Source organism: Colias eurytheme, chromosome 13 (genome assembly GCF_061535395.1).
Source record: "Colias eurytheme isolate Ceu_HAF_F1 chromosome 13, ilColEury1 Martin Lab GWU primary, whole genome shotgun sequence".
NCBI lineage: Eukaryota > Metazoa > Arthropoda > Insecta > Lepidoptera > Pieridae > Colias > Colias eurytheme.
Window position 1 is genome coordinate 4,656,972 of NC_142992.1, and position 144,179 is coordinate 4,801,150.

The following is a 144,179-nucleotide window of genomic DNA, read 5'->3' on the forward strand; positions in this document are numbered from 1 at the left end:
ACATATTTTGCTTCTAACATATTTTGGTACACATCTTATATATAAAAATGAATCGCAAAATGTGTTGGTAAGCGCATAACTCGAGAACGGCTGAACCGATTTCGATAATTCTTTTTTTATTATATTCCTTGAAGTACGAGGATGGTTCTTATGTAGAGAAAACGTAAATATGTACCACGGGCGAAGCCGGGGCGGACCGCTAGTGAATTTATAAAAAAGAACATCTGTGCCGAGCACACGTGTCAGAAGTGAAACTTCTTTGGCAAGATTCAAAGATATCGATAATCATAGTTTTACTCCATGACGTTACGGTATTGCCATGACGCGACCTCGAAATTTTACTCTCAACGAACAGACGTTTCACTTCTAAATAAATAAAATTCAATATTAAACCTTGATATGAAAGGATTAATCATTGAACGCTATACCTACATAAAATAAAAATAAAAACTGCCTACACGTGTCTCTTCAACAAGCAATAAAATCGTTACTGTATCGGATTTTTAGCTTTGATTGGATACCATTTAGCATAAAATGGAAATCAATTATGGATATGTATGTAAATTGAACTCTGAGGGTTTTTAATCGAGATTTAGTTTATTCGTCGAAGACATAAGATACAATAATATAAGAAGGATTGGATAGGATATCGCACTATATTTCTTGGTTTGTTCGTGAGTTTGTATTATTTTTCAGATGATTCTGATGATACTAGCGGTCCGCCCCGGCTTCGCCCGTGGTACATATGAAAAATAGATGTTGGCCGATTCTCAGACTTACCCGATGCACAGAAAATTTCATGAGAATCGGTCCACCCGTTTCGGAGGAGTATGCAGACTAACATTGTGACACGAGAATTTTATATATATATATGATATTATAAAGTTATAGGTGATAATATTATGTTATTCATAAAAATGAGTAAACACACATATTATTTATTAGAGTTTATTAGGCGGCTCCTTCTATTAAGAGAATTAAAGGTTTTTTATAGGAATAATGAACTCTACAGTTTGTGTAATTAATTAAATTGCGTAATTTAAAAGTTTAATATTTCACATATTTTACATGCTTCTATAAAGACTACAGGATATTTTAATTTAAAATACGTAAACTTTCAAAGTTGTCCATAGGTACATTGTATCATATAAAAGGCAAAAAAAGCTTAGGGGAAATAAAAAATCCTGTCTTGCTATTCTATTTCAGAAAATTGTTATTAGTCCTCAATGTAATCATTACAATATAATGGCCAGTAACATTAAAAGGCGTTAAATAATAAAAACAAAACACAATGTAGTTTAAATTAGTTGGAAAGCATATCTAAATATTAGATGTCTCCTTGACCCAATACGGGGAGCTTTCCTGCACTAAGGAATAATTGAACTTATTGATTCCATTGTAACTCTAATTTTTCATAGATTAATTGATTAACGATACAATTTATATTTCCAACATTACCTACTTACTTATTAGAATACTTTTTTATATTAAAATTTAAAAAAGAAAGGAAAATGTGTGGTTTTCATTATTATTTTTTGTAATTAGATTTTGAAATGGTGTTATTGGAAATCAGGATACATAATATTATACATATCTTTGTTAAATTATTAATTACATTCGCTTATTCGATATAATTTGCGAGTAATTTTTTATAGGGGTAGGGAAGTATGAGGGCCATTTAAAATTCTTTAACTAGAACAAGTTTTATTTCCATGAATAAGTTACAACATTTCTAACCTCGTTATGAAATGTCATAAACAATAGAGCTATTTTTTTACACCCACTATAGCTATTAAGAAGTATATTTCTCCACAACTGCTTTCTTTTCCTACTCTAATAATGTAGGAAAATAAACTTTTATAGGCATGAATAAATTGTCGTACACTTCTGAATTCAGTAATACCTGTATCAGACATAGGCTTATATTAGAACTATAATAATACATCGCTGTGTTAAATTGACCTGTTTGCTCGGGGTGAATTTTTCCAATTTTCTATCGTAAAAACTAAGCTATTATGGGTTAACTTTGAATATACCCCAACGGAGCCGCCGCCCGCCCATTAGCTTCAGTTGAAGTCTGAATGCGCGACATAGAGCACGCGTCACGACGTTCGAGGCTCCGTGAATTTTTAATATCGATGTTTAATGTAGCTTTTCCTACACAAACCTCCCTTTGATCCACTCTATATTGACAATAGAATAATGTTTATTAGTTCTAAGTGATTTTAATGGAAGAATAAATTGTGTTTGTGAGTTTGAACGAATTCTTGATAAGTTTTCGAAGTGTACGCGAGTGGAGATAGTTGGGCTGGCGTCCTGAAATTTATTCATTGGACAGGTAAGTAATTAAATGTTTAATATATATTTTACAGTATTAAATTTTGCTAAAAATTTTAATAATTTAAAATAAAATAACTTTACATACTTAGTATTTAAATTATTTTTCAAATTTCAGTAACCTTTATATTGATACCCGTCGAAGTTAAAACTGAATTAATGGTATATTGTCTGTTCGACATTGTATTCAAGTACAAATATGATAAACTATGATAAGGTGAGTAGAGTCGTCATTACAAAAATGTCAGAATGTAATTACTTAGCTAAGTAATTGCCTTCATGTTCGTATGTTTTGACAAATGTTATTACTAATAAATTGAATATTTAACTTTCAACGGTACAATTAATACGTCTGGCTGAAGTTCAAAATAGATTATGTAGATATATTTTATTAAAATAACTCGCTATTAACATTATTAATCTACTTTTATATTATGGTATACATGTAACAGGTTTTATATGGCTGAAACGACTTCTAAAAAGGTGAAACCAAGACTACCCGTGGTGTGTAAATCTTTCACGCAATAACGGCTGGTCAGATTTTCGTGTAATTTTAAATTTGGAGAGAATAATAAATTGTAGTTTGAATAATGCATTTCTTCTATTCAAGCACCATACAAGTAAAGCTGAAATACCTATGTTCATCTAAATATAAATAAGAAGAAGATAGATCTAAATATAAATAAGAAGAAGATAATAAGAAGAAAAGTCTTTAATTTTTTTAACTGCCATAATATATTATGTAAGAGTATGTATGACTATAAGAGATCAATTACTTTTGTATAAAATAACTATTGGTTTCTGTAATTAGAGAAGTTTATTTAAGAATGTAATACTATTCACTATTCAGGGCTAGCTTTAAGTCGTCTATCAGTTGTACCTCCATTTTAATAAAATAATAATAACAATAAATCTTTATTAGCAAGCAGGCCAGGTACATTAAAAATTAACAATCTGTGTACTTACAAACTACTTAATTACTAAACCTACAAGCTAAAAGGAATGCCGCTCAGCATTTTACAGTGAAAGAGACTTTCACTGCAGAGCTGATTTTCAGCGACACCTTATTTGCATATTATCTAATTATAAAAAGATGTAATGTTAAAATTCAATACTTATAGGTTATAAATAAATAAAAATAAATAGAATAAAAAAGCATAATAAATAAAATCATAATTAGTAGTACTTATAAATAAATAATGTATATTTTGTTACGTGAATAAATATATAAATAAATACATATATTGAAGCCAAAACCAGACTAAGTGCGTAGATACAACGAGCAACGGAAAGTTAAAACGTGTTTCTGTTTGTGTAAAAGGTACGCTGTTAATTATTTGTAAATTTTGACTTTGGTAATACTATACAAGAAATAGAGTCCTCTGCCGTCTGTGAACTTATTTATGATTGAAATAAATTTCCTGAAAGCCAAGTTATGGAAAATTACAGTTAAAAATTAAGTTTATTAGGTACGAATTTTATCATATTTTTCAAACCAGAGCGCATTATTTTACGAGTATAGGTAGGTAGTTAGAATTTAATATTATAAATTAAATAAGAAATATGTAGAGCTTTTTTATATTGTGTAATACTTTAATGTATGTGCCTAGGTGTAGTCATGTAATTAAGATAAGTGTATGGCAAAAGTAATAGCCGCGATTTTCCTGAATAAATTTCATTAAAACCTTGGGTGCGACACATAGATAATTTTAGAATGCCTCTATCTACAAAAATGATGAATTATAATAATCATTACGTATATTTTTAAGTACTTAAATATTTAAAGGGTTAGGTACATATCTTCTAAAATGTGAGCTCAAATTTATTGCTGCAGAACTTTTTGTTTTAGAAGCGAAAAAACAAGTTTTGTATTTACTTACTTATGGAAAATATACTATTTTCAAACGATTTTTATTAACTGAATATAAAGTGCATTGGGGTGAAATAAAAACAAATAAGATACGCTAATTGGTGTACATTTAATTAATATACAGATTTATTTGCTACGTCTAGTTACTAAAAGTTTCCTTTAAAATGTTGTTTCTCTAAATAGCGAATAAAATTTAATTATTCACTATAAAATCCTAGTTCAGTCGTGAAATGGAGAAGCTTCGCGAACACAAGTGGGTTTAATGCATATTCAAACAAGACGGGAATTAATATTATAGTGCAGTCTATCAAAGAACCTTTTAGAATACTTAACTTTGATACTTGCTTTGGAAATAAAGTGCTATGTTGACGGGGAATATTAACACGAAAATATTCCATACAATAAAGAGATATACAATGCTTTTTATACAATATTTTGCTACTTATTAATTCCACTCTCATATAATAGTGTGACCCACAAAAACCAATAATAAATTAAGAAAACATACAGATAATTGAAATCGACGTTTAAAATTATTCTCTTTTACTGCTCTATCAGGATTGATATGTCTATTATTTTTGCAAAATACGATTAGAGAGTAGTTTGTTAACCCCTAGCAGGCTCAATCCTATTAAAAGAATAAAATTACAATACAATATGAGATTCTAATTTTAATACAAAACATGACTTTCACATATCATATTATGACCAAAAATATATCTAAGTATATAAAAAAAACTAATTTTAATAACTGAAATTAAACGAAATTGGAAACAAAGGTGGTAATAAAAGTACTTAGGTAATAAATTATGTAATTTTCATACACCTGCCAAAGACCTTGAAAATTAATTACATCAATGTACTGAAACGCTAAATACGGTAGGTTGTATAGACAGGCTTTACTACCAAAAAGAAATGAGAGTTTGTCACGACAAAACACTGGTTAAATTTATGTACTTTCACGGGTATAAAATCTAGTCTACCTTCATCGCACTTTGAATATTTTCTTCATAAACGTAAAAATATATTAATATTCATGTCAATGTTATGACGATTCTTAAAATAAAACTAAATATACCATATTTAATTTTGTACACTATCTCTTACAATGTTTGGGACAATTAAAATGTAACAATCCTCTCAGTTGAAGGCAATAAAAATAAATAATTAATTAGCTCTACTAAAATATACAAAGTTTCATTTAGCTTGAAGTTAATGTGTCTTAAGTTTATTACCTTCTTTACAATTCAATCATAATAATTATTTAGACAAACTAACCTTTGTAATGGTTTTGGTAAAAGCATAAAAATTAAAATTCCGGTATTAGTAAAGTTACCAATAGATTAGAAAGACTATTATAATTCTTAGATGGAATACTGCTACAATATTATATCAATTCAATCTAAGAGATATCTCGTCGATAATTTTATTCAAAGGCAATCCGATTGACTAAAATTCTATTACTAGTCGATTTAAGCTCACGATCATTCCATTGTCTCGTCTTTATTATTTATTCGTTTCTTATAGTACCTACATATTCACATTTTTTGAGTTTTATTCACATACATTTCAATTGGAATTGGTGACACATCTTTTCTGTTTATTATTTTAGAAAATTTAGGTCACGTGGAAGAGGGATCATGATGAGAAGCCATGTACGAATACTAAGTCATATGGCATGCTTAATGCTTATGTGTTTTATATCGTGAATTATAGCTTAATATTAGCTTTTAATGTTACAACGAGTTTGTTCTTAAATACCATGTATGGTATTTGATAACTATTGTGATGTGCCATTTGTGGTCCATTCAAAGTGATGTAGGGTTTATAATACCTAAACAATACCTAATATGAAAACAACAACTCGTTCATTATTTTTGGCTACGCGTGGAATCTTATATTATTTATTTATTTATTATTTATTTATTTCTAAAAGGTACCTTACAGCTAAACATAAATTAAATAGAACATTATACAATACTATACGCCAATTACAAGGTACACCAATAACAATACGAAAAATATAAATAAAAATAAATATAAATATATAAATTATGACATCAAAAGAGCCAGGAAACATTACTTGAAAAACTTACGTAAATGACAAATTCTTTTGAAAACCCACTCGAACTTTAATTATAATTCCGCTTGAACTTGAATTATTAAGCGAAATAGCATTTTAATAACAGTTTTATATTTAATCACTAGTTAGAATCCACTATCTCGCACCGTTTAACTATTTTTATTGGGGTTTAACAATTGAAATTTAACTGTGAATAAATAATTATTGTAAAAAAAGACAATTCTTTTCTGTAAAGGGTCTAAATTTAAAAACATTGTCTAAGATGAGAGTAATTAGAGACAGTTCAATCGCTATTCAAGATACGAGAATTAAAGGCCAGTTAAACCTTGCGTTTACCATTTCTATGTTGCAAAATCAAGCAAAGAAACAACATTCTGTTTTACAAATTTTCAATAAAAATTGTAAGTGCAGCACTATTGTTGTTGAGACGCGACCAAGAGACGCGACAAACGTCGATTGACAGGCATTGTCCCGTATTGCAAGGACGCAAAACATGTAATTTGCATTTCCTCACTATTTTCAACAAAGTTAATAAATCGACGTCTGAAAGTTTCCATCTATAAGTAGATACTGATACTGGGTATATTGGATAGAATAAATTTTTAAATAGGTGAGTCAGTTCTTAATCCACATATATTTCGGAAAATTGTAATAAAGTAACACTGAAAATGTTTTGATACCGTCGTGTGTAAGGTTGTACATATTTATTTGATAAAACATGTACAGTTTAAATCAATATCTCCACTGAAATTTTCTCTAATTGAGCGATTTAAAAATGACTTTTACAAAAAGGTATTTTATATAAATTATTAAATAAGTATTTATAAATAAATAAATAAATACTGATAAATAAATAAATAAACAACAGAATACAAATATGGTATAGATGTACCTAACCTTTGGAGCTAAAGAAAATTATTACGATTTCAGTTTGTCCATCTGTTTTTTTCCCACTGAAACCAACTGTACCGAACGTGACGATATCATCACGGATTGCGTTTTTATAAAGAGAAATGAATGCGCAATACATTTATTTTAGATACAACTAAAGATGATCTACAAAAAATGTCATTTAGTGCGAATATACTGGCAACAGCTGGACATGTAGTTCTATAAATAAATAAACATTACTGGATACAGTTCAAAAGTCGTAGATAATACGTAGCCAAAGTTAGGCTAAGCTTGCTGAATATTGAAACTGCTATCATATCCTAACCAATGTTTAGAAGATCGATAGTTTCCTAAAACTATTAACAGAGAATATTATAGTACGCTAAGTAGCCTAAACCTTTGTTTTAGTTTCGTGGGTTGATGATTTGAAGTTCTTGTGTATGTATATACGGTTGTTAAATAATATATAATATAAAGAATAGGTACTTCAATATCAGTATTAACATCTTATTATTGATAAATGATATCAAATAATAGTTTTAACAACATTGTTATATTATAATGCTTATTCCTATGCTGCAGTTTCTATTTCACCTCAAAAAATTATCAATTATTCGAAAAGTTTTTGTTTATCTATCTTCATCTCTGCACTTTATTTAAAAGATATAAACAAAATGGTAAATAAAATATGTAACTCAACCGGAAGCATCAATAACCTGAATAAAATGATTGGACTATTATTTTGTCAAAAACAAATTTCGTTTAGGAAGACTTTCCATATGACAATCGAATTGCTATATTGTAATTGGCCAATCATGTTTATCGACACGCATGTAGAAAAATATAGGTCCCGTGTTGAAACGCGAGCAAAAGCAAATAAAATAATAATTAACTTGACATCAATACGATGATGACTAATGAGACGGACTGACAAGTTTTTATACTGTGGCACAATAAGTACTTGCTCGCCGTTATTGCTCAAAATTATTAGAAATTTATCTACTGTTTGATATGATGATGATTTTGGCAGAAATTTTAATGTCAACGAGAGGAATATTCCCACTCAACATAGAAATGTAAAATTAGACGGAGCAAGTGACCAATTCGTTGGAAAACCATGCATATGTCTAACTTCAGAAGAGTAATATTTTCTAATGCCAACATGTTTTTGTTTCTCTCTGGTCCTATATTATCGTTCTTATACTCTCTTACGCTAGGGTTTGTTATATAAAACGGGTCATTAACTTTCTTCCTTGACATTTTCATGAAACTCTACATAGCGAGCAGCCTCGCGAAGCAATTTAAATAATATAAATAAATTGCGTTTAAAATCCGATCAAATGTATTTAATTTCTAAAAGCTCACGTCGTTTATTGACTATCGAATGGTAACTAGCATTTGGTAATTGTAAATGAAGTCCTGTATGAACCTGTTAGGTGAGATTGGGCTTGAATTATGCGACGTTATAATAAAGTGTGACTAATCAGGACACGAGAGTTGATACATGGTCGCTACATTTGCGTTATCTAATTCAATTTATGGTCTGTGATAGTTCCTTATTACATATATATTTAAATTATTATAACTCTTTAAAATTTATGAACGTTATCATAAAACGCATGTGCTTTATTATAATTTTTTGTTTCTTAATGGTATTAAATTTTGCTTTAAAACTTCTCTAGTACGGGATTATAAATTTCTAGGCGATTGATTTACTTTATTACTGAAAACCAACTGAAAACCAACGTTAGAATACTTCACGGAGCACATTGTCATTGATACGTTTTATAAAATCGATAAACAATGAATCCTATTCTCCACTACAAAGCCTTAACAATATTTTAGATATTGTACCATCACTCCTAATTGTTCCATATCAAATTTCCGTACCGCACAGGAAGTTCGGGTCAGCGTAGTAAATAGATTCTGACGTAGCAAGTAAATCATAGTAATAGTTGTTAGTAGGTACATGGAGCCGAAGCCCGGTAATTCTGTTTATGCATCAACGATTAAGCGTTTGTTACTCAAAATTGTATGGTATCGCGTGTCCACCCTTTATCCATTTAGCGTATTTAGTTTATTAGTGCATACCGCTCAATGGGTAGTTACTTATTTGTAAAATATCGTATACGAAGAGGTGCTTTGATTTCATTTTTATGGTGAATGTTTTCTCTGATTTGTGTTTAGAGATTTTTTCAAATATCAACCTACAATAATGGACAGTAGTTTTGTTCTAGTATTTATTTAATCTTGAAATATAATGTTTTATTTTATAGGTAAAATAAGAGCTCTATGAAATAAACACAAAAGTACCTATACTTGAAGGCATTTGAAATTATATAAAATAATTGTTTTGTTTATTGAAAGTATTGGTACCTACCTATCTAGTATAAAAAACTAAATGTATAAAATTCTATTGAATGCTGAACTAGTTAATTAATTTATCAATTGTTCTTTTTAACTTTAACATTCAAACATTTCGACAAAGAATATTTCGCAATAATGTTTTACAAAGAACCCGTTCTGTAATCTAAATAGATTTAAGAGAATTCATAAATCATTATGCTAGAACTTTTAGATTGACGTTTTGTTAATTAAACGATCCATTTTTAAAGGCGTAATTTCGGTTTCCATTGGCGATCGCAGAGAATCAAGTTTGCTTAAAAAAGAAATTTCCATTTATTTTTAAAGTACAAAAAATTGTACTAAATTTTAGAAATATTTTTAATAATTTATAGGACGTAATACGTAATTGAAATGTACAAAACAATTTCTGATTTATTCATTACCTATGCGTTTGGATAACGACCACATTAGAATTACACTACTAAATTATTAGACTACAAGCCCACATATGAAAAAAATATGGGTCAAATGAACCACCACCGGACATATCTAATACGAAAGAAGAGCAAAAAATAATAAGATTCATCACTATGCCGTCACTTGTAAGCTGTCCAACTGAGTGCAGATGAGAATTGAAAAGTACAGGTAGACTCGGTAAATTTTGGTCATATATTTTTGTACGGCATTCTTAACCATCGATAGATCCATTAAAAATAATAAGAAACCGCTCAGTGCCGTACAAAAATGTTGGTCCACCAAGTCGGAATTTTAATTTAATTTCCGAGAGTTACCGGGGGTAAATTTGGTCATTTGACCATGTACGGCATCTGTGTCATACTATTGCTATACTGCTTTTAATCCATTATTCCGCAACGCCGTACAAAAATCATGGGGACAAGGGGAAAAAATCGAGAGTTGCAATCCCCTCTCTTTCCCCACTCCAGGGGGTCATTTGACACAACACGAAATAAATTTATTTTTAAAGTATTTTATGCATAGATAATATTTTTTCATGTGCCGTACATTTTCGTTGGTTCAAAGGGGAAAAATCTGAAAAAGAAAAAATCCATATAACGAAATGTTTTTGATAATAAAATATAAATATACATTAATATTAAGAAGCTCGAGGTGGTTAATTATCACCTTGGAAAGTAGGAGTCAAGTGGAATGGACTCAGTTAAATTGATGAACTAATAAAAAAGCTATGAACGAAAAGATGTGAATTATATGCAATCAGCCCATGAATACAGGTAAAGTCACAAGCAAATGCTAGTATTATATACATATTCAAAAATCAAAATGTACAAGTAAAGCGCTTTCAAATGATACCAAACACGGCATATTTATCTTAACTTTATTTTTTTACTCTGTATGTTTTGTCCGCTAGAGGGCGCCACATTAGATTTTGTGAAACCCCATATAGCCTTTAGCTAGCTGGTCGCTGGTTATCCAGTGAACAATTCATATGCTTCTAATGATATGTTATTTGTCGAATTCTGATAAGTAGTTTAAAAGTTACGAGGGAATAGATGAACATACATACATGACCTGTCAAAACCATAACCCTCCTTTTGCTTTGCCGTAGTTGGGTAAAAATATGTTAATGCCGTACTGTATCAAATGGCCATAAAGCACCCTTAAAATTGTAGCTTTCGTCGCTTTCATCAGCCTAAAAGATGTGGTCTGCACAAAAATGTACGGCATCGTTTTTTCCTAATTTATCTATGTTAATACTATTTAAAACAACGAATAAAGCGTAGAAAACTATTATATTTCATTAATCTACGATGTTTAAACTTTAACAAAATTTCTGGTTTTGCATTTCTCTATAACTTTTTTTAGAACGGTTTCTTTTGAACGGCAATACTATACAACAATTGAATTTTACAATATCATGTTAAAAAAAAAGTTCCCGTACAGGGTCAAATGACCTTACAGCTCTTTATATCAAGAATTCGATGAAATTAAGATGATTATTGGTATACATTTAAAAGAACAATTATTTTTTGACGGCATTGCTTTTAATAGTACTTTTGAGTGCTAGATAATGTTTTGGAACCGAAGCCGTACTTAGTCAAATGACCCCCTGGAGTGGGGAAAGAGAGGGGATTGCAACTCTCGATTTTTTCCCCTTGTCCCCATGATTTTTGTACGGCGTTGCGGAATAATGGATTAAAAGCAGTATAGCAATAGTATGACACAGATGCCGTACATGGTCAAATGACCAAATTTACCCCCGGTAACTCTCGGAAATTAAATTAAAATTCCGACTTGGTGGACCAACATTTTTGTACGGCACTGAGCGGTTTCTTATTATTTTTAATGGATCTATCGATGGTTAAGAATGCCGTACAAAAATATATGACCAAAATTTACCGAGTCTACCTGTACTTTTCAATTCTCATCTGCACTCAGTTGGACAGCTTACAAGTGACGGCATAGTGATGAATCTTATTATTTTTTGCTCTTCTTTCGTACTAGATATGTCCGGTGGTGGTTCATTTGACCCATATTTTTTACATATGTGGGCTTGTAGTCTATATTACGTCACGGAAGTTGAATTTATGCGTGCGGAAACAAAATGTCAAAGTAAGGAGCGATAAAGAAAGCCTAAAAGGTGGGTATTACAGAAACTCTTTAAGTTTTTCAACGGAATGTTTCCTTAGGGATATGATAAAGAATGATAAAGGAAAGTGTGCGAATATCAATACATTGTAAATTTATCGACTCAGGGCGCTTGAGTTTTTGAAATGATAGGACGTAATGATAGGACGTAGGATATTTGTACGATATTTACTTCGCCTGTGGCTGTTACCAGAATAACTAAAGTTTGTTCTATTCAATATAATATGGTAAATATCTACGTCTTATAATAATATTGACTTCGTTCACATTTAACATTCTAATATGTACAAACTAAATATATTTGCGTACTTATTGAATATAAATAGTTGATACACGATACTTATTGACTGCGATGACTACTTGTACTGCAATATCGAAAAACTTTTTAATTGCACTAAAAATGTTTGAAATGACGGATTTGTATAATAGACGACGAATAGACGAGGAATTGCAAGGAGGATATAATACATACCTTAATGTTTCAGTTTTATTCAAAAACAAAATATATTTTTTTAATTCCGCCAGTAGGTAAAACGTAAACTGACGTGCCTAAGCCCCTCTCAGCCGGCTTTAAAAAATTGTTTCATTATTCAGTATAATAGGGCTCAATTTTAATCAGACATCATTATCAAAGTTTGAAACGCAAATTTCTAAGCATCTTTTGAAATGAAAAGATATAATCCAACGCATTTCCTGTCCGTTCTTAATAGAAATATATTATTTTCATTTAGATGTTACAATTGTGATGAGTAACATTTGACGTTTGTGCTATTTTAAATTGAGTAACTGAAGGGATATTTTTACTTTGACGCGACGTGTTCTAGATATGTCAGTTGAGCTTCGAATCAAGATGTAGGAACCGACTACCGAGCTAGTTATAGTTGCTACAGGAGAATTTAAGAGCAAGCTTATAAGTATAAGTATAGTATATTTGACTCTTCATCATTGACCTAAATGCTGCAGAACTGTCGCTTAACATGCTAATAGTATAACGAAGTCTAGTCAGATTTAGCCTCGAGTGTATCGCAGAAATAACCAACATTTAAATCTGGCTGAACTTTTAACATGTAAAATGTACGTCCATTTTAGATTCACGGCCAGTTTTTTATTTTATATTACTTTTCTACCTATCCTTTTCAAAGGTTTTGAATTAATTGGCAGCCAATTTTATTTTGTGCTCAATAAAAAATATTTTATTTCTATTTATTTTTGTAGAAAGAGTTATTTTCATAACGCAATTGCGAATGTTTCTTATTTATTTATTAACCATCCACAAGATTGTAGTTTTCACTAGGGAATCGTTACGTCGAAGGTAACTTTAACCCGAATTACTTCATTTATGGACGATTTTTATGTGAAAGCAAATGTATTTTTATTCTAAGATAAAAGGATAAAAATCAGAAAGGTAGTAGGTATGTGATTGTTCTTAGCATTATACGAATATATTTATATGAATGATTAACTAATTTATAGGAATTTCCTTTCAAATTTATTGCAAAATGAAGCAGAAAATATGTTATTTTCAAAATATTAGAGATATCTACTCAATTAAATAATGGTTTCTATCCATTTTGTTATTTATTTAATGAAATAAATACTCTTATTCCTATAATTCATAATGAAAACATAATAAAGAATGCGTTAGTTAGAAATTTTGATTATGCTAAGAAAATTAAAGTAAATTATAATTGAATAGTGGAGATTATATTTTATTCGGATTGCCTATATTTGTGATGTGAATATGAGAGGTGTTTGATGATAACACAATGAATAGAAAGAACGTACCGTGAGAACATTATATAGTACTAGGTTTCCGCCCGCGGCTTCGCCCGCGCAGTCAATTGCAAAGAAAAACCCGCATAGTTCCCGTTCCCGTAGGATTTCCGGGATTCCGTAATTTTCCCGGGATAAAAAGTAGCCTATGTCCTTTCTCGGGTATCAAAATATCCCCATACCAAATTTCATGAAAATTGGTTCAGTAGTTTAGGCGTGATTGAGTAACAGACAGACAGACAGAGTTACTTTCGCATTTATAATATTAGTATGGATATGAATAATAGAAGAGTCATTTGTAATTATAATACTGCTATCCAACATCAATATTATAAAACATATACTTAACAATACACACATTAAAATCGTAGGCTAACGCACTTTCGTCCTTGGAAGAACAGTAGACCGTACCATTAATTTGTAAAAATCGATCTATTAAATAGTTAAACGATATTGATAGGTAAAATGTTTGATGTGTTTAATAATGGTATAAAACAATACTCATACTTTTATAAAATTATATTTCTTTTCGATAAATCTTCTAAGAGAGACTTGAGGTGTCAAATGTGAATGAATAAATGAATACCTATCCTTTATTGCTATTAAAATAAAAAACAACAGTATACAATATATTTTTAATAAGCAAAGGGCGACCTTATTGTTAGCTAGCGATCTCTACCAGGCAACCTTTACAGTATAGGAAAGAAATAAAACAAGACGTGGGTGAGCATAAGATAGAGCGATTATTGTAATTAAAGTCTGAATTTATGCGCTAAAGTTATTAGCTGTTTTCTTTAAAAATTTCATACACAAATTCGTTTTTTTGTATTTTTATTTAATAGGTAATTTATTTCCTTATTTATTGTCCCTATTTAAAGCGTGAAATCGAACAATTTATCTTCTAATTAGTCAACTTAATCAAGATTAATGAACATGGCGCCTACGTTTGATGAAAAGCCATAAAGTGTATTAAAATATAATGGATATTTTGAGGGTAATTGAAAATAATGATTAGTATTGAAAACAATTTTAATAAAATTTAGGTAGGTATATCGACTATCAATTTAGTATATTTAGTTACATGTTTAAAAATTATGATTATTTTATTATTTATTTATTTATTTATTTAACACTTTATTGTGCAATAAACCAGATACATAAAATAAAAGTTTACAATAAACAAAAGCACAAAGGGCGGCCTTATCACTATGCAGTGATTTCTGCCAGGCAACCACGGGGAGAAGGCAAAGAAGCGAGATAATAAATTGAGAAACAGAAGAAAAAAAAATTATTGGATTGAGTAGAAGTAATTATATAATACAATAAAATGCATATACAAGATACACACAACATACTATACATTATAATAAACTAATTATATTAATACAACTAAAGACACACATACATACATATTATATAATATACTATATACAAATACATACAAAATAGTAGTAACTATATAATTAAAAATATATATAAATATACTAATACTAGGTACATAAATATAATATACTAATCCGAATTAAAAGCAGTTGAGAGATAATGGTTACGAACTTGATATTTAAAAGAGGATAGGGAAGGAGCAAGTCTAATTTTTAAAGGTAAAGAGTTCCATAACTTGACAGCAGAGACAGCGAACGAACCCGCGTAGAAATGAGTGCGTTGAGAGGGGATAGACAGAATACGTCTATCCACTGATCGAAGAGAGTAGTTTTCACAGTGTAGAAAAATGAAGTAGTTTTTAAGGTAGGAAGGAGAGGAGGGATCAAAGAGGATACGGTAGAGTAATTGAAGGCAGTGGAGGTTACGTCGGAGGCGAATAGGGAGCCACTTGAGCCGTTTGCGGTAGTCAGAGACGTGGTCGAATTTTCGAAGGCCAAATACAAAGCGAATTAAAAGATTTTGTAGACGCTCAAGTTTCTCCATATTCTCAACCGTAAGGACAGGAGAACACACATCCGCATAGTCGAGGATAGGGAAAAGAAGGGATTTAGCTAACATAATTTTAGTTGGGACAGGCAAAAAGTTACGTAGTCGCCGGAGAGTGCCAGAAGCCGCATACACCTTTCGACTGATATCTTGCAGGTGATGAGACCATGATAGCGTTTGGTCGAGTGAAATACCTAAATTTTTAACCACCTTACAATACGGAATTGTGACGCCACCAAGACAGACACTGGGCAACGCACCCCAGTCAATTTCAGAGACGAGATAAGGACTACCAATTATAATCGCATGACTCTTTGCGGGATTGATTTTAAGCCCGAATTCGTCACTCCAATTGACTAAGGTTGCTAGTTCGACATTGATATGGTGGATAGCACTGGGTAAGTTATTGAGTGATGCCTGGGTGTAGATCAGTAAGTCGTCCGCATACATATGGTAGAGAGAAGTGAGGCGCGAGGTTATTATCTCTGACAGTAAAATAATTTGTTAGAAAATTTGTTTAAAAGTTATCATAACTTGAAAAAAATGAATTTTATTTAGGACAAGTTTCATGTCAAGATAGCTGCAGGTACAACATATTATTATACATGCAATAATTATCCCTTGTTCATAACTTTTGATAAAATCGTATCAATATTTAACAAAATGGGGAATATCATTTATAGATAGATTTGCAATAAAATAAATATGTAAATTAATGATTTTTTTCAATAAACCGATGATAATTTGCAAATCCCTTTAATATTACAGTTTTTTTCTGTTAAATTTGCTTTTTTGCTCCCATTTTCTGTGAATAATGTCATATATTATTGTAATCATATTAGGGAAACCGCTCGTTATGCAAGCAAGATGTAGAAATGTGTGAGATTGGCTGTGACATATTCGTACCTACATAACTGGTATTATGTTAGTATTAAGAAATGTTATTCGAATTCAAAAATTTCCATTCGTGAAGTAATATCGACTATCAAGAATTCTAATAATAGCATAACATTTATAATAAGAACTTTGAAAAACTTAACCTCGGACGAGTTCTATGATTAATTTTAAATATTTAATTAAAAAAAATACAAAAAATTAGTTATAACCAGTGTTTAAATATTCAAATTATTATTTATAATTAAGGTTTGACCTTTTTCTAAGCACAGTTTTGCGTTAGGTAACACTTAAAGTTCTATCATAGCCAGGGGTAAAATAATAGCTAATTTTTGTACCACGCCATTAATTTTAATGAAAACCTTATAACATAGTGCTTTGACAACGGCTACGCCCACTAAATAGGCAGGTAATAATTCTTTCAGATAAGCTTTTCCAAACAACTTTCACGATGAATCTAAATACCTATTAGAAGACAATTTTCTTGGAAATCTGTAGTTCAAAAAAATGATATGTTTCATGACGTCACAAGGTATGTCGTCCCAAAAATGTTATTACTTATGAATTATGATGTTACAAAATAACAGAACTTTGTTGACCTCACCGATTCGTAAATAGGTAAAATTTCAAAACAATCGAATCAAAGAACGACGACTGTCGCATTCTGTTTCATCCGGACAACATTTCTATTTATATTAATAAAAATAACACTGCTTTCATTAACTTATAAGTGGGAGTTCACAAATCATACACTTACTATATTGTATTTTTAACAGCAATAATTTCTTGCTTTCATCTAATTACATAATATAATATTATTATTACAGACTTTTCTTCAACCTTCTACTACAATTACAGTTCATTATAGGGCCTTGTAGCAACTATAGACAATGTAAAATCAACAGTGCTTATCGATTCGATGACGTTGCTCAATATTGATTATATTGAGCCTTTGAGCCGCTATCATGATTCACGTGTCTTCTACCGTGATGATGCGCCACGAGATATTCGAATGCTTTCGTCATAAATACGTACAACCGTATTGTTATTTCGCTGCTAGGTAAACTCCACGTGGCCTTTTTTGTACGAATTCATACTGTTGGCCAAAGGGATATTAAACAACTTTTAAATCTACAAATGTATTGCTATGCATTAGTCATTCTTTATTGCACCTTAAGTTTATTCTAAATATATTATAATATAGAAAGTTATCCCGTATTATCGCGGTAATTCCCACGGGTAAACTTTGTAGGTTTGAGCGGAGAAATGTGTTAGAATTAATAATTTATATTAGTGTAACGAAAAACTTACCCACGCCTTTTATGTAGTTTCACAGAATTAAACTTAGCTGTAACTTTTTAACTTTTATTTTTTTACTGTTTTATGGCATATGATTTCTCGTGAATTTTAACTCTACGTGCCGCTATATCTATTTGATGAAATTTTAAGTACCAATAATTAATCTACTCCTTATCATCTTCCCTAAAACCAAGAGAATTGTCTACATAATATTACTATGGAAAACATTCCAGTAATGCTCCGCCATATTGTTTGTTATTGTGTATCCTAAAGTCCAATACTACGCGAAATACTCAATACTACAAACTACCTCTATATTAATTGTTCTCACCGAACAAAATCGATACGTATTAGTCGGTAATTCCTCGCCGACGTGTCGATGTGTAGGAATTTTACCTTTCAAGTATACATCTATCGATCGTGCGTCGCGTGTCTCTTTATTATTCATGACGTTTGAGTATTTATTTCTTTGACATAATATTCTAATCGCTGCTTCGGTATCACTATCCATGATTGACAAGAATTCGAATTCCTTCGACGCGACGCGACGATTGCACGCTTTGGCTTGAGTTTGCGAAAGCTGAGTGACCTTTTCCTTTGATAAATTTAACGTTATGTATTTAAATTTATACTCAGCGCAATTATTAAATGTTTACACGAAACATGAATAGCAGTTAACTTCTTAACATACCGAACTTGGCTTTGAGGCTTTCAGTTTTATGCAGTCACTGCTTTTGATTTAGATTGAAACGAAAAAGTATTTCAGGCGATGCGAATTTGAATTTTTTTTTTAATATAGTACAGTATGGAGGGAACAGGTTTTTTATGGTTTTTGTTGTAGTATTAAAACAAATTGTAAGTTATGTATAATATAAACTAGGGGTATACTAAATATAAAAGGGGTATTATTTATTGTAACGGCTGATTTAACCAGTTAGTTGCCTGCGAAATATAGGTAGTAAAGTCAATTCCTTCGCAAATATTTTTCAACGTAGGTAAATAAATATTTGCGTGAGCAAAATATAACTTGAGAAATTTTCCGTTAAGTACATGTTTTTTGGAAAATATAATATTACATTAAAATTGTCTACAATTATAGAAATAACTGACGCCTCCACGTCTTTATTTAGACGTTTTCTTAGTAAATAATAACATATGAAAATGATAAAACATATTTCTAATTCATTGAAATAACAAAAGTGTAGGCACAATGGACGGGGTTCTTTGTGCGCAAATATTTTTCAAAGGCAAAGGTAGGACTGTAAGGTCATATTTAAATTAAAAGGTAGCGAGCGATGCCTTCATTTCAAATGAAATGTTTGGACCCTAAGGTAAATACATATATTACTCTGGATACTGGATATAAACTTTTTTATTTATGACCACATTGTCATGCATGATTTTAAAATTTTGAATAAGTAAAGTTTTAGAAAAATGAAATTACATTATTTGGTGTTTGCCAATTAAATTAACTTTCTGTTTTATTGACCAATGATACGTAATAACTGATTAAATATATATTATAGTTAGTCAATACCAATTAAGCGTATTAGTTAATATAAATAATTTATTTATTGTTATTGTAAATATTAAAATGTGCTAAATTATTAAAAGACACTCGAATACGTTGACTGTCAAACAAGACTGTCAAACAGCGAAATTTCTGATATCTCGTTCTCGAAATTCATAGAATGAAAACTAGATGTAGGTATTTCAATAACAATATATGCCTTATATCAAAAGAATAGTAATTCCAAGTCTTCCAAATAAATTCCAAAAATTATTTATCAACTATAAACTCAATAAAAATAAACCAATACAAGCGTGTATCTGTATTCTTGTAAATAACAATCTAAGATGTTCCTTCTATATCCCGTCAGGTCAGCCTCTCAAACGTGAGGGTGAAGTTAATTGCCCCTCAGGATTCACTCAGACGTGATTACATTCTCGGAGTGACTAATTAACCTCTGAAACTTTGTTTTTAGTAACACTTCGCTTAACTGTCATCATCATCATCATCATCAGCCCATATAATATGTTCCCACTGCTGGGACACGGGCCTCCTATGAGGGTACAGGCCATAATCCACCACGCTGGCCAAGTGCGGGTTGGCGGATGACACATATCGTCGAACTTTTGATTCTTCAACATGTCGGTTTCCTCACAATGTTTTCCTTCACCGTTCGAGTAGTAGTGATGTTACAACATGCGCAGATAAATTTAAAAATCAATTTATTTCCTGCGCGCTCGCCCGGTCTCGAACCCCGGACTTATCGATTCGAAGTCCGAGGTCTCACCACTGAGCCACCACTGCGCTTAACTGTATTTGCCAACAATACACTTTAAGTGGAGTGAGATGATTCTTCATTAACATCATTGTATTTTGTTGCTATTTATATTATTATCTACAAGTTAGCTGTTGCCCGCAGCGTGCGTCGCCCGCGTGGCCAATATAAATTATTTACATAGTCCAACCATCCCCGTGGGGGTAGAATTTATTAAAATATTTTATTTAACGACATCATAGTAGCTACCAGCTTGTCAAATTTCAGCCCGATCGAACCAGTAGCTTAGGCTATGCGTTGATAGATCAGGCAGTCAGTCACCTGTAGCGTATAAGAAGATTTCTTCTCTTAACTTCTTTCATAACTTTGTTTATTCTCACAAATGCTGTATTGTATTAGGTACTGTTTATTATTTTCTACCATGTAAGCTTGTTCGGGGCGCTAATAAAGTCTTTCCTAAAGGCATTGGGAGAACAATCAATACCAATCTCGAAACAATTGCGTCAATTAATGTGATTATTATAATTTCTTTGTTATTTATAGCCTTCGTCTATAGACGTCTGCAACAAAAGTGACGGGAGTTACCTATCAGAAAAGGACAAGAGACAAGACATTAAAGACGTGTAATAAACCAAATATTAACAAATTATATGCATAATGAGTTCATTGTTTCATACCGAATCTAGATACCTAAGTGCAATGTAGAAATTATGTTATTCTGCAAAATAAATTGAGAAAATATTTCCGAATTTGGCCAACCACGCTGAGACAATATGGAGAAAGTCTGTAATCCAATGTCCCGTGTTTGTTCTACGAGTTTCCATCAAACTTGTTTGAACAAGGGACACCAGGAAATTCCTTGGGGGCAGATATGGACGAAATATTTCCAGACTTAGATTACACCACTAAACTTTTGTATCTCTTACATTTTATATACAATTTTTAGCAATTGCGCGGTATTCAAATAAACGAAATTGAATTAATACGCATTAAGATATATTTTTATCGATAACTACAAACAACTGTCCAATATATTCAATTCGACTGCTACATAAAAGTTTCAGCTTCATTCGTTTGATATCAATTAAATTGTTGCAAACTGTACTGGCATTTTAAAATACGGGATACATTTAACGAACCACATAAACTTGCGATAAACCGTTCATCAAGTCTTTGTTTTCTTTGAGCCGATGGTATTTGCGTCCGATCGCTATCTGCCTGTTATTTATGTTTCTGTAATTCTACAGTTTGATTTCGTGTAATGATTGAACGGGAATTGTGTGGGTTTGTTAACAAAAGTGGCTGTAATGAAGAGCATTATCTAAATTACGAGTAATTCATCTTTCGTAAACGTTTCGAAGTAAACTCAATGGTTTATTATACATAAACCGTGTATAAGCCGTGTTATATTGAAGCTTATTATCGATGATCAATCATAGAGATTTTGATTAAATAATAAATTTAAGGGCAATATTTTAATCTTCAGATGTGTCCAGTGCTGCATTGATTTATTTTCATCACGACGTTTTTGTGCAATTGTTTAAACTTATTCCCAGTTTTGTCCGGTATCTTTAATAATAAATAGTTCTTCATCTCAAACACCGAGGCTACTTTAATACCATATTGTACTTTCATGGAATTTGTAATCCTATTGTGTCTGGATTTCTGAGGTACCTAGTATAATTTTAATACAGTTTGGGTACGACTTTTCTACGAAGTCCCTATTTCGTTTGAATTCAAATTATATTTTCAATGTTAGAAAGAATGAAATTCCATATCATTTTAACATATTATAGGTATTATAGTAAATTTAGATTATTTCTTATAGGTTTACATTATTTATTTTATTTATTTATAAATTAAAGGTAAGCTTAAAAATAAATAAATAAATTTTAAAATGAAGAGATAAAAAATGATTTTAAAGTACCTAGCTTATTGTAAATGTTTTTAAAATATGCAACAATTTATTCATTATAATCAATTTTGATTATTATAATAATTTTGCTGGCATGCAATTTATTCCTATATGTATTAACCGATACGATATTAATATGATAATAGATCAATAAAATGGGTTAAGGCTTAAAACAATAATGAGCTTATAAAACTCATAAATTATATTATCCTCACCACAAATATCATATTTATGATATAGTTAAGCGTTTATTAGCTCTCACGTTTTATGATAGAGATATAATGGCAAGAGTTTGTAATAATAATGCATTTTAAACTTTTATTACGCAGATAAAATGTTGAAAATGATGACCTGAACATTATTTAGTAATAAAAAAGAGAAGTGCGAAAATGAAGAATGCGTAAGAAAAATTACGATGTAGTTAAAAATTATGTGTTTGAGTTATGTGCATTGCTTAATTATTTTATGATTCATTACATAATATCGAATGCTATAAATAACATAATATTGTATCTAGATTATTTAACCTCATGTGAAATACCTTTTTACTGAAATCACTTTTACACGAAACCAAAGCAAAGGAATACCGCACTGCCATTTCAGTTCAGAACTAAACTGATGTAGTAACTTTATAATGAAGAAACCGCTAGCCAAATAATTTTCCAATATGTGTGTCAACTTCATTAGCCACCGACGTGTAATTAATAAATTCGTTTCACACTATGGCACTGAGAGAACTCAATCTCAATCACTTCACTCACGCTCCAGTAACTTTTTAATTATTAGGATCTATACTATAATACGGTATATGGGATCTGATTGACTGTTTAGTATTGATTTAAAATATATGGGTCAATTGGTCGTTGCTTATTTATTCTTTTTTCTTTTAATATTTTTCTTCTAATCTATGGTAAGTTGTGAGTGTTCGTTTTTTCTAGAGATGTTCATTCTAATATATTAAGAACATAATGTCCTTATATATTGGTTACTGAGAATATTGGATGGTTTTAAATATAAGTACTTATTTCCCTTACCTGCCTCATTAATAAAAATATGTTCTCGATTCTATCAAAGCGCAAAATATTAAAAGCAAGTAATAAATAAAAAATAACCGATAAGCAGAAATAAGTACATTAAGTTTTGCAAGTTGTAGACTTCTTAGATCTAAAAATATACTTACAATCGTAATATTTTATTTTTACTCCAACTTAGTGACGTAAGCATTTAACCGTCTATATAAGTAGTGGAAAAGCAACGTCAGACTTACGTCACACTATATTTATTAGTAAACCATAACAGTACATTAGGATTTAAATTATTCCCCTGTATGTTTCCAATTCAGTAGAGTTACGAGATATCTGAATTAATGAGGGAACATTCAGATGCACGATAATTCACGTAGGTATTATGTATTTTCTTTGGTAAATTATAAATACGGTATATGATTATATTATGCATGTGGAAGAAGGCTTGGATGAAAAAATTGGCATTCCGATTAATCAATTATAAACTTTAAAATTCATATTGTCTTTTTTAACCGGAAAAGTTGTCTATTAACTAGCTCTACCGAAATATCTACACTATAATAGGCATGACGAAAGATTTTCAAAACCTCTTCCATAATGTGTGTATACGTTTATTAAACAAGAAAAACCCTATATTTCGCTAATATACTTAAATTTAACGAAGATAAAAGCCATTTTTCAAAAAATATTTATTAACTGTGCTAAAACAGCTCACAGGTGTCATGGCGTAGGCGTGACGTCACTCTTACATAAATACGTAATTATCTGTATGCATAGCGAAGTAAAATTAAACAAATATTTAATTATAAAGTGTTATAGAATCTAATTTCAAAGTTTATAAGTGGTGTGCAGTATTTCAATGTGAATCTACATAAAAATAATACCCAAAAAAGTGTTAATAATTGTTTAAAGTGAGAAAATAATACGAAATGATTGTATAAATTTGACGCAGAGAAACCCGAACCACATATTCGTGAATTCGCAATTATATTTCTGTTCTGAGTCGATAAAGCATACGTGAAAAAATAGAAAATAAATAAAAATGCGTATTCTCAGCATATTCATAACAACAAAATACACCTGCCGCGAAGTTGTTGTGAGTTGTTTACGTAGACATGACGTCACGCGTGTTTTAGTCAAAATGGCTGACTGCAGAATTTCAATGTTTTATTTTATTGATAATCTCATTAATCTTAATGTTTTTAATATTTCTAAGTCACTATGTTTAATTTATATATTATACATTTTCCCTTAAAAACACTAATTCGAACATTTATGGATACTGTCGTCATGCCTATTGTTGAGTGTAGTACAATTAGGTTTTAACAAAATATTGTAAATTATAAAAATGCAACAAAATATCGTAACTACTTGCTATGAAAGTTGACAAAGTAAGAGTACGTGAATAGCACCTAATTTTACTTCAATTACTTAAGTAACTTCTTAAAGATGCGACTTTAAATTTCAATTATTATAATGTAAAAGATATAATAAATATAATATGTAAACGCAAGGAAATCCCTCATATATTGCAAACGTTATATTCTAAATGAATATAATGGTATCTTTGGCTGGGGACACTGTATGACATTTTTCCATATTTTGCAATATCAAAGACCAAGAGCTGCAAATCTTTGAACGATTTACATTGACTGAGAGAAGTCTGGTCTCCTAAGAATTCTTCAATATGTTGTGTATTGGATCTATGTATGATGAAGAAATATTGCTGCAAGATAATATTATGACTTCATTTGAACTTTTAAATATAAATTTAAATGTCCATTTAACAGAAAAGCAAACGTATTTAAAATATTCTACAAGCTTTTGAATTTTCATGATTGCATAGCAAATAAATTAACAGTACTTATTCATTAAAAACATGAAGTGAATTTTAAATTTTAATTTTCCGCTCATAAAGTTACTGTCGGTCCAAAGATATAACGTATTTGAAATCGCGTGACGAATGCATGTTTGATATTAAGCCAGGCTTAGAATGTTTTATTATTTTTAGGGCATCACACAAGTCACAATGTAGTGCAGTGGGTTGGAGTCGATCGATTACAGTTGAAATAGACGCGGATTATTAGCTTTTTGACCTGATTTCGGTTAATCGTTATTGTATTACGATATTCGAATATAATATGTGAGAATTGATTAATGTTTTACTTGCACTATGTGATTAATGTCAGATAGGATCACGGAGTCGATATTAATAGTGAATGTTTTAGAGAAGATGTAAGAAAAAGCATAGAATATTATTATTTTTAATATGAAAGGTTTTTGTATGTATCGCAATGATGATAGTTTTACCTAAAACATAAAACACTCTTTTCGTATGATGTCAACTTAAGTTTGTATTTTAAAATGAAATATAACTCTTGGTTACCTGCGATATATTCGTTCTCAGATATAAAGGGATTTACTTGGACAGTCGTCGACAGAATCCATATTTTAAATAAAGCTTTCCCTACACTCACAGCCGTGACGGGATTTGGCTGGATAGTGTCGGCTTTGTTTATCTCAGAGGGTCAGCTGTATGCAGGAGTTTGCGGAGTTATTGCCTCAATGATTTGCTTATTCTATCGAGTTTGGTGCGTTTGAATTAACTCTGTAGAACGTAGTTAGTAAAACATAGTTATACAATATACATATTATTATTTAATATATAATTTTATTTGTTCATCTCATAAGTGCATACTTTTTTATCTTTGTGATGTTATATTTCAGATATTTAATGCAATTACTTACAAAAATAATTAATTGAAATAAATGAGTGATTTTCTTCGTAATACGAACGATAAATAATAAAGGTTACTGTATAAAATGGACAATATGAGAAGAAAGTTATTTATTTGGAAGAATCTTTGATGGAATAATGAGAAAATATTATTATATTATATTTTGGTAATTTTGTGCGGGAAATTAATACAGCTAAACTCTGACTGTCAGAATAAGTATGAACAGACAGCATTGCGCATAACAATACTTTTATATATTAAGTACCTTTTTTTAATGAGAATTCTTCGAATGTTTGTAAGTAAAAGAACTGATATTGAAGTACATAATGCCAAAAAGGCAAAATAATCTGAAAATAGAAAAAGCTAAATAAATTTAAATTGAAATATACACAAACTGACGAATCTATTAACCCAGTGGTTATCAGTACAGACTCTACTTTGTTAGTTTCAACGGTCCACTAAGCTCTTGTAGGGCTGCATGTAGCAATAATGAAACATAAGTTCTTAATTTTTTTGCAAAAAACGTATGTTTCTTTTTAATAAATATCTCCAGAAACTTTCTTTAGTATTCTTGTCGTATAATAGGTATATCATATTCTCGTTATCTTCTATTTTGTTGTAGATATTGTACAGTTTATATTATCGGTTTTATCTACTGTAACTCTATCTTATTAAAATTATATCATATCCTTAGTCCTTACCACTTAAGTTGTAGAAATGCTGACAACTATACATAATAATATATTATAGAGCCTACGTTACTCGGTAAAGTCGTAGCTTTCTAGTTGGAGGTAAAACGTTACAAATTTACACACAAAGAACCAAGTTTTTTGCTCTCTCTAATATAGCATTCACTCAAAAAACGTGGTAGCCCTGCGAAATTGGCTGGTTTAAGCTTTGTTTGGTCTCAATCCAAGTTGAGGAATGTTTACACAATTCGCTTCCACGTGATGTGTTTCCAATTACAATTTCCTTCACACGTTCCTATTTTATTTTGCAATACATATTTCTATTGATTTGACATGTTAGGGTAACAATATCTTGATATAAACCTATTTTTTTTTTAATTTTGTTGTATTTTTTTCTGGTGAAAATATTGTAATCGTATTCTTATACCTAGGATTATATATATATATATATATACCTAGGATTTTAGGTACATTTTATAATTTGCAATCATGCCATATTAAAGAAACAAGCTCGATTCAAACGAGTTTCTACGACTAAGGTTTCGTAATAATAACCAAGTTGTATTTTCATTATAACATAGTTAATATAGTTTTTCCTTTAATAAAATCTATGTAGACCGTTCGAAATTATCTATTTATCCCCATACAGTAATATGTATTTGTTACTGGAATGTAATAAGACCCAAAGAAAGCCTTGTATAAATATTGTAATTGCTTTTCCTTTCTTATGTTATTAATCCTAAGTAACTTAGTTGAAAAAAATATACTTGTGTCGTTAGGTACGTCTATATAATGTTCGTATGTTCATTGTGTTGCAGTTTGTTATTATATGATGATATTTTATGTAGAGTAAGTACAAATACCTTTTTATAAACGTAAATCTACTTGAAGAATGTATTAATATATAATTAATTAAAGGTTCTATTTCTCTCTACTGAAGTTTTATGCCGTTGTGTATGCTTTATCCTAATAAAAATAGCTATATATGTATTTTAGCCATAATATATTATAATATGTGCCTCAACAATTTAATGAAACATAAAGAAATTGTGATGAACGCAAAATTGTACACATTACTTTCTTTTTAAAATCTAATGTTTTCGGTTTGCAAATCTTTTCAAGTTTCCAGGTACCTGAACCCGCGAAAAGTTATGAAAAAGCTTTCTTTTTACAAATACTCAACGTAGTTTATAACTTTCAACTTTAACCTCTTCGAAAGAATTATAATTTCGTACAGAATTCAAAACATATCGCATAATATATAAAAATCTATGTTTATACTATATTACTCCGTATAATAAGTTTGATTTTTTATCTGTATTCACAAGTACGCTACAAAGTTTCCGAGTAATGAATAAACAGAATTAACGTAGGATAATTTAGAGGCCTTAATTAAGATAGATGGATTCCCGGGGTGCTGGGAAGCTTGTAATTGAAAGACCGTGATGTATGACCTACACATGCTAAGCAATTAATGTCCTGAAGGAAGTTCCATCTTGATACCTTTTACGGAGTTCATGTTTTTCCGTAGTGGTGGCTTAGTGGTGAGACCTCGGACTTCGAATCGATAAGTCCGGGGTTCGAGACCGGGCGAGCGCGCAGGAAATAAATTGATTTTTCAATTTATCTGCGCATGTTGTAACATCACCACTGCTCGAACGGTGAAGGAAAACATCGTGAGGAAACCCACATGTCGAAGAATCAAAAGTTCGACGATTTGTGTCATCCGCCAACCCGCACTTGGCCAGCGTGGTGGATTATGGCCTGTACCCTCATAGGAGGCCCGTGTCCCAGCAGTGGGAACGTATATGGGCTGATGATGATGATGTTTTTCCGTAAAATTGTCATTTATTGACGTCACATTATAAATTTATCTTTAAATATACCAAGAGTGACTTGAGATTGATATGGGTCCATTCTTACACCTGCTGCTGGGTAGTATAGATTTTATGTCCCTAAAAGTTACTCAATCATTTTCAAGTTAAATTTATCATGCGAGGGATGAGATTCAAATGAGTTTCATTCGTCCCTTTTTATGACTAACTAGCGGTCCGCCCCGGCTTCGCCCGTGGTACATATTTCGCAATAAAAGGTAGCCTATGTTCTTTCTCAGGGTCTAAAGATTATCTGTGCCAAATTTCATCAAAATCGGTCCCGTAGTTTATGCGTGAAAACCATACATACAAACCTTTCCTCTTTATAATATTAGTATAGATTAAAAACTTAATACCGCTTATTATATTTTACCAGTGTGTTGAATATAATATGTTATAATTTATGATATGTCAAAAAAGGACGAACACAAACCGTAACCTGACTATGACGCAGGATTAATTGAAAAGTGTATTCCAACAAATGCTACCAACATTGTGAAACTTGTTCCAAGTTGAGTTCCATTCCTAATTAACTTCGGAACTGTACGATGAACCTATTTACTGTGGAATATTTAAATGCTAACATAAAACGAGCTGAATTACAGTTATTTGGAATTTATTAGAAATTTGTATTGTTATGAGAAGTTCATTAAATGGGGTTTACAATAAGTAATAGCTTTTATAAAACCGAAATTTATTGAAGTGTAATTTAGTCAGATTTGTTTAATAATGTAGTGAGAGGACTAAACATTTTCGAAGAAAGGCAATAATCTAAATCGGCACCAATATAGATACTATGTCGGTACGCTAGACTGTACCTGTACGGTGTTCACTAATCCTTGTTAAAATTGTATCCATATTTCTTCTTTCTACAATTGAAAATTACACAAAAAGCTCTCTTTATATTTTGATAGAATCAATCTCAAGTGGGCTCATATCTTTTATGAGATTTCCCAACTCCTTTACATTGTTAGTATTCCATACAGAACCGGGCTTTTATGTTTACGTAAAAATCTCGACGTCTGGGACTTTTATTGTCACACCCATTCACTCAATGATTCGCTTCACATACTGTTTGAATTTCAATGGAATCAATAATCGTAAGAACTCAATTTGCCCTTTGAGTATTGTAAGGATATTGTAAAGCATTCAATTCAATAATCAATTTAAAAGCAAATAATGGAACGTGATAGAAACATTGCGTTTTAAGCGTTCCTTTTACTCTTATTGATTCAATTATAACCTTTCTAGTATTTATTAGCAATCTTTAAAGGTGGTAAGGTTAAGAGGGTATTCATTTGTAAGTTCATTTGTATGTACGTTATGCCTGGAATAATTAGTTTCGGCCTACAAGTAATGTTTTAATTTTGTTATAGTTTGCGTGACTTGTTAATTACAAGTTTAAATATTTATTAATCTAGATAGCTAAAACCGTCAGCATTATTAACTTAAGAATTAAAAGGCAAATTAATAATTTAATAAAGTTTATGTGTGAAAATGTGAAAGCTTATTTATTTATTTTAAAAGTTGGTATTTAATCAGAAATTTGTGCCTAGTTGCTAATTGATTATCTAAATGTGTACAGAAATTACTTCAAATAACATCTACTGTAATAACTTATACAGTTTCTATTAAATAAATGTGAAACTTACTGCTAAAGTAATAAGTCTCTTATTTAGAAAACTAATTAAGATCTTCCTTGATGCCACTAATTCGGACCAGAGGGTAAAGTTCGTGAGAAGTTTTGAAGGTCAAGTTTGAATAAGAAATTAGTTTTCGTTTGTTGACGAACTAGATGTTTGATCTAATGTGATTGATATATTAATTTAAGTTATATACGGTTTGCAATAATATATTATATCTTGAGTAAAGTAAATTACCTTTTAACTCGTGAGGTAATAATTAATAGGTACCACTATATTGTAGTCTCGCATTGTATGTTTAATAAAAACCCTATAAATTTAAATTGAATTAAATTATTAGATTGAACGAAAAATAAAATAAAATGACGCAAATTTTATAAATTTTATAGTTCACCGTATTTTGAATTAAAAAATCGATCAGTGAAACGGACGTAATATGCATCTATATATTATTTACTTAAACCAAGAGAACACCGGGTGGTTTCCATTTAAAAAGATGCAGAACATCAGATAAAAAACCATTTTATTCAATCGTCGTAATGGATTTTACGTTTTCAATTTCCGAAAACCAAAACCCAGACGAAAAATAATCAAAAAGGAAAAGTGAAGAAAAATTTAAATACGTGATACAATAAAGAGGAATTTGACCTCTGTCTTGACCTGTTTAAGTATTTATTGAATAAAAAGTTCCTTGGAAAGAAATTTTAAAACAAACGTCGTTATGCAGCTTACACAGTTAATTATTATTAAGTCGTGAATTTTCCATTTCCATTTTGTTTCTACGTTGTGTAACCCATCCAGTTTTATAAAGTAGGTACCTATTTTTTTTATAAAAAGTTAAACAAAATATTTACCTCCAACAGTTTTACTAGAAACTAGTAATTAATATAATAATGTGATATGAAAAAATCTTCACAATAAATATTATTGATTCTGTGATGGCTAATCGCGTTTTGGAGACCCTGTATTCTATAAATATTTGAAAGCTCACTGTGTAGGTATTAACATTCATACTCCCTCACTTATTAAAACATTCGTTATAATGTATTTTATATTTAATTTTCAGGATGGCTACTTTAAAAATTAACAATGATGAAAATTTGAATGTACAGTCAGTGTTTTCAGTAAAATACAATATTTAATTACGTAATTATATTAAAGTGCGTAAAAGAGCATAACCTTATTGATGCAAAGTATAAAACATACTTTTCAATACTGATAACATATATTATTTCCAATAAACAAGAACCGTAATGAGGTACGAGCGTCTACTGAGAAATTCATCCAAGATAATATTAATTTATAACTTCGAAGAAACATAGCAATTGGTTCGCAACTGAAAGGTTGTAAGTGCCTAATGATATTAACAAGTTGACTGTGAACTAGTAAAATCAATAAGTGGTTCTCTGCGTATAATATGTGGGGCTTCATAATGCTTTCAAATCGCAGTGTTTACATAATAATCCATGGTTTACCTAAAATGCCGAAGGTAACGTTTGATGGAAATTATTATTTTACAAAACAAAATCATACAATAGTATTCTTCTTCAGTTCGATTAATTTTCGTTTGTAATTTAAATTCATACATTATAAAATGGAAAGTCTGTTTGTCGCGGAAGAATTCTAACAAATACCCGCGGGTTTTAGTCGGTAAGAATCCGACATAACCCACGGCTCCTTCCCCGGGGGCCGTGGGTATCTTTGGAAGATTTCCCCACTATAAAAAAAAAAGTCTGTTTGGAAACAGCTTTATCTTAATTTAAATTTTAAATAAAAGCAAATTAATAAATGATATTTCATATAAACGCAAAAGTAATAAAGTGAAGCATTGAAAATTCACAATGTAATTGTGAATGTTTTCATTAATTATTTTCATAATTATGTTCGATTGTTTTATGATAAATTGTATGATTTGATGCAAAATTGAATATATCCAGTATCGGAATCGAAGGTCAACAATAGAATAAATTAAATTTATCTAAGGACTGCAGATTTTTCAATCTTTGTTTAAAACTTATTCATCGAATAACGTTACCATTTCAAAAATGTACTAATTGCCCGTATTTGACAGTTTACAGGTGACATTTTAGTATATCGTGTAATACTTAATTAGACGGGTAAGTTTTAACCAATAATTGAAAAAACGGCCCTAAGCTGCAGCTCGCATTCGCTATTCGCCGCATAATATTCGCCAAATAAATAGTGAAATTCAGATGATTCGTTTAAATTGACCTGTGATTCGGATGACTTGGTCTTATCTCTAAGTGCATTTAGTTTCATAAGTTGGGAGCGGTTCCAGACGTGAATAATACGGGTTTATCATTGTAATAAAAGTTTAGGGACCAGATAAGAATATTGTTTTACAGCTAGAATTTATAAAATATGTTGTAAAAAGCAAATTATATCTCACTATCATTTTTCATAAACTTTGTGGGACAAGTCACACCGGTTTCTTTCTCCTTAAATATTAAGGAGATTTATATTATTATGTTTAAGCTATTAAGACGTCTAATTTATTAGAAGTATATTTCAAGATAAAGGGAAACTATCGCCATTACAACAAAAAGATAAATAATAAAACCTAAAGTAAACTATTTGGATCATTTTCAGATTTGATATAATTATTTAAACTTTAGTGCGAAACGTAATATAATATACATAAAGAGATTTAAATCATTAAACTTTATAAGGCTTAAATTTTAAATTTTGATCTAATTTCCGTTATACAAAAAAAAAAAATTTTCAACACTAATTTATAAAACGTAAAATAAAAAATAACGTAGCAGCCGGTCACGCGAAATTTTGGTGAAAATTTTACGGGTAACAAATAAACCGTTGAACAAAGGAACATGAGAGACACAATGTCATGCTTGAAATTAAATCCTTGACTAAAAACGAACACGATTTTTTATTCTTTGTATTCGAAAATTTAATTATAATATTACAATATTCAAGCCGTCAATTAACGTACGTATACAAATGTATACCTTATTATCTTGAACACATTAGACATGCGTAATTACTAAGAACACAAATCTTGTAAGTGAAATCTCTTTGAGCCATTATGTCTAAGAGGCTTATTCCGAAACAAAATCGTCTTAATACGAACTTAAGGACTTGTGACTTTGAGCAATCGTACCTTTTTCATTAGGACCTCTAGAGAACAGATTAGCAGTAATGAATAACTGTCGCTAAATGGACATTTACTGTGTTTGAAGTAAAGATAATGTTATTAACCCTTAACACGGCAAGCCCTGATATAATGTACCCAGATATGACCTGAATTGATTTTAGTGATAGTTATTGATTAAAAAATATTATAGTAGAGAAAAAAATAAAACAAATTTTCTGTAAGTAGGTTTTTCAGGATGTCCGTTAAAACGGCCTTTGCCAAGAACCCCGCCTTCATTGTTGTCTCAAAAAACGGACAACGCTGTAATACAGCTTATAAAATAAGAATGAAAAAAAATAAAATTCACTTAATATAACACAATTGAAAACAATTTCAAGTAGCATTTTATTGTTTTATTGTATCTCAGTATTTTCACTATCTATTATAACAAAAAATTCTTCAATTTTAATTAAATACCTAACAAATGATAATTGAGCCCTCTCGAGCTCAATCACACTATTTAGTTGTGTGGAATGTTAAATAACATTAATTATTTCGTGTCGAGTAACCTTTGGTTTCATTTAATACAAAAAATAATGGTTTTTCTAAAATGTAAAGTGATATTTGGCCGATGATTAGGACATTTAGACGAAATGCATGTGGAGGTCGAGGAACTCCCGGTTCTATTGTAGACCCAACAGATTTAACTGGTCTTAGATTATATTCGTCATTTTGAACTTAATTAAAAATAATTCTACATATAATTAAAGACTCTAAAGCAAGAAAATCCCATAAAAGTGATATTTTATTAAAGTACGAATCATGGCAACGTCCGTTTTTTGGGACATGCCAATGGGTTCTTAGTTACCTGTATCTACGGCACTGTCCCAAAAAACGGACCAGCTATATTTCGAATATTTTGTCATAGAATTATTTGAATATTTCATCATCTTTAGAGCAAAAACAACAGTTTATCTCACCTGAAAGTTATATCAATAGCAATCAAACATGGAAACTATTTCATTAAAGCTATTATTGACCAGAAACACAAACCATCACTAATTCCGGGAATCCCTAAATTCAACAGTCACCTAGCACACGAATCAAATGTTCTCTATAATTGGTATGTAGGAGAAAAATAAAGGATTGTTATCGTATTTTCTCCAACGTAGTCAATTTTCTAGATTTTTTGGAACGTTCAAGATTTACACGGCAATAAGTACATGTACTAAAAAAGTGACAGAAAAGCTTTAAGGGTTAAGGAATTTTCTTTGAAAAGGAAATGCTCACTTGCTAATTGCTGTTTATTTTATGTTAAAATTTACGTTTAATTAATTTTATACACCAACGTTATATGAATTGATGAAGTTGCTTTTTGATAATATTGATATACAATTTAGTTCGACGCAAAAAAAATAAACATAATGGCGTCCACAATACTCAAATATTTGTGTCGACAATAAGCCATACAATTCAATAATTCCCAAAATTTTCCGCACTACGCCGCGATAGAAAAATCAGAAACCAAATATTCTTGTACAATTCACGCTCGAGCGGAACATGAGAATTGTTTTATGCGAAATCTGGGTAAACAAAATGCTTAATGTAACAGCAAATAAAAGGGAACTTATGAAAGTTTCGCTATAAAGGCGAGCTCTGGCTACGGATCCGGAACACTTCAAGCGCTCTCATTATAAGAGGCTTTACGCCTTGTGATGCGTCATTAATATGCTGTTACTACCGCTTTTGAACCCAAGTTTTTTGAAGTTCCCATCTGGAATTGTAATTGAGTGCTGAATTTCAGATGAAAGGTGGCGAGCTAAATAATGTTTTACTACTCTTTAGGGATTGTTAGTTTTACGAAATGATCGTCGGCTTTTTGTTGGGATGTCTATGGACTTTTCTTGTTTAAAAGATTGAACTGGTAGAATTGAAGTTCTTAGTACTTAAGCGTAAGAAATAATTAATTAAAACGAAGGTAATTTCGAAACGCTAATTGCTAACTTGTGTGAGAATCTTTTATTTTATATATTTAACGAGAACATTAATTCCTTAATCGTACTTCGAGGCGTGCCGAGGGGTTTCATCCTTTCATTGTGGATATCCCTAACATTCGAACTCGTCGCTTCGAGTCTTCTTTCATAATTAAAACAGCCAAACAATGGAATTCACTCCCTACCACTATTTATCCTGGACCTCTTCAAAGCTAGGGTGAATAGGCTCCTCCTAGGCAGTCGTGCACCCAAGCAAACCACATCGCTGCTTTCCATCAGGTGGGATTGTGTTCAAACGTCTGCCTATAGATTATAAAAAAAAATACATAAATAAGTATTCAATATACCTATGTTTAATTGTAACATTACGTGTTTACGTGCAACTACGACATTGTACTTTGAACTGAATAGACACTATTGCATATGGCATTCAAAAACCATTTAATTATGAACAGTTCACATAACCATGATCAACAGCGCGAAATAAAATAAATAGCGCTTCGTCTTGTTTAAACAACGCTTGTATATTCGGCGCTTTATTTGTATTTAGAGCCACTAGTATTCCCATATGTAGTTACTGAATGTTTACATCGTTGCTTTTGACGTGTAGTGTACTGAAAATTTCATGAAAATACGCTCTATATACTTTTTTATGTATGGAGGAAGGGCTATATGGATGCTCACTTGGAAACTACGCTCCGATAAATTAAAGACTGTTCAAATATGTCATGTATGGTATATGTCATTTTTATTATTTTTTAAAGATGTAAGTTTTAAAAGCTGTACGCGCTTGTAAATATTTTTATTTATTATAACAATTAAGAGAAAGTCGAGCTCTTAAAAGTAGTATGATTGAATAAATCCATAAACTATTTTAGTTTATGAAGTCTTTGGATTTACCAATATAATATGAGGACTATTGAAACTATATTCATAGCTTCTTTTTAGGTCAAAAGATAACAAATAAATAATATCAATATAATAGTTAAATACTCACAATAAGAATTTGTACCCGGAATATAGACAATAATAAAGTTAGACGATCTAATAAGAAACTCAATATGTCGGACGGAACGTGTATTAGAACTATATTAATACCAGTATAAGCTAATAATAAGCTTCTAGTACTTCGACACCAATAATGGAATAAAACATTAACATTTTAAGGGCTTTTGGCGCTGCGTGCTATGTTATAGGGCACGGCTCGATACGGCTGGAGAGGCGTTTACTATTTAGATAAGGAATGGAAATTTATGAAGTCATTAGTGATTAAAACTTATTTGTATGTTAATTAAGAAAAAAAGAAAATAGGTACTATTGATCGAAATATTGTTCGGTGCGTGCGATACTCCTGCCTAGTATAGTATCTATTATAATATTATTATCTGTGTTATATCAATCAAATGTGCAGATAGGCCACCTAATTTTAAGTGATCATCAACACTGTTAGTGTTTTTAGATTGTTGCTTAGATGCTTTGCCGACCTTTTACCAAAATACCAAACTAATACGCTTTTTTCTTGAAAATATATAGTAGACGGGCCGTGAAACTACCTTACCAAGGCGTCCCAAACGCGCGTTTGTCCATTCTCATATAAAGATCACTTGTCTGTAGTACCTATGTACTGATATTTCTATTTTGTTCTCAGAAGCGGCATGGCATGAGCGGCCGCGTGGGCGCGACATGCGGCGAGCGCCGCTCGCGCACACCGCCGCCATCGCTCTTGTGTTCTCTTTCCTTCTTCGATACGCAAACGCTGGTGGGTACACTGCTGTAAACAAAATGTATTTATCTACAAGAGAATAGAAAATAATCTAGTTATCAATAAGATACGGTTAATTATCTGCACCACATCCTATTCAAAAACAACTGAACGCAATTTTTTCGCTTTGATGGATTTTTCACCACTTGGATTAAGATAAGAAATGTTAAAAATAGTTTATAAATCTTACAAAAAAATGGAGCCGAGATTAAAAGCTATAATGAATTACAAAATGTTTTTGATTTGAAAACATCGATTATAATAGAATATTATATTTAAAAACTGAAATAAATAATGTTGCATCTTGATTCTTGCAATGCATTTTCAATTTAATAATTTATCTCTCACTACTTTCAATTAAAATGTCACTTCAATGCAATATAGTCTCATCTAGGTAATTTCTAATATGCCTTACTAATACTAGCATTTTATAGTGAACTAGAGGTCCGCCCCGGCTTCGCCCGTGGTACATAATATTTCGCAATAAAATGTAGCCTATGTCCTTTCTTGGGTATCAAAATATCTCCATACCAAATTTCATGCAAATTGTCAGTAGTTTAGGCGTGATTGAGTAACAGACAGACAGACAGAGTTACTTTCGCATTTATAATATTAGTATGGATTAAAAACTGCAGTGGAACAAAGCATATCATCGTGTTCCACAGAATATTCATTTACATAGAAATCGTGTCGATCTATTGATTCCTTTCAATGGCTGCATTGAAGTGGTTTGAACAATGAAGCGACAGCCACGCTTTGTAACTTATGTTGTGTGGTCTTGTTCTATAAAATAAAGTGTTTATTATCTTTAATCTGGTTGTAGAACGTTTAAGGTAACTATGGTATAAGAAGGCAGGTAAAATATTTTTTTCATGAACCTATAGTGAAAACTAATTAGAAATAGTTATGAAAAACCACAGTGAAAACCAAATTTCTTGTGAATTGGAGACATATTAGTACCTACCTACTTTTAAACTTCTTTTTTCATCTTTTTATTGTAAATTATATTGTAATTTTGACACATGGCTTTATTTAGATTTCATATTTCGATTATAGAAACATATTTCCAACAAAATTTTATCAGAAACCGACAAAACAATCCCTGGAAACAACTCTATTGTACGTATTATCTGGTACATATTAGTTTGTAGAAATTGTGAGTTAATACTCCGAACACATTTTAATTCTAACGTAGATAATATCTAGTCTGAAATGGTGTCTCTATAGAAAATATTTTATTCCAATTCCAACAAAATTTAATTAGCATAGTTTCAAATAATAACAAGTTTGAATTATATTCAAAAGACTCAGAGATTTCTAGTGATATAAATTCATATTTCAATTACACCAATTCAATAAATTTGAAAACGTGATTAAATCTAAGTTCAGCTGTGACGAGATATATCAATTTATTGTGACATAAATATTTACAAAGCGAACAGTTAAGCGGGATTATTACAAATCCGATTAAACCTACGTTAAATGAAAAATGTGTTGCTGTTAATCCTTAGTTGTGACGACACGGGCTGTCAAGCTTTACCCTATTATTTTTAGTGTTGTTCCATATTTGTGTTGTTCTCATAATAATATGAATAACGATGGAAATAGAAAATTAACGTGTTAAGTTTAATTGGATTTAGTCATTGTTCTACCTCATTTACTCAAAGTCCTATGCTGTGTATATCTATAGACTGTAGTCTATAGATATTTATTCTTCTTTATTTTTTTCATCATATTTACTCGCACGTCCTCAACTGTTATTTATTTTCCGTTTTTATTTATCCAGTTCTAATTACTTATTAACACTGCTAAATATACACATTTTAAATGACACTCCTACATAACCTAGGTACATTGGCAAACAGTAAAGGTTATGTCAACATGTTCCACTTTTAGAATAGTAAACGTAAAACAAAGGCATATTTGTATCTTATATATAAAAATGAATCGCAAAATGTGTTGGTAAGCGCATAACTCGAGAACGGCTGAACCGATTTCGATAATTCTTTTTTTATTATATTCCTTGAAGTACGAGGATGGTCTTTATGTGGAGAAAACGTAAATATGTACCACGGGCGAAGCCGGGGTGGACCGCTAGTATTTAATATTAACAATATCGTGGACGGGTAACCGACTATTTTCCATATTGGAGAACCTTTTGCAATCTCTTGTACCTGAACCTTGGAGTCATTTACATATGAACTACCCATGGGATTCTAGTGCAAAACAGATTTTATTAAAAGAACAGGTATACATATTTTCAAGACATACTTTTTTTTTATTTATTTATTTTTATTTAATTGTTAATATAAGTACCTAAGTACTTTTTTTCAGTTCTATTGTTTTAAAACAATACCACTGTATATGTTTTTAGCTAATTATCCTTGTTATGTAGTTAAATATTAAGATCTCAAAAATTGTCATCTTTACGTCTAACTTTGCTACTCCTTTGTAAAACATTCTTCAAGGCGTAAGTTTTAAAGTATTAAACTTGTTTAATGGCTAAGTTAAACTTAAGCTTGATTAAAATTTTAACGAACTTTGTGTTAGTTTTCTGTGTAGTTTCTTGGTTCAGCATCTTGAAGAAGTCCGATTACATATTTTTTCCTACCTAAGCTATCATTATACAGATATAAGATTAATTACTAAGTATATCAATATGTTTTTTGTGTAACAAATATATAGTAAAAACATAATATCTACAGTACCGTAATTATATCTACCTAACACTTAGAAACGTAGGCACAAGAAATTAAATCTTTCCAATAATGCTTCAATAAATACTGTTCAAAGATTTACGTCAGTTTAATTTAATAATTTGAAAACATACAACAGAGACAAGTATAGCAATTATCACCATTTAGTCTTTAAGCTCTTTAAAATGTGTACAAACATTGCGATCTCAGACTGTCTACCCAAACTCTCTACATTTTAACCTCGCAATCTACATTCCTTATAATATTAACAGCTTCAGTACTAAAATTCATACTAAGTATCGCCGGTACTACTTGTAATAGAATTTTTTGCTGAGTGATAAACCATACATTTGATATTTTATAGGTATATACGTATTGGTGATAAAACTTCCAAGTAACATAGCATAAAGTTATTTTAATAATTTAATTTTGAATCGATGAATAAACAAACATTAAAATTATTAATATGTTTCTTGTGCTCTCGATCTCTACATAAAACCACAGTAAGAAAGTGTTATACTAAAACTTTTAAAAAATTTAAATTATTTTATTTTTCATAGGTTCGATGGGCCCAGGGGTGCCTGAGAATATAACTGTCACCTTTCTGAACCCCACGACGGTACGCGTGTCTTGGTCCACTACAGCAGAGTTGGTGGAAAAGTATGACGTCACTTACAAGCCCTCTGACGCGAGGTAAGATGCGCTGATCACGAGAATATTACAATGTATTTACTTATTTATTGTACAGTTGTATTGTAACTAATTTTCATTATAAACACCGACCGTAGTCGTGTTTTAGTTAACCGTAGTACGTAGATTTTTAAAGCATATCTAAATACTATCGCTACATGAAAACAATGGTTTACTCTTAATCTTTTATAATATATGTATATATTTAGATATAGGCCTAAATATATCTAAATATTTAGATATAGGCCTAAATATATCTAAATATAAAAAAATGAAAAAAAAATAGAAAAAAAATGAATTAAGTACGTATTAGGAATTAAAATTTAAGTTAAAAAAATAGTGTCATTTTAATATGTAAAATAGCTTTAAGTATGTAAACTACCTGTATCAAAACTTTTCTTGTGGATTGGAAATAAACGGGCTTTTTACCCGACTGCCAAAGAAGGAGGGTAATGTTTTTCGAGTGTATGTAAGTATGTATGTATGTCTTTTCCTTTGTGACCACCTGTAGCCTAAACGGCTTGATGGGTTTTGATGTATGAGGTATCGTTAGATTTGTCTTGATTACGGGAGTGTCATAGGATACATTTTATCCTAAAAGTCCCACGGGATAAAGACATAATAATATTTTTTCTAAATTTCCCTTTATTTAGTGTGCAGTCGGGTATTTTGTTTTTTTAATAATAATCTTGTTATTTTATTTATTTATAAATATTTAGATATTTATAGAATCTATGAATGTGACTAGGTTAACTCTTAAAATATGGACAGTTTTCAGTGTTTTACACGGTCACTTCAAGCAGTTATTGTTGCTATAAAATACGTAACTAAGTAGCATGTTTGAATCTCACATAAATGAATATATTGCGATTTGCGAAGCGTTTAAAATTTGATACAAAGCTTTTTCTATCATTTATTATTTTTTTTAATCTATTGCGCAAATGCGAATAATTTAATGATGTTTAGAATAAACATTTGGTTAATTCGTATGTTAAGCGGCTGATATATAATCACTAAGATGCTTATTAATCGTCCAGAAAGTAATAACACTAAATAACACGATAGATTTACTCTTTTCTACATAATTTATTTACTCTTTATATTGTACATGAAGCTTGATATTCCGTTCATATGTTCTGACCGTAATTCGAGTGCAGGTGGGCGTTACATAAATCTTCTGTTAGAGCTAAAGTTCTTAAGTTGTTAATACATTTATGTATGAACGTATAATTGCTTTATGTTCCACTTCGATCGAGTAAAATTTATTGTAATCGACACGTGGATTTTCAACGGAATAATTGCGCGGATTATTTTCATGTTGCTTTATGCGTGTTATGTGTGATTTAATTTGCATTAAAGTAGTTCATGTGTGAATTTCATATGATTATCATCCATTAAACTATTAAATAATACCTAATATTTATTGAATTTCAATATATTGATATATTAAAATTCAATAACTAGAGGTGGAATACGCAGTTAACTATTACGCTACGCTGTAATGCTTCGATATGGCTTTGATGAATATGTTGTAAATACCTTCATCATTTGTAGGAGATAATAATATTATGACAAGGTCCTCATAATCAGTATTACATATTGATATTTAGTGCTAGTTCCTAGCCGCGGCGTAACATGCACATTCATTCAATGAAATATCGCGTAAAGATAAATTTTTCTTCTACTTGTTTTTTGAGGTTTGACTTTTGAAAGGAGCTTGATAGTCGAATTTTTAACTTGTCTACGAAACTAGTCAAGAAATTTACTTTAGCGTTATATTTTTTGATTAAAATTAATACATATTAAGCAATTTTTAATTCAGTCGACTTTATACAAACAGAAAAAAACATACTAAAAAGCAGTACAAACTCGTTTAAATATTTATTTTTAGTGACTTAAATTGACTGGGCTTTCAGAAAATACATAATTCCATGTTAACATGCATTAAAGCAACCCTTGTTTCGTTTCAGCTGTCCATTTTTTAATGAAATAATGGAAAAGCATTAATTTTTTTGACTCCACTCATATATTCATGACGAATTTTAAAACAGAACTTTGCCTTTTAACACTTGGATTTATTTATTTATTTATTTATTTATTCAAATTAAATACACACAACAGGCTACGATCTTGCCGGGTCCATAGGCGCCACATCAATTTTACGAGCAGATCGCAACCCAACAAAATGTGTACAATTACAATACTACAATGGGATACAGCTTAAAGTTATCTAAAGCGTATTACAATAAATTCATATTTAAAAATTCGATAATTCAATATTACATATAAAAGAAAGACAATAAAAATAATGGTTACATTACACAATACATTAACAACAAAACTAGGACATCATTTCAAGATTCGACAGACATGTTCTTTGAATATGTTTATTCGATGATCAAATATATCAAAATCGGGGAATCTTGTGGATAAATCATTGTACAAACGGCAGAAACGAGATATGGGGTTATAAAAGGAGGTATTATTCCTGGTTAAAGGTAAAGAGAAAGTTTTGTTAGTCCGGAAGCGAAATGAAGCATTAAAATTAACAGTTGACAGTAGTGACGGAGAGTGAATAGATGAGTGAACGATTTTATGGAGTGTTATGAGTTCTAGCCTCTGTCGACGCTTTTCCAACGAGACAAGATTAAATTTCTCAAGAAGACTTTCGTAGCTAGATCCACTTCGACCGATGTGGTAACGAAGAGAAACCAGCCTTAAGCAACGCTTCTGAAGTCGTGGATTTCGTACAAAACTTATTGAAGTACAGATTTATTTTATACATTTAATGGTTTTGTAGCATACTAATAAATATTCAAGCTAATTTACAAGCAAAAGGCGTTTAGCATCTATCAGAGCTTTAGATAATGGAAGTAGAACAACATTATGCTTGAATAATAATCAATTAGTGGTTATGGTTCTTAATATTATTATGTTAATCTCAAGGTTAGTTTAGCAAATATAATAATTAATTACAACTCATTTCTCGACACAATTCAACTTTACCTTTAACTTTACTTTTTTATTGTATCTTTAAAAATGTCAAGCAAATAAATTCACGTTACAACAAATCCTGTACCATGTAGAAAATCCAAGCAAACTATATAAAGCAGAAAATATGATATTTTCTCATACAGCAGTTGAAACCTTATTTTATACGGCGTACTTTGTTTTTGCAAAGAAAAATGAAACAACTAGACTGTGGGAATCAAAGGTGCTGCTTTTCAGTGAAAGGACACGCTTTGAACTCGATACGTGTTATAGCGAGAGATTTAAAATAGCTTGTTATTGAAATAAAATTATATTCCTATTTGTAACACGTGTACGCTTTTAATAAACTATTTTTAAACGATTATCCAATTATACGTTTGGTTTTCATAATTAATGTATGTTTAGCATTTGTTTAGAAACAATTAATGCTAAACCAATTTGCACGATCACTACACAGAAATAGTTAATTGAAGGAAAAAGAAAGAGCTATATTTATCATGGGGAGTTTCGAGTAGATTAATAATAATAATAAAGATATAGATTTTGTTTTTAACGGGTGTCCACCCTTTATAAAGAAAATCTGCAATCTGCACCCGTTCGAAAGAAACATTATTGTAATTTACTCAATTGATTTCGAAATTGACTCATCGTCGATTAGTTACAGAGTGGTGCTTGAAGTGGCTGGTAACTCGGATGCAGTAATCCTAAGTGGGCTGGAGGCAGACACCCAGTATCAAGTGACGGTCGCCGCGCTCTGGGGAGGCCATAAGTATAGAAGCCGGCCTATTGTTTTCCGCACGCTGGGTGAGTCAATTGTGTAGCTTTCCGTGAACATTTTTTACACCTCGGAAATTGTTCGCAGTTGGAGCTTTTCTTTATTGAGAGGTTAGAAGGGGTGACTTGCAGTTAAATGCTATAGATGTAATTTGAATGTTGGGTTATTTTTCGTTCGTATTTTTGAAAAGATTTGTATAGCGTTCTTATATATATGTATTTATATAATAATAATACATATACATTAAACAATTAAGTGTCGACCAGTTTATATCCTAGGCCCAATACAATATTGTGAATAATATAAATTAATAGTGTTACAAATCCTCTTTCACAGTAAATGTGCGAATAAAGATGTAACTGAAATGATATTTTTATTCATTTTACACAAGACAAGCGTGTGATTCTATGAATATTTTATGAGTGTCTTCTTTCATAAAGACGTACAAAATTCTGTACCAACAAGGTTTTTTAAGCAAAGTTGTTCTTATAAGCAATTGTATATTTTATTTCAATTATTGAAGAAGCAAGCTGATAATAAATTATAAAGATCTCATATTTTGAAAAAAAAAACCTTTACCTTTACCTTTTAAAGAGCATAATAATTCATTAGCATTGTTAAGAAAATGGAATAATGGAAATGTTAAGTATTTTACCAACCTTATCACGACTTTATTTTATTCCGCCTGGCTTAATTATTGTCCTTTTTCATTTAATTATAATTAAGGTATACTTTAATGGCATAAAGGTCACTTTGTTGAAAATTAATTAAATTAAATTAATAATTGAAGTACAATAGCCCAATCTAGAAGACACAAAAATTTATTAACTTGTGTATAATGTTGTTAGATTATTCAAAAAAAGTTTTTATTGAACCTCAAAAAAGGAAATTAATTTGTGTTAATTTTACACAGTTGGTAATTTTCTATAACGGAAGCAGTAATTTATCTTGAATGTCTATGCTTATTTTCCTGGTACATTAAATACCCGTGAAGTTTCAGATTTTCATCCATTGAAAAGTTTTAGGTGAAGGCTTTTTAGGGATTAGCGTTAATTTCTGTTGCTGAAATTTTAGTAATTCAATCTTTAGTAATAAGGGTAGTAAAGTTATGACAACAAAAGGTTTAAACGTTCATTGTTTTGTTAAAATAATGGCTTAGGAAATAAAAGTGATTTTTCTTTTTTATTACTGAGGGCTTATGCCTCATTAGATATTCTCAGAGTAGCTTAAATATTAAATAATTAAATCATTAAAAAAAATTCCATTGAAAGGTTGTTGTTTTAGTAAAAGGCCATTTTTATATAGAAGTAGGACTTTTCAACAACCAGCCACTTCAGATTTTACTAGATAATAATCCAAACATCACAGAACAATTGTTTTTATCCTAATATAAAGACAAAAATTAATTTAAAACGTACACTAATTCATTTTAAAATTTAATAAATCCTAAAAACATACACGCATTTAACATTCCCAACATATAACTGTTTTCGCAGTTCCACAAACAATTTTATATGACTTACTCTGTACATATTTTATACTCAGCAATATGAAACATTTTAGCCCGGCAGCCCCGTCATTAATCATTTCTAAGCATCACTTTCACGACTGTTTTCGTCTAAGAAATGCTCGCAATATAAACTTTGTACAACAAATATTAACAGTTAATATTTTAAGGAATGTGTCACATTGTTTTGTACGTCTGTTTTATTAATAGTCCATAATAGGACTTTAATTACTAGAAACGAACTTATAATGTGCGTTAAATGAATAGCCCCCGGCTTCCCTTGTGGCTTGTGTAGGTGGTAGGTACATCCGCTAACAAGAGCATATTATGTGATGATCCTGTGTGTTATTACGTTCTACCTAATAAACTTTCAAGTTTATAACATACTAGCATTCCGCCCGTGGCTTCGCCCGATTTGACTAAAACCATTTAAATTCTATACTAAAAGCTTCCTCTTGAATCACTCTATCTTTAAAAAAAACCGCATCAAAATCCGTTGCGTAGTTTCAAAGATTTGAGCATACATAGGGACAGAGAAAGTGACTTTGTTTTATACTATGTAGTGAAGTTGGACATAAGATCAAATTTCTTCCGCTGCTAAGTCCTACCAATACTCAACGATATCAGTTTATTAACATTGCATTTCAAGATCATCCATTCCCATCATTACACATTCAATGCTCTTTGCATGATGACGTATTTAATTAATTAATAAAACTAGGTCAATGACACTTGTACAGGTCGAAATGATAATTCCATGCAACTGTTGCGTGATACCCGTGCGTGTGTTCAGTCCTTGGAGACATTTACGAAACGGGGCAAGTCTAATTCCCTTGTTTATACTGTTTATTTTAACGAACAACTGTTTGCAAGTGCGTATCCTTTGTTAATGGGAAGGTCTAGGAATTTGTTAGTTATTGCGCAGTAATGTTCAAAGTAGCGTTTGTGGAAGAACGATTTACGTCAGATTTGTATATACCTTACCTTAAACGTAAGCAAATTTAACTACCTATCGAATAAAATTAAATTAAAAAATTGTTCAACTAATACAAAACTATCTACACTCTAAATTCTAATCTATACGTGTTTAACCAGTCAGATGAAAGCGTAGTTACTGCATGATAAAACCTTTTTATCCCAATTAATCAACTGTGAAGCCGTATTCTAAATGCAAATCGCAGCTATTTCCTGTTAATATAGTCTCTTAGTCAAATAAAATACGTTTATGATTATTTAATACCATTCAGTCCTATAAATTAAATATAAACCGCTTTCATCAGGAACCGATAAATAATTTAATGCATTGCAATAAACCCAGTACAATAAGGTCTATAAATTCAGGTCATATCGACTACAATGAATACTTTGGCACGAGACAAAGCTGTTTATCTTCATCATGCCCTTTGTAATACGAGAATTACTCGTTGCGGTGTTAAAATTTCACAAAGCTGGCACTCAGCCAGATAGTTCATTTACCGCGGCTGATCTTCCTGATGCACTTTTGGTGTGTTATTCCTGTATTAGCGAGTACATCGGTTTTAATTACGTGTTGCTAAACGAATTGTATGTATATAGTGCTAGAGAGAAATGCTCATATAATATTCGGTATAAGATCTTCGATAAAACGATCATTTACATATTATATTCATTTTTGATATTGCAAACTATGCTTTGTTTACAATAGGTATGTTGTTAATAAAAATATATGTAAACATAAAATTGCAGGCATTGTATAGAATTGTTTTCTCAAAAATATTTGTTAACTTACATTTTTAACGCTCTTATAAAATATTTTACTTTATAATTTTGCGGTTAAGCCATGGAACACAGTAAAAAGACTTAAATTCATAATGAATAAGCAGCAGTCATAATAATGTAAATTTATATCATTTTGCCGGGTAAAAACTGCTGGAAATCATGGATCTGGAAAATTGCTTGTATTCTTGCATTTTTAAATTATGCTTAGCTTAAGGGTTTCATGTTAATTTACATTTTTAAGCAAGATAAAGCTAGCAAAATATAAAAATGTTGAAATTGTTTTAAACATTTAACAATCTGCTCTATTTATTAAAATATAAATAAAATTACATACCTGGTAAACGAGATGCTGAAGAAACCAGCTTTTGAAACGCAGTAATTCAAAATGTATTTTATTTCATATATTAAAATATGTTCTCTCTTCTAGATTTTATAAATTGTATGGAATGCACGGATTAAGGAATTCTCTGAAAATACATATTACTCATGCACTATAAATGTTGCTGCATAAATTCAATATTAACTGGGAACAGTATACGAAAAATAAAATTGTTTTTATTTGCGGTTACTCAGCGCGATACAATTTTCGACGCATTTAACAAATTCCAAATTTGAAATACGCGCCGTTGTTTTTTTTTCTTAAGCAGTATGTGTCACGAAAGAGTTTGATTGAAGCGCGGTACAATTTCCGACACATTTAACAAATTCCAAATTTGAAATTCGCGCCGTTGTTTTTTTTTCTTAAGCAGTCTGTGTCACCAAAGAGTTTGATTGAAAGTAAATCAAATAAGGTACAACTACCTTAATGTTAAATAAATAAAATGAAAAATTTGTAAAGTTACATACTTATTAAAATAATAATTATTATCTTGCTTACAATAATTTTATATCTTTTATCGTATATCTATTATATTTTCTAAACACACTCCTTTGGCCAAATGACAAATAATAACTCCTGCTTATGAAAATATAAAGCAACGAGAATTTTAGAATAAAATACACGACTTAAAAGGATATGCAACCTCTGCATACATATTATGTATTTCAGTTTTGAAGTTAACGTACGTACTTCTTAAAATTTTAGACAGAAATTTGAAGAACACTCATAATCCTTAACAAGGTACTTACAAGCGTGTTTCGACTTTGAATACAAAATGTAATAGTCCCTTTGCAAGATAATTGGAATGTCATGAACAGCTATGCCGATTCGAGGTACAAAATTGTTTGTTATCGACAAATTATTCCGGTTCAGTGACAATGCATGTGGATGTGTATTATTTACCGATTGTCATAGGCATGGCAATAATAGTAATTAATATTATACAAGTCTATGTCGAGCAGTGGTGGCTCAGTGGTGAGACCTCGGACTTCGAATCGATAAGTCCGGGGTGCGAGACCGGGCGAGCGCGCAGGAAATAAATTGATTTTTCAATTTATCTGCGCATATTGTAACATCACCACTGCTCGAACGGTGAAGGAAAACATCGTGAGGAAACCGACATGTCGAAGAACCAAAAGTTCGACGACATGTGTCATCCACCAACCCGCACTTGGCCAGCGTGGTGGATTATGGCCTGTACGGCCTGTACCCTCCTAGGAGGCCCGAGTCCCAGCAGTGGGAACGTATGTGGGCTGATGATGACAATCATGACAATCAAGTCTATGTCTAAAATTATCCCAACTATTATTGGAATAATTTAGTTGCTCATTTACCACGTGTTTGATAGAATCTATCTATTGTTTTCGTAATATAACTAAAATCTCTTACAAATGTTTGATTTGAAACAATCCATATCACAAAATACACACTTGCAACTACTTGTATAATAGATATACTGCGAAAAATAAGAAGTGAGTCACGTTTTTTAAAATAAAATGCACGTAATTTAATATTACAAAGTTGTGATTGTGTCTGGCCACAGAAAGTACTCGCTAATTAGTGCTCTTGCCTCGAATACGGTTGACGGGGAAATTTTTAAATTAAATTTTATTTTGTTGTTTATATTTAAATGGGTTGACTTCACCTCGTCCGGTCGTAATGCTCAAAGTGACTAAAAAGATATAATAAAACCGACCAAGAGTCAGACTGGCGCACGAAGGGTTCCGTTATCCGTACTATGGGGACCCCCCTTAATATTATACATATTTATTATATATTGTAAAAATTTCAGCTTTCTAGCTATCACGCTTTATGAGATACAGCCTGGAGACAGACAGACAACGAAGTCTCAGTAATAGGTCCCGTTTTACCCTTTCTGTACGGAACCCTAAAAACAAAATTGCTAGCAAATGTATTTATAATTCAATTTGTAGCGTTTCCTGATAAAGCGTACAAATAAATTTATTAAAGCAAAATTTAATTTGTGGAACGTTAAATATTCGTAAAACAACTGAACTGAATATAATTTTCAGTTATTAATTAAATATTTCATTATATGATCCATTAAATTAATAAATTTTTTACCCGATTGCGACAACAGGAGGGTTATGTTTTAAGAGTGTATGTATGACGTATGTATGTATGTATATTTCTTTGGTATGCCCTAATGCCCTCAGTCGTGAGAGTGACAGTGGGTACACGAAAATAGGTTTTTTAACGGTGAATATATATAAATATCAATATATAAAAATAACTTTGTGTTATTAGGCTTTCGAATAAATCAGAAAGATGCAGACTTGGTTTTTATATAGGTAGGTATATGGATTAATTCTTGTTATAAACAAAGTAAATATACACAATCCACATAATAGGTACCTATTACAGTAACAATGTTTTAGCTCCTACAGTCTGTTACTATCGGTAAGCCCCTTAATATACGCCCATTAGCAACAACGATGCTATTACTAAAGTCATTAATACCGCACTTAAATTGCATTCTTGAGCTTCCCCGCTATTGTTGTTTAACTATTTTTAAAATTGATCTTGCCTCTCAAAGTTAATGTAAGGAAAAATAACATAATATGCGTGTTCTATCAAAAGCACAAGAAAGTCTTTGTCATAGAAATCTAAATATTGTTGTTTAGATTTTTATGGTCTTGGTTCTTATTTGATATATTATTATACCGGAATGCCTGTTATTATCTTAATGTATTAAAAACTAGCTAATCTATGACAGACGTTGTTCTAACTTCTACCCTATTGCCCGTTTATCGTATTTTCTCTATAAAAGAACCTGCTTGTGCCTTAAAAAAAGCGTTAAAGATAATCTTACGCTTAGCAACACATTCATTATTATATAGATTATAGATAATATCTATATTATAGATTACTACGTTAAAATGAAGAATGAAGAATTCTCTATATCATTTCATTGATTTGAATTTCCTTGATTTGCAACTAAATGCTTATGGGAATCGAGTTATATCTAAACGTAACGAGTAATTGAACACAAATACTATCATGAGAGTAATTTTCATACTAATAACAATGTGACACTATTCCATTTCGTATATTACAACTCTCAAAATATCAATAATATTTACATAGTAACTATGTGCTTCATGTTTCCTACTAAACGGACATGATTATATAAAGATATCAATTAAAAATAAACACAAGTAAAGATATATGTACTTACAAATATAAAACAACAACACAATAACTATATCGAATTTATTAAGTTGCGACAAATTATCTGAAATAGACATTTTTATTTCCTATACATCCATTAGGGATTTTGTGAAATTAATACGGTCTACGTTACGGAAAATTTAATATTCATTCTTGGTCCATTTAAACTCAAACTAAAATAGCATGAGGTAAAGTAAAAGCTAATTTCGTACAAATTTACTTATAAATCTACTGTATATAAGTATTATTATATTTGGCTTCAGTTTCCTTCAAGTTTGGCTTAAACGTTTAATATATTTAATGTTAATAAATATACACTTATGCGCTTATCAGTTTATTATTTTAAAAGTCCTACGTATAGCGGATAGTTCAAAAACAAATTATTCTTAACACGACAAACATGAAACAACTTATAGCTAGTGCAGCAATATTATCATCAAGTCACTACGACCCTTATAATAACGTACCTACACTATAATAAATTTCACACGAATGTTTGGATAGAACAATGCCACGTGGCAATGTTCCGACCGCATCAATTCGACACCTTGCAAAGCTGTCACAATTACTAAGAAAATAGTGGAGCATTAGCAACTAATGCCGATATCGTGTCTGTACAGAGCCCCCGCGTACGTCGCCTCAGCAGGACGGGGGGCTCGAGCTTCCCCGCTCCTCCGTGTCTCCACCCGAACCATCGCCCACATTCCCTACGGTAAATATACCCTGATTTTTATACACTAAACAGTCTACACTAGAAACAAATTCTACGCAAATATTTCAGTAAAAGATTTAATTTGCATGTCACGATTTGCAATTTAATGGGGTTGGATTAATTACGGTAAGATTTCTGGAGCGTAAAGGGTGTGATAGCGAAAAATGATATAACGGATTGAATTAATGTGAATTTTCATTTGAATTTAGATCAGAGGCGTGGAGATCGGGTTAGTAGTATTAGTGCTAATCATATGGATTGGCGCTATAACACTTTTCTTCAATCGCTGGGGAAAAATACGAATGCTACTCCCGTATCAGCCAGACTACAAACAAGAACAGTTGAAGGTACGCCGTAGTCTTAATAGATAGATAAATGTTTAAGCTCATTGTGAATTAAATGTTATACAGAAATCTTAAATACAATCCCATTTAGATTCTAGCTCAAGCAAATAGCCATAGTTTGCTTAAACTTGTTTAAAAACTAAATAAAACTCTTAAAACATGCAGCGAAGGAATTACAGATAACATATTCCATAGTCCTAACGTTTTGACAGGTTCAAGAATGTTCTTCCAATTCTACGCCATAGGATAAAGATATGGTGTGTGTTTATTTTTCAAAATTGCTTTGCCTCTCTCCGTTGTTCATCCCTTAACGCCTTCAATCCAATAACAAATACAATAACATGTATGAAATACTAGATCTTTAGCGACAAATAATTCTCTTCTTGTAACGTATCGAATGAACTAATAGACTTGGAACTAACATTGTTATATAGCCTTAGATGTAGTATGACTAATCTATAAAACTATGTACGTAAATATCTATTAGGCCCTTCCACGGCTTAAATTTAGATTTCCTGCTCGAACTAACATTCCGTTATAATCGTAGGCTCAATATTTACATTTGCTATATCCGTAAAATGTAATTTGATGTAGACAATATTTGTAGTCTACGAATGTAGTGTATGTTCAACAAACTAAATGAGATTAGTAATTCCATATTGAATTAGTTGATCTTCGATACTTCGTGGATTAGTTGGATTTTCAAGAAATGTTTGTGTTGATGCTATGATTTCTTTAAATAGGTACCAGGAAGCAGTGCTTTGGCTGCGGCTACTGCAGGCGGCACGTGTGGAGCCCATTCGGCTACATCTGCCTGTTCGGTAAATGCACCATCGTATTCACATCATTGATTTCATTTTTATCTATATTATATTTTAAATCAATCAATTTTATTCCTTTAATCTTAAGTGCTATTTTAGTGATAACAGCTTATTCTTTCACTAAACTTGCTCGTTCCTCGTTCTATATTTCAGATTACTAAGCTATCTTTTTTCCTTTCTATGCGTTAGGAGCTTAGGAATCATACAGATGTAAGATATTTTACAATTGCTTATCACTAAATAAAACATGCTCATTATTCACTCGCTTTAGTCTAGATAGTACTTGTCACAAACATTTAAACAACCGTCAGTCGAATTATGTAATTCAATTATGTATTTCTTTTTCTTTCACCGTCGTGACGTTCCAAGGCAGTGACTCTCAGATTGCAGTGTAAAAGACAAAGCTAGCGTGATTCCAGCTAACCGCATTGCAGCACTGCTATGTTATGAAGGTCATGAAAATCCTGCAGCTCACGATTGTATATTTAGAACTGTTTTCGTTTTCGCTATTAACCAAACAATAGCCGGTATTGTTGAGATGTTTGCCTCGTGTTTATCTGACCTTTGTTCGTGCAGTTATCGGTCTTTAATCTACAGTAGGAACGAATTCTCGTGAACTGACCACCTGAAATTAATTTCACAGGTCTGTTTGCGGTTGAGCCCGTTTAACAAATGCGCTGTTATTTTAATAAATAGGTGCGGTTTATTCACGGATACGGTGTGTTGTTTTGTTGAATTTTCAATTAATATTTACAAATTAAATTTTATTGTCGAAATGAGGAGCTATTTAAAACAGAATGTTACCACTAAGTTTTACGAGACGTAATACATGATCTTCAATTGCACTCCTAAGAGCCCTGTGTCAGCATTTTTAACGTCGTGATAAAGTGAGCTCTAAACCGCATTTTATTTCATACCATATTGCACTACCACAAAGTTGTTCTAGGGCAGTAAAACTTAATACGTTTCAACGTACGGATGATGGTTTTATTGTTTGCCGTATATATTTGAACGGAAGACATTATTGCTACGTTCCAAAATGTATTGTTAAGTGATATAAAAGTCGATATATTATTATTTTTTACAATTTCCATGCCTCAATAGCTTAGTAAATAATATATATATTTTTTTTTACTTAAGATAGGGAAGCGCTTGACCACAATCTCGCCTGATGGAGAGCTAAGATGCGGTCTAAGATGGTACGCGCTTCCCTAGTAGGTACCGGTTCACTCTTCGCTTGAAGACCCCCATATCATAGATACACGTTTATAAAACATAATATTTTAAGTAAAACGAAGTCAAATTCGGTTTTCACTTTTAAACGGTTTACCGACTTTTTGAGATCAATTTTACTATTAGTTTCAAATTAGTTCCATTAATGCGTGATCAACAAATGTCAGAAACAGACATACTGTTTTTATTTAATTGAAATAGAATCCAATTAATCTAAAATTGACAAAATTATGTCGTTATTTTACCAATCCTTTTACGACATAAATTTATATGAAATTTGATGATAGGATTACAATTTAGCTTTGATCTTTAAAGTTGTGTTCTCAAATTTTCACACACATATTATAATCAAGTGAAATAAAACTTGCTAATGAACGGCAAAATCGATGACTCCATTAATTATAAGTTCCTTCAAGTTGGTAGTTAGAAGTTCTCAAAGGCTGCCAATGTCTGATCATTAATTATTGGAATTTGTCACGTGAATCCCATTCTTCGGTAATTAATCGATCTATAAAACTTGTAAGAGTTTGTCAACAGTTTTTGATGCTAGACAAATATGCTGTTTCAACTAGCGGTTTAATTTGACTTCGCTTGTGTATAAAATTTTTATAATTGTTTCATTTTTCTAATATCCAAAATAGGTTAAAAATTATCCTCGTTTAAAGAAGAACGTGCAAAAACTCGCACACTCCTCTTTAAAATTTTGCGTGTTTGGTAAAGCTATTTTTTGATATAGTCATGATATAGTAGTATAGTATAGCCACGTTGATTTTCAGATTTTACCAAACCTTTATAATATGACTATGCAATAATGGATAAAATACACTTTACTCATGAATAATAATTATCATTTAACGTGAAGGAAGTTACGGGCGTTCATAAATATTCTTCATAATGATAAGAAATAAATATCAATTATTAATAATCAGTATTTTCTACAAATACTTTTTATTTACATGTTAATTGGAAATAATCAACATAATGATATCTCAAACTTCATAACTTCGAATCCGTGGAACTCATCAAAATGTGCATAAATTTTCCAATTATGTTTAGCGTTTCAAAAGTAAATTCCTGTTTTTTATTATTGACTAAATCCTTTATATAAATTGTATTTTGAAACATGATAGAGATAAGAAGTTACACACTCATTTTCATAATAACTAGTAAGTACATTTTTTTTTATTCTAATTGAAATAATATAATAGCCTTGATTTTTTGCACGCCTCAGCGAAGCGTTGAGGTGGGTACTACTGTCACTTCGCGCAAAACATCTGATTTTTCAAACTTAAAATGTCTTTATGTATCATACATTGCACTTGTAAGATAATACATACACACACATATTAAGAAAAAACACTATTTTTAACGTTCATGATATTTTTGGTGTCATTTTTGTTATTTAAACTAGTTAAAAAACAGTTTAAAAAAGTTCTGTCTTGGACGTCCGTGTGTCTGTATGTGCGGATCCTTTTTCTTGTTAACACGATAGCGACCGAAATACTTTACTAATCGAGTCTTTTTTTTTCTCTTACGCTTGAGTATGCTCAGGAATAGAACCCTTTCATTTTTCAGGGTCTGATTCGATGTGGTTTAATTGTTATTAAATAAACAAAAATAATAATTAATAAATATTTATTAAAAAAAAATTATGAGGCGTGCACTTTTGGATTTTCCAATTTTTCATTATTCCGTTCTTATTTATGTACACAAACTAAATAATAATGACGCAAACTTTAAATACTTACCTTCAAAATCATTTCTCAAAATGTGCTCTATGTTATGAGTATTTTAGTACACTTAAGAAACTAGCATACGAATCAGTTAATTCAAACGAGATTTTTCGTAAAGAGTACGCCCCCATAAAGTTCGAAGCTGTAAAATTTATGTGACTCGAACACTTATTTTTATGCACTTTACGGCTATACATAAAGTAGATTCAAAGTAACTGTCCGTATGAAAAGCAATGAATGTTAACTGGCAATATTCTACATAATCTTATGGGGCACTAAAACAGAGATCGAAAACATAAAACGCAAATCCATTTTCACGGTAACCACTCTGATGCGTACAATGAATGCTTAAATATAAAAATGGTGTTAAGTTCAAATTGTTAGTGTATCCCGAAGTTTTATACTCTGATCACGTTGGGGATCTCTGATGTGATGTGATTTGCTCGGAACCGGTTATTGTAAAACAAACGAATGAACAAGAATTTTACCAACTGGACTGTTTCTCGTTATATTTAAAGTAATTTAGATATCACAGTACACATTTAAGCATAATAACTGTATTTGTCCACAAATGAAAAATCTTCCAACAAATGAATGTCTTGTCAAACTGAATATTATGTACATTCATTTTCATACCTACATATTAGCTTTTATCCTAATACCCCAGCCACACTATGCTACTCGTCCTGCTACTCGTGCTGCTCCTCGTCCTGCTCATCGCGCTGCCGCTCGCCTCGATATTGCCGTCTGGCCACACACTGCTCTACTCGCGCGATTAATCGCGACGCTCTTCACTAGGGATGGGTCGTCGACGTATTTTTCATCAACGAGACTAGATAGTTAAATGTCGTTCATCAACTAGTCATTCAACTAGTTAAAATCTTCGACTAGTCCATGTGTAAAATAAATAACTATTATTAAATAAATTCTTAAAACAATAAATTCTAATCTCAATAAAACAATTAATAAATATTTATGCTTTCTTACAAAAATTATACTCCCTAAAAAAAGTATTACTAAAAAACTTATTATCGTTTGTTTTTATAGTTTAAATTCAAAACATTGGTCTTGTAAACCAAAAATATTTTTTTTAAAAAACTTCAAAGAAAAGAATTTATTCTTATCAATAAGACTGTTTAGCCGTTGAATTCAACTAGTGCATTGGTGAGCGATGGACTAGTCGAATCGTTGAGTGTACATATAGACGGTTAATTTAACTAGTCCGTTGATTCCATGACGCCCATCCCTAATTCGCACTCGTATTGCCGGTCCTTTGACTCGCGCGCAAAAGCCGACAGCAGTGAGCAGGACGATGAGCACGACGAGTGGCATGACGAGTAACGTGGCCACACTACGTCCCTGCCTACTTCCCTCGTCACTTCCCATACCACTCGTCGAGTCGTGTGGCTGGGGCATAATAAACACCCGACTGTTTAGCTACACATAAAGTACACAGTTTGACTTTCACACACAAAACTATTTTTTCATGTTCTTCTGCTTTCCTTATTAATTATCTTAAAAAAAAACATATTCCTATTTACATGCATCATCCCACTAAACATCTATTACAGTACTTTTTATTTTAAAGCATTTAATAAATCTCGTTTAGCATTAAGCCATGAAGCAGTAAAGATAAATTGAGATCACATATAAACGAAATTAACTATGATGATAAGAATAATGGTCTATCTAAATCAATTAGTATTCGTAATTAATGTGATTTCACTCAAATATAAAGCTTTATAAAAGGGCTTTTATTCTAAGAGATTTAATAAAAAGGTCACTGTCTAAAAGTCTCTTGATATATCTATTAATTACGCTATTATGGGTAATAGGACCTTCTTACAAAGAAAATAATATACGCTTATGGGTTGTGTCTTAGGGCGTATTCAGAAAGAAAGCTTGAAACTTATAAGCGCTTATCGGCGCTTGTCATGTTCATATATTTTCCTGTCAGTGCTGGTAACCCGCGCAGGAAAATATATGAACATGACAAGCGCCGATAAGCGCTTATAAGTTTCAAGCTTTCTTTCTGAATACGCCCTTAGAGTATGACAATACAATTTAAACAGATTGGTTAGGGAGCCAGGTGCAAATTTGGTTAACTATTTCCTCTCAAGAGATAATTCGTCAGACGCATGAGAGTATAGTATTATAAAGCCTCGTGAACGTTAGCTGGCGCTCGGTTGGGGGGGTGAGCGGTTGTAGCCTCCCACGCACATAGGAAAAAAAATACATTCATTCATTCATTTCCTCTCAGCTAAAAATTTGTCAAATTGTAGCTAACCCAATATCTCAACGAAAAAAAATAGTCAGCTGGTTACAACATGGTGTATTATACGTCAGCTGGTGTCTCGAACATGAAAGTTAAATTTAAAGAAAAATTTATTTTCCGTTATTTCCTCTCAAACAAAAATTTACCTGATGATAGCTTATATGTAACTGTGGATAAATATATATGTCAGCTGGCTGTATCTTGGTGGAAAAACCGTCAGCTGATACGGGAGGCTACAACCGCTCTTCCCCCCAACCGAGCTCCAGCTGACGTTCACGAGGCTTCATAATACTATACTTTGATGCATTTTACTAATTACCGCTTGAGAGGAACTTGGTCATAAAATCTGCTGCTGGCTCCCGGACCAATTTGTTTTTAAGAATGGTTCATGAAGATAGTAATTATTAAAATTCATAGTAGCGAATGCGTTCAGTAATTGTTTATTTGCATCGATAACTTGCATCTCAATAGGTTAAGTGTGACAATAAAACATACAAAGATTGTATAGACTCATTGAAACTTTCATATTAATAGTAATTTCATTTACTACAGCTAGGTTATATGAACCGATATAACTGTGTTTAACAAAGAATTCCATTCGTTTCATTCGTCCCTCGATGTCAATCGTCACGATACTAGAAACGAAATTGGCCCAATTTCGCCCGCAGTGAAAAGCATTGATTGGATATGGCCAGCGGATCGAACTATGACATTTATCTAAATGGCATCATGTTATCTTGCTTGTAATCTTGGAAGACTTTAATAATGACTTAAATTAATGGAATGAGTATAGAGCTTTTTAATTTAAAAAATGGAAAGTCACTAGTTAATTTAAGTTTCATTCACCCGCTTTACTTGAAATAGAATAACCAACTTTTTAAACGTAGAAAAAGGATTGAATTGAAAAAGTGAAGTAAAATAAATCATATTAGGTAGGTAAGGTCATATACCCATGCATATGAGATGTCAAAATAAGCTCCTCTTAATAGAGAGAAATGTAGAAATTAGAATATTTCAAAATGAACAAGAAGAGTGATCATGATAGATCTTCTGACTACTATTTAACTTCAAAGATACATACGAAGTTACGCAGTAGATATATCTAAACGTGTGTTAAGTCGGATGGAACGGGAGATCCGTCACTTTGAAGGAAATTCCTACAAGTGATCGACAGTTTTAGTTATTCCGAGCGCGAGCATGTTCTAATAGACCAACTTCGTCATATACGACTTTGCCTTTGACAGTGAATCAATACAGAATGTAGTGACTAATCGTGGAATGTTCACTTATAATACCACAAGAGCTTCAAAATTATCGGGTATTTTCCGATAGGTTCGTTGCAAACAAATGAAGGAGTCAAGTTTTTAGTCAATGTTAAAAAATCACGAGCGCGAAGCGCGAGTGATTTTTCCTGAAAAACTTGACGACTTTATTTGTTTGCAGGGAACCTTGAGGGAAATGCCAGATAATTTTGAAGCTCGTGTGGTATTCGGGAGATTATTTTTCCGTCCCAAATGTCGGCCAATAATTTCACAATTGAATTGAACCTGTCAGTTTGACGTCAACGACCAGAGAAAATTTTCAAAAAATTATCAGTATAATACCATGTAGGTTGTATCACGTGAAGTCGAATGGTGCAATTCTATTGGTTGATATTTGGGTCGGAAAAATAATCAATGTAAATTACAATATATTACACACGACATTACAGCACATCGATACACATTATTATCCTCATATTTCCATCTGTTGTTATAAAAAGGTATCAAATTTAATTCTTCGGCAAATTCAAAAAACAAGCTCGTTATCAAGCTGAGTTACAAAGCAATAATATTATATCAAAGAAACACGTACGTTTTACCACCTGAAAGCCTATTCAAGCGTGTTCCCAACACCCATTAGTGAGGATTTTATGGTATCGTATTTTTTGTTGGACTTCGTAAATTTTCCAAAGGATTTCACCTAAACATGCCTGCGAATGTTTTATTACAGCGTATTAACTAAGACCCAAATATTTTTTTATCTTTTAACCCAATATTTCAGTTTATTTCATTTCTTCGCATCTGTTTCGTAGTTGTGAAGGATTGGCAATGTAAAGTGAAATATTCGAAGATGTTTACATTTTATCCTTTGGTATTTATATTAGAAAATGTAGAGAAATTTAGTTTGTGTGTGCAGGGGTTGATCCAGTAGGGAATAAACTTATTCTACTAGTTCTATAGTATCCAGTCAGTTATCTATACTATATTTTAATATAATAAAGCTTACCTAAGAGTTTGTTTGTTTGAATGCGCTAATCTCAGGAACTACTGATCCTATTTGAAAAATTATTTCTGTGTTAGATAGCCCATTTATCGAGGCGGACTAAAGGCTATCATCACGCTAAGATCAACAGGAGCGGAGCACTGTGGGTAAAATCGCGGGGCACGGCTAGTATGTAATAAAATTCATAACACGTACTCTCTCATCAAATGAGATGCAATTTGATTCATCACTTCGAAAGCAATTAACAGATGTTTAGATCACGTGACGTCGAACACTATAAATTATAATAGAGCTTACATATTAATGTTGTGTTGATAATTTATACACAAAAACCTTTATACACTACCTACATTTTTGGGTATTTTTTTTATATACAAATATAAAGAACTTGTTATTTTCAGCTGATAGTCTCCATTGAGTTAGACATTTTTAGCGTAAAAGGGTACAGGTCTAAGTAAGGTTAGAATACGTCACATTATACTATACCAAAATAAAGAAAGTCAAAAAGTGAAAATAAAACGTGAAATAAAAATGAAGTCGCGAGCGAGTGATGGCACGAAAAGGGTCGGTTTTGAAATATTCAAGCAAAGTTATAAGCTGTAAATCTGTTTTGCTATTTTTTATACTAGCTGCGCCCTGCGGTCTTACCCGCAGTACTTCGTCCTGTTGATATTATAATATAGCCTTTCTCGATAATCTGTTTAACACTGAAATAATTTTTCAAATCGGACTAGTAATTCCTGACATTAGCGCGTTCAAACAAACAAACAAACTATTCAGCTTTATAATATAGGTATATATAGTGATACTATGAACTATGTTTAGTGCTAATTTGTCCCCATTTCTGTCCAATAAGATGACGGTTTTATAAGTTTTTTTATGATCTCGATTAGGTAATCAGGCGTGACATCAATTGACCTAAAAACTACTTTTTACCTCCCGCTCCAACGGGTTTAATAATTCTTTTATCTGTAATCTCTATTTTTATAAATATATTTTCATAAGGTTGTTGTTAAAAGTTAATTTTAACTATGTATTGAAACATTAAGGCTCAGTATAAAATATAAACGTAATTCAGTCTTATTTAATATTTGAAATTTCAAATTACTAACCTTAATACCTTTTTAAAATAATTATGCAATGATATCATTAACTTTTGTGTACTTGAAGTTATAAAAACACGTTATATCTATTAAATAAATATTGTGTAATACAAATAATGGGTTTCATGATATCAGCAAAACACTCGCTTTTAAAATAATATTTGAACAACGTTTTATTGAGAATGAAAACTACACAACAAACAAAACGGAATGTTGAAATTTTATGTATTATTGAAGTACAAAGGCTTTTTGAATATTAAACCGTGATATTTTATGTTAAAAATCTAACGTCAAAGACAGGAATACAATAAGATTGTATAAGTCGTTCTGAATTGTTAAATACAAAGTACACTATAATTCATTTGTTTGTTATTTGTCTATAGAAATAATTTATGAAAGTTAAGATCATATAGAACTTTAAGGAATATCTATGAAAAAATGCCTTTTCGGGAGCGTGGGTGAGAATCCTTGGCACAAGCTTTTACCTTTTATACTGTAAGCCGATGTATTATAATCTTTAGGTATAATCATAATACATTCAAGCTAAAAATACTAGATAATATCTTAAATTTTCTTCCACACTATTCTACATCCACCATAATTATTGTGGAATTCAAATGAATCGACTAATCAACTATAATCGAATAGAAATATATATTTTTACGAACTGAGCTTAATAAAAATACGATTCTGAAACTTATGATTTCTTACATTTTATTCATTTCAACCTACACCCATTATTCCATCGTTCGTCCTTATGTATATTAAATACTAAGGACTTGCTTTCTAACATCCAATTATAGTTTAGAGGTAGAGCGAGTTTAAAGTCAACATGATTAAGAGAAGTTAACTAATATTAATATTAGTTATACATTCACATAGGTATACAGAAAAGATAATTTCATATCATTTCACTGATCGATTTCATGTCAAGTGCTCAAGTTGATGTTCAACCTTTTTTGCAGACTGAGCACTTGAAAAAAGCACCTGTTACAGGTTAACTGCGATTTCTGAGATAAATTTGCTTTTAAAATCCTACGTTTTTCTTTGACTCTATCAGAGGTCGAAACCATGACCACGCGGTTATAATAAGGCTAACAAAGAAGGCGGTCGTATGAACATAAACGTAATATTATTAAGTACAATTCAGTCATTGTTTTAGTAGTTTTTCCTATCAATTTGATTTATTATTAAGTAACTCTATTAGATCTCTACAAATATAGATTCGTTTTTAATAATTTATGCTGATAGCATTTTTTTGTTATTTATTTTTGTCACATGTAGCGAACATAAGAACATTCATAAAAACTTACTCGTAAGATAACGCAACCAACCCATAATATAATCAGGAAACATTTTTCCCGCTCAAGATAAGTTGGTTGCACGCTCCATTATCATGTAATCATTTTACCTCGATTAACACAAGATTCAATCGGACTGCGTCTCTTTGATTATGTCAAGCTAACTAGATTATGTTCCAGGCCTTCACTATCAAGATTATTATCAACGGTCTGGCTGAGGGAGACGCTATAGATGGTCTGCTAATTCTCTTGCAACGTAATACAGCGTGTATTGTGAAGGGGAAGTGAAAGATAAATATTTTTTAAATTCAATTGTGTTGCTAGTGTATTATTAGTCTTGGGAATTTCATTGTTGCTTGCAGTACATGAAGGAAGATAGATTCTTATAGGAAAATCCTAATTTTTCAGTAGGTTTCGTGCGCCTTTAAAGTTTAACTAGATACCAACCCGGGTTTTTAGACTCTTATGATTACGATAACGACATAAACTGCTATTACGATATTAATAAATAATTTTATTCTTATTAACTTACAATTAAAATCCCTTTGTTTTCGATCGTCTGTGGGTAACATTGCAAATTAAAAATATACGAAGAACTTTTTTGTGATGAAGTACGTACCTTTTAATGCGTGACTGCAGTTATTTCAATTGGTAGGTAATTATTTTCTTAACTTTATTTTATTGCTGTTCCACAATAAATTAACTAATTTATAAGAATTTCCTAACCTTTAGGTAATCTTTACGTTAAATGACAGGTAATCCTGTTTCATAAAGCAGCTCTTACCAACAAAATGTCAACTAATGTAACGTTATGTTTTTTGCGTGATAGTTTTTTATTATTTTCGAACACTTTAACGTTAAATCCATACTAATATTATAAATGTGAAAGTAACTCTGTCTGTCTGTCTGTTACTCAATCACGCCTAAACTACTGAACCAATTTTCATGAAATTTGGTATGGAGATATTTTGATACCCGAGAAAGGACATAGGCTACTTTATATCCCGGGAAAATGACGCAATCCCGGAAATCCCACGGGAAGGGGAACTATGCGGGTTTTTCTTAGACTGCGCGGGCGAAGCCGCGGGCGGAAACCTAGTTAGTAATAATTCATAATTTGGGGATGTTTTATGTAAAAAAGAAATAAAATATGATATTATGACAAATCTGTTAAAAAATGGAGATATATTTTGGTAGGTACCTATAGCCGTTATAGTACCTTGGTGTTTCAATACATTGATTTGACTTTTATTATATAAGTACTGAAGGCACACATTACGACATTAAGAAATATAATCGGTATTCGATTAGTATTTGTCTTTGATATTGATTTTATATGATTATAATATTCTATTATCGAGATTAAATTAACGTTGGTTGATGATAATTGCAAGTGCACACTATAGCCTATCTTGTACAAACAAAAATACACTTTGTATGAAGTGTAACAACATAATAACATTTTCTCTATCATCACATACAGACGCATTTCCTCTAATAAAGTAACATAATATCTCACCAAAAATTATTCATCTGCTTGAGCTCTCATTTACGTTCATTAAATATAATATTCTTAGACAGATTACTTCCTTTATTCACTCGTTCCGGATTTAACTTTTAACACAGTTTAAATTAGATCTCGCTTAAAACATTTAATAAAGAAGTTGGCTTATTTTATAAATATTAGAATTAGATAGATAATTATTATGAGTACATACATAATCTAGACGACTTTTTTTATTTAACTTTATATATACTTAAGGATCGTAAAAATAAACTTAGTGAGCGGAAAAAATTGTTTCCTTATTTTTATAAGTAGGTAACGTTTAAAATCCATACAAAAGTATATAAAAAACTAAAACATTTCCCATGTCGCGAAGGGTTAGAACGATAAATCTAATTCAGGCTCTAATGAACAGAGTTATCTCTTCATTCGCAATTTTTTATAGCAAATTTCGTTTCGTTCCTTTCGTTGATTAAATTGTAACTTATTCAATTCTTTTAAATTACGTTATTTAGCTACATTATTTTCATTCTACGTTTCAACCGACTTCAAAAATCTCAATTCAATGGTATTTTTTGTTTGTTACCTCGTAACTTTCGTCTGGGTGATCCGATTTTGATGATTCTTTTTTATTAAAAAGCCTTTCGTTTGGTTCTATTAAAATTTTGTCCAGTTCTGCCCATGTTAAGACTGTTAAGTTGTTATTATGTTGTTATTAAATAACAAAAATAAATTCTATAGAAGAATCGAGTATGTAGGCACATCTATAACTAAAATATGAGTAAATTATTAAATGATTACGTGTATGTGCATCCACACGCCATCCATTCATTATCAGTGTAATCTATAGTTAAGCATCACATATTCATTTGTAGTATTTTCAATCAAGGCTTTACCGAAATAGGGAACATTTCGCTCGATATATCCATTGTTTACTTTGCTGTTAATGTTGATTTAATATTAAGTAATATGGTAGTGTGTATTGCGTCTTATGTGTAATATTAGGGATTTTATCGGTAAGCTATTGACATTATTTAGGGCTGATTTTTCAATCCTTGGTTAAAACTTATTCGTCGAATAATGTATAAAACTACCATTTTAAAAACGTATTCTAATTGCCCGTATTTGACAGTTTACGTGACATTTTAATATTATCGTGTAATACTTTATTGGACGGATAAGTTTTATCCAAGCATTGTAAAATCGGCCCTTAATTATATTATTGACCAATAATATAATTAAATTAAGAATGATACCGTATTTGAAAATATGTTTACTATTTTGGGATGTTTATAAGTTGTAAGAACGACGACATTCTAAGTTTAGTGGTATCAGTATTAACACGAGGAAGTTTAAGACTTGACTACTCGTGAAATAACAGTGATAATAGTACTTATATGTACAAGAAGTATAACATACATTTCTACTACTGCTTTGACGTTTATTAGTACAAAAATCGAAAAATATATGAAAGAAACATGTGTACGAAACAAAAAGAAATTAATTAAACACGAAACAAACTCCAAGAGCATGCACGTGAAAATGAAGTTGACTCATTAAAAATAACGACTGGATTAATGATAAAAAATAATGATCGAAAATCATTAAAAATGGTATCATACAAAAAAGTTATACGTACACTTAATCTGAAACCATTACTAGAGTACTATAATATTATACTATACTAGCTGCACTCCGCGGTTTCACCCGCGTGGCGTGGTGATATAGGTACGTGTCTATAGCCTTCCTCGATGAATGGGCTATCTAACACCGAAAAATTTTTTCAAATCGAACCAGTAGTTCCTGATTAGCACGTTCAAACAAACAAACTCCTCAGCTTTATAATATTAGTATATAGATAGTCTCTAAGTATGGATTTATTCAATTGAGAATTTCGTAGTCTAGGATAACAAGGGCTTACCTTTTAGTCGCTTGTCTTTATTCATCATATTGTCTATATAATTATTAAGTTTCGTTAGTTTGTAGTTTGTACGTATAAACTTTCAACTATAGGAAATTGTTATATCGAAAAGCTTTTAGCGACATGTCATGTCATAAGTGGCTGTTATCTATAGTATTAGATAAAATGTGATTATTATACATTGTGATTAACTCAGGTACTTCTGACGTCAATATATATTTTATTGATGTATTATTACAGCTTTGAATATGTTCGATGGTTTATATAATAATTTGAAAACTTTTATTATTACTTCTATAGTTATTTAGAAGTTATTGTTTTTAGTATCGTATCGATCTTTGTTATTATCGTGTGCAGATTTTTATAAATCGTTAAGTAGGTAGCTAGGTACCTATACTTAATCCGTCGTGACTGGATTAAATATAAATAAGATTAGGCAATTAATTGAGGCTATTATAGTAGGATAAGAAGCCTGTAAACCAGGTTTGGAAGTGTACTCTAAGCTCTAAATTAGGTAGATAAACACCGTAATTTTCTACGATCATATTCATCATGATAAACATACACATCACTCTAGTCATTGTAAAGATCATCACATTTCTCAGGTTCTTAAAAGATTTGATTAATAAATTGGGGATATTAATTTGATCCAAATCTGACAGATTTCAGATTCGTATTCCAGTTCCTAAAATACAAAACAAAACAAACACATAAATTTACGTCTCGTATTTTGATATTTACTGTTATGACACATGGGCTATCTAAACCAAATAGGTACCGATGGGCTATCTAAACCAAATATGTACCAATATAGGTACCGATGGAAGGTCTAATTTATTATCCAGATGATCCAAATTATCAAGCACTTATTATTATTGGGTCACATATCCATTACGCTCATAAAACTCATATATCGTACATTGACGCAACCAGATCACATCAATCATGAATCACCATCGTTATCTGAACAAAAATAATGCAGTGCAAACAGCGGCTGTTCAAAAAAATTGGTGCAGATTCTAAATTAATGCGTTGCTCAAGTGGTGTGGTGCGCAGGACGTGTGCTGTCTCCTGGACCGTTGCTTCCAATACCCCCGTCGGAGCGCGCGCGACTGCGGCTGCCAGTTTGCACTGCTACACGCGGCGCCCGATGACCATAACCAGGGCAGCTAGCGGAGCCCTGCCCGCGCTAGGGCGCGGGCTTGTCCCCTCTGCAAATGCCGGTGCGCCGGTTGCGATCACCAAGTAAGCTCAAACTCGCTTACTAGTGACTGTGCCAATGCTATCACGCACGCTCAAACACGTTTTTTTGCACAGGGTTGTATCAGCGGTTGATAGACTGAGACGCGGCATCGCGTGATCTCCGGCACGCACCTTTGAAAGTTTGGAACTGTGATTGTTATTTATGATACGCACTAATGGAAGTTTTGTAGCACATCGAACTTTTTGGCACGTTTTAAATGCGATATTTACTTTTATGTGTTGTGATAAGGTGTTATAGGATCATTTGTAAGTCTTATTGGAAAGTTTTTAACTTTATCAAAGGTATATATGATTACCGACCATGAGAGTGTAATAAATTGATTCAATCCATTTCTTTTATGCCGTCGATAATTACTTTTAATCCATTAACAATCGTGAACTCCACGTGTTTCTTTTGCTACCAATGATCTCGCTGAAAGTATAATTAAAATATATTATTTGTTTTTGATAGTCGTTATAAATGATTTTCATTCACTTAACCTTATTTAAGCAGAACGAAGGGGGTTGATTGTAGAAAAGCATAATATCGAGCAAAGTAAGCATAATAGGAGAAACCACGGTTCAATTTGGAATTCCAATCCGTATAAGCAAACAGGAAACTTTATTGACTACACAGACGGTTTAAAATTAATCGCTGACTTTAAAAGTATGTTAAAAGTGTGGCGTGCAAAACGTAATTATGCATCGTAGTTAGCGTTAAGTGGAAAATGCATTTAGCGCTATGTATCATGCTTTTGTCGCAGTAAATTAAATTTACATGCAAGACCTTCGTTACCTTTTTTCTAAGTATTTATGACGCAATTTAAACAGATTAAAACTGGTTTGAACACTTCCTTGTTGCACAATATGACTTTAAAAATTGTCTAATATTGAATAACAGTTTTAAAATGAATTAAAATTAGTAGCAGTTTTAGTAACAGACGTGAAAAATAAAGCTCATAATTGTAGCATAAAATAAAACGTTATATACTTTTTAAATAATTGTAGACTATCACCTTCATCAACGTTTTCCATATAAAACTATTTGTAAATGAAATATTACGTCATGTTGTAATTTGTAGACAGCTGTTAGTGGATTATATGTGAATTTAATGTTCTATGGGTCAAAGCCTATTTGGCTAATAGCACCGTCCAAGGTCTAATATAAGCTATAAAACGTTGGATATTAGGAATTTTCAGCTGAGATTAGTAAATGTAGACATGTCCTGTTTGGGCACAATTTTTATGACTTATTATCCTTATTTACTCAAAGTAAATACCTTGTATAAATATTTAATGCATATAAAATTAAAGTCAATTTTCATGAAGGTATGTAGAGTGTAGGTCCCTATGTGATAAAGTTTACTATAATTTAACACAGGAAGAAGAAGAAAATATCAGTCAATAATAACACCTGTATTTTTATTTACTCGATTAACCCTAAATTATTTTATTGCGACATAATAAAATTGTTTCCAATACAGAAATGAAATCCTAATTTCCAAAATTGTCTTGAGGGGCGACTTTATCGGCATTAATCCAGCCATTCAATTTATTTGAGTAATTTCGTATTTCAATTACCACCTTCAAACTATAGGTATTATTCAAGATTAAATTTGGAGATTGTTTTCCTATCATTTGACTGCGTAGTACGAAGATACGAAGCCAAATATACTAATAATTTATTCATCAAATGTCGTGTGATTACAAAGACCTTAACCTCCTGAGACCCAGGATTTTTTTTTATTTCTTTTTTAATAAAAATTAGCTATACCTGTTCTAATGCAATTATAGATATTAAAAAAAATGGTAAAAAAAATCTTTCGTGGAAAACTTGGATTTTCTTTATGTCATGTATATATTACAAGGGGTCCCAGTTCCAAGTGAAATAAGTTTATGAAAATGAAGAAAAACTACATATTTTTTTAGTTATTATATATTTTTAAACTTGAATCTAAATATTTATTATTCTATCCATTGTTCTGTGTCTATTTTTTCTACCTTGATTCAAAAATAGGTATTTTTAAGGGTGAGAAACGACCAGTTCCAGTATTTTGCACAGGCGCGGCGGTGTATTTATACTGTCTCGTCCACCCCTAGGTCTTATTTCTAATCCATCCTCTCGGTCAGCCTCCTCTTATGCTTGGTCCACGTCATGTGCGTCCCCGAGATGGTCTTCCAACAACTGAAGATGACATACATAGTGACGATTCTGTTCTGAAATGACTCCTACTCATTGGACGAATGGAAGAAGAATCATTTTCTGGTATTTTGGCGGCTTCATCGGTATCATTTGGGGGATTATCTTCATCTCAAACATTTATTTATTCAATTAGACTTCTTCTAAAAGCAATTTTGAATCGTCACAACAGTATTAACATTTACCACCGATTCGGAAAGCAGTATCTATGGAGAAGAACCGGCAAGAAACTCCATAGGTCCATCATATAGGTCAATATTTGACTCATCCAGGTGTTGGTAGATCTCAGTATCTTATAATCCTTGAAAATTATAATAAAATCTGAAACATAAACTAAAGAATGTCATATAGGTAATACATGGGACCCTAGTAACCAATACCAATTTGGCAAGAATTGAGACCAAATGTGTTACCAGTATGACATAAAAGAAAACATGCATATTTTTCACAAGTTTTAGATTTATCTTACAAAATAACTATTGCGGTTGCAGAAATAATATCTATTATCATTAGATATACAAAGATATACTGCAATATACGAATGGTTCCACTAGAAATGTAAGATTACTGACCACGTGTTATCCGTCGCACAGCCACCGTCAACTTCGAAATGAGAATACTTCAAATCAATGGCACCTATAAAACCAAAAACCGTTTAGTATAGTGGAAGACATACCACTACATCGATTTGAGGTATTATTCCCGCATATACGCAAAAGATGGCGTTGAAATATTTTTTTATTGTTTATGTAATATATATATGACCGCAGGCCCCAGGAGGTTAAAACATCTGTCGAGCGTAATTATTTCAATTATTAAACGTGTTGATTCAAACTTGTATTGTAAATTATATCTTAATGTGAAGGAAATTAAATTCGTAATACAGATAAATTATATCATAGCCTGTAATATCTTCTAAACACTAAGAACATAGGCAAATTAAAAACTAATACATTCATGCATTTCATGCTATTTGAAAATATCTAGCTTTTACGACAAGAAAACATAATTTCGAAACTTTTGTATGTTGGACAGCGTTGAATTTACTTTTAAAAATTTCTAAAATATATGAAATACTCCCTAAGTGCTTAAACTATAAATAAAATTTATAGCGCATAAGACACAAACTTAAATCCTTAACTCATAAAACGTTAACGATGCATGACCGCCATATTGTAAAGTTTTGATGATAATGTTACAACTTGTTCTAAACTTATATATTGTAAGAACAATTGTATCTAACACGACGCTTATTTATGAATGCTTATAATAATAAGGAACAATATTCATTCGACCATATTGTTTTTATTACAAGATAATAATTATAACTACGTTTGGCTTGGCTAATACGATTTTTGCACAATGTTTTTTACACAGAATCTGAAGTCACTGGTTTGGGTTTTATTGCATCCTCATCCTTGCACTGCCATCTTCATGGTTTAAACATTATCATATTATGAAAATCCGTAAGTCAGTAAGTCATTTTTTATGGAGATAATTTGGTATTATAAATCAGTTTGTATTGAAAATTGAACACGTATTTATTACACAAAACTCATTGTTTCGTATATTCATGCATTTTTGTAATGTCGATTCTGAGGCATTAATCGTTATTAAAATAATATCAATACATACAAAGTAGACTTTTTTATGACTCAGTCTTTGAAGTTATAGAAACGTATTATTTCTGTAACAATAAGGTTATTAGAGTAATGCAATGTGAATCGTTAAGAGAATATAGAAGGACATAAGTAAGATGCTTAATATTTTCATTCACTCATAGGTGACACCTGTGTGACACAAACATCAAACCAACGTAAAAACGGTTCTTTAGTCTTGTGACGTCATTCTCATCTCATTTCTTTCTCTCCCTAGCACATGCGGTGGTCACACACGCACACACAGAGTCTGGAGTGTGAAGAGCGTCTGTTAGCGCGCTGTAACCGGCCACGTGTGAATTCCGCCATCTTCTTTTCCGCGGAACCATCCGGCTTTGGTGCCTTTGATCCCGGCGAGTTTCTGCGACGACACGGCTCGCAATCGAAGCTGTGTAGGAAAGCAAGGTATATGTTATAATAAAACTACCTATATTATGTATTAATACGTGGTCTAGACTCTAGATTGTTGCTTTGAAAATAAAGCAATTAATGATTTTTAGAAAGCACCTCAAATGATGATGAAATATCTCTAGTATAAGCTTCCTCTTAATTTTAATTCTAGGGCGGAATGTTTAAATAATCACACAATTTACTTTGTTATAGATCTGCCGACAATATACCTCTTACAAGTATGAGTGATTCATCAGAAAGACTGTGCAAAGCGAAAGCACCTAGGGAAGAAACGATAAGCGAAGAAGGAAAGTCAGACGACAGCGGTAGTGTTGAAACCGTTAAGCATTTTGGCTTACCTATTCTGTCAGTGTCAGGCCCGTCCCCTCCAGATGAAGACTACGATCAGATAGATGAGTATCTGTAGCATTTCCATACAAACTTCCAGCTTAAATATGTGCTGGAGAAAATGAGGCCAACATGGCCAAGTCCCGCACAAAGCCCTATTCCGTTTGAATAGGACATCGTCATGGCACTGAACGACGACTATATAAGACTATGCAGTGGTTTCTTATTAATATTTGAACGGTGTTCTAGAACATTTTGTTTGCAAAATGAACTTGTGCTTGTGGACTAAAATGTGTGTCTTGCTACGGGACCATAGTTAAGCAGTGTGTTTTTTCAAGTGTAACTTTTATTACTCTACATACAATTTAGATTATAAGAATGGATAATCAAAGTTTTAAATTCACTTTATTAGGATGTAAGAAGTGCACAATAAATTCATTTAATAAATATTTCACAGTGCCACTAATAAATATCGTCATTCTTGTAAAATTAAAACATAATTGTATTACTTAATGTGTATAATTTGAATTTGCTGTGTAGGGTTTTTTACCAATTTAGAAATATATGCATTTACTTTCATTACTTAGACATTAGATAAGTTATTTTATATGCTGTAATCCAAGATTATATCACTCGTCTTTAAGAATTTATCTGTGTATCAATATAAAGTCATATATATACCTTAGAAGAATAGGATTGATGATTTGAAGGTTGAACTTTGGTCCAATGAATTATGTATTATCTGCACACAAGGTGTTTTAGATCGTAAGGTTTTGAAGATGCGTTAGGAAATAACCATCGAAATATCCTTTTTGTAGCGAGAAGCCTAAGTAAATATCCATTCGGAATAAATTATTATAAAGTCAATTAAAGTCTTGTAGTATACTTCTCTGAAGGTAAGACTATGGCTCTAACTATACTGTATGTATAATTTAAGTAGCATAATTATAAATATTTCAAATCAATGAATCGGTACTGGTGTTTAGGGACCAGATGGAAGGGTAGGAAAGGTAACGTTTAACCAAAATGGAACGAAATTTACCTGATAATATATTAAACAATAGGTACCACTTTTTAAATTTAAGACTTATTATTCCCTCCACTATTTTTAGATATGACGCGAATTTAGTAATTCGTGTACTTGCATATTTATACTTCAGTCATACTTCCTTTGTTTCGATCACTTCAATTTAGAAGTTGCGTTGAGATGTATTTTTTATTTACTGGACTTTTATTATCTGGTACTCTAAGTCTGGTACTATTTAATATTCTAGATTTCTTTTTATCTTGAATTAATATTTAAATATCTCGTATTATTTGAGAATCGTGTGAATAGTTCGGTCTAATGGCATTTTTAGTGTGGCTATTTTATTTATATTAAATAATAACTGTAGTAAACTTAGCAATAGATATATTTTGTTTAAAGCTCTAAATATATTATTTTTTACTTTTAGATAATTATAGTTTGGTTTATATTTGCGTGATGTGTATAAAGTGTGTCTTATGTAAGTTATTAATGGAAAACTTAAGCTCTATTATAATAATATATTATCAATGTATCGTTTATTTAATCAATTAATATACAACTAGATTTCTCGATGTATAGTAGATGTTATCTTGTGCCAATCTTAACATTACTATCTCCGTGTCATAAATGTGAGGGTTTCTAATATTTGACTGGATTGGTATGTAACTACCTTCATTTTGGTACTTACTAAAGATCTTTGAGGATGTCTGTTATAATTAACAACTCCATACATTTATTATAGGTTAAAAAAAGAATGTACGTAGCTTTTACAACATAGATTGTGCGTTTATTTATTATCTATAGGTATCTAGTGTACATATCTACACTTATGCTCATAGCTATTGTAAAATATCTAACTCGAAATTAATTGTAATATTATTATTTACATACGACGTCTATTTACTATCACGATGAAATAAAATATTCGAAAAATATTGATTGCATTTTACTTTATTCCTCGTAAATCGTAATTATAACTCATTAATCCATACTAATATTATTATAAATGCGAAAGTAACTCTGTCTGTCTGTCTGTTACTCAATCACGCCTTAACTACTGAACCAATTTGCATGAAATTTGGTATAGAGATATTTTGATACCCGAGAAAGGACATAGGATAGGTTTTATCCCGGAAATCCTACCGGAACGGGTTTTTCTTTGAAAACGCGGGCGAAGCCGCGGGCGGAAAGCTAGTACTACATAATACATTGTTGGTCTAGTAGTTAAGGAAAATATTAAATATTAATTACGATATAAAAGACTGGGACATTATACAAAAACTATCACAACTATCATAATAAAAACTACTGAATCAAGAAACGAACATAAACCTTTCCTTCATACAAATATACGTAAAACGTTGTAATCGTTACAATTTGAAACGCTGGAAAGAGTTTTCCATTACAACATAGTTAAACATTCAAGTTTGGCCTTTTAACGTATTTGTTCGACTATTTGTAGCCAATAGGCTTTCCTGTACGTATGTTTTATTAGTCCGTTAATAGTTAATCGGTATTGATTGTTTTTCAGCCTTCGATTCGAAATGTTTTCTATTGCGACGAATGTGTGAACAGCTACTACGTAGTATGAGTAATTGGGGACTGTTATTGTGAAATATTGTTGTTTTTTTTGGTATAAATGTATTATAATGAAATGAAAATGAGATAGAAAGTGTTTGGTTTGTGTAAGATAGTAGGTATGAGAAATAAATAATGAAATAGAGCAATCAACGTAAATAATAATTATTCAATGTACACGGTAAAATTAACATTAGAAAGTAAAGATTATATTAAATAAAGAATATTATTCCTTTTACTTCAGACATGAATAAAATAAAATGAAATGCCAAATGTTGCTAAGCGTAAAACTCGAGAATGGCTCTATCAATTCAGCATTATTTTTCTAATTAAAATACATGTTATGTATAAACTTAAATTCATATTAAAAAGCCTATATTAAGATAAAAATATTCCCATGAAGCTATTTTATTCGATCAAAAGGCGATTATCATCTTCATATTTTACTAATCTACGTGCAAATGACGACGTCCAACCGCCTATAGAATGGACAGACCACAAATTTCCTGTTCGGAAATAAAGTTGGGCAGAACGGAATGTTCCTATAATATAACTCATTTTCGATAGCGTATGGTAAACCGAGTCAATATTACAGTGTGGTTTCGGTGAATACAATATTGCTCAGAATATGGACGTTTTGTATGAATAAAAGATGTTACATGTAAAGTTTTGCAGTTAAATGGTTTATAGATATTTCAATGCAATAATATGTAATGTTTTCCATCGTATTTGCCGTAAAACTTAAATTCTATTTATTATTTTAATGACTTCTTATAAAAGCACTTTTAATTATTAAAAATGCTTGCGGCCAAATTTGACTGGCAACCTAGTCGATACATTTTCTCCTTATTATAAATATACATAAAATTTGGTTTTAGCAAAAAAACTATGAACGCACCCTTGAACGCACTAATCCTGCGGTGGGATCTTAGACTATACGTATACGTTACTTCAAAGTTGCAGAGTAATATTAATAAATGTTTCAATTAAATATACACGCTAGTGTTTACCAAACTGTCACCTATATTGTGTCTTCAAAAAGCAGAGATTGTATGCTGCATCATAAATCATAGCTCGCCGGAGAGGTGCCGCATATCTACGTGCCTATAAATCTTCAATAAATATTTATGTTCGTATTTATTGCCTGTGAAATTATTGGCTTTTGAGATACCTATAAATTTTGCTAAACGTTTGATTGTATTTTATATTATGAGCGTGGTAGGTACACATGTTAGTTAAATCGTGATTAATATCAATAAGCATGCCGTATTTTTAGTTGCAACTACTAAAATAAATTCACAAAATATTTCTTTTTGTTCTTAATACACAACGACAATTGAGTACCTAACTAGGTGAATTTTATGATAGTACTAGATTTACGCCCGCGGCTTCACCCGCGATTTCAAAGAAAAAGTCGCATAGTTCCCGTTCCCGTGGGATTTCCTGATACAACCTATCCTATGTGTTAATCCAAGTTACCCTCTATATGTGTGCTAAATTTCATTGTAATCGGTTCAGTAGTATTTGCGTGAAAGAGTAACAAACACACACACATCCTCACAAACTTTCGCATTTATAATATTAGTAGGATAACGATGCTCAAATTAAATCAGTTACCTGAATTTTAACATAATATTTTATCAGCCCTAGGATATCGTTCAAGAGAAAGTTTAAAAATAATTTAAGTTTTAGTGACTGTTCAGAACTTTTAGGGTTTTCGATCAATATTATATTTCTTTAATGTATAAAGCGTAAATCCTTTATTGATATTTTTCCTTAAATAAAGTAATAACAAGAGTTTTCGTGGGGAAAGTCTCTTGTAAAGAAGCCAAATCATAGCCTTGAATATTATAGACACAAAAACGAACTATCCTATTTCATGTTTGTTTAAAATTGATACAAATTTCCGCCAAAACTTAATGAGTGGTGTAGCTGTTGTAATGAATATAAAGAAGCAAAGTTTACGGTAAAAATAACCTTATTTAAATATGAAAAATGAAGATAATCAGCGTATTATATCGCTTCGTTGTAATATTAAATCAAATCGTAGTTTAACCAACAAGGCACGAAGCCTTGGCCTTTGATATTCCACTATAAATGTTTGAAATTACAATAGTTCATTAGCATACTCGCGATGGTAGATAAACACAATATAACATTGTAAATATTCTCTAATATCAAGATAGCGTAGGTATACTTGTGGGTGGTTTAGTTCGATTTAGTTTGACATCTTCGTAGACTTAAACCTTTGTAGACAGCCGAAAGAGGAGTGGTAAATCAATCTTGTCTTGGTTTTGTAATTTATTTGTAGTGTTTAAGACGTTTACGCGATGTAGGTGTTCTGCATAATGTTGAATATAACTTCACTTAAACTAATTTGATTCGATAAGTTGTTGGTAAAGTAAACTAAAACATAAAGCAGGATATTAATGCTTCAAATACTATAAAATACAAATCCCGTGTTCAATATAATAAAAATCTACTAGCTAACAACTTGACAACTTGAGGGAATCGTTTTTACTTTTTAGTAAAACATAATAATACATATTCACAAATAAAGGTTTTCTTCGTGCCTATTATTTCGATCAAATGTGCTATTTAAATCTAGTCAGCCGTTGTAGAGATTCAGAAATGTATGCTCGAATGGATGCTCGAGATTACTATAATAAAAATAATTTCTTTCTTTTTGCGCACTTAATAAAAAAATAGAAGCACCATAATGTTGTGGGTATAATAATCAGTATAAAATATATGTAATAATATTCATACCAGTAATTTAACCCATACTAATCTCCAATTCTCGTAAAAGGCTTACAAAAGGTATGTACAAAATCATTAATTAATCTGAACGACGAACGAACAACCTGTAGACAAAAACGTAATTTTATAATTAAAATTATTTTAATATTTATCTTATTATTTGTCAGAACAATTTGGAAAATAATAGCTAAAATTTGATCATGAGGCGAGATTTGAACCCGCTTCCTTGCACATTAGCCTTCAACGTCATTTGTACGAATATTAATCGTGTTCATTTATTTACAAGCGATACCTTTCCCTTCATTTAAAAATCCATATTTTATAGATATATGACTATAATGATCACCCTTTTACCTTTAGAAATTACACGATAGCAATTTAAAATGCACGCTTGACCACGCTAGTTGTGTGTGTATCATTGTAGCAATGTAATAATTATGTCAAAGTAACATCTTATTAGTTCGATCCATTGCCCATTTTTGCACTTGATTAATATCAAGCTAATTTTCCGTGAGTAGCTTTATTTTGATGAGACGCCCAATAATTTCTTGTACGAAACTCTCGATTGTGGTAGCTTACAGAGGTAACAAGGATAAAATGTTTTGATTTGGTGGTTCTCAAATATTTATTACTAACCGAATTTTTTTTTTGTTCAATCTCAAGATAATTATCTAAATTATTCGAAAAAATATTTGTCCTACAAAATCTATGGTTTGATCAAAGAGTCCCCTCTTTCCAATGTGTATCGATAACGAGGTCATCATAATGATTACTAACCAGCAGATTTTTTTGTTTTCACTTAGATATAATTCAACAGAGATATTGTACTACAAATTGCGTAATAAATACCTCTGTAAGCTACCACAATCGAGAGTTTCGTACAAGAAATTATTGGGTGTCTCATCAAAATAAAGCTACTCACGGAAAATTAGCTTGATAGTAATCAAGTGCAAAAATGGGCGATGGATCCTGAACTATATATATTTTTCAATTTTAACTTCAAGATATTATTGCTTGATGATTGATGAAGTTAGAAATTTATTTAATTCAATTTTTAATAGCAAAATGTAGTCTTATCAATGGTGGCGATCTCTTACAGGCAACGCGATAAAATTCTAGCTGTCCCTGATTTTTACCATTTTACGGAAGCGATACTTTACTCCTTTTATTTCTAATCTCAATAAAATTTCATCAACGTTAGTTCAGTGTAAATGTCACATCGATAAAAAATTACTGAACTTTGTACTTGGCCCTTAATGATAGTATCTTTCTATTCTATGTAAATAAATAAACGAATTAAGACCTTTTGCTCGACCATAACAATAACAACGCATCATTAACTATTGGAAATGTCATAGAGTAATGCCCTGTGCCTTTTTATAAAATTGGTCTAAATTTATCTATACCTATAGAATAAAATCGTAGGAAAGTCAAAACTAGACACAACATATTTTTTAAAAGAATACTTGGGGCGTGATCTACAATCGATATCAAAGCCTAAAATAATATAGTTTTTAGAATTTTTGTCTGTTTGTCTGTATGTATGTCCGGGCTACACTCAAAAAGTACTGCATGGATTTACTTCAAATTTTGCATGAATACTAACTACTAACATACTAACAGGTCGGATCAACATATTATAGGCTATCAAAACGCTAAGACCAATAAGAGCGGAGCAATGCGGGTAAAACCGCGGGGCGCAGCTAGTATATAGTAAACATGGAACAATCTAATATAGTCTACAAGTAATTACAAATAGAGGATCGTACAAACCATTCTAAGGATATATTATAGGCCATAAAGGCTACATTGGCAAGGAAATTAAAGGATAATGGAAAACATTAAACACAATACCTGCAATTGAATGTGTTCGATCGAAATAACCTCTCCCGATCCCCTTTTAACCTAAAGCCCAGGTTTAACGGTATAGAATAATAAATAAATTGTCTCTAGAAAAGAATCAACCAATTTTTAGAACAAAATATTTTACAAATAAATCAACTTTCATGTAGTGCATAAAAAGTCGAATATTTCGGCGTGAAGTGAAATTCACTTTTATATTTACGAAAGGATATTTTCGAGAACATAAAACTGGGAATATGTGAGCAAAAATTTGAACTTTATGATGTAAATATCGAGATACAATGTACGTATTTCATATTGAAACAAGTCAGAAATTTTCCAGAATAAAACTAGCTTACTAAGCTAGTAGCTGTTAGTAAGCTACTTTTATTAAAATTATTTATTCTGCAAATAATACTTTTTATTTAACAGAGTAAATGTCAGACAATTTTATTACGGTGGTGTGCGATAAATATTACATTATATAAACTAAATAAAAATGTAAAAATGTATGTACATGCATACACAAAAAGGAATTGTTTGGTAATAAAACATTATTATTATCATATCATAAACAGAATCATATCGTATCATATTATCATAAACTGAAATTTTGAATTATTTTTTTAATAATTTTATTTGATAGTCAATATATTAACAATCTTTGTAAAATAAAAATACTCCTAGAGTTATAACTCCATTAGTAGGTACATAGAACATCAATCCCAAAAAACATTCTTAAAAATTCAGCACTCGATAATTCTCCAATCTTTATTACATTACCCCACTCGTTATCACACACAATAAATATCTAAAAATATTTTTATGGTAATACTTAAGGATCGTTACCAAAAGGACACATAAAGCAGTTATAGTACATTTTACTGGAGGCAATTAACCGCTTTCTGGACCTAGCACTTTGGTTCTGCCTTTATTACTCTGTACTACTTGAGATTTTATTAAACTCGGATTGTGCAAGGAGTACAGTATTAAGTCAGGTGTGATTTAGGAAATACAACTGACCTAGAATTAAGTAGGTAATGTTAGTATTTGATATAATAATAAATTGATTACTTAACTGTGTCGTGAGGTTTCGAAGTATAGTTTAGTAGTATAAGTATTAAGTATTTCCAGAGCTGATGTCTTATTATGATGTATACGCTATATACCAGTAAAGTCTTATCAAAAATAGTCCAGTAGCTTTTACGCGAAAGAGTAACAAACATCCATACATCCATAGTTACAATCTTTCGCGTTTTATTTTATATAATATTGAGATATCACTTATGAAATGAGGATACAAAGATAAAGAAATAACATTTTTATTTTTCCAAAATCATACTTGTAAAATGTTAAAAGTAACTAACTTTCATCTGTAATGAAATTATATATTTTATGCCTTTACTTAAACAATCTTTTATACAAACAACAAATACATAATAAAAACTCAAAATATACGCTCTCATAAAACGGTGTAAAGTATGAGTACGAATAATAATGACGTACTTTCTCACCTACGTCGTAATTTATTATAGGAATTCATCTCGTAGCGTCGTAGCTTAATGCAGTCTACGTTGCTACGAATTATGCTACGACATGTTATGTTAGGGCGGGGGCACACGATGCGTTGCGGCGGCGGTGCGGCGCCGGAGCGGTGTCGCTGCGTCGTCTTACATAGAAATATCTGTGGCATGTCACACGATGCGTTCCGGCGCCGCACCGGACTTGTAACCACCAAGACGAGGCGGGGAGGGGTGAATGCGGTGCGACGTCGGAGCGGCACCGCTCAGTTGTTTTGCGTCACAAGGAAGGACACGCTGTGCAACGCTGCTACGACGCCGCTGCGACATAAAAACGTTACGGCGCCGCAACGCTCGTGTGCCCACTGACACGGTGAAATCTTTGCGGTGCGGCGCCGCAACGCATCGTGTGCCCCCGCTCTTACGACGCTATACTGCCAAGGTGAATACAATATTTTGTGATTTATATCATAGCGTTAATATTTGATGTTTTACTTTTTGATGTTACATAATTGCTAAATAAATGTTATAGGTATACAGAAAGTCTTCTTAACCATGATAATATGCTTACCAACGTAATGAATTAATTGTTATTTATCTTAATTTTTTTTGATAATGTATTTGTTGAAATAAATTGCTAGATTATTTTCAGTGAAACAGCTTTCTACGGTATAATCACTCAGATTATTATCTGATTTGTTATAGACACATATTATTTCGAGTGACTATTGCCGTATTAAATGCAGAAGCATAGTTCTTTCAAATCAATCACTTATAAAATAGTACAACAACTAATATAAAGCATTCTCAGCACATCAGTTTACTATATAGTCCGTTTTCTTATGGGCATGCTTGTATGGAAAGGTATACATTTTTGAGTAAAGCAATGCCATTTGGTACGAATGTTGTACTCGTCCACCTAAGCCCAAATCGCCCGGTAGCCAGTCATTACTCCCCGGCAGGAGGGAGGGAGGGGGGGTTAAAGAACAGAGCGCCCGACGCTCAGAAAAAAAATTCTAGCGGATTAATTTGGACCTTTGAGTCGAGTTTGGTGTCGTTATCAGGTAACTAGATGATGCCCGATTCATTCCCCATACCAGGTTTTTAGGGTTCCATAGCAAAATATGTCACAATCCTTAAAATAATAAACTTTTAGTAGTGAAAAAATCCAAACAAACCTGAAACCTGTATAGTTTTATATTTTTGTATCAAACTTGGTTTATAAAAAAATACTGTCTGAAAGGCAATTTAATGCAGATTATAAAAATATGAACATGTAACATATATTTTACCATTTTAAATGTAAAAAAAATTATACAATGTACAGAAACGTTCGACAGCGCAGCGTAGGGGACGGCTAATAGACCCGAAAAACAAGCAATACTAACAAAAAAAAAAAACAGCCAAGTGCGATTCTGACTCACTCATCGAGTGTTTCGTACTTATTTTTCCCATACCATGTTAATTGGTCTGGTAGGACCTGGATATCTGATACTCACAAACTTTCGTCTTTATAATATTAGTGTGAATTTTAATCATCTTTAAATTATAAATGAAGATAGGTAACATTGTTAAAAATAAAGATATATAATAATAGGACGTTATAGTAGTAATAATAATGACAACCACCTCCACAGTTGCATAATTCGGTACATTTGAGCTGGCGTTTAAAACACTCAATCGCGTTCAATCTGGAACTGCAAGATTTCACGCACCGATATCTTCTCTTTTCTTTTTATTTCAGATGGGGAAGGAGTATTCATGCCCTTAAGGTGTGTTGATTAAGGGCAGCTTCTGTAGGAGAAATTTTCTATTTGCATTTTATGTTTAAAAATGTTTGCGACCCTCATTTACTGTCACAGCGAGGTATGATCTGAAAAACAAACATGTAGGTACTTATAATACTTATAAAAATATAAGTTCTGGATATTATATAAGTATTTTTAAAATATCGTGACCGTCCTTACCTATAATCACAAACTTTTCAATTTCACTGTCTGCATATTTCGTCTGACATTCGTATATGCCTTCCATGCCTCAAATGCATGTATATCCATAGTTATTTTAGACCTTCTAGCTTTGGAACACATGATATTATGTATTAGCTATATATGTCGACTGTTCTTAACAATATTTTGGCTACTATTACTATATCGAGTGTTCCAAAGCTAAGGTCTAAAATAACTATGGGTACACATCGGCACAGGACGAAATCATCAATACCTGGCATGTAATAATGCTAGCTTCATGTTTAAATATTGGACTTATTAGTAGTTACATATTACTATGTAAAATTAAACTGTGCTTTAATATTGACACGATTTTAAAATAGCAAATAAGGAGTTTCTTTTTTCCGGTTCTTCTCCATACATACTGCTTTCCTAATCGGTGATAAATGTTAAAAAAATGTTATGACGATTCAAAATTGCTTTTATAAGAAGTCTAATTAAATAAATAAATGTTAGAGTTTCAGTTTAGTACCCAAATTAATTTCTTGACAAATAATACTCAAGAAATGGTTTTCTTGTATCAGGTCCACAAAGAACACACGTTTTGCCCTTATTCCATTCTTTTACCAGATGTTACACAAACTCATATTTAATCTATTTAATGCAAGACGCAAATAAACTGCATTTGAGGCATGGAAGGCATATCCTAAAGTGGCAAATATGCAGACAGTGAAATTGAAAAGTTTGTGATTACAATGCATGATAGGTAAGGACGGTCACGATATTATAAAGATACTCTTAACCAGAACTTATATTTTTATAAGTATTATAAGTACATGTTTGTTTTTCAGATCAGTAAATGAGGGTCGCAAACAATTTTAAACATAAAAGGCCATGCAAATAGAAAATTTGCCTCCCACAGAAGCTGCCCTTAAACAACACACCTTAAGGGCAGCTTTTCAGGCTGTGTATATTTGGGGACCTACAAAAAAATCTGAATATTCCTTCCCCATCTGAAATAAAAGGAAAAGAAAAGCTTTGAATTAATAAGATATAGGTGCGTGAAATCTTGCAGTTCCAGATTGAAGTGTTTTAAACGCCAGCTCTAATATAGGTACCTAATTATGTAATTGTGGAGGTAGTTGTCATTATTATTAATACTATAACGTTCTATTATTATATATCTTTATTTTTAACAATGTTACCTGACTTCATTTATAATTTAAAGATGATTAAAAATCACACTAATATTATAAAGATGAAAGTTTGTGAATATCAGATGTCCAGGTCCTACCAGACCAGTTAAGATGGTATGGGACAAATAAATACGAAACACTCGATGAGTGAGTCAGACTCGCACTTGGCTGTTTGTATTTTGTTAGTATTGCTAGTTTTTCGGGTCTATTAGCCGTCCCCTACGCTGCGCTGTCGAACGTTTCTGTACTTTGTATAATTTTTTTTTCATTTAAAATGGTAAAATATATGTTACATGTTCATGTTTTTATAATCTGCATTAAATGGTCTTTCAGACAGTATTTTTTTATAAACCAAGTTTGATACAAAAATATAAAACTATACAGGTTTGTTTGGATTTTTTCACTACTAAAAGTTTATTATTTTAAGGATTGTGACATATTTTGCTATGGAACCCTAAAAACCTGGTATGGGGAATGAATCGGGCATCATCTAGTTACCTGATAACGACACCAAACTCGACTCAAAGGTCCAAATTAATCCGCAAGAATTTTTTTTCTGAGCGTCGGGCGCTCTGTTCTTTAACCCCCCCTCCCTCCCTCCTGCCGGGGAGTAATGACTGGCTACCGGGCGATTTGGGCTTAGGTGGACGAGTACAACATTCGTACCAAATGGCATTGCTTTACTCAAAAATGTATACCTTTTCCCATAAGAAAACGGACTAATAAAATCATTTACATTATCGATTAATGTTTGTGTTCACTGTCTTAAATTATTACTTCCTTGCACGTGCTTGCTTGAATTTGCATAGCTAATACAAGAAAATGCTTTGCGCTAAACACTCCATTAAATTTATGAGGTTTCATTTTCTATAATCAGTTTATTGCCTTCAATTTATTAGTTCTAATACGGGATTTTATAAGTAGTAATATAATATGATGAAACGGTGGTTAAGTGTGAATATGTATTTATTTATAAGATCTATACATATAATAAAATCGTAGGAAAGTCAAAACTGTACATTGAATATTTTTTTAAAAGAATACATATTCCATGATCTATAATCGATATAGAAGCCAAAAATATAGTTTTTAGAATTTTTGTCTGTTTGTCTGTTTGTCTGTTTGTCTGTTTGTCTGTTTGTCTGTATGTTTGTCCGAGCTAATCTCGAAAAGTACTGCATAGATTGACTTCAAATTTTGCATGAATATTACTAACAGGTCGAGTGAGGTTTTTTTAAACATATTATCATGCTATCACCTCCGGGGGAGGAGCTGTGAACCTTTACTTTTCTTACGTATTCCGTGTACTACGACAGCGTACAATCTAAAGACTCATGTTTAAATGTTGTTTTTGAGTAAGCCATGCTATTATCTAGCTTTACACTATAAAAACTACGTCATTTACGTAATTTGGGCAGAGAAACTGTTTAATGAATCTTAGTACTATAAAGACAAATTTGATTCAGCGCCATCTATGAGATTTCGTAAAAATCAAATCAATTTACATGTTAACACTACTGAACACAATGTTAAAAATTAATAATTTAAATATAATTATGTTATTTATTTATTTAACTCTTTAACCCATAATAAATCTTCCCTTCCCTATAAGGTGCGCTTATAATTCGTGTGAATATACTACATTTTTAAAAGTGAGGGTAGATGTATATTATTTTAAGTCAAACTTGACACCATTACAGTTAATCTAATATTGATTGTGTTCATTGGTTACATTTTTAAAAATCTTCGTGTTTTAATAATTCGATCACGAGGCGGGACTCTAATACAAAAAGGTTAGTTCGTTGATAATTATTATTCCTTCATTATTTACATGTTGTTAGTAATAATATACTTTGACTGTTAATACTTTTGTTCAGTATTTATCTGTATGATTATTGCTTGGTAATTAATATATTTTCATGTCGTATACCTAATTATAAACATAAGTGTGATGTGAAACTAGCTGGATTTATTTTTACACACTCACAGTCTTATATTTTGTGTTAATGTTAAAATAGTATTAATAATAGTGTAAATCATAATATTTTTTCAAAGTTAAAAATATTTTCTTTTTTCTGATGGTGTTGCCATCGAATTAAACCGCGCTGTCGTTTCGTTCACAAAAAGTCATGTTATTAGGACCGAATATGTAGCCGCCTCAACTTACGGAAACGAGAGTAACCTGCGTTGTCTGTTAGTTATTGTATAGTCGAATTTAACGTTACATGGAAATTGGAATCTAAATATATGTATACCTACTTATCTGTAGAGGTCAATTCTGCACATGAAATATATTTCCTAAATAACTATTATTTTTCATATTCGTGAGCAGAGCAGCAACTCCATTTTTAAGCTTTCGTCGCGTGTGCGTTCTTAATGCGTGTATCTTAATGGTTAAAGCTACACAGAAATCAAGTATGAAAGAAATGTTCTCCATATTATATAAAAAATATCTCCCGACATCATAAATGTCTATCTTTTATGGTTGAGCTTAGGAGTTCAAAGCTTCCTGATTATATTTGTCTACTAGCTGTCCCCGCGACTTCTTTCGCGTGGAATAGTGACTATGGGACCTATGACCATGGGCTCAGGGTGGGGCAACAATAAAAAATCATTTTTATTTTCATGCTCCCACTCCCGCGCCCACTCGCACTCCCACGCCATATGCCACGTTCAGTCCCAATCCCACGCCCACGCCCACTCCCCTTCACAATTAGTACCTACCAGATCAAAGCCAGGGTAAGCGCCCCACCCAGCCCCACCGTGGCTACGCCCATGCTGAATTACTACTTAAGATACAATTATTGAGTAAATACGTACTAAAGTCCGGTCGCGAAGCAGAAAGAATTTCGTACAATGACCTCTTTACCTACTGACAGTGGTCACAAACATTTTTGAATGAAGTGCAGTTTACATGAAATATTTGGAGGAGAAAATGTTTTTTACGTCCTCTATTCATTTACAATACTTATTAGTTAGTTACATTTTAACTTTTTGAATAACAACGATATATTATATAAAAAAAAGTGTGCGTGTACACACATAAGAAGTGAAACTTCTTTATGACCTTATTTTTCAAAAAATAATTTACTATGTAGGTACAATATTACAGAAATACGTTATTCTAACACGCGATTTCGACTTAGGCGGATTTTGATTGGACATAAAGAGTTTGAGGTTTATTCTTATAAATTTTGAATTCACAAAATCATAATTGAACACCTGACACCAATCAAGCAAACACAAACCTTACGCTCTCAGGTTAAAGGTTTACAATCCCTAAGGACGGCGGTCATTGCACCTGTGCGAGCAAGACACATTATTTTTACAAGGGAGTGACAGTGACAGGTAATAACAGGTTAATGTACGAAATTCTTCCTGCTCCGCGACCGGACTTTACCATAAATAATTAAAAGAATTGTTATTAAAATTTCTTACTAAACTGAGCTAAAAAACTTACGTACCAAATTATTAAAGAAAATCAAGAAATGAAATGCCTAACCTATACCAAATAGTTACTACATAATGTAATTAAAAATTATGATTAGTATATAATATCGAAAATCGAAAAAGAAATGCCTAACTAATTCTACGTAAAATTTCTTTTAAATTATGTCATAATGTTTTTTAGGAACCAGGGGGGGGGAGAGGAGCAAATTCTATTTCCTTCCTTTCTTAAACGGATGTTTTTAATAATCTATGGTGTAGCCACTGATCAGCTTAATCAAATCCAGCAACAAATCCAAATTAGATCTTTCCTGTCTCATGCACGTAACTAAAGGCTGAAGAGAGAGAGAGCACGTAACTAAACCGTTTAGACGAAGAAAAGTGTATAGAAAAAGGAATAAATAATTTCATAAACTTCCCGACGATCTTTAAAAATAAATTATAACTTTCATTTTTTTCATTCCCACTTTTACCCCTATGTAGGTATAATAAGTGGATGAACCAATTTTGATACACTTTATCTAAGAACCAGCGTCGGAAAATATTCTGCCTAACAAAAAAACCGCATCTAATTCGGTTTACCTGTTAGCCAGCTACGGTGCCATAGACAGACACACACACACACACACAGAAATACATAGCGGTAAACACATAACACCAGTCTTTTTGCGTCGGGGGTTAAAAATATAATACGACATAATTTAAAGGACATTTTATGTGGAAAATTTACCTATACACCAGGGTAGATAATTTTTGAAACAAAAAAAAATCGCAGTAGGATGAAACCCATTAGAAAAGGATATGATAAAAATGTAAGGAAAAATAAATTACGGTCAATCGGAGTTCGGGAAGTGGGAGGGGGGGGAGCTTTTAAGAGAAAAAATGGTTTCTCTCGATTTCTCGATAATAATAACACCTGCCAATTTTTTTCTACATATTTTAATTGTACAGACATCACTTTTCCACAATTTTATTATATGTATTGCTTCACAAGCATTGGCAGACGACAAGCGCTTGTCGCCATCCGTCGCGATTTGAACTGAGCGTTCCCACGGCATGTGTGCGTATGGCAAGCACTGGCGAGCGACAAGCGCGCCGATTCCCATGGCATGTGGTGTGGTGTGGCGCGGTCGGATTTGTGAAGCAAACATGTCGTGGGAATCAGGCTTTAACTTAATTTTTATTCACCCGCATCAGTGCCACCTAAAAAATCTTTATATCGAAATTCGAGCAAAGTTAAGAAAATGAGAAATAAGAGTTCTCAAGGATCGTTAGAGATAAGAGGCTTACTATTGACCGAAAACAACATGTGTTATGCCGAACCTGAAACCGCTTCACAACGAGAATTGCGGCTCACAGCTGACCGCGAACGGCATGTACTATCCTGTGAGACCGAAACCTTCACTGAGAGGGTATAACGTCTCACAGCTGATCGCAAATGGCATATTATACTATCCCGTGAGACCGAAACCCTCACTGAGAGGGAATTACGTCTCACAGCTGATCACGATCGTCATATTTTATCTCGAGAATCTGAAACTTTTACTCAATATGAAGACCGTTTGACAAATAATAGGGTGCACCATAATATTATTCGATCTCTCGAAGATGAACATGAGCATAAGCAATGACTAGAGTAGGTACGCGAATATTACCATTATTTGAGACAAGAACGATTAATAAGTTTGTTTAATGAAAGATTAAGAATTGAAACTATTGGTCTCTTGAAACGGACGAATAGCGAGAGGCCCGTCTTACTGCAGACAGATTTCGACATAGTCTTAATGACTTAGAGGTAAACATAGAAGATCAATCTACAAATTCGGTGGTGTGGTCCGACAAATATAAAAGTGGGTTTGCTTATAACCTCACAATTGATTACCTACAGATCATCTTCTGTATAGGCGATATTAACGTAGTATGTTCTTTTTGTAATGCTTTAAAGTGGAGTAAGGAGTCGGCTTTCGTTTGAAGATACGCCGGAACCTTTGAAATCACTACTTTTAAGTTTTAGAGGAACATGTGCAATCTAAACAGTTCTTAGACAATATTAGCTCTTATAGTATTGCGTTTTAAATGATCCTTTGGTGCTCAACAATTATCAGATGCTCCTTTCATTCTTACTTTTAAGATACAAGGTCAAGTTTATCATTTGATAGGATCCCTTTTGCCTGAAGGCCAACCTAAGTTTCTTTAAATATATTTTGTATTCGACTACGACGAATAATCGAATACAAGAAATCAATATTTCTCGAATTTAAAACTGAACTCATTTCACAATTTTAGAACATGTTAATTCATCAGGTTAATCCGTATATATGCGTTTTAAATCGACATTAGAAGCTTTTCCTCAAGATGGTGATATTAATATAAAATTGGTATAAATGCCGATAGACGGAAGTCTATCAGCACTCAGGAATTCCCTGAGCGTGTTATAACGCCCAGGCCACAGTATTACAATTTTTCCTACAGTAGGGCGACGAATGTATTTTCGCATAGCAACGGAGGGGAACTCGTGGGGGGTAAAGTGACGCGGGCCACGTACCACAAACATGCTTAGTTTGTGGTACCGAGCGCGAAAGAAAGTCATCGTGTTTTTAGTAAAGTTACTATGTAAACTAACGTAATTTATTACTTAGGTACATATTCTATAATGGTGCGCTCAAACTGTTAATCTACATTTAATTTAGATTATTATTTTAATTACTAAGAAATGTAGAATTTAAATCACATTCATTCATGTTTTCCTCAGATATTCGATGTCTATGATTTTCGATGATTTTAAGATTTTCTTATCAGAGTATTCAATTTTAATGTAGTTAAATTTTATAAGAGACAATTAAGAACATTCAAAAATAAAGTGTCACGTATTTTTTTTAAACGACGAATGACGAAAAACGACCGAATCGCGGACGAAGTCGCGGGCAACAGCTAGTTATAATAATAAAAACGTTGTCTTACCTTTGCAATGGTCAAGTAACTTGCGATATTTATTGGCTTTATTTTACTGATTGAAACGCGATAGATGCAAACATGGCGTCATACGGATGCTGAGCACGTCACTAGATCACCGGACTGAGGCGGTTGAATTATTCATGTGTCAGGGCTGCCACATTACGAGTATCATTTCATACAATCTTTGCTGTTCCCTTTATGCGATGTTTTATCTATTTACACGTCACCTCGTGAACTATAAAGCGACCTTTTTATTTCGTGTCAGTATGTGTTATTTTTCTTTAAGATACCGACTACCGTTTTGGTTTTTATTTCATGTATGTGTTTTATTTTTCTTTCAGATGTCTCAACACTCCGTCGTGTATGGTCTTTAATACAGTGAAAATTAAATATGTATTACAAGTATGATGTATTCACACTTGTAATTCGTATTTAATTTTGTTAATATTGTTAGTGCAACTCGATTACAAATAGGAATGTATTTTTATTTTATAATCGTTACTGAAACTCGAATAACGGCTGAACTCAGATTTTTTGCTATGTAATACGCCCCCACTCTTAGTTATATACATCTTGAGTTTGAATATATTAGTGTTATCTTAAGTAACTTATTAAACTATTTATTTTATTCTTTGTTATTAGAAATTGTACCGTGGAATGTTAATACAAATTGATTACTCTATAATGTTTATGCAAAAATAATTAATTTGCATATTATTTTAAATATTCATATCTTAGTTTAAAGCCCACCCCTAGTCTTGACATTTAATACCATTCTACAATAGAAGGACAAACAACTCAAAATCCATTTGTCCAACAGACGCGTTGGACAAATGGATTTTGAGCGTGGAACGACGTGTCAAGAACTATTTCTATCTCCATTGACTATTTTATTTGCTGTGAGATTAATAGCCTTTTATTGTTATATCTGAAGGTATTTGAGATTAATATCAGCAAGGCTTTAACTGTTTTTAAACGTAATTACACACATTTATAATTATTGCAAAAAATACAGCGCTGATATTATGATGATCTGTTATTTGTAATTTCAATGTACTTAATCATACTTATTACTTACATAAAAAGGATTTGAATAAATAGATTTTAATCTACGTGTTTGTTTACTGTTTAATACTCTATTAGAATCACTGGTTTTTATTATAAATGGCTTGAGATATTTTGTGATTATTGTATTCAGAACATAGTTAAATGGATATTAAATACAGGAGACGTTACGGGTCACAGTTATTTATAATGACAGGATATATAACCCAACTAATAGCCCCCTAGGGGCAAATAGTAATTAGGATAGGGTTGTTCTATAAGTAGTTGATTATATTGGAAATTAATCACAAAATGGTAATCCGTATTTCTAAAAATAAGAGAATCGTTTTCTCCTATTTTTGCAGCAATTTAATTAATTGAAATGAATGTTGGAATTTTGAAAGAGATAATTTATAATTGGCTGCATAGAAGTGCATTGAAGTAACCCTAATTGATAGTATAGTTAAGAAAAAAAAACTTCGAAGAACTTCTCTGTTATTAAAAAGTATTGTTTGTAAAATTTTGATGTCATATAACGTCATGGTAGTGGGTTATAATTAACTAATAGCTTTGATATTTGGTATGTCACATTTTAACTCTAATTACAGCTAAAGTCATCAAAACTTGATCGTAGTCAAAATTGCTTTTTGTTAAGCAAAGTCATTTAAAAGCTATGCATATAAAATAATGTGTTCATATTTTTTAAGTTCAAAATAATTATTTCTTGGTAATGTTTGTGGTTACAGTTCTATTGAACATTTATTAATATTGACATATTAATTGCTATGTTAAAAATTGGTATTTGTTTCTAGGTATATACAGCTTAGCATAGTAGGTACACCTCTCAATGTGAAAACGAACCTCTTCAGTATGATTTATACGGAGTTATATTGTTTGTACATTACGTTAGTAAATTATTATTTTGTATAATAAATGAAACTCACGATTTGAAATCACTATATTATATCATATACAAAAATTAGTGTTGATTACATAAATTTTACTTCTAACGTATTCACTACATAAAAATGTTTTATTTCCTTTTGGTTCTATCTATTATATACATATTTCCCATTCAATTTATAACGTATAGGAGGAACAAACAAAGCACAGTTTTGTTTCTAACAGTTCATAAGTTAGAAGCATTATTGTATTCTAAAGATTTGTTTTATCTTCCTTAAACGTAGAACAATACCATTAAAGGCACTTAATGTTTAAGTCACACAAATACGTCCTTATAGTATTTATAATAATATGATACCACGCATATAATAGTTCTATTGTAAGTGTAAAACGTTTTCGCCATTCATTGAGAGAAATTCGCGACTCGAATTTTATCTGCGAATAATAAATTAGCCAAATTGTTTCAATTATTTATAGCGCTTTGCCTCACTTTTCCCATTTGTTTAAATATTTAATATATTTCCTGAAGTTCTTTTGTATTACATTTTAGAAATACCTAGGAATAGACTTATATATACTTGCAAATAAACGATTTATTTATTTATTTATAGGAGAGAAAGTATTGTTACATTGTCGTCGATATCTTTAATTAATGGCACAATTATAACCCACTATAACCAGTAAATTGTAGGTGTATTTTAAACGACATGAGTCTGATTTGGTAACCCATACATTTATCCTAGCTACCAGACAATTTATTTAATCGGAAATCTGCGGTTCAAATGATTGAATTAAACACCTAGTTAGTCAGCTTAGTTTGTAACCATATTAAAATGTTAATTTCCTATTCCTACCAAATAGTATGTCCTTAACATATTAAGTGATTATTTAAACAGTTTGTTGTTTTTATTATTTCATACACAAACTGATAATTGAATGGAATTTAAAATTGTGTATTGTTAAAAATACACTAAAACACAACAGTATTCAGGGTCAGCACATATTTAAACATCTCTTTTATACTCTGAATATGTATAAAAAAAATGTGTGCGTGTACTAGAGTACACACGTAAGAAGTGAAACTTCTTTATGTCCTTATTTTTCAAAAAATAATTTACTATATACAATATTAAATAAATACGTTAGTCACACGATCGTCGCTACCTACTTAAATATTTACACCGGCCGCTGCTGCAACTCGCTCGCTTCGCTCGCTCGGCTCGTGCGGTAGTTCAAAAGTTAACCTAAGATGCTCGTCGCTTCGCTCCTCGCTACCTATTTACATATTTACACCGGCTGCTGCTGCAACTCGCTCGCTTCGCTCGCTCGGCTCGTGCGGTAGTTCAAAAGTTAACCTAAGATGCTCGTCGCTTCGCTCCTCGCTACCTATTTGAATATTTACGCCGGCCACTGCCGCGACTCGCTCGCTTCGCTCGCTTGGCTCGTGCGGTAGTTCAAAAGTTAACCTAAGATGCTCGTCGCTTCGCTCCTCGCTACCTATTTAAATATTTACACCGGCCGCTGCTGCAACTCGCTCGCTTCGCTCGCTCGGCTCGTGCGGTAGTTCAAAAGTTAACACGTTCGCGGACAGTAACGACCACCGGCGTCTAGACAGCTAAAAGTGATACGACAGTACGTCTGTCGACGTATCAGTTTTTACTTGCATAAAATCAGTACGCCAAACGACGAGCGATTTTTCATACTATCATAAAGAACGGCATGTTGTACTGTCATCGCAGGTATAATTACGACTTTTGTACTGTCACTGCATTATTTACAAAAATTCGTCAAAGGAAGGTACTTCCACGCATACATTCATATTTTTTTACCCCTCTCCCCGCGCACACTACGCCCGTGGGCGTCATGTTTGCATACGGTTAGTCGAGTACTGCGCCGCTGCGGTGATCCCGCGTGCCGCGTGTGAATTGTTGTTTAGAAATTGAGTATTTTGTTTCCAACGTAATTTAATTGTTTTACTCATACTGGATGTACTAATTCAAGTCTAGTTGCTTATGTAAACAACATATTTATGTTGCTATTGTTTGTTGTGAACACGATTTTGTTGAACTAAATTTGTAACGAATATTTTTGCAAATGGCGTCTCGAGACTCGTTCGAAAAAGAACAAAAACGTCTTCAAGACCTGTTTGATGCAGCGTCTACCCCTGAATCGAGTCCATACCCATTTGCTGATGATGGTGACTATGAATCTGACGCTGAGTACTTACGACGTTTACGCCTATATCCGTTCTGTCATATCATATGGTTTTTTAACCATGTATTGTAACACTACGCCCCTGGGCAATGTATGAAAAAAAGTAGTGTCTCAGTAGCTGCAACCTGTAAACCAGTACTGTCCGCGAACGTGTTAAGCTAAGATGCTCGTCGCTTCGCTCCTCGCTACCTATTTGAATATTTACGCCGGCCACTGCCGTTTTCAGCTTATAAAGATTTCGACTTAGGCGGATTTTGATTGGACAGAGAGTTTGAGGTTTATTCTTATAAATTTTGAATTCATAAAATTATAATTGAACACCTGACACCAATCAAGCAAACACGTGTTTACGTGAGTCATAGATTTATTATCGTATACTCCTAAAATGTTTTCTAAGAAACAATTGTGTACTTACATTGTCGGGCACGTTCTTAAAGTCGGTAACTTATTTTTGTTCGAACAATAGAGGTAATAAATTCCTAATGATCGAGTTGTAAAGGTTGTAAAATAAAAAATATTCTATATTAAAACGTATATAATATAATATGTGCGTCATTAATTTCTGACTGTTTCGAAATTTGGTGCAAAATAAAATAGTGTGTAAATAAAATTTGTAAAAAATCAATAAAATAAAACAATTGAGTAAAGATCTATAGGCATATTATGTATGTATTTATACAAGATATGTATATATATTTATACAGGGAACTTCTCAACGTGTTATCTATGAAATTATACTTTTACTCAATTGTTTAATTTTATTTACACACTGTTTTATTTTGCATCAAATCTCGAAACAGTCAGAAATTAATGACGCACATAGTACATAATATATACATATTAAGACAGAGGTTAAGCTTAAATAACTTGAAAAATAAATAACATGATCACGCCCACGTGTTGGTGTTTTAAAAAATTCAATCATAAACTGAGAATAACTGTAAATATTTTAGAATTAGAAAAATAAATATGTACCACAATAACATTCAAGTATTAGAAAAAATTTATACATAATTCCACCCACGTGCTAGTGTATCTATACATATTATCTATACATATTATAATAAAATTGAAAAAATTGAAAAATACAATCAAAAAGTGAGGTTAATTTTAAATAACTTAGAAAAATAAATACCATAATTACACCTAAGTATTAGAAAAAGATATGTAATTACTTACTTTTTTTTTTAAATTCACTGGAATTAGAATAATTAAAATAAACACTTTGATTGTGCTGATCACTTTAATATAATATTATCACGTCACCATAGAGCGTTGGAAATAAATACGAGTGCAATAGAAAAACGGTCAAGTAAAGTGGTAGGACGTACGTTAAAACGATACGATATCCCTACTCCGCTGGAGAAAGTATACGTCGAATCACGCGTGGTAGGGATAAGAAAAAAAATGTCACGAGTACGGCGTAACGCAAAAATGTAACGCGCGCGGCGTAACGCAAAAAATGTAACGCGCGCGGCGTAACGCAAAAAATGTCTCACAAAATTTTTGTCCACCCCCGATAAAGAAGTTTCACTTCAACAATATACAAATTTTTATTCGTATATTGCTTTCAAATTTACATTCTAACACAAAAGAGTATTATGGACTAAATAGTCATATTTTAGACCTACAAAGGGTATTATTATAGACTGAATAGTCCATATTTAAAACCTACAAACATTTGCAATACATATACCTTTTAGTTCACAGAACAACGGGGTAGTGTACAATAGTCTTTCCTTACAATGGCATGTTAGAAACCTGACCGTGAGGCGTGATCTCCCGCTCATTGTCGTCTGGTGCCATTGTCTATAGCGACATGTGACAAAATATCCAAGCTTTCGGCTGTAGATAGCGTACGTGAAAGGTTTTTGAATACCGCTCGCCGGTTGAGCTATTTAGGTGGTGTTTGTTGATCATGCTGATAGGGTAGCTAGACGTATACCCACACGTATACCTACTTTAGTAGCTGTAGAATCACTACATAGTATTAAATTGTCCGCTTTCCGCAAAAATAGTTGGCCATTTTTGCGTTGAACAATACCTACGTCTAAAAATCACAATATACAAATCCTTATAAAATACTAGCTTTCCACCCGTCGGCATCGCCCGCGCAGTCAAAGCATAGTTTCCGTGGGATTTCCGGGATAAAAACCTATCCTATGTCCTTTCTCGGGTATCAAAATATCTCTATACCAAATTTCATGCAAATTGGTTCAGTAGTTAAGGCGTGATTGAGTAACAGACAGACAGAGTTACTTTCGCATTTATAATATTAGTATGGATTATAAAGACGTATTTTACTATGTATAGCTAGTTATTATCTAACCCATTCTTCCATTTTTTTTTCTTCGGAATATTGAAAAATGTAATAAAGTATAAAAAGTAACATTGTTGTAAAACTCAGCTATTTTTCTTTACAGCATATTGTGTTTAATCCAAAGCTTTATAACATATTCCTGAACATCTTTATGAAGTTGAAAACTAACTACATTACCTCTCACAGACTATGTACTTACAATATTTCCATAAAAGTTATTCATACGATATTTCAGTGAGTTCTTTTAAACGTCAAAATTATACTCCTTTATAAAATACTTATGTTTATATTGTATTTTTTAAAAAATCAAAGAAAATGATTTTAAATACCATATTGATTAAATTAAATAAATAGGTAACCTATCAAGCTACTTACTTTTCGAAAATAACATACAACTTCATATCGTAATCCACATTGTAATTTCAATACAAACACAAAGTTTTAATGTGAAACTGTTGTTGTAATTAAAACACGGTTTTACAAGTTATTAGAAACTGTTTTAATTAAATCAGACACAATTAGGTACAGTTACAGTCACGGACGACGCGAAAAAGGAACAAGGAAGTTAACCACAGAATATAGCAATAAAATAAATGACATTGACAATGCATCACAGATCTAGTACAATGCACAATGTAAATGTAAGAAGGCTGCAATTTCAAACTTTAACAGAAACACTAATCACATCTAAATTTTATATACTTTTCAATTGAAATAATTGCCTTAATCTTAATCAACCTGGCTAAAGATCTCATCGACCCTATACAAACGGACTGTTAAGTAAACAAAGCCGTGGTTCAAAACTAGTTTGCCGTAATCCTTGTTGTGTGAGTTCCGTCTAGAGTGATAAAGAGGACACTTTGCAGCTAAACGTCCAATCTTCACTCTAACTGAGGAGTACTAAACGCTTGAAATATTTCTTTGTTTATATAAAATATAAACGTACTTTTGTGACTCTTACTTATTAAGGTTTTTAAACAAATATAAAAGGTACTGTATAAACCCACACTTTATTTTAGACTCGCTACTGAACTAAAAGCCTTCTACTTCTACGGGTATTCATTTTTAGTTATGTAATTTGCTGATCAGTTTTATTTCTTCAACGACTATAAAACACTACATTTTCAAGTACTCAATAAAATTTAATGGATGGAACTGCTTTTTATAGTAAAGAAACATGGTTTCGAAACATCATCGATAATCCAGACCTGACGACAACCAGACGATGATGTAGTTTATTGTAATAAAAATCTAAATAAAGTGGAACGAGTGAATAGTGTGTTTCTTTACTATACTCAATAAAAATCTGTTTTATTAACGGTCAAAATAGTCATTTTATTTATTTGTATAGATGTTAAATAATATAAATAAACAGTTGGAATTTGTATAATTTCCCAAGGGTTTGTTTAGGAAAACCTGCGTCAATGCGGAAAATTCGCACGAATCATTCATATTGTATTTCATTACGATATACGAGATGAAACTTTCTGACGTGTCAGGAGAAATGTGTTTCGTTTTTTATGTCACATAGAAAATAATTTCAATGTATAATGGTTTATTTATATCATACTTTTATACGAATTTATATCTGTTAGTGAAATTGACGTCAAAGAGTGTGAAATTGACTCTGAAAACTATTACCTACCTATGTGAAGATTGTTTGTCGTTGTGCTTTTACTATTATAACAGGAACCTTATGTATAAAGTAGGTATGTTTAAATTTATTAAATAATATAATATTAATTTAAGTTTTATGTTGTTTTGTTTATTCAGTACATAAGTTGCTTTATTTTAACTTATTGTCAAATAATTAATTGGTAATATATAGGGTACAGTTACCTACAAGTATAATTATATATAATGTACTTGCATCTTTACTATTTCACCATCTGAATTATAGTATTTGCATTTTGCATATTATCTCTCGAATATCCACAAATAGAATGAAACCACGACGGTGTTCGGGATAACAATGTCATTATGCACAAAGTCGTTTCGTACCCAAGTTTGTTTCGACGATTTTTAAAATTGTTTTAGTTTAGTTTTTATCGCTCAGGGCATTGCTTTAATGTAATATTGTATTTTTCAGCTGATTTCGTTTTGCTGAGATTTGGTTGCAAACTTAAAAATCAACGCAAGTCTGGTAGAAAATTGGAAAGAAAGTAATTTTCTTTATTATACATAGTTGTTATATTAAATTTTGATTTGGATTTTTATTTTATTTCAGTATATTATGTATTTTCATTATTTTTGTTTCAGTAGATAGGTATATAAATACAGTTGATAAACCTATTTTTTATAAGCACTTGTGTGTGCTATATCACGACTTTTATCATTTTTTATAAATACATAATATATATTAAATCAAATAATCTGTAGTACATATTTATTATTAAATGTCGTAAATAATATACCTAGTGTCATGAAACAGTCGAACAGCGTAGGTTTATATCGCAAATCTACTAAATTTTGAATACAATGTGTATAAAGTTGCTAGACCAATTTAACTAAAATATTTATTACCATGTACAATTTATTCAAAGGGAATCATATAATATTCTGTACAATCTTTAACGCTAAAATACTTATTCAATATTACCGAAAACTGTCAATGCCTTCCAATAAGCAATTTGTTCTCTAACAGGTAAGTTATGTACTACAATATTTTTCATATTACCTACGTCATAAATAATATAAAATATTGTAACTAAACAACGCAATCTTGCACAAAACTAGGGAAAATTTATACAATATTGATTCTCCAGATCAAGGAATATTCTATATACTCTATCTCGTAATTATTGTATTGACTGCTAATAATTGCAGCTCTCTGTTTAACTCTTTTCTAATAAAAAATAAATAAAAACATGCAAAGAAATAAATGTCAAAACTGTAGGTTCTTATTTAACTTTGACCTTTTTGTTTCAATCTATACACTTTGAACCTTATTTAACATTTTAACTTTTAGAATACCTCAGTAGAAAGGAACACCCGTCAGCATTCGTGGTACTAAGGTTCCATTGTGAACAGGAACGACCTGTTAAACCAAAACATTCGATACCAGGCGAACATGACGCTCAAAGGGGTATATAAATGATGTATCGTCGATAAGTAAAATGAATTTCTTAAACGTTTAACAAATCACACAATATGCTAATAAATAAAACTAATCTGAGTAAGAAATACTACTCCGTTATGCAGCAATTGTAAAAGAAGTGCTTTTGATTCTTCATAACACATTGTTTAATTTCCACCGGTTGGGAACTATTTTAGATAATACAGACTGGAACTTACATATTTTTAATAATTTATAATTTTCATATAAAATAATAATATACTGCAAATATATTGAGTTTATAAAGTAAACAACTGTATTGTTTGTATTAAATAATGCGCCAATTCTATTTCCCGTAAGATTAAAATCAAAAAGAACGGTAATTTATAGAGTCGGTAAAAAGAGATTTGATCTTTTAACATTGTGAACGGGAATGATCTGCTAAATCAAAACATTCAATACCAGGAGAACATGAGGCTCAAAGAGATTCGATACGAATTCCTGAAACTTCCATAGGGATGGTTTTCTGAATGTGTGCGTTCGACTATTTGCGCTAGTGTGAGAGGCTTTAAGTTGAAAGGGATATAGGATCGGAAAGAGATGCATATATGGAGGCGTGTCCATTCGGAAAATTGTTTATAAAACAAGCTTCCAACTCAAAACAATGTATCAGGCTGGGATAAAAGCCAAGAGTTCGTATTTTATGAAGTTGTTCAGATCGCGAACGGCTTTATACATAATTTTTTCCATTTAATAAAATATAGACATTAATTCTATATTTCTTTATCTATTAGTTGATAAAAAACCTATTCACAAAGAGTAGTAAGAAGAGTTAGTTTGATTTAAGTAACGCAATAGCATTTATGTTTTAATCGGTAATCCTTCCAGTGTTTTAATATACAACCTTACAATGCTGTCAGACCTTTTAAATATTGTTCATTGTGATTTACTTTAAATTTAAAATTTATTAGCTATTAAGATTGTGAAGGAAATCTAACCATAAAGGTCATAATATTAGACAAAAAAATGTTAGAGAAACAAAGTATAGGTATCCATCCAGTGTAATAATGAGCTTTTACTAAATCAGGCACACTTCTTGAACTCTATATCTTCTCTTTTATCGGCTTTTCGGTAATATTTCAAAAGAAAAATAATTATCTGTTCTAAGTTTAATATTTTACAGCATATTCAAAAGCAAAATGATGTCGATAAAAACATTTCAGGTAGTTCGAGAAGTGTGCCTGATTTAGTAAAAGCTAATTTTCACACTGTTTGTATGCATTTCCTGAGAACATTTACTATGGTGGTGTTTATTTTTTTACACCATATGAAAGTAGAGATTTCAATGAATAAAAGGCACCCCAAGTTTTTGAAAAAAGCTGATATTTTGACGGGTGACTTTTCGATTGAAAATTAGGTTGTTTTTTTGGTATTAATTCAAAATAAGGCGAAAAAATAAATATTTTCAATCAAATAAATTACAGTGTATTTGGGACATAATAAAGTAAGTTTCCACCAAATTTCGTAGAAAAAAAATAAATTTTGAAGTAGATAGAAATAAAAGACCAAAAACTTGGTTTTTTGAATTTTTCACCTAAATTTTTAGGTTATGTGAAAAAATTGTGAATACAAAAGTTGTAGAGCTTTTTATTACCTACAACTTTGCCATTGAACTTTTTTCTATAGGACTTGTAGTTTTGTCGGAAATCGAGAGAAACCATTTTTTTCTCTTAAAAGCTCCCCCCTCCCGCTTCCCGAACTCGGATTGACCGTAATTTATTTTTCCTTACATTCTTATCATATTCCCCTCCTTTTCTAATGGGTTTCATCCGACTGCGATTTTTTTTGTCTTTTCATTATTTTTAAAGGCTTCTAACCCAGTCTATTATTACTATGTTTGTATATTTATGAACCTATAAAATATGTAGCAGTAGTAAAGTACTTGTTTTATTAAAAAAATATTAACTCTGTATGTATGAAATATGTCCTTATTTCACTAGAATCGTTAATTATATTTTCCATGAAATAGATAGTGGTTTAATAATACACCCTTTTTAGATATGGGCCCTTAACAGCTTTTGTTGGCCATTCGCCAGCAAATATGAATAGAAAAAGCTGTACGTTTTGTCACACTAATGAATTTTTAACATGGATAGCCGAGTAATGGCCATAACGAGCCTAATTATGACGAGTGACTCGTTAGAATAGTTGATTAATGTCATTCATGAGAATAGAATACTTCTAGTTTCTGCATTTGGTTGGATTTTAAGGTTAAAAATATTAATTGGGTTAGTGGAAGTATTATAGGGAAAATATTAAATAATGTTGATATTAAAGGTCTTATACGGGGTTTAAACCTCGATTAAAACATTAATATTTGAAGAAAAATCAGGGACTAATAAGAAAGTGTAGGTAGGTAAGGTACGTGTAAGTTACTCTTGTAGATAATATCGAAAATAATATATCCATTTACTCAAACGTCATTATGTTAACATTGTATAGAGATAAATAAAAGTCTTCCTCTTAAGAAAGTATTTTTTTTATATTTTCGACTGCCTAGATAGAAATAATATTTTTCAAATATTAAAAACATCAAACAAGCAATAAAAATATACTGTATGATTTTATTTATCTATTATTGGATTTGCTCCATCTAAATGAAATTCGTTTCAGCATCGAGATTCAAGCGTGTTGCTTGGAGCGTAAGGCATTGAATGTATAATAATATTATAATTAAATCATGCGATGTTTCGCTCTTATTTCAAATTGAAATATAAATATTTCTAGATATTAAAATACATAGGTCAATTTGAGTTGTTCTCTAAATTGCTTGCCTATATACATCACAATAATAAAAGAGCCAATTAATGGTGCAATTCCAATTTTGCCCCTGCTGAAATTTTATCCATTGATCTGTATCAACATAAAATTGATTTGCTTATTAATTTAATACATAATATCTGTACATACCGTAGCTCTATGTACACATAATATTAATAAAATATTAAAAAAAACGTGTGGCACTCTGGGGACTGCCACGGTAAAGCTATTGCATGCTATGCCTTCAAGCCACACCTCCGCGCCCGTCGGAGTGGGGAGCGTGAGGTTTTTTCGTTACGGAATTTCTCGATTCGGTCCCCGCACTCAAGGCCCGCGATAGAAGCTATGCAATAGCTTAAAAAATTCTCAACAGATGCAATCCGAATTTTGTTCTTGACCTATAACTAATATGAGTCAATCAATATGTACCTATATTTAAATCAAAATGAATCAGTAATTCTAGCAAATTATAATACATTTCCTGCCTGCTTATTCATAGTTCATGTTCATTTGCCACTAACATGAAGTTAGTTTAAAAGGAATTTCATTGTGTACACCAAATGGAGGGAATAATTAAAAGTTTCGTTTCCCTGTTATTACTTTGTGAATAGTTAGCACTGTACCGTTGAAAATTGTAACACTGGACGCGATTAAATTAAATTTTTGCACTCCACAAAAAGCTGAAAGTTTTTGTCGTGGTGACAAATTGGATTTTGCTGATGAAAAACGCAGCTGCAATTTTTCTTAAGCTTAATCATGTTACTGGCGAGATCAGTTTTTCATTTGTGTTTATAAAGGGGAGTGATTTATCATACAAGACACATTTCATACGTGCGATTTATTGACTCAATAAAAACAATAAAATAAATAATAAAATTATGTACCTACAAGTTGTATGGAAAATCGCGTTCATAAACGATTGCAATTCAAATAAAGGTTTAAGGGAAGAATTATGTAGACAAAGGATTTGAAACTACAATATTAAGATTTACATCTCGGATTTATCGAAGCAAGAATTTAATAGACCAATAACATTTACAATACAATGTTTTATTATAAGTACCTACCTATCCATTTTAAAGTTCGAAATCAAACGTTAAAATCATATAGAATCATTTCACTTTTGAATAAAGATATTAAAAATCAGAATAAATATGAAATAAGGCTGAACTACCGGCTACCGGCTAAGGCCGAGTCTGCAAGAAAGTTATTTTTCAGCCTTAAAGTGAAAGTTACAAGAAACATTATAAATACTTAGAGCTATTCAAGGGTGATGCTTAATTACCATCTATATGATATTACTAATTAGAGTACAGATTTTAATTATTATTTGGTAATAAAAATATAACATCCTTCACGTTTTCATAACTGCGGAATAAGAAAACTTTATTAAGCTCTAAGTCGCAGGCTTTTTAACGACATTAATACTACTTTCCGATAAAGCATGTAATAAAAAAACAATAAAACAAAACAGTTGGTAAATGTATCGACCATTAGAATCTAATTCGCGATTTATGATATTTCAATAAACTTAATTGAACTTCAAAACCATTGGTAAAAGATTGACGTGGGGCTTAATTAAGAAATTGTTATGAAATAGGCTAAAGTGGAAAATAAATTATTTTATGGTGGATTATTTGGGGATTAAACTTTATTTTGGATCTTATTTCCGAAATAAAGATAACATAACTAAAATATTAATTAATCGTAATGCTTTATCTTCACTTTATCATGCTGAAAGTTATTAAAAATCTCTACTAATTAACTCGGCGCTTAATTTTTTTTTAATTATTCGTCCATATAAAATAAAAAACATTAAAAAAATATTCAACTCAGACCGTTTTTAACAGAGCTTAAAGCAAATGAACTTACTGAGTGTTAGTTTAAGTTTTAAGTGTAACTCTCGGTTTTAAAAACACTATAATAATAATTATACTGTGACATTTCTTTTAGTAATTTTGAAAACAAATAATTATCTATAATAAGCTAATACGCCAGATTAAGGAAGCAGTAATGATATTATTGTCAACACAAACATGAACGCAATTCTTAGGTAATCGTATTTAAATAAATGTATGAGTTTTGTATTATAATGAGATTTTCATTTGATAAGTTCAAGAAATTCGCGACAAAAAATATGGAAAGTGTTATGTGGTGTTATATACGAATCGTGTAAGCAGGTGAAGGGTAATATGACGTACAGAATACTGAAACAACAGAGAATACTCTATTTTATATTGTTGATTGAAAACTTAACCTGTAAAATTTATAATAATTTAAAGTCACGCGCTTATTGGTGTGTCTTTTCGGGCTTTTCCTGTCCGTAGCGGGATACAGATTAAATAAGAATTAATGTATCCTTTAAAATTTTTTATGTAAAATAATTATTTTTAATAAAAAATGTCACCGACGTTCTTTATGATACTATCAAATAAAACAATGTGATAACAACTCCCTATTAAATAATCAGATTAATGTATGATAGCCTACAAAGATATCGAAGAAAAAAATACTGTCGAATTGAGAACAACCTCCGTGTTTAATGTTGTCTAAAAAATAAAAATGAAATATGGTAAGAAAAGTGTTAAATAAAAGTAAAAGCCTGTTTTTACTTGGAGGTTGTTTCATAGAAACCGCTAGAAAACGGATATGCGAAAGATCTTGGCCTACTTATAACGTATCTTGGAAGAGCGTACTCATTTCCTACACAAAACGTAGTGTAACACCTTTGTATAATATTTTGCATTCTATTATTCCACAATATAAGGAAACACCACGTGTAACATTTACAAATATTGCTGTTACACTTTCCTATGAATGGAATAAAATCGAGAATAAATATAATTGATAATTAATGCTGTAGTAAACATTTAAAAATTTCATAATACATTATTAACATTTATTTAAAATCTCCTATCATTATTGCAATTCATTAAATAGTTGTGTTAAATTACCTAGTGAAACAATATTTTGTTATTAATGGATTATTGAAGTATCCACTTATAATCGCTACGTTGTTTGTTTTCTTCTCCCCTTCACGAACTATTGTATTATAATTATTATGATTTGATGAAACTTTTACTTAATGAACAATTAAAAAAGTGATTTTTTAGATTGAGAAGCTCGACTTTTGATCGCTTACCGACTCTATTAAATTTTATTAATTGCAGCATAATGATCTCTATTTGTACGTCATACAAACACTCTATAGCTTTATTAGTCTACCCCTATTATGAAAATACTTGGAGTCGATTACATAAATGTTTCGTTCCGCAATGTTAGCGACGTAGCTATTCCCGTAACGTAACTAATGTATGATTGTAAACTCAGAAATATGTAATTACGTTGAGATAAGGGCGCCTTTTGAAGGAATTTAGGGATTTGTAGCTTATGTGGCTTTATGGCATGAAGGAAAAACATGTTTTGAAGAGGTAACGTTTTACGTGTAATTAAGCTACACGTATCGTTCGTCTTTAAATAATTTAAAACAAGATTAAATGTTTATGTGTTTTATATGAAAAAGATAATTAACAATTGAGCTCCACGCTTGACTTTAGTAAAATTACTTATTTATTAATTGGAAAGGAATAAATAAATACAATAAAAATACAAAAATTACATTACATTATTCTAAAACAGATAATCTGTAGACAACAATGTTTCAGTATTACTTAATCATCATATCCCAAGAAAATATCAATTATTTATCTTTTAAGATAAACAACCTTGATTTCCTTTATTTGAATACAGCATAAAACACCAACATAACACCGTAGTAACTCGTAACTGCATCATAAAAAACATATCTGACCAAACCAGATATAATTAACGTAAACGAAACACGCACTTCACTTGGAAGATCTCTGAGTTACTTCAAATTAGTAAACCTATATACTTTACGAGCAAGTTAAGAAGGTGAAAGAAAACAAAGACGTTTTTATCTGTAGCCCTCGTGGGAAATTCAATTAGGAAGAAAAATAGGTGTGAAAAGTCTTCACTCGTTGGATTAAAAAGCTCCTTGAAATAAGAATCTTAATGAGCAGCCAGGTTGTATGATTTATTTCCTTAGATACAAAGGCATAACTATGTCTATAGAGTTTAAAGTTAGAACTGAGGCTTGAGACTAGTTTCTAGGATGCACTCGTGGATAACGTGAAGTTTTAAAATTCGCTGAGTCTTGTTTAAAATGTTTTGTTTGTTTGTATATTTTACATACATTTTCCCTATTGTATGTTTCGGGCAAACTAATGTTTCATAGTTTTTGGTAGTAATGTTCGTATTCCCACAAAAACAAATTCTTGTTTTGATGCTAGGTATATAACCTGAAAATGTACTTAAGCATTACTATGCCATTAAACTGAAAGCTGAAGGAATACAACCTTAATACGAATTTAAAATATTGAATTTCAATAATATATTGAATATATAATCCTCGTATTGTTTTAATTTGATCTGGTAATAGTTCTCTTGTGCTTTATTGCAAACATATAAAATGAATCATGAAAGGCGTTTGTTTGCCTTGCTCGCATAAATCATGGCCTATTTTTTCAAAATTTTCACCTTATTATTATTGCAAATGTAAACTTGGTTATATTTATTTATATTATAAAAGCAAATAATAAACATCTTTAAACATTTTATGAGCACCGAAGTACTTTTACTTTCTGGGTTAATGTCCATTCCTGAAATTCAGTCAAATGAGGTTTATATTATGTAAACTGTATTCGCTTGTCATCATTCTAAAACTCGCAGAAGATAAGGCGAATATTTGTCAAAGCACATTTTGCAAAGTTTTAACCCAGTAATCTTTGATCTACTTCAATTTGTTATTAAATTAGTGTTAATCGTTCGCGTTGGCGTCTTGTAAATAAGTTAATCTGATTAGATGATTATCTTTAATACCTAGATGTCTTTACATATTATCTTTACTACATATTATTATGTTACAAAAATTGAGAGCAATTATAAATTTTTCTGAATTTTCAAGAATATAAAGCAAAACACAGTTTATGTTTTTGTTTTAGAAGCTTACATAGGTAAGTAGGTACTCGTTTTTAATAAAATTTTAATAGAGAAGTTTTAGTCATATACCTAGCAAAATTGAATCAGTGAATATAATGAAGCTAAAAACAGCTTGTGAAAAAATAAAACGATACAAGGAAGCGCTTTGAAGACAAGAGAGCATGACCTCAGTGCTTGACCTAAAAATCATAATGATCATGGAAATGAAAATAATAATTTCGTCAAATATGACTATAAAATATTGTTTATTACAATTATTGGTTCTATAAAATATTATTCATAGGTACATATTTGTATGGTTATATATGAATTTGTTGTTCTATTTTTACCACTTTTTTCCTTGAAAAAAAAAATGTGTATGTTGTTTATTAAATTTGCATTTAGAGATTTGAAAGCATGTCCGATTTAGATAAGTAAAAATAGGTACCTAATATGAATTCTTCAAAGGTAATAAATCCTAGAAAGAATTTGTTTCAAAAGGATATAGGCGATAAAATATTTTACCGCTTCGTCTATTAAAACTGAGGGATCTCATCAAATCATTGAGCGCAATAACTTTTATAACTGGCCCTTATGGTGCATACAATAAATCGTGCTATAAACAGGGTATCCTATTATCATCTTTACCCACTGTACAAGCTATTTTGAATTTCAATACCAAGGTCCACACAGAGCGAGCAGCCTCGCAAGGCAGCTTTGGAAATGTAGACGTGGCTTGGCCGAGAAAAAATCAAGCGTAGAATGAACAGGTACTTTCTAGGGAAACGCGTACGATCTTAGACCATATCTCAGCTTAACATCAGGCGAGATTGTGGTCCAGCGCTTCCCTATCGACGATAAAAAAAGACGTGTGGCACTCGGGGACTGCCACGGTAAAGCTATTGCATAGCATGCCTTCAAGCCACACCTCCGAGCCCGTCGGAGTGGGGAGCGTGAGGTTTTTTCGTTACGGAATCTCTCGATTCGGTCCCCGCGCTCAAGGCCCGCGATAGAAGCTATGCAATAGCTTAAAAATGCCGGCACATTCATTTGATTGCATTGGGTATCCTATATTATCTTAACTTCTGTTCCAACACGGGTTCAGAATCATATCGCGGGTAATATCGAATCCGCTATTAAACGTTAATGATAAAGAAACATACTTACATTTTAAAGGAACCCAACTGTGTTGTTATTATTGTTACACAGAAATTCTTGTAATTTCTGTAGCATTACTTGTAAAATGAGTTTTAAGTCATTTTATGATAGGTGGATAAATATTATAAATATAATGTCTGTGATTATAAGTGTAATTAAAAAGTAAAAAGTAAAAAGAGAAAATGCATGAATAATCAACTATTTCTTATTTGTATGTTGAAATAATTTTCACATAGTGAGTAACAGTCTCAATGAAATTGGAAGTAATTCGTACCACTTTATTACGCATAGAGTCCTTCATTTCATATGCCTAGTATAAGTAAATCTCGGAATGCTATAAAATAATATTTATTGGATTTTTTTTAATATCAGATCAAACACTTTGATTGTCTAGAAACACAGCCTGGTTGATTTGATAAATTATTAATTTATTTTTCCGATGTGGACGTCTCACCGTGACCACGACCATTCTGCCAAGAGTGAATCGACAGAGAAGAAGAAGTGTCCTGAAAGCGTATTTTTTAGTTTTTTAAACTATATTTATTAAACTTATAGACAATAATTTACAATTAAGAAGTAAATCAATTAAATGATGGTAAAAAATGTATTCAGAATATGTCGATTTTGATGGTTTTAGAAGTCTATCTATTTTATATCAAACCTCATCATCAGCTCATTAATATTCCATTTACAGTGATCTTAGCATCTTATGAGAGCATAATGTCCATAACTCCATAATCTGCAAATTTGACAAAATAATTAATAGAATTTTTGACCCCCCTAGATCGTAGTCACTGAGGCACTGCAACTTTTTATGTCACATTTTAATGTAATACAATAAGTTTCAAGCAAAACAATTTTCTAACGCTATATCAATCACACTGAAAACACTCTGACGTAGATAAATCACTAACATCGCACAGATTTTCTGCAAATTTATAAAGATTTCCCCGCTGTCTCAATAATTTGAAAGTACACATAGGGTGATGATGGTTAGGGAAAGAATATTTAATGAGCATCTGTGAAGATTGAGATATTATTTATATTATTCAATATCAAATCGAATGTAATGAAAAAAAAAATATTAGTAACGTACATTAATTTTATAAAACAAATATGCGATGCATAATATTATTATGATATTCATATTTACTTTGCAAAACGATTGAACTAGTTTTTGTATACCTTTCATAACTACGTAATCCTTTCCTGTCCTATCCTATCCTATCCTATCCTTTCCTACTAGTACTACTAATATTAGAAATGCGAAAGTTTATGAGGATGGATGTGTATGTGTAATGTGTATGTTTGTTACTCTTTCACGCAAATACTACTGAACCGATTACAATGAAATTTATCACGCATATAGAGGGTAACTTGGATTAACACATAGGATAGGTTTTATCCACGGGAACGGCAATTATGCGGTTTTTCTTTGAAAACGCGGCCGAAGCCCCAGGCGGAAAGCTAGTATATTATATGAATGTTGTAGTACCTATGGTGTAAAAATAATAGAGAAAATACACTAAACTAAATCTCTCCAATGTTCTTAACAATTATTCACGGATACTTTTAGTTTCAATTCCGCGAATGAATTTTATTCTCCTCTAAACCTATGAACCATAGATATGAACTAACCTAGAGTAGAAAATGATGTAGTTTCAATAGCTTTCTGTCTGCGAATTTAACGACCATTCAATGCATCTTTGCGTGCAGCCGTAAGTGATGCTTTTATCTTTATATTCATGTACCTACTTTGATGTTATAATATATTTTACACTAGCTGTTTCCCGCGGTTTCACCCGCATTGCTCCGCTTCTGTTGGTCTTAGCGTGATGGTATATAACCTATAGCCTTCCTCGATAAATGGGCTATCTAACGCCGAAAGAATTTTTCAAATCGGACCAGTAGTTCCTGAGATTAGCGCGTTCAAACAAACAAACAAACAAACTCTTCAGCTTTATAATATTATTAGTATATATAGATAGTGTAGATGTTATTGTTTATCTATAGCACCTCTTCGTGGTAATGAGCATTCGTATGCAGTATGTATGTCTAATAAGTATCTATTTATATTATGAACCTATGTCTAGGTATAGTCTATACCTATTAGAAATTTTTTTATTAGTGTACCTATGTATGTTCTCATGTGTATTTGTATATAATATTTAGTTACATATGGATTTCTATGTAGATATTGGAAATGGAAAAGTAATCGAGTTTTAAAATGACAAAAGCTCAATAAAATTTCAATCTTATCATCTAGTTTTAATTCTACATGCACAACCCGTTTATGTAGGATATATGTATAGAAAAAGATAATTAGGCCAAAGAAATACATTATAATTTTGTGTGTCAGTCTTGTAATGACAACAAATCCAATGAAGCCGAGCTAAAACCTATTACTTTAAACCGTTTACGTTACAGGGCGTGAATATAAATTGAAAAAAGATAAAAAAAAACATCACTACATAGTATAAAGCAAAATCGCTTCCCGCGTCTGTCTGTATATAGGTATGTATGCTAAGATCTTTAAAACTACACAACGGATTTGATGCAGTTTTTTATTTGATAGAGTGATCCAAGAGGAAGGTTTTGTATATAATTTATTAGGTTTAAGAAAGCGAGCGAAGCTGCGGGTGAAAGCTAGGATTACATATAATACCAACAATCCTTTGAGTATAGTCGCATAATAAATATGCAGCAGTCTTCTTCAATACATTGTATAGATTCGGTCTTACTAAACATAATAAAATTTAAAAGACCTCTTTAGTCAAAATCATAAAATATCCAGAGATGGGTGTCAATTCCAGTAAATCCAGACACAGATGGTATCAGGGTACAGACAGACACATTTATAACGTATCTAAGATAATCCCTGGAACCCAGTCCTTTGTCGTCTGAGTTATTGTCGGGTAAACTGTATGTAATTAACATTATATATTCCAATTGAAGTGAAAGCTCAAATGTGATGGGATTTCTTGCCAAACTACATTCGTTCTGTATAAATTACAAAGCATTAAACCACGTTACTATCATAGATTAGACTCTTGTTATGTATTGTAATTTATTTATTTAAATTTAAAATTATTGTTTCGCAGCATTTTCAAACAAACTACTCCGTAATCGATTTTTGTTTGTAATAGTGCAGGTCTGAGAAAACGTGGTCAACTATTTTTAAAACCCCTAATTGATAATAGTGCCCTGCAAGAAAACCTTGTAGCTATTTTGAATATACAATTATTAATCCATCAATCAAGTATAAATGCAAAATTATAACCTATATTAATACTATCCAACTGAGCCTGAAGTAATGCAAAGAAAAAGATACATAAATAAGTTATTCAATCATGAAAGACTGCCTCAATATAAAATGCTTCCGACGAATTGAATTAATTTTTATATCTCTTCGAGTACTATTTTCTTTCAACTTCAAAGCCGTAGAAGCGTTCGTATCTTTAATGTATTTAATTCGCTGAATTTTAGTACTGATTCGTCTCAAAAGCAAAAAAACTTTTAAACCTTCCTGGGGCTGTTTATGAAGTCATTCTGTATTTATGTATCTTCTTGTACAACTACAGCAAATTTAAAAAAGAGCAATTTTTATGTTTATTTGCAAAGTGCAATATTAGTAGGTAAATTAGTGTGATACAAATTTTAGTAAGTATGAAGTCCTGCAAATACGAATGAAGAATATAATATTATCCTAATAATATCTATCCTATTAGTTAATGGTTCTCCGTTTATATAGTTCTATATTGTTAAGTAGGTACCTAGTAGTTTTATAATAGTTACAAATACCTTTTGGAAATTGGTGAAGAGCCCAATAATGTACATAAGGGTGCTTTTCCACCAATAATGTGCGAGGAATGTGTCGAATTTCCCTCGCACAATATTGGTGGAAAACCTAACTTACCTATACCGACGTAGCATAACTGTGGTAGTACTATTATAGTAATCATGGACTGGGTGAAAGAAAAACAAATTACATTTTTCGTCACATTTTATTTACACAATATATTTATAAAACACGTAGGTAATTAAATTACAACAAATAGCAAAGTGATACGTACCAGTCAAAACACCAATACATCCATGACACATATAACATTTACACATTCAGATATTAAACAAGTTACATTAATTAATATTGAGCTTGAGAAATACCACGAATTTACTTAACTTAATGTAGAGGTTTATTTATTAAACAGACTAGGAATAAATGTTTTGTTAACGTTAAACAACAGTTAGCTAAACAATTGTGAAATGATAATTTGATTTTTATGAACTTACATAGTATACCTAATTATATCGTTACCATGGAAACGAAAATATAACAGTATATTGTATGGAATATTCTAGACTATTCTAGATATCTTCGGTGATCATAAAATAATGAATATCACATTTCTACAACCATTCTTACTAACATTTACTTAGACATTCCTTTAAAATCAATCTGAATCGAATGTAAATGCTTCTGTAAACAACCTTTTGCATATAGAAGAAAAACATATTATTCCTAGTCTTATATTATTATATCGCACATTAAAAGGAGTGTAGTCGTAAAATATTACTAAAATGTGCTGTTAAAAGAAGATTGCAGTAATTAAATGAACAACATTTGCCTATTAGTAAGTAACAGATATTACAGTTTCTTATTGACTAGATTGGCTTGTGTCGTTATTCGATTTCGATAAAAGTTTACATCTCGGAATGAAATAATGACAAAAACATTTATTTTCAATGTAACAAATTGAAAATAGTAGTCAGAGGAAGAGTACATACTACTTATATTATATTTTGATTATTTTATTCCTGTTTGTCTGTATTCCGATATATTTAAATAAAGAATGAAGTATTTCCTGATTATGAATATATTATGAGATTTTTTTCATTAGAGATGCTTATTAAACTTTTCATGAGATGATGCAAGTTTCGTATCATAAAGGTAAGTAAACTCTTATCGAAGAATAACTGTGTAACGTCTTACATTATACATACACTTTTATAAAAATACTTTAACATTATTAATTGTATAACATCGAAAATACATTTAGATTGTTCAATCACTCCATAATTATTTGTGAAGAAATGGGTTTGAAAGTCTTAGTGATAGTCATATTATGTTTATTCATACAGGCACATTTCACACATAATATACATAAAAAGCAATTTTATGTACAAAAATGTAGTTCGGAAATTATATCAAGCTGAAACCTCCTTCAAGCCAGAAATTTTCATATCAATACTTGACTTAATGTCCTGTGGCCCCTATGTGGGGCAGAGGGCGTCTACAGTGCGACGCCATCGCGTTCTGTCTTGGGCTACGCTCGTCAATAAATCCCTTTTATTTCTATTAAAGTCTATTCGTGGAATGATAATTTTATGTGAATGTTATCATGCCAAATACAGACAAATGTAATAAGAATAAAATTAAATATTATCTACTATAAAATACTACTCGTATTGATCATGGCATAACGTGTACTGAAAATAGCATTGTAAATACATCGTTAAATCGGAATACATAAGTATTATGTATTTTGGATAATGATTCAGGGATGTTAGTTTTTAACAAAAGGAAGAATAGAAGTTCATAATACATTACATACAACATCGTCACACTAATATAAATATTTTTCCATCATAATATTATATACATAAAGGACATACCTACTAGACATTCTTAAATTTCTTAATTCCTACACCATATCCTTTCATATTCGTAGCATCCACAAATATTGTATAGAGACAATTTAAATAATATTTTTAATCGAGAAAATACATATAAACCGAAATCATTTAACTACCACATTATCTTATGAATAAATAAATGACTATAAATTAAACGAATAAATAGACAGAATTCACTTATATGTAACACAAAGTTTTCAATACATTTCCTTTTCCTTTAGTTACTTCATACCTAACCTAAGCATTTTCCCGCGTAATGTCATTTTCCGTAAACTCACAAGACTGTTGTTCATAGTTCCCAGAAATGAACTTGCAAAACTAATCTAGGCTAGCTTCTTCTAAAATGGAGAAAAGCGCGTCAGAACCTCGAGTACTCCACCGCCTATCAGCGGCCGCGCTTAGAGGAGGTACTCTCATTGTTCCGGTCTATCAAACGAAGTATTCGGTGTACTTTCCACCTTCTTCAATACTATTTTAAACGCGAATGTATGTTTTGGGGACACAGAAGCAGGTCGGGGAATATCAGGAGATCGAGGCGGCGGATCGGGATGCATTTCTGAACGAGTGCGAGAACGTCGAGGGGGATTCATTAAAGGTGCCGTCATTGGCTCCTTAGGTTGTGGCGATAAACGGTTCGGAGACAGGCGACCGGGAGAAGGATCAGGCGTAGTAGGAGGAAGTGTTAACGGTGGAAGATTAGCACAAGGGGAACCGCGTGAACCACGACGTTCTTTTAATCCCATTGGAGGCGGTGATGGAGGCGGTTCATCGTCAGCAGCCGCCACAACAACAACTGGCTCGGCTCTAGCTAATGGTGCTCTTAGTTCAGTGACTTCAGATGTAATAGATTTTCTAAAATAGTTCAAGCCATTTTCAATTTCTGCTAAAGCACGACGTACAAATGGAAAACTCTCTGATATTTCTGAAGTAGATTTACGCACTGGAAATTCAGTTTCACTGTCTCGTTTCCTCGGCTTACACCGTTCAAACGTAGGATCTCCAGATGCCGCAACTGTTTCTGAAACTTGTCTAGTTAGAGCGGCATGTTTGATTGAATCAGATTTTGATCTTGGTTCTCTTGTTTTCGGCGTTGGGGAACGTCGATCGCCAAATTTCTTGCTGGCAGCACGTTTGATAGAGGAGAAAAGGCCCAGTTTCTCTGGTTTCTCTTGTTGGGTAGATGTGGAAGGTCCAGGGGTAGGATCGGGCGCGGGACGGGGGACGTTCCCCTCGCGTTAGTTGTGCCGCGAGTCTGACGACGGCACATCGCTCGAGCCGGTGGAGGAGAGGGTGGTGTTGGAGCCGTAGGGGTCAAGAGAAGACTGTACGGACATAGAGCGACCGGCACGGCGAACTCGCGCTGGAGAAAGTTTGCCAGGATCTACGCTGGCCGGGTCTGCCTGCAACATTAGTGTTTTCAACATGCGATATGTTTTCTACTATGAATTCTAAGAGGTATATAGTATTATTTTTTATTAAGCAAACTTATTTGATATTATAATAAACCGATCAGTAAATAATTGCAGGTTTGCTCTACAGAATAAAATTAAATCAATATTCAAATAAAATAATTCAATTATAATAAAGATCAAAGAATAATACGCACCTGATAAGCCAACGCATTCATAATAATCGAGTACGGAACCAAACCAAGTGGATGGACTTCTCGCATTAAAACGTTGGCGGGAATCTTATGGAATTGTATGTACTCGAGGAAATTTCCAATCACATCCTTTAAAACCATGTTAGGGTTCGTATCAAAATACTTCTTACTCCACATAAGAGCAGCCTGTAAAAATAAAATAACAGGTCAAGCCAAAGCTTCATTTATGTACATATAGTTGTTACAATATGTGAATTTATTCTTTATGTTCGAATTTTATAGCACTTGTTTATTTTCTAATGCAAGTTTATTTCAACATGCTTTAATACTATCCACGACAATAATGTTTTGATATAATATTTATTTGATTTTGATACGTAAGTTTTTAATACGGATAAATGTTTCAATACCGGTGGATAGCCACCGTATGCAGACACAGAGTTATAACGAGAAATATCCAAAAACATTAAACGCTCCCATGCATTTGATTTCCCATACATTTTGTATTCATAGCAGATTTTCGAAGTGACGTCCTCATTATGCAATTCAATGAGGAGCTAGCTCTATTTACAGTTTCTAAATGAACTTCTCTTCAAATTTGGTAAGTAATTAAAGTAGAAAACCATAAAAAGAAAGACAAAGCTAAAATCTTTCATATTAAATGTACATGGGACATTCATATCTCATACTAAATGTATGGGAGGGTTTAAAGATAATTTTTTAGATATTTTTCGTTTTATTTTTTAAATTTTATTATGGCCATTTTACTCATAAGGTTAAGTACTTTCGATATTAGTTTAAAGTTTTTTGTTATCTGTAATAGTTACGGAATAATCGCCTGTACACACTTAACGATCACACCCTATATAATACATGGTGGAATTTATATATTTTCTGTAACAATCATTTGTACATGATGCCAAAAATATGAAGCGCTATTTATTTATCTATATGAGAGGTACTTTAGAAGTCCCTTCATGTATATAAATTATATTTTTATATAGACAACATGGTTACTTACTTGAAATTTAGTAAATTCATCAGCCTTCAGTTCATCCCTCGCAAGGATCAATCTCACAACGTGTTGTGGCAAAAGAGTGAATGAACCCAAGTTGAGTACTTCATTTCCATGTTCATCAACAAACTCCAGAACCTGAAATTATAGGATAAGTCTTAAGTTTTGCTTTACACTAGTAAACAATTCAATACAGTGAAATACTCTGCAAAATAATACCAAGAATTAATGTCTTCTTAAATAATTTAGTGATCTGCTATGAAATAGGATAAATTGTTCGTCCTGAGAGAGGCTCATAAATACCTAATTTTTTAACAAATAATTTTTTTACCACAAAATAGAAAACCGACTGCTTAATTTATTTTTCTCATCGATAAGGATCATGCTCATGTTCTATAACTTGTTAAGAAATCACGCATTCTTCATCAATAAATACATACATGTATTTTGTTTACATTGGGGAGGAGAGTATATCTACCAATAACTCATTGTTACGAGTTAATTCTCCAAGACACATGAGCGCACCCGTGGACACGCGGCACACCCATACATTAAAAAGAGATAATAAAATCACAAAGCCAATATCATATTGCCCTTACCTTTTGCACCAATGATTTAGTACACTTATACTGTATGTATCTCTCAGCAGAAGCCAGCAGTGCGCAAACAGTATCAACCGTGATACAGCACTGCACGAAGCCTGCGCACGCGCGTCTCAATTCGTCCAAACCGTAGTAGTCAGCTGCGTTCATTACACCTGAAACAGATTAATAAAAAATGTTATCGTTTTCTTGGAAATAAATAAAAGTGTTATTAGTATTTTTCCTTGTTTGATTTAACGCGAATGGAGTAATATTAATAGTGTCAATTACAATTCAACGACAACAAGACTACGAAATATAAAGTCTATAATATGTGAAGAAGTTATTAACGGATCTTTAACGTAATTAATAACTTAGATATCAAGTGTGACAATATTTAGAATCTGAACACACATTTAAAACAAGCATGAAATGGAATGATTACAAAGTTTTGTCTTAAAGTCAATTCAAAGTTGTAATTACAGAACTAAATCAGAGATTACTGTGTGCCTACGTCATATTTAAGTAGTTACGTCGTCAATTAAATTCAGAACAAAGTTTAAGTAATCGTTATGAATACTAAATTTATCGATACGAAAATAAACACTGCTACTAATAAAGAAGCAAAACAGAATATTTTTACATTTTGCTCAGCCCTAATAAAATAAAAAGTCCAAGAAAGATGAAAGAAACGCAATAAAGGTCTACGCTTTGAAGCACGTAATACTGTTAGTGCAATTTAAGTGCATTCTTGTAAAAAATACCTTTTGTAATGTCTTTGCAGTAATAAAATTGTCTACCGTCTATTTCTATTAAAGTAATACGACTCCACAGATAAGATTAAAATACAAGTACCTATAATTATTTTTATTAAAAATTAAGAAATGAAGTGTCTATGATTAGAAGTAGTCTTGCTATATTTCAATGACATGTTAAAAAAATACATTACCCCTCAATATAAAATAAATGCGATTTTCGTTTCTATTATATTATAGTTACAGAAAACTAATAATAGAATAAACTTATACGAAAATATATTCGCCTTTGCCAATTTTTTTTACACACGATTTCACAATGGACTTTTCGCACGACCGAATACTAAAATAAAGATTATGCCGGTAAGAAACCTTCACTTTTATTTCGGTTCCCTTTTATGTTTCCCTTTACACTTTCAGTGATGGCAAATCCAAGAAAATACCTTATAACTCAGAAAATAGTATTGTATTTCTATCGTAAATTATGATTTGGGCTTTGAAGCATCACAGTAGATATAATATAACATAATAAGCTATGGATGTTTGAAAATAAAGGATAAAATTTATCCATAACGTGGGCTAGGTTTTAAACAATTGCACAAAGAATCAAATAATAAAACATATCGACTGAAGTAATAATAGGTTTGTATTACATCAAAAATAGTTCAGCAAATCTATTCATATTCATGTATCAGGCATTCATCCTCCAACATTCAATATTATTAACAGGATAAAAGAGACCAGCCCCCCTAGTCAAGTGGCTTTCTGTTAGCGTAGCGTTCAATAGAATAGACTACGAATGTATGAGATTGACGTAGGCTGTAGATAAACGTATCTACAGCTTACGTCAATCTCATACATTCGTAGTCTATTCTATTGAACGCTACGCTAACAGAAAGCCACTTGACTAGGGGGGCTGGTCTCTTTTATCCTGTTAATAATATTGAATGTTGGAGGATGAATGCCTGATACATGAATATGAATAGATTTGCTGAACTATTTTTGATGTAATACAAACCTATTATTACTTCAGTCGATATGTTTTATTATTTGATTCTTTGTGCAATTGTTTAAAACCTAGCCCACGTTATGGATAAATTTTATCCTTTATTTTAAGTTAAAGCTTACATGAGCACAACACTATCCTTAAATAAACAACTCATTACAACCTAGCGACCAATTATCTATCAGATACCTTATTTAATTTGTTATCCATTATACCTTATCGTTTAATATTCGTATAATCTGAGCCCTTGCTCATAAATTATAGTCAAGATGACAGGATATCACCATTAATATTACATCTTTCATATTATCATATTTTACCGTACATGAAACTTATCCTTTTTTTTATTCCTCGTATCCTTATGTTTAAAGACGCCTAAAGTATACTTATAACAATATATTGCCGAAAGAGTTATTATACTGTCTTTATTCAAGTTCTACCAATTTTATTACATAAACACAGCTGAGGTTAAACAAATACGTTGAACAGATACCTACCTATAAAATAGCGGTCATAGAAAAATATGAATTCATAAAAATTGTACTTTTTTTCTTTTTTTGTAGTCAAGATAAAACGAAAGAAACATTTTTTACACAACGCTCTCTGAGAAAAAAATCAACAAAGCGAAATTAATAATAAATAAAGTGATTCAGTAATAGATATTAAATATTAAAAGGTTATTAATTCATCTTTCTTGTTCATTGTCAATACACGAGTACTCTTTATATAGCTTGATTGTATTATCTTGATACGAGAAAGTTAATTAAAATTCTCTAACATTATAATGAATTTGCAGGAGAAAAGTTTGCCGAGTGTTCCAACATCACATACATGAGATATTTGTGTTTGACTAGCATAATTATTAATTAGTAAGTAAATTAATCCAGACCATTTGTGTTCGACATATTTTCTGATAAAGCTTATTATTTACCTTATTATCTGGATTTATAAGCCATTTTCATTATAAGATAAGAAACCCTACTCTATTAGGGTATCAAATTAAAGATCGTCTCATCTTTAAACGTTGTTTATTAAACAATCAGATAACACAAAATTGTGATAAATTGACCTGATTCATTCAATAAAGAAAAAAATTTCGTCTAATTCTTGTCAACTGTTATATCAAAGAAAGGGGTCCACTTGAAAAGTGCAATTATTGGATATATTTCCATCAATAAAAATCTATAGGGGACGAGTATTCTAGATTGATTCCGAATTTGATTAAAAAAATAACGAACGGAGTTTAATGAAAACTCTCAGAAAGTGCCACTTTTCTTATAAATTGTCCACTGAAAGTATATCCAAGAAAGAGAAGGACCTACGACGGAATTGAAAAACTTTTACGTCGTAAAGTTTGAAAGATCCAGTAGTCTTTTGATTTGCTGATTGGTTCGTGTTCTTGGTGTAAGTTTGTGTAATAAAAAGACCTCTTTTATATGTATTTATGTCGTGATGTTTCCCTGGAAAATTTCTTCGTATATCCTTAATAGGCTAAGGCAATAGCCTTACTAATAAGCACCATTTAATAATATTATGGAAGCTTTTAAGCGTCTGGAAGCAATTAATGCTAAGGGGAAATGTCTGTAAACATAATACTTATGTATTATGAAATTTATAATTATAAAAACGAAGAAATCATACTTCTGAGATGGAAATTATGGAAAGTGGAAAGCTATTAAAAATTTGATCCTTACTTAGTTACAAAAAAACATCGACTGTTGGCCTTAATTACAAGGTATACGATCCGATATTATCCTATCCAGTCCTTATACTTTTAATATAAAAATACGAAATTGTGTTTGTTTATTTATTTGTCTTTCTATCACGTCGGAACTAGCTACTCTTTGGTACTCATTTCTTTCATCAGAAATTTTTTCGAACTAATAATTATTGAATAAATTGTTTCGAACTAATAATTATTGATCCAATTTCTTAACCTAACAATGTTAAATATGGTATTCTATATAAAATTTAAATCCCAACTGTACAGTTACTTTTGTAAAATAAATAATAACATAACTTTATGCATGTTTTATAAACACGTACCGCAACATCAATTAAAACATGCATAATATTGTAATTATATTTGCCGCAAAAGCGACTGAAGTAAATAAATTAACTGTTATCTATTTAGTGCACAAGATATTCAATTATGAATACTTCAGTCGATATTTAAATAGATTAGTGGGCAGATTGGATCGATGGCCCTCAAGATTGAATTCTTTTATCCTTAATTGAATCTGGAATTTTTTGATTAAGATTTTTCAAGATTCGAGACACGATTTCGTAAACGCTTTTAGCTGGAGAATTACGTTTTATATTCGCAATTATGGATCATGACACGATTAACTTTGGACAAAATTAAACGACTCGTTTTTATTACTTCGATTTCATGAACGTAATTTAATCTAAAGTATATTGTGGTTGGGTGTTAGACTTGTATTATATAAATATTACTTTTCTAATTATGTAAACAATACCGAATATAGATTCATTCCTAAGAGGCTTAGTGGAATCGTTTATCAAGGTTGTAGATTATTTACCAGCCTTAAAAAATGGCTAGCCTATAAATTAATTAATTAAGATTAACGATTCGAAACCACAAATACAAAATACTAAGAAATCAATAAATGTAGCGCAACATTTTTATTTCTACATAATATCAAATTATAGTATAACATAATAGGCTTGATATAACCTATGAAAGGTCATAAACATTTCGGCGGATCCAAGCCTTGATCCTTAATGTTATAATAGTATTTTATTACATACGATCGTGATTGGATTTCATATCCGAAGGTATAAAAGCATTTTTATTATTACGATATTCCATATCTTCTTATCTTATATATAAAATTCTCGTGTCACAATGTTAGTCTGCATACTCCTCCGAAACGGGTGGACCGATTCTCATGAAATTTTCTGTGCATATCGGGTAAGTCTGAGAATCGGCCAACATCTATTTTTCATATGTACCACGGGCGAAGCCGGGGCGGACCGCTAGTCTTTCTATAAACATTATTGCAATGATTTACTTAGTGAGTGCATTGTATTTCAATCTAAAGATGAACTAGTTTATTAAACTATTTAAGTACCTATTAAATATTATTTTAGTACTATTCAACTAAATAATCCAGCATATAGAATCTACCAAACCATATTTGGCAGTATCTACTATATACGAAAATTTATAATAAGTTTTATGGCTGTGAATATATTACAAAAGTTCGATGAAGTATGATCACCAAAGATAGTGTTGATGTTATTAAGACTGAAATAATTAAAATAGTAGACGATATTTCAATATGGTATGGTGTGTATACTAACACTTGGTAATAATTTGGTAGTTAACACAAACATAGAGCTATATCAATATTCGATATGACTTCGAGGCAGACGACAATAAAATCCGGACCATTAGTTATTATAGTAATTCATGGATATTATCCACTTAACATAACTTTATGAATGCGAAGTTATATGATCATTAATTTACACTAGTAAATGTGCTATATACATAATTTGGTATAAACTTAAAGATAACTATTAAAATAAATAAACTATTACAAATATGTCTCATATTGTAATAAAATCAGCAATATATTGAGGAATATAATATTATCATAATAAAACTTATTATGGAGCATGTCTTCCTAAACTCTAATTTATTTTCAAATATGGACGTCTATAGAGTCTTTATGTCATTGATTTTTCCGTATTATTATCACTACATGAACAACACACATATTCGATTCTATAATACAGCTATTGTTTAATAAAATGAAACATATTTAAATCAAGTCACATATTATGAATTTACATAAACAAACATCACCGAACTGCTTCCGGTCAATAGGCATTTACAAGCAATTTTGAATTTCAATTTAACGCACTGTTTATTTTGATAGAACCGCTGAACATGTGTGAATGAACACAAACCAATAAAGGGAATTATTTGCTTCATATTCAAGCAGAACACAACATAATGTTTATCCTGAATATTGGAGTGATAAACAGTTCGTAATTGCGAGAGACTTAAACGTGATAGGGTTTCTAATTAGTAATTATTTAAGTCAAATAATGTTTAGTATTATACTTGTAAGATATTTTTAGTCTTAATACACTCGTCTGGGACTTTATTATCGTGATGTAGGAATTCACCCGAGACTAAGAGAGCCACCCGCATAAAAACTTTTGATGCGTGCGGTTCATGCAAATCCACTTTTTTATTTTCGTTCCCAGGTATATATGCTTTAAATACTTATACGAATAATTAAAATAAATCATAATGAAATATTTATTTCACAAATGGGTACACATAAAATTTTCATTAAAAGTTTTCCAGACAGATGAACTTCAGTGAATTCTATTAATAAATATTATTAACATTATAGTTTATTTTTATAACGAAGCCGCGAATATTATTAAATTTATTGGTTCGTAAAACTCCCTGCAATTTATGAATAAAAAATTAAGAGGGCTTGTTGTTTTTATCGAAACAAAAACCTAACAAAACAATCAACATAGAAATCTTTTTTTCTATTACTTGCATTTAGTTTCCATCAAATTGGTTTCATAACCAAAAATATTACCCTCTTAAAGCTTTTAAAACGGAAATTGAGTTTTGGTTCTTGGAATGACCGAATCAATTCTATTTTCTTAACGCTTTCTGTTGGAACCATCAAAAACAAGGATTGGAAATTAATAGATGTTTAACGTAGCGTTAAAGGGATTTCAAAAAAGAGGAAACTGGTAAGTATTTATAAACAGGCTGCTTTACATTCTGTAGACGTTAACTACTTAAAGTAGTTGGTCTACATCTTTCAATAGAACAACATTTAAACAACATCGTTCAATAGAACAACAATTTATTATACAACATCGTTCAATAGAACAACAATTATACAACATCGTTCAATAGAACAACAATTTATTATACAACATCGTTCAATAGAACAACAATTATACAACATCGTTCAATAGAACAAAAATTATTATTTTTTTTTTATTATATTTAATTCAGGTAACAGATAATAAATTGTACAGACCCATAGAATTCTACAACATCGTTCAATAGAACATTTGCCATATTTTAACAAAACATGGAATAACTACAAAATCGGGTCTAAAACGTATTAAAAACATCAAAGTAAAAATCTTGATTAAAACATATTTAGTCATCAAGGGAAATAAAGTTTTCTTAATGTTCATCTAATTGCCTGTTCAATTTAAATAAAACACAGCCAAGCCACCTAACTACCAAACGTATACCATGGGGAAAAAGTCTTCTCTACGTTAAAGATAGAGCTAAATTACTTAGAGAAAATAGTTGACGCAGAGAGTAAAGAAACAAGATATGAACGTCGTCACTACATGCAAATAACTATACCCTTACATTACATTTGTTTGTTCAAGTAAATTGACAAAAGCCGTGCGCCGGCAAACTTGATTTCTGATTGCAAATACAACTGCTTCATAACTTGTAATTGAATGTTTGCGCGTTATTGTTTCAATAATAATATTGGAATAACGAGATCGATCTGACACAATTTAATTGTATTTCGAGCACCGTCCACGAGATAAGGAGTAATCAATTTCGAAGTCTTATTCAAACAAATATGGAATTGGTTTCTCGATAGAGAATTCTTGGTATTATTAGAACTAGTCCAGTAAACTCGGTATATCTCGGAAATAGATATTCTAAATGTCAAATATTGGTACCAATAGACTAGAAAATATATCCATGTAGCTACTGTAGAGAATAATTAAGAATATATTATGAAGGTAGTTTAAACTTTAAAGTAACGATCTTTATGCAACGGACAAGACATGTAACATCGCTAAGCCGCTCTCGCTTTGAAGTGTTCGAACATCGAGATTAAGAACATGATAAATAAATCCTGAAAACGTCTTAAAACGCGATTTTCTATTCTATGCCACTCGTGAAAAAGGTTACATCAGAAAGCACTAGATACGAGATGGTTTTATTCAATCAATGTACGGTTTGAAGTGGAACCTTAACCTTTTTAGGTAAAGTACATACATACTTCCCCTTTCAAGATACAGTTAATTATGTACATGATAATATATATAAAAATAAGATTGATTGAACAACTCCAAAACAGGAGGAGGTACTATATATTTAAATATCTTATTAGATAGCTTTTTTAAAAAAGTTTATCGGCCTATAAGTTTTGATTTATCGTAAAATAAAACACCTGGACGTACTCCGTTCTATCAGTAGATATAAATCAGAATAACATCGTCAAATAATATTTTAGTGACTTACCAAGCAATGTTCTTGGCTGCAAAGTAACGCAGCCTGTATGGATGTACTCGATCAGCTGACGGAAGACATCTGGCTCAAATTCTTCGATGATCAGGGTTTGATGTTGTTGTGACGATGGCTGTTATAACGAAAGGAAACTATTTCATACAAACGTATTTATAGATTAAGGTATTCGGTATTCATAGCGGTGAATAAGTCTTGGGATTTTAGAAGGAATTTGTAGAATTTGTGGAATCGCGGGCCTTGAGCGCGGGGACCGAATCGAGAAATTCCGTAACGAAAAAACCTCACGCTCCCCACTCCGACGGCCTTGGAGGTGTGGCTTGAAGGCCTGCTATGCAATAGCTTTACCGCAGCAGTCCCCGAGTACCACACGTCTTTTTTTTACTTAATATTTCACCTAATTCTTTTATGACTCTGACCTAATAATTGATTCATTTAATTAAAAAAGACAAAGACGTAATACATTATGTATTTTATTACAAGGAAGTAGGTATAAATTATGCGAATATTGTATTGTAATATATAAATTGCTACTATAAAATTATGATACAGTATTATGTTTTTTGAGACAAAAAAATAGAAGTCTTGTGCAAAACATTTGTGAAAGCTTAACCAAAATAGTAATTATAAAATTAAGGTATATTTATTAAGAAGTAATCAGTCCAAACGCGCAAATTACTAAAGCATGAGAGCATTCAATTAGTGCCGACTGAAAATATAAATATAAACCGAAGCAGCTGTGATCAAATCGAGAATTGTTCAACACCAATAGCAAATTTGCAAATCGAAAGACAAAAAGATAACATGCAAAAGTGTAATAAAAACATCATCATTATAAACAAATTGATATTGTAAATATAAATGAACTACGATGTGTTGAAATCGAAAAACTGTACAGAGTAAACACCGAAAAAATCATCGATCCAAAAATCACCTACGACATCGTCAATTTTGATTTTACCTCTTGTATTGGAGCCAATTGTTGCGCGAAAGTTGATCTCTGCAGTGAACATATTAAAAGTGTTAAAAACGCCTATAATAAGTATAATCAACCTCTATATTTTATTTTAATATCTTTAGCCTAACAGAAAATACCTTTATACCGAATTATATTTATCGTAGAGCTGTAGAAAATACACAAAGCCCGGCCAAATTGAAGATGAATTCAACAGATCAGATAATCTTGTTAAAGATAATGATATACTGTATAACAGACTAGAAATTCTTTTGATGGAACGAATGAAGGATATTTTAAGTATTGATTATGTCTACGGGTTATGATGGGTTGTATGCTAATGTTATTAATGCTATTGGCAAGTTCGAAGTTAGCTCACTATACGACAAGCTCGCACGAAGCAGAGGTTGGAAATTGAATTACTGGGAGGTACAAATCAATTACACGGTTCAGTCATTTTCTCAATAATTCAGGTAGGTACGATCTACTAGTTCTAATGGAATGTTGAAGCTGTGATGGCATAGAATTACCTGTTGAGCGGCGTTTTGTAGGTTGAGGAGGGGTTCTGAAGATCGCTTCAGGAAAAGTCGCAGCTTGTTTTCACGCGGCGCTGACTCTTTCTTCCTCTGCGGGCTTGGTGCTTGGTACAACATTTTTTGGAATACCCTGTTAGAATTTTGTAATGTCACAAGCATATTTGAATTGTACATAATTTTCAAATTGATGCATCTCACTACTAAGGAGCAATTCTTTTCAATAATATTATTTTAATTTATTAAGCCATAATCCATCAAACCCAACATTAAACTACAACTTGAATTATATCCACACGAGAACATTCTTCTGTAAATAGACACAATAATCTCAACAAAAATACAATATCGTTCCTGTAATGCGATCGAAACCCTATTTTACGGCACATTAGTCAAACTTTTTATCAAGTAAGCCTTTCTAGTCTTTGAAGTAAATCATATCGATTTACTATAAAACAGTTATTACTTATTAGTATAATCATTATAAGCTCCAGCGTGTTAATTAAAACATTGTTATTCCAAACTTTGTATAAGATTTGTTTTATTCAAACTTTGTTAATTTCGTGGTATGAGACAGAAATATTTCAAATATTTAGGACTAAAATATTTACAAAGGCATTCTTGCGAAGTCAGTGAATCTCTTTAAACTCTTTTTATTTTACGTTATAATTGGTTTACATTTCAAGCTTGTAAAAAACATAAAAAACTTAAAATTCTCTGAAACCTTACTTTATAATATTCACAATAAGTAAGAGTTAGCAGAATTTGTTTTTTTATTAATATAAAAGTTGATACTTGGAAATTTCTCTTTACTCGTCTATTAATGCTTTTATAATGCATCGTACATCATTATGTCTATTAAGTCTGCATTATCGAAGACTTTGTTCATATTATTCTTGCCTTTGAGAGACTGGAACGAATACTTTTTAAGAAAATGCGATCGTGAAAGCTTTCAAGAGTCTGTAAAGTCTAAAAGTTTTCTCTATGTACATAGCATAAAATGTATGTCAATATTTTCTGTAGATCTTGGGTACAATGCCCCTGGGTTCTTATTGATAAATTAGGTATCTTTAATTCAATTTTTGCAATTTCATAGTATTAAACGGTATTGAGATAGCAATACATTTCAATGTCTCTTATGACTCCTGTTAAATTTGTTAATAAATGCGAAAATAACATTTTTAAGAAAGTTTTTACGTAAATTGTTCCGCCCATGAAAAGACAACTACTTTGGTCAAGATCAAGAAGGTAATTCTTATTTCTCCTACGCTACGAATTGTTTACTATTTTCAATAAATTAGAGCAACAACACTCAAATATTATCAAACAGTCCTTTCATTTACATGTTCATTCAAGCATGTATGAACACCTAAGCTTATACGTGGCGCATAACACCTAATAATATGTATGAGATTATATCTGGCGCATCAGTATAAGGTATTACGCTCACAGTAACGTGAATTGATGTTATTATTGAGATCTTACCGGCTCCTATCTGCTAATACATGGCTAATACCCCCTTTACAGCACACACTGGCTCTCTGGTATAACTGACTATGATCGTAACGTCACAGAATTCCGTCATTGAAGCGAGAATGTTCCGCTACAGACTGGTTCTCAAACGTGCCGAGTTCGGACTCTGCCCTTATTGCTGTGTATTGGTGGTATTATTGAGATCTTACCGGCTCCTCGCTGCTAATACCGCCTTAACAGCACACACGGGCTCTCTGGTATCTCCAACTAAGAACGTGACGTCACACAGCTCCGGCATTGACGCGAGGAATTTCATGTCTTCGGCTAATCCGGACTTGTTCTCGAACGTGCTGAGGTCGGGCTCTGCCTCCATTGCTGCTAGCGCTCCACTTCGCATTGACGCCTAGAAGATAATTCAATTTTAGTAAAGCATTTTCAAAGAAAGTATGGAAGGTTTATGTTATGTACAGTTTATGTTAATATGCTTTATTGCATTATACATAGATATAACATTCTTGTGTCACAGTGTTAGGTGCTATATTCGTGGGAAACGGCTTGACCCATATTTCAGAAACTTTACAATTATATTTGATGGGTTTGAAAATGTATCGTCATATATTTTTTATACCACTAAGTCATAAGGGTGTACTGGCAGAGCAAAGTTTGCTGTGTCAGCTAGTATTCCAGGAAAATCTTAATAACTTTTTTATTAAAATGATAAATGGTTATCAACACTTTTAGATAAAATATTTTACGTTGAAATTGTACGGATATTTGTTACATTATTTACTTGCGAGATTATGTTGAATTGCATGCAACAAACTTGTATTTTGTCAAAATGTAAAATTATCCAATGCCTAATTCGGAATGTAACAAACATTCACTACTTTAAATTTAAAAATAAAATTGCATTTTATTTTTTCAATTTAAGACACGACGGAGAAATAAGACACAATTCTACTTTTCCATTAGTGCACTTCACCTGTTTTTCAACGATATTTTATTTTCTTGTTACAAACGAAACAATTGTTCTCATAATATTACCTATAACACCGGAAAGCGGAAATATACGTGGAAATAACTAAAAGCTTGCGATGGAGTAATAACGCTTCAAGAAAGTATTATAAAATGTTTTAATGGAACTTCAGCAGATCTAAAAGGCTTTTAACGTTTTAAACTTGAAATATTTAATTTCTTTCTTTCTTGAAATAGGTCAGGTAGAAAATAATGGTAATCATTACTGGAGCTTTGAAGCATCTACTAAAATATAATTAATATTTTTGATAGGCAGTTTTTTATATTCAAATTTCAATTTGTCATTAGAAAGATAAATAAATGAGAGAAGATAATTAACTTTCAAACGTTTTATTATATTGTATAGGTAGGTAATTAATATTGCAAAAATTTTAAGCCAAAAATGTTTAAATTATATAAAATTGTATCCTTATTGTGATAAAACTTTAGTTTGCCAATAATCTTGCAATTATTTTAAAATTTCGTCAACGCGATGGTAATTTATTAAATTTTTTTTTTTTTAATTAGATGCGATATCCAAAAAATTCAAACGTAACTTACTTCATCCAGACTGAAATGTCTAGTTTTTGTTAAATCCATTTTTATCACTGTTTGAATTATTTTATTAACATAAAACACGACCGCCTCAGGCGAGCCCCCAACAGCGACTGGCAGAAATGGGAATTCTAGTATACGTGAAATGGAAATGCGCTGGTCTAAGTAAAATTATAATCAGTCATGTCGTTAATAATCGTGTACTATATTTTTACAGAGGAAAATATGTTACTGTTTTATATTTTCTGTAGAGATAATTTTATTTTCTGACAGTCTTATCCCGTAGCATTTAGAATAATATTAAGTTTTCATATTATTATGACTTACAATTTTTTTTTATGAAAAAAAAAATTCATCTCCATCCTCCATCAAGCATCCGTTTTGAGAGATTTTTACCTGGCGTATGGCTACGCTCTAGTTTGTAAGTAATATCTTTGTTAATGACTTCTTGCATTATTTTACAATACCTAAGTTAATTTAAATTTAGTTAACTTCTTTAAATCGTCGTTTGCAAGTTATCGATGTTTTAATGTGCACAAGGTAGAGATCATTTAGCGATTTCCACTTTAATAATACCCCTTTTATATTCATTTACAATAAGCATTTGAATAATAATATTATCAGAAATTTATAAGAAAGTCAAATCTTATGACTTGGACTACACACCAAGTAACAGTGTCGCTTGTAGTAAAGAAATCTCCTTTTATCTTACTTTATTATAAGAGAAGTTTCGAGAAATTTGTTATTTACTTTGTGAGAACTAATTTAACATTAACTTATATGAGATTAATTAAAAAATTATTATGTGTTTAAAGTTACATGTTACAACTATAATTAATGTTTGTTGCTATTTCACGTCTGAACAGATAAATAATTTTTCCCTATTTTAGTGCCAGTTTTATCTTTCATTTATATTTCCCCTGAAAACCTATTTGGCATATCTCATTAACATAATATAATATTTTCATACGAAATACGTCGAACAATAATTTTACCATGAATAGAGACGTCTCTCCTACCTTGTTATGTACACAATATATTTTCAATATACCTACTTAGAAACCTAGATATCAATCTTTTGTTAAACATAAATTTGATTAAAAACGTTGCTTCTGTATTGTACTGTACTGTAATGTTATATTATAAAATTTTACTAAAATTAATAATATGGGATTTAATCTTTAAGAAATATAATATTATGTTTGTACGGCTGAGACTAGACTAAAACTTATATAATAGTGATTTCACAATATTTAATGCATGCAGAACTATTTTTTTTTATGTCAGAGCAAGCAAAGGGGCAGGTGGGCCACCTGATGTTAAGTGGTCACCACCGCCCATAAACACTTGTAACACTAGAAGTGTTACAGGTGCTTTGCCGGCCTTTTATGGACAAATAAGCTCTTTTCTTGAAGGGCCCAATGTCGTAGTTGTTATATTACTTACGGATATAAAATTATAATATCTTTTAAAAGAACATACATAATATTATTTAGATGTTCACAGTTATTCAATATCTCAAATCAAATCATTTATTTATCATAAGTAATAATGTTTTAAATTCCTTTGGCATCATTATTATGATAAATAATTATATAGGTAGGTACACATTATGTAAAATTTACATGATTTAAAAGAGCAACTACCGAGGTTATTGTTCCTTCTTCTCCGTAGAATATAATATGCTTTCCGAATCGGTGATAAATGGTAAAACTATGTTTTGACGATTCTATGGTGCCTGAAAAGTTATTTACTATTCTGTTATATTACTGTTATATTATTATTATTATTACTCGAGCAGCTGACCGAAAATAGAAGTATAATGAAAGCTAAAAGTAAAAACCTTCATGTAGATACTTAATACGATTTATGGAATGTACAATGTACATCCTAAATAATATATTAAAATTAAAAGCATAAAAAAACGTTACAAGCAAGAATATACGTATAATCTATATATTTTATAAAAATGAAACCCATTTTCCTTGGTCACGGCATCACGCGTGAACGTGTGGACCGATTTCGATAAAGAATTATCGAAATCGGTCCACAATCGGTTTTTTATATAATATTCCTTGAAGTATGAGGATGGTTCTTATGGAAAGAAAACATAAACATGTACCACGGGTGAAGCCGGTGCAGACCGCTAGTATCTAATAATACTGAAAGGTATAAGAACATAATATTTTCTAATAAAGCTTGTCGTAACTTATACCATAAGTTCTAACTACATTATAGTTCTAAGTTTAGCGTCCTCAAACTTGTTATCATAGTGTTATTTGATAGTTATTTATTATTACTCAGATCTTGAAACGTAGCCGCCCACGCAACTTGTCAATTGCGTGGTTGGATATCGTTTTTATCCTGAACTAGCGGTCCGCCCCGGCTTCGCCCGTGGTACATATGAAAAATAGATGTTGGCCGATTCTCAGACTTACCCGATATGCACAGAAAATTTCATGAGAATCGGTCCACCCGTTTCGGAGGAGTATGCAGACTAACATTGTGACATCTATCCTATTTTTAGACTATAGGCGTGTTGTATTACGGTTTAAATTTATAACTTATGACTTAAAGACTTAGTTACCTTTGCATAAAGTTAATAATGTTACAATTAAGTATTTTGAACTCTGATAATGTGCTGGGAGATTTTTATTTACATACCTATCTATTAATAGCTAAATGATAATGTAATAGTCAATCTTCACACCATCACACATTAAGGTGGGTCCACTTGACCATTTTCTCGTATCAGATCTCGGTTGCGTAGCATAGACGCGTATCATAATGATCGCGATCATGAATCATGATACACTTTGTATAATACAACCCACTACTGATACGTGTCGTCAATTTGTAAATATAATATCATTGACGTGTAATACTTAATCTTAGACTCTAAATTAGATCGATTAGCATTTTTTAATGCATCTCATATCACATTCGCATTACTAATAATGATTAACAATAATTATTCAAATTTTTAACAAATTTCTCAATTTCGATTAAATACAATGTAATGTATGTTCGAAAGAACTATATACTTATTTATAACTAGAGGTCCGCCCCGGCTTCGCCCGTGGTACATATTATTTCGCAATAAAAGGTAGCCTATGTACTTTCTCGGGTACCTATCAAAATATCTCCATACCAAATTTTATGCAAATTGGTTCAGTAGTTTAAGCGTGATTGAGTAACAGACAGACAGACAGAGTTACTTTCGCATTTATAATATTACTATGGATTGTATGTGTCATTTACGACTTCAAAATATGGAAAACCAAGCAATGGTAGCAAACCAACCGGCTTATAAAGTTACCTTCAACAAATGTATATTTATTTTACTTATATGTAATTAAATAAATGTATATTTATTTTACAACAAATAATTTATTTTACTGGTTTGTCGCTGTACTTATTTTTGATAATTTGATGTAATTATTTGTTGTATAGATTGCTTTTGTTGATAATGATAATGTTGATTGATTGATTACATCTAATATTCAGTTATTTTATTTAGTACTATACATACATAGATTTCGTGAGGAACAAGACTTGTTCCTACTTAGTAGGTACACTACTTACTAATGACAAATGAATTTTTAATGTTCTTAAATCAAAACTTGTTCTTAAAACCTAGGTTTCTTTTTTCTAAAATATACCTAGCCTACAGTCTAGTTTTAGCAGTTCGTTAAAATCTGTGACATGTTGTGTGAAGCCATCATTAATATTCTTGTTGGTATATGGGACGCGAGCAGCGACCCGAAAACTGCTCTCAATAAGCTAATATTGATTTTATGTACTTTCAACACCCCTACAATATTGTAAAGATAGATAATATTTTAGCGTTGCTATGGTTAATTGCTAATCTATCGTCTATGTCTAAAGTATAAGATCCTGATATGAATATTGAATTATCCAATTTTCTAAGCAACATACTTGTGAGAATGCTATCTTTATTTTAATCTGTAACTACATAGTCTGTATTCCAAATTGATAATGTTTAGAAACTGGAAAAATATTCCAACTACTTACATGTACCTAAAGTTAAGATATTTTACATTTAGGCTTTTGAGGCATGTATTATAGCAAAGTAACGAATCGATATAACAATTTCCAGCTAATAGTCGTAGAAATAAGCACAGCTTTTGATCATAGAAAAGATAGATATTCGAAACCAGAATAATTGAGCTATTTATACGATATTATTATATCGATCGAAAGTGTCTGTACTACCAGGGGTCAAGCACGAAACAAGATGCGTTCTTTGAACTAGAGATTATTTAGCATCGTCTGCGAGATGATACGCCCACGCGGCGTCTGGAGTAGCAGTACATTGCACCGTACATATTATATATATTATATCAGCCAAACGACAATAAGTAAACAAAAAACCTACCTGTTGATGGAAGCCAAGTCACTAGTTATTCACTTTACTTGAAATTTGATATGATCGCTAATTATAACACGACTCCGTAAAACACACTAAATCAATAGAAACATTTTGCACACGAATTGCTGTATGAAAATTTAGGGTTAAACCAATTTTATGATAACACTATTATCTACGTGCAATTCAAAAAGGGGAAGTTATAGAAGCATATTACTGAAGCTTGACAAGTTCTTAGAGGAAAAAACTACTCGTACACAATATTTGAGGTAGGTACGCATGCGCGGCACATAGCGCGCATGCTTGCGCTTATCATCAATATGATATCGCCGACAGAAGGTCGGTGGATGCTTCAATGGATGAAGGTGAAATCCATGAATGAAGCGATGCAAATCTTTCGATTCAACGCAATTGAGACCAAGTTGTTAATGTAAAAGTAAAAAGTATAAGAAGCAGCAAGAGATGTAAAAAAGTAGTTTTAATCAAGTTTTAATGTTTATGTTAGTACAGATGAAAGGTTGGATAGTTTATTTGTAATGAATTCACTAAAAACTACTGTCCTAATTAAAAAAAAAAAACATTTCACTAACAAAAACACAGAACAGAAAAGCTACATTATTCCTAATTGTCAAAAGCTCTATTTTGTTTATATTTCGAATCAACCCAAAATTTGGGCTTAAACATAAATACCTAATATTATACATAATAATGGAGGGAATTACAACCCGTATCCTACTTAAATATTGATTTTAAACGCTTTTAATCATAAGCAGGTATTAATTTGCTTTACAACTTAGAAATTTGCATCATTTAAGCACTAAGCACTTGAAAATATGTTACTATGTTACTCCCAATTAAGATATATTTTAAAAATAAGAGACATCTACATCAAAGTAAGGTAACCACATTTAAATTTACTCGATGTGTTCTTATGGAAACTCTTTCAAAAGGAAACAGGGAAAATGTGCAAATGAATTGGTTCTCCTGTTTTCCTCTAGATGACTCTTTTATAGAATACGGAGATTATTGTGTTACTAATTTTAAACAGAATATACTTTATGATTGTGCTCTTCATAATATTAATTGCTTGAAAAGATACACATTGAAATAATAATGAAAGGATGAAAAATAATAGATAAAAAAAATATCGCAAGTAATCAAACTTGATAAGGTTTACTTCCAAATAAGCTCTCAAGTCTCAACCATATTATGTAAAATTGTTTAAGAATATTATTCTATCTTTTCTTTTTATTTTCTTCTCTATGCCTATGTCAAATAAAGGATATTGTGTTGTTTTATCCCAATTTCGCGGAAAAATAAGGTGTTATTTATCACCCAAATGTACATACACAAATACGCTATCTGTCGATCCAAGAAAAACACACACAAACGGGGTTAACAAATTCCCTATCAAAATCCTTACATACGCTATTTAAATTTGAACTTTATTACACCGTCTCAGAGTAAGGAACACGTAAGCTATTAATTAGAGGCATCAGCGCAGAATCTTATGCGATTAGTGGTGTAATGGGGGTAGGACGTTGATGTACGTGTGTGTTACTTACACAAATATTTTAATAGAACCATATAATCCTAGTCTACGTAAAGACGTGTGTTTTATGTACGATATTCCCTTCATGATAGTTAAGTAAGAATGAACTTTGTTTCTTAAGGGCTAATTTTTTCAATCCTTGGGTAAAACTTATTCGTCGAATAACGTATGAAACTACCATTTCAAAATGTATTCATATTGCCCGCAATTGACAGTTTACAGGTGACATTTTAATATTATCGTGTAATACTTTATTGGATGGGTAAGTTTTAACCAGGGATTGAAAAATCGGCCCTAAATTAAATTATTTACAATATATTTTATTTTATTTTTATTGGAAATTCATTTTAGAATAAGATGGCTGTGAAGAGAGTTTGTATGAGATAATGTTATATTACAAGTTAGTGTATGTGTTTTGCAGGACAATATATTATTTATAAAGAACGTTATAACACTTTTAGTAAATTTTTTTTATAAAAAAAAGCTGAAAATCTACACTCTTAAACGCAAACCCAATACAATTATCTTATATAAACTGACGCAATTATATTACTTCGGGGTTTCTTAAAGTGTTTATGTGCGTGATGGGTTCTGAAATTGGTTTTTAGATGAGCAAAATGGACGTAACTCACATTTTATCGTGATTTCTGAATTACTATAACGCTCGAGATAATCTATACATAAGTGACATATAACCGTGAATAAGATTAGATTCTTAAAACATAATTGTGTGGTTTAATTCAAATATTTGTTAATATTACTACGTAAAATAATGAGATGATGATATTACGTACAAGAATTATAACGAACTAGATTTCCGCCTGCGGCTTCGCCCACGTCTTCAAAGAAAAACATGCATAGTTCCCGTTCTTGTGGAATTTCCAGGATAAAAAGTAGACTATGTCATATTCTGTGTCTTCAGCTATCTACATACCAAATTTTATTGCAATCAGTTCAGCAGTCTTTGCGTGAAAGAACAACAAACATCCATCTATCCTCAGAAACTTTCGCATTTATATACCTAAGTAGGATATAACAATTATAATCTTAACCGTTTTCTTATACGAGTATATGTATAGTGATTGAGAAACACTGAATGAACAATGTTTGTCCTTCTAAATAGGCTTGTAAACAATTATCATATTGTACATATCAATCTGTATTCATCCAATTAGAGCCCACGTATTCAACCTGTATGAACAATCCAATTTGCAAATCAGGGGCAAATAAAAGTTTCCAAAATTTAATTACCATTTCAGCCATTCCAGACCCTTGTTGTCTCAATATCGTCATTGTGGTGACGTGATGTGACCCTATTTCACGCTTAAACGACTCTGAATAAATGTATTTTTTCTTATAACAAATGATTGGCGTATAGATCCATAGATATTTTATCCATGGCTCTTATTAAGAACAAATTTGGATATCAAAATAATATATACGTAAGTAACTAGTGAAATGTATCAATATTGACGATGATTTTTGGAAAACTTTTAGCTTACCTACTTTACATAAAAAATGGTGGTCAGTTTCACGATTCATAATTAATATCCTTTTATTTTGCTGTTGGTATCTATCAGTCAGCCTTGAAATATCTTTGGTAAAAATGGTCACTAATAAAAGAAAAAATTCTAAACGTTACCTACATGTGTTTTATGTCATGAACTGTATTTATTCTGTCGCAATATAATTTATCTCACTAGATTCATCTCCCGAATTAATCTAACTATACAAGTAAGAACCTATTAACCACACTAAACCTTAACAAAATCCTACTAGTAAACAAAAAATAAATCGAAACAACACTCACCAAACACCCAAAAGAAACCTACCGACCTCTTATCCCGATTAACCAGCCAATATATCCGTTCCGACACTTAATATTTCTTATCGAAAAACTAAAGTATCCATCTGCATTAGAGTCCACAGTAATTAATCTTGGTTTGGTCCGATAATCCGTCTCGTCGAGGTCCCGGGTTACTGGTCCATCCATCCAAAGACCCGGCTTTATCTCGACATGAACTTAGAATAATAGTGTATTAATAGTATGAAAAGCGTGTAAAACTATTGTTTATCTTGTAAGGAAAATTTCTTAGTGAATATGTTCACTTCTAAAATTGTGAAGAAGCTCACATTTTATACCATCACTATACATAGTATAAAACAAAGTCGCTTTCCGCTGTATGTGTGTATCTTTAAAATTACGCAACAGATTTTGATGTGTTTTAAATAGATAGAGAGGTTCAAGAGGAAGGTTTAAGTACATAATATTATGTTACCTTCTACGTATTTAAATAGCGTTTCAGAATTGATTCAATGATCAAATAAATAAACAAAAATAAACGTAGGCGTATGTTAAAAGGACACAAGCTAAAAATAACATGATTTCAAAATATTTGCATTGTTTTCAATACAAATACATTTTAAATAATCCATACAATAACTAAACAAATATACAATCTCTTAGTTGTTACTTGTTAGCAAATGTACTTATTTATAACATTCATTCCTTATTCTATATAGCTCGTTCACTACGCAAACAACTCGTCAGCAAGACAAACAGGGATTTGTCTTTCATGTGGTTCAATCAATGTGAAGAATAGAATTTGAAAGTAGTTGTAGGTAAATAAACAATTAGATTGTTTTCACTGTTGCTCTAATATGTATAGTTGTTGTATGTTCGTTGGAAGAAATTGCTTGAAGCCATAGAAATCTAAATAACAAGGCAATAGAAGTGGTAAGCGCGCGTGACATTGTCGCCGCTCAGGTGGTTACAATGCCACATGACCATGACCATTCTTATTATCACGTTTAACACAAATTTCAACCTTATTTCTATGAGTTTATGTTCAAAGTTATATCTATTAAAAATTGACAACCTCTGTTGTAGAAAAGCCGAATTTTTGCGTATTGGAGCAAAAATAAACAAAACGTCTCATATACTTAGGGATGTTATTCTAAAATAAACCGTAAATTCGTGCGTTAGGATACATATTAAAAAGCTTAATTTAATATTTAAGTTAGTTTTCACTAAAATCAAGCTGTCCAATAAAAGGCATAGTTTACTTGTGTGTACTGTTTAGCTATCCGTTTAAATGTGTTGATTTTGACGACAGCGGTTTTCATACGAATTATGACATTATAGCACTTCTATGTGTCTTGTTATTTAGATTTCTATGCTTGAAGCAATAGAGCCGCCCTTTTGCATCAAATGTTAAGCTGGCCGAGACGAACGTCAAAACGCCAAGGAATAGAATACGCTATCGATAGAAATTGACATAAGCGTATAGAAAGAAAAGAAAGAAAGAAAATACATTTAATCACAAATACTTAATTACAATTTTTCACTTATAACTAAATACACTTTTGAGAACAATACACATTAATAAATTTTAAACCTTAAAATACAATAAATATATTCAAATATTAGTCGGTATTCGTGATTAGGTGGACTACTCAGCATTTGCCTCTCCGTGTTAGAGGAGAGGCGCCGGTTTTCAGTAGTCCCCTCGACTTGCTACGCTTGGAGCGTATGATGTTTTGCCTAAGGATTCGGTCACCCTACCAACGACAACGACGACACGAACAAAATTTTCATCCAGTCGCAATTAAATAAAATTGTTGCAAAACACAATTAAAAATGAAATTTAAGAATTTCCTATCGTATTGGTGATTGGAAAAAATAAATTTGAGGACAATGGATAAACAAACAGGTTTTCATAGAAACGGTGGCTCCTAGAAAAAAATGTATTTAACCTTTTTTATAGATAATTAGATGATCTACAATTTTGGTTCAGGTGATTGTATGATAAACTTACCGTCTCGGCGAAAATCACAAAAACCCTATTTTTTTTTATTAATTGACCTCGAAATTTTTTATTTCCGAGTACCAGAATGACGGGAGATTTAAAATATTGATTTTGAACAAATTTCGGCAAGATTGGAATTTTAGTCGTGGTCGTCTTCGTCGTTGGTAGTGTGACCGAACCATTACCAAAAGGTCATGAGCTTATGTCAATATTAGCGTTAGCAGTTTCTATTCCATGGCGTTACGTACGTTTGTCTAAAGGCCCTGTCCATAAGTGAAATTTGTATTTTCTGTTTTTGTATGCAATTAAGACTATAAATATAGTCTATATGCTGTTGGTGTTTTCTTGGACTACTAAGTACTAATTATATCTATCTACTACTTTTTATATAAGTTTAATTCGTCTTTTATCGTTCGTTTTATTCAACAGCAGTTAAAGAATTGAGTAGGTTTAGCTGCCATAGAGATGTTTAACAACAGGTGGAATATACTTCAACATGCCTTTGAAATACATGAAGTGAAATCATATGAAGTGACCCATCAATACACTGACCGTACGTAACGATGCTTAACCCGCAAAGCGTTTACCATCCATTGAGTGCAAAAATGAGCGCTTCATAAAATGAATTGAGAATATTTTATTTACAAAATATTTTTGGCACGTGTTTTTGTAGATATTCAAGTGCGATTCTTCAAAATATCCTTCACAAATTTGTGGGCAAAAGTGAATTATTCTTAGAAGAAAGAAGACAAAGATAAATAATACCTATTGTAATTGCCTACGCTTGAATTATTTAAGGAAGCATTATCTACTACATACTTAACAACTAACCAGATAACGCTAAAATAAATAAAGCATGAGTCTTAAAATATACGTACATGAGGAGTAATTTACCGTCGCTGTAAAACCAAACTGCCTACATAGAGTATAATTAATTACGTCCAGGACTCGCAGTGCAGGCCAGGAGTAGAATTATTCCACAGATAATGCCATGCATTTAGAACTACAGCGACACCTATTGTTCCGGGGATCTTGTTGCGGTAATTTAGGAAACTGGTCCAAATTAAAATTGGCTAATAATAGTGAAACTAGTTGTTTTTTAATGTTATTAAAGATGATATTACAAATAAGAAATTTACAGAGAAATTAATAGTTATTTTGCATTTATTTAGGCACAAACAAGAGTTAATTTACCAATATTTTTATAAGCACACGTAACACAAATGGTATTTTATTGTGTTTGATGTTTGATATCTTAATGTTTTTTTTTAAACTTATTCTGCCAATATATTATACAAAATACTCAACATACCAATTGCGCAGAAATATAAGGTAGACCACAGCTAACAATTATTATGTCACCATCAAGATGCCAAGCGTCCTGTCTGTTGCAACGTTCAAGCGTACGAAACATTTAGGCTAAATAAAATGAGAAAAAATATTTACAAGGATTTTTTTTTGTTAATTCAGACGTTTCCCATTATGCCAGTTTTAAAATAAAGCCGCAACACTCCATTATGACTTCGAGCGTGCCGCAACCACCTCATACATACGCATTCATTGCTACTTTATTCTGTGCCAAGATAAGGTGAACTAAAGCTGAAGTGTGTTTAATAAATTTATTATAGAAAAACTAAAAACACGATTCAGACTCGATAAATCAAGGGATTTAAATCTGACCGTTTAAAGTGTGTTAATAATTAAAATCGGAACTAAAGTCGGTTTTAAATACAATGCATACAAACATACATATGTGAAGCTAATAAAAGTGTGTTTTAAACCGTAACCCTTCTTATATTGTGAAATTAAAATTGAACAAAATATTTAACAACTTCGACACAATTAAATTAATTAGTTTTAAACTAAGGAACTTAGCTTTTAAGGAACAGCTGGTTTGTTTCAAAGTAATTATATTTGTTATTTAGACAGATTTAATCTAATAAAGTGTTTGTTGGGAAAACCTGTGGTAAAGTAAAAAAATAAAAGTATCTTTGATTTACTTTTAAATAATTATCATTTTATCAATTTGCAAATTATAATACCTTTCATAAAATTAAATAAAAAAGACGTATAAATAACAATTACGCTAAAATTTTAACTAAGAATCTTCAATAAGCTGTAGCTTATTTAAATTGCATTAAACGCTGTTATAATATTGACTATTTAATAAGTTGCATAAGAATCCCTTTGTGAAACTAACAAGCGGAAAGGAAGACTGAAAGAATTACTTTACAATGATATAGGTAATCAAGATGGTACAGAGATAATCATTAAAGGAATATCCCAGGGTATGAATAAATGACTATAGTCTTAAAATAAAAGGATTTTATTAACGTGAGTTTTAAAATTTTTTATTCAATACCTAACATTATTTTTCCCTAGATATTATATTATGGTTCAGTACATTCCTATTTATTTTGACAATAGCTGTGTTTTACCTGAAAATAAAACACATATTAAATACTTACCTATATTTGAAGCTTACTTCATTGGAGAAGGCACCTAGCTTTTTCCGCCTATTTTGCCCTCTCTTTCCGTTGTATATATGCTATCTCTCTCGCACACCTCTCCACCAGGTGGCGGGGCGCACGATAATGTGCGGGCGCTGGATGTTTTTTCATTGAGTCGAAATCCACAACAGGTGGACGTTAAGTGTAAGCTTCAAATATAGGTAAGTATTTAATATGTGTTTTATTTTCAGGTAAAACACAGCTATTAAACACTTGACCGTAATTTGAAGCTTACTTCATTGAGACCTGTTTGTTACCCACCTGGTGTACAATGTGACGCCAATGTGAATTTGAATACATAAGTAATTACTTATTTCTTTATTTGAAAGAGTTAGGTGTGCAGATAGTATACCTACTAATAAATCACACAAATTTTTATATTATATAATATATTAACAATCCCAGATGAAAAGTTAATCAAATAAGAACCAAAAAGTTAATCATAATGATTAAAAGTATTAGAACTTATGAGATTGGTTCAAGCGTACCTTAGTTAACCTTTTTGGGCTTGAAAAGTTAAAGTTACTACAATTTCCACTATCTTTAGCGTAAATCTGCGAAAGCGCCAGTAACGACTTTCAATTACGCATTTAGATGTTACTTACAAAATGAAGCAACAGCTGATCCCGACGAGGCAAAAATACCTCAAACTCAAACCTTTATTTATTCAATTAGAACTCTGCAGAAGCATCATTGAATCATCTTAACATAGAATTACCAAATGTCTCAACTCACACAGTTTTAACCCAACCTGCTACAAGCGGACAAGAAGAGACCTTGGTCCTACTTTTGGGGTCAGAAGTAAATTTAAAAGGTCACCCCTTGAATAAGGCAATAAAATAACAAAACAGGTAAATGGTTTAAATTATAATACAGATTTTTAACATCCAACTAAACCGTGCGGTATCTTTTAATGTTTAGAGCCAACGTCGCAATCATAATCTAAACATGGCTGGTACTTTCAGTACAATGCATGAATTATTTATTTAAAACTGATAGGTCATAAACTCTGTACTGGAAACAAATATACTGAACTCAAGAGACTAAAATGATAAAGAGCTTATCTGTGTCCCAAAACTGCAATTACTACAGCTAAGTACGTTACTTTTAATCAATTCAGTTTTAAGATATAACTATGATTTACATCAGAACTTATATACCGAAAGTCTCGGGACTACATAACGTGACTTATTTATAATAGTGTTTGTGCATAACACTAGGCAGTCAACAGCTATATGAACGTCAGATAGGAAAAGAGCCAAATTTATCCAGTCAGTAATAAAGGATTTTAACTATACTTATTATAATTCAACCAACTACTACTAGCTATTCCGTACGTCTTTTGGGTAGACGGAGGCAAATAGGATTTTTATTCCAACTATATCATTTGATATTTTGAAAATGTACTCCACATTTTCATACCGTCAGAGTCATTTTGCAGATTATAGTGGTGCAGCACTGAACACTGTCTATTAGGTGGCTGGTGCTGCTGACCGGGCCTTCAGTTCCGCTTTCCAGAATACCTTCA

The 144,179-nt window shown here is 31.4% G+C and overlaps 2 protein-coding genes across 4 annotated transcripts; one reads left to right on the top strand and one right to left on the bottom strand.

Annotated features, from left to right (window-relative positions):
- The first annotated feature begins 2,089 nt into the window (after positions 1–2,089).
- Positions 2,090–73,561, top strand: LOC149903359 (uncharacterized). Of its 2 annotated transcripts, none has more exons than XM_090108614.1 (9): positions 2,090–2,338; positions 36,971–37,081; positions 40,341–40,473; positions 44,120–44,265; positions 51,693–51,784; positions 51,994–52,131; positions 52,872–52,949; positions 71,602–71,789; positions 71,988–73,561. In XM_090108614.1, exons 2-9 carry the CDS (start codon positions 37,006–37,008, stop codon positions 72,199–72,201), a joined length of 1,065 nt encoding a protein of 354 aa, XP_089964740.1. In that variant the 5' UTR covers positions 2,090–2,338; positions 36,971–37,005; the 3' UTR covers positions 72,202–73,561. The 2 variants fall into 2 exon arrangements, with proteins under 2 accessions (XP_089964740.1, XP_089964741.1); XM_090108615.1 differs by having other exon boundaries at positions 44,126–44,265.
- A 42,260-nt stretch (positions 73,562–115,821) lies between these two features.
- gprs (speckle type BTB/POZ protein) lies at positions 115,822–130,493 on the bottom strand. 2 transcript variants are annotated; one of them, XM_090108651.1, is made up of 9 exons: positions 130,397–130,493; positions 129,031–129,224; positions 127,346–127,481; positions 126,822–126,860; positions 125,858–125,975; positions 117,826–117,983; positions 117,233–117,364; positions 116,215–116,397; positions 115,822–116,008 (listed from the first exon to the last, which is right to left on the bottom strand). In XM_090108651.1, exons 1-9 carry the CDS (start codon positions 130,433–130,435, stop codon positions 115,844–115,846), a joined length of 1,164 nt encoding a protein of 387 aa, XP_089964777.1. In that variant the 5' UTR covers positions 130,436–130,493; the 3' UTR covers positions 115,822–115,843. The 2 variants fall into 2 exon arrangements, with proteins under 2 accessions (XP_089964777.1, XP_089964778.1); XM_090108652.1 differs by lacking the exon at positions 126,822–126,860.
- Between the last annotated feature and the right edge of the window lie 13,686 nt (positions 130,494–144,179).

Excerpts from the sequence above, each read along its gene's own strand:
- LOC149903359 (XM_090108614.1), top strand. The coding sequence starts at position 37,006 with ATGCGGCGAGCGCCGCTCGCGCACACCGCCGCCATCGCTCTTGTGTTC. Across the intron at positions 44,266-51,692 it reads TATTGTTTTCCGCACGCTGG|AGCCCCCGCGTACGTCGCCT; the intron begins GTGAGTCAATTG and ends GTGTCTGTACAG. Across the intron at positions 51,785-51,993 it reads CATCGCCCACATTCCCTACG|ATCAGAGGCGTGGAGATCGG; the intron begins GTAAATATACCC and ends ATTTGAATTTAG.
- gprs (XM_090108651.1), bottom strand. The coding sequence starts at position 130,435 with ATGGATTTAACAAAAACTAGACATTTCAGTCTGGATGAA. Across the intron at positions 129,225-130,396 it reads GACATTTCAGTCTGGATGAA|GCGTCAATGCGAAGTGGAGC; the intron begins GTAAGTTACGTT and ends ATTATCTTCTAG. Across the intron at positions 117,365-117,825 it reads CTAAATCATTGGTGCAAAAG|GTTCTGGAGTTTGTTGATGA; the intron begins GTAAGGGCAATA and ends CTATAATTTCAG.